We start from the raw sequence: 144,179 nt of genomic DNA, 5'->3' as shown, positions 1-144,179 counted from the left end.
TTCAGTTCAGTTTCTACCATCTGTGACGATAACACTGCTATTAACCATATCTGTTCCTTGAGTCTGTTTCGAATTACACTATTCTAAAACAGCCGTCCAATCAAATTACAATCACAGGCGAGGGAAATTCTGTTGCTCACATTGTCAGCTAAACGCTGTCCTTTCTGAGCGCCATGGCATTACGTCCAAAGGAAGTACCATCAAGCATATATTAATGTTATCGTTGCATTTTTATGCTGAAATAGAGTTTGTCCGAATTAAGAAACAAGTCAAAACATTGATTACACAGCAGTCTCGTTTTCTGCTCGTGGAAATCTCAAAACGAGGCTCGGCCGCTAGAAAGGTTTGGCGGTCTTGTACGGCCTTGATATTATATAAATCACATTGTACGTTACCACAAGACATTTAATAAGCGCAAAGACCACATAACAAGTGTAACCAATGAGTCAGATGAATTGTGAATCATTATACGACCTCATCAAACAGGGGCAGTCTGTGACGTCTTAGTTAACGTCATGCTGCCTGAACCTCGCCCAAAAATATAGAAATACGATTTTTTTATAGTTAAAAATTTAATTCATTTGAAAATCCCATTTCGTATGAAACAAGGAATTAGAATTTGGTGTAACCATAGTTGTTTGTAGTGTCTCTTTTCACCTTCATACGAGAAATTTCGGATCGGCTGAAAAGTACGTCATTGTCTTAATTGGTTCATGAGACTCATGCTTCGGTTTGTAAGGACATGAAAGCTAGTTCAAGAACCCATACATTTATGGATTGGTTGAAAAGTATGTCGAGCGGTGTAAAATTAAAATTTCGGAATAACAGATCTGATATTAATATTTGTTACTATTTTTCATTCTTCGAAATTGGTTAGCCTTCATTCTCGCCATCAGTGGTAATGTAACTCACCTGAGGATCAAACATAAACTGCCTTCTCATTTGATTAGGGGCGGTGGGGTAGCCTAGTGGTTAAGGCGTTCGCTCGTCGTGAATGATGATGTATCTGAATGAAGATGTATCTGAATGATGATGTATCTGAATGATGATGTATCTGAATGATGATGTATCTGAATGATGATGTATCTGAATGATGATGTATCTGAATGAAGATGTATCTGAATGATGATGTATCTGAATGATGATGTATCTGAATGATGATGTATCTGAATGATGATGTATCTGAATGATGATGTATCTGAATGATGATGTATCTCTGAATGATGATGTATTTGAATGATGATGTATCTGAATGATGATGTATCTGAATGATGATGTATCTGAATGATGATGTATCTGAATGATGATGTATCTGAATGATGATGTATCTGAATGATGATGATGTATCTGAATGATGATGTATCTCTGAATGATGATGTATCTGAATGATGATGTATCTGAATGATGATGTATCTGAATGATGATGTATCTGAATGATGATGTATCTGAATGATGATGTATCTGAATGATGATGTATCTGAATGATGATGTATCTGAATGATGATGTATCTGAATGATGATGTATCTGAATGATGATGTATCTGATGATGTATCTGAATGATGTATCTCTGAATGATGATGTATCTGAATGATGATGTATCTGAATGATGATGTGAATCTGAATGAATGATGATGATGATGTATCTGAATGATGATGTATCTGAATGATGATGTATCTCTGAATGATGATGTATCTGAATGATGATGATATATCTGAATGATGATGTATCTGAATGATGATGTATCTGAATGATGATGTATCTGAATGATGATGTATCTGAATGATGATGATGTATCTGAATGATGATGTATCTGAATGATGATGTATCTGAATGATGATCTATGATGTATCTGAATGAATGATGATGTATCTGAATGATGATGTATCTGAATGAAGATGTATCTGAATGATGATGTATCTGAATGATGATGTATCTGAATGATGATGTATCTGAATGATGATGATGTATCTGAATGAAGATGTATCTGAATGATGATGTATCTGATGATGTATCTGATGATGTATCTGAATGATGATGTATCTGAATGATGATGTATCTGAAATGATGATGATATATCTGAATGATGATGTATCTGAATGATGATGTATCTGAATGATGATGTATCTGAATGATGATGTATCTGAATGATGATGTATGAATGATGTATGTATCTCTGAATGATGATGTATCTGAATGATGATGTATCTGAATGATGATGTATCTGAATGATGATGTATCCTGATGATGTATCTGAATGATGATGTATCTGAATGATGATGTATCTCTGAATGATGATGTATCTGAAATGATGATGTATATCTGAATGATGATGTGATCTGAATGATGATGTATCTCTGAATGATGATGTATCTGAATGATGATGTATCTGAATGATGATGTATCTGAATGATGATGTATCTGAATGATGATGTATCTGAATGATGATGTATCTGAATGATGATGTATCTGAATGATGATGTATCTGAATGATGATGTATCTGAATGATGATGTATCTGAAATGATGATGTATCTGAATGATGATGTATCTGAATGATGATGTATCTGAATGAATGATGTATATCTGAATGATGATGATCTATCTGAATGATGATGTATCTGAATGATGATGTATCTGAATGATGATGATCTGAATGATGATGTATCTGAATGATGATGTATCTGAATGATGATGTATCTGAATGATGATGTATCTGAATGATGATGATGTATCTGAATGATGATGTATCTGAATGATGATGTATCTGAATGATGATGTATCTGAATGATGATGTATCTGAATGATGATGTATCTCTGAATGATGATGTATCTCTGAATGATGATGTATCTGAATGATGATGTATCTGAATGATGATGTATCCGAATGATGATGTATCTGAATGATGATGTATCTGAATGATGATGTATCTCTGAATGATGATGTATCTGAATGATGATGTATCTGAATGATGATGTATCTCTGAATGATGATGTATCTGAATAATGATGCATCTGAATGATGATGTATCTGAATGATGATGTATCTGAATGATGATGTATCTGAATGATGATGTATCTGAATGATGATGTATCTCTGAATGATGATGTATCTGAATGGTGATCGATGTATCTGATGTATCTGAGTGATGATGTATCTGAATGAGGATGTATCTCTGAATGATGATGTATCTGAATAATGATGTATCTCTGAATGATGAAATATCTGAATAATGATGTATGTCTGAATGATGAAGTATCTGAATGATGATGTATCTGAATGATGATGTATCTGAATGATGATGTATCTGAATAATGATGTATCTCTGAATGATGATGTATCTGAATGATGATGTATCTGAATGATGATATATCTGAATGATGATGTATCTCTGAACGATGATTGATGTATCTCTGAATGATGATGTATCTGAATAATAATGTATCTCTGAATGATGATGTATCTGAATGATGATGTATCTGAATGATGATGTATCTCTGAATGATGATGTATCTGAATCTGATGATGTATGAATGATGATGTATCTGAAATGATGATGTATCTGAATGATGATGATGTATCTCTGAATGATGATGTATCTGAATGATGATGTATCTGAATGATGATGTATCTGAATGATGATGTATCTGAATGAATGATGTATCTGAATGATGATGTATCTGAATGATGATGTATCTGAATGATGATGTATCTGAATGATGATGTATCTGAATGATGATGTATCTGAATGATGATGTATCTGAATGATGATGTATCTGAATGATGATGTATCTGAATGAAGATATATTTGAATGATGATGTATCTGAATGATGATGTATCTGAATGATGATGTATCTGAATGATGATGTATCTGAATGATGATGTATCTGAATGATGATGTATCTGAATGATGATGTATCTGAATGATGATGTATCTGAATGATGATGTATCTGAATGATGATGTGAATGATGAATGAATGATGATGTATCTGAATGATGATGTATCTGAATGATGATGTATCTGAATGATGATGTATCTGAATGATGATGTATCTGAATGATGATGTATCTGAATGATGATGTATCTGAATGATGATGTATCTGTAAATGATGATGTATCTGAATGATGATGTATCTGAATGATGATGTATCTGAATGATGATGTACCTCTGAATGATGATGTATCTGAATGATGATCGATGTATCTGATGTATCTGAATGATGATGTATCTCTGAATGATGATGTATCTGAATGATGATGTATCTGAATGATGATGTATGTCTGAATGATGATGTATCTGAATGATGATGTATCTCTGAATGATGATGTATCTGAATGATGATCGATGTATCTGATGTATCTGAATGATGATGTATCTGAATGATGATGTATCTGAATGATGATGTATCTCTGAATGATGATGTATCTGAATGATGATGTATCTGAATGATGATGTATCTGAAATGATGATGAATGATGATGTATCTGAATGATGATGTATCTGAATGATGATGTATCTGAATGATGATGTATCTCTGAATGATGATGTATCTGAATGATGATGTATCTGAATGATGATGTATCTGAATGATGATGATGATGTATCTTGAATGATGATGTATCTGAATGAATGAGATGTATCTGAATGATGATGTATCTGAATGATGATGTATCTGAATAATGATGTATCTCTGAATGATGAAGTATCTGAATAATGATGCATGTCTGAATGATGATGTATCACAATAATGATGTATCTGAATGATGATGTATCTGAATGATGATGTATCTGAATGATGATGTATCTGAATGATGATGTATCTGAATGATGATGTATCTGAATGATGATGTATCTGAATGATGATGTATCTTTGAATGATGATTGATGTATATCTGAATGATGATGTATCTCTGAATGATGATGTATCTGAATGATGATGTATCTGAATGATGATGTATCTCTGATGATGATGAATGATGATGAATGATGATGTATCTCTGAATGATGATGTATCTGAATGATGATGATGTATCTCTGAATGATGATGATGTATCTGAATGATGATGTATCTCTGAATGATGATGTATTTGAATGATGATGATGTTCTGAATGATGATGTATCTGAATGATGATGTATCTGAATGATGATGTATCTGAAATGATGATGTATCTGAATGATGATGTATCTGAATGATGATGTATCTGAATGATGATGTATCTGAATGAAGATGTATCTGAATGATGATCTATCTGAATGAAGATGTATCTGAATGATGATGTATCTGAATGATGATGTATCTGAATGATGATGTATCTGAATGATGATGTATCTGAATGATGATGTATCTGAATGATGATGTATGATGAATGATGATGTATCTGAATGATGATGTATCTGAATGATGATGTATCTGAATGATGATGTATCTGAATGATGATGTATCTGAATGATGATGTATCTGAATGATGATGTATCTGAATGATGATGTATCTGAATGATGATGTATCTGAATGATGATGTATCTGAATGATGATGTATCTGAATGATGATGTATCTGAATGATGATGTATCTGAATGATGATGTATCTGAATGATGATGTATCTGAATGATGATGTATCTGAATGATGATGTATCTGAATGATGATGTATCTTAATGATGATGTATCTGAATGATGATGTATCTGAATGATGATGTATCTGAATGATGATGTATCTGAATGATGATGTATCTGAATGATGATGTATCTGAATGATGATGATCTGAATGTATCCCTGAATGATGATGTATCTGAAATGATGTATCCCTGAATGATGATGTATCTGAATGATGATGTATCTATCTGAATGATGATGTATCTGAATGATGATGTATCTGAATGATGATGTATATCTGAATGATGATGTATCTGAATGATGATGTATCTCTGAATGATGATGTATCTGAATGAGGATGTATCTCTGAATGGTGATGTATCTGAATGGTGATCGATGTATCTGATGTATCTGAATGATGATGTATCTGAATGATGATGTATCTGAATGATGATGTATCTCTGAATGATGATGTATCTGAATGATGATGTATCTCTGAATGATGATGTATCTGAATGATGATCGATGTATCTGATGTATCTGAATGATGATGTATCTCTGAATGATGATGTATCTGAATGATGATGTATCTGAATGATGATGTATCTGAATGATGATGTATCTGAATGAAGATGTATCTGAAAGAAGATGTATTTGAATGATGATCTATCTGAATGAAGATGTATTTGAATGATGATCTATCTGAATGATGATGTATCTGAATGAAGATGTATCTGAATGATGATGTATCTGAATGAAGATGTATTTGAATGATGATGTATCTGAATGAAGATGTATCTGAATAATGATGATGTATCTGAATGATGATGTATCTGAATGATGATGTATCTGAATGATGATGTATCTGAATGATGATGTATCTGAATGATGATGTATCTGAATGATGATGTATCTGAATGAAGATGTATCTGAATGATGATGTATCTGAATGATGATGTATCTGAATGATGATGTATCTGATGATGTATCTGAATGATGATGTATCTGAATGATGATGTATCTCTGAATGATGATGTATCTGAATGATGATGTATCTGAATGATGATGTATCTGAATGATGATGTATGGATGATGTATCTGAATGATGATGTATCTGAATGATGATGTATGTATCTGAATGATGATGTATCTGAATGATGATGATGCATGATGATGTATCTGAATGATGATGTATCTGAATAATGATGTATCTGAATGATGATGTATCTGAATGATGATGTATCTGAATGATGATCGATGTATCTGATGTATTTGAATGATGATGTATCTGAATGATGATGTATCTGAATGAGGATGTATCTCTGAATGATGATGTATCTGAATGATGATGTATCTGAATGATGATCTATCTGAATGATGATGTATCTGAATGATGATGTATCTGAATGATGATGTATATCTGAATGATGATGTATCTGAATGATGATGTATCTGAATGATGATGTATATCTGAATGATGATGTATCTGAATGATGATGTATCTGAATGATGATGTATCTGAATGACGATGTATCTGAATGATGATGTATCTGAATGATGATGTATCTGAATGATGATGTATCTCTGAATGATGATGTATCTGAATGATGATGTATCTGAATGATGATGTATCTGAATGATGATCTATCTGAATGATGATGTATCTGAATGATGATGTATCTGAATGATCTGAATGATGATGTATCTGAATGAAGATGTATCTGAATGATGATGTATCTGAATGAAGATATATCTGAATGATGATGTATCTGAATGATGATGTATCTGAATGAAGATGTATCTGAATGAAGATGTAACTGAATGAAGATGTATTTGAATGATGATGTATCTGAATGATGATGTATCTGAATGATGATGTATCTGAATGATGATGTATTTGAATGATGATGTATCTGAATGATGATGTATCTGAATGAAGATGTATCTGAATGATGATGTATCTGAATGATGATGTATCTCTGAATGATGATGTATCTGAATGATGATCTATATCTGAATGATGATGTATTTGAATGATGATGTATCTAAATGATGATGTATCTGAATAATGATGTATCTCTGAATGATGAAGTATCTGAATAATGATGCATGTCTGAATGGTGAAGTATCAGAATAATGATGTATCTGAATGATGATGTATCTGAATGATGATGTATCTGAATGGTGATCGATGTATCTGATGTATTTGAATGATGATGTATCTGAATGATGATGTATCTGAATGAGGATGTATATCTGAATGATGATGTATCTGAATGATGATGTATCTGAATGATGATCGATCTATCTGATGTATCTGAATGATGATGTATCTGAATGATGATGTATCTGAATGATGATGTATCTGAATGATGATGTATCTGAATGATGATGTATCCTATGAATGATGTATCTGAATGATGTTGTATCTTTGAATGATGATGTATCTGAATGTTGATGTATCTGAATGATGATATATCTTAATGATGATGTATCTTTGAATGATGATTGATGTATCTCTGAATGATGATGTATCTGAATAAAGATGTATCTGAACGATGATGTATCTGAATGATGATGTATCTGAATGAAGATGTATCTGAATGATGATGTATCTGAATGAAGATGTATCTGAATGATGATCCATCTGAATGATGATGTATCTGAATGATGATGTATCTGAATGATGATGTATCTGAATGAAGATGTATCTGAATGATGATGTATCTGAATGAAGATGTATCTGAAGGATGATGTATCTGAATGATGATGTATCTGAATGATGTATCTGAATCTGAATGATGATGATATGTGAATGACGATGTATCTGAAGGATGATGTATCTGAATGAAGCTGTATCTCAATGAAGATGTATCTGAATGAAGATGTATCTGAATGAGGATGTATCTCTGAAAGATGATGTATCTGAATGATGATGTATCTTTGAATGATGATGTATCCGAATGATGATAGATGTATCTGATGTATCCTGAATGATGAATGATGATGTATCTGAATGATGATATGTATCTGAATGATGATGTATGAATGATGATGTATCTGAAATGATGATGTATCTGAATGATGATGTATCTGAATGATGATGTATTTGAATGATGATGTATCTGAATGATGATGTATCTGAATGATGATGTATCTGAATGAAGATGTATCTGAATGGTGATGTATCTGAATAAAGATGTATCTGAATGATGATGTATCTGAATGATGATGTATCTGAATGAAGATGTATCTGAAAAATGATCTATCTGAATGAAGATGTATCTGAATGATGATCTATCTGAATGAAGATGTATCTGAATGATGATGTATCTGAATGATGATCTATCTGAATGAAGATGTATCTGAATGAAGATGTATCTGAATGGTGATGTATGATGTATCTGATGTATCTGAATGATGATGTATCTGAATGATGATGTATCTGAATGATGATGTATCTGAATGATGATGTATCTGAATGATGATGTATCTGAATGATGATGTATCTGAAATGATGTATGAATGATGATGAATGATGATGTATCTGAATGATGATGTATCTGAATGATGATGTATCTGAATGATGATGTATCTGAAGGATGATGTATCTGAATGATGATGTATCTGAATGAAGATGTATCTGAATGAAGATGTATCTGAATGAAGATGTATCTGAATGATGATGTATCTGAATGATGATGTATCTGAATGATGATGTACCTGAATGATGACGTATCCCTGAATGATGATGTATCTGAATGATGATGTATCTGAATGATGATGTATCTGAATGATGATGTATATCTGAATGATGATGTATCTCCGAATGATGATGTATATCTGAATGATGATGTATGATGATGAATGAATGATGATGTATCTGAATGATGATGTATCTATCTGAATGATGATGTATCTGAATGATGATGTATCTGAATGATGATGTATCTGAATGATGATGTATCTGAATGATGATGTATCTGATGTATTTGAATGATGATGTATCTGAATGATGATGTATCTGAATGATGATGTATCTCTGAATGATGATGTATCTGAATGATTATGTATCTCTGAATGATGATGTATCTGAATGGTGATCGATGTATCTGATGTATCTGAATGAGGATGTATCTCTGAATGATGATGTATCTGAATGATTATGTATCTCTGAATGAAGATGTATCTGAATGATGATCTATCTGAATGAAGATATATCTGAATGAAGATGTATTTGAATGATGATCTAGCTGAATGACTATCTGAATGATGAATTTGAATGATGATGTATCTGAATGATGATCTATCTGAATGAAGATGTATCTGAATGATGATGTATCTGAATGATGATGTATCTGAATGATGATGTATCTGAATGAAGATGTATCTGAATGATGATGTATCTGAATGATGATGTATCTGAATGATGATGTATCTGAATGATGATGTATCTGAATGATGATGTATCTGAATGATGATGTATCTGAATGATGATGTATCTGAATGATGATGTATCTGAATGATGATGTATCTGAATGATGATGTATCTGAATGATGATGTATGAATGATGATGTATCTGAATGATGATGTATCTGAATGATGATGTATCTGAATGATGATGTATCTGAATGATGATGTATCTGAATGATGTGTATGATGTATCTGAATGATGATGTATCTGAATGATGATGTATCTCTGAATGATGATGTATCTGAATGATGATATATCTGAATGATGATGTATCTGAATGATGATGTATCTGAATGATGATGTATCTGAATGATGATGTATCTGAATGATGATGTATCTGAATGATGATGTATCTGAATGATGATGTATCTGAATGATGATGTATCTGAATGATGATGTATCTCCGAATGATGATGTATATCTGAATGATGATGTATCTGAATGATGATGTATCTGAATGATGATGTATCTCTGAATGATGATGTATCTGAATGAGGATGTATCTCTGAATGGTGATGTATCTGAATGGCGATCGATGTATCTGATGTATTTGAATGATGATGTATCTGAATGATGATGTATCTGAATGATGATGTATCTCTGAATGATGATGTATCTGAATGATTATGTATCTCTGAATGATGATGTATCTGAATGGTGATCGATGTATATGATGTATCTGAATGAGGATGTATCTCTGAATGATGATATATCTGAATGATTGTGTATCTCTGAATGAAGATGTATCTGAATGATGATCTATCTGAATGAAGATATATCTGAATGAAGATGTATTTGAATGATGATCTATCTGAATGATGAATTTGAATGATGATGTATCTGAATGATGATGTATCTTAATGAAGATGTATCTGAATGAAGATGTATCTGAATGATGATGTATCTGAATGATGATGTATCTGAATGATGATGTATCTGAATGATGATGTATCTGAATGATGATGTATCTGAATGATGATGTATCTGAATGATGATGTATCTGAATGATGATGTATCTGAATGATGATGTATCTGAATGATGATGTATCTGAATGATGATGTATCTGAATGATGATGTATCTGAATGATGATGTATCTGAATGATGATGTATCTGAATGATGATGTATCTGAATGATGATGTATCTGAATGATGATGTATCTGAATGATGATGTATCTGAATGATGATGTATCTGAATGATGATGTATCTCTGAATGATGATGTATCTGAATGATGATGTATCTCTGAATGATGATGTATCTGAATGATGATGAATATGAATGAATGATGATGTATCTCTGAATGATGATGTATCTGAATGATGATGTATCTGAATGATGATGTATCTGAATGATGATGTATCTGAATGATGATGTATCTGAATGATGATGTATCTCTGAATGATGATGTATCTGAATGATGATGTATCTGAATGATGATGTATCTGAATGATGATGTATCTGAATGATGATGTATCTGAATGATGATGTATCTGAATGATGATGTATCTGAATGATGATGTATCTGAATGATGATGTATCTGAATGATGATGTATCTGAATGATGATGTATCTGAATGATGATGTATCTGAATGATGATGTATCTGAATGATGATGATGTATCTGAATGATGATGTATATCTGAATGATGATGTATTTGAATGATGATGTATCTGAATGAAGATGTATCTGAATGATGATGTATCTGAATGAAGATGTATCTGAATGAAGATGTATCTGAATGATGATCTATCTGAATGAAGATATATTTGAATGATGATGTATCTGAATGATGATCTATCTGAATGAAGATGTATCTGAATGAAGATGTATCTGAATAAAGATGTATTTGAATGATGATCTATCTGAATGAAGATGTATCTGAATGATGATCTATCTGAATGAAGATGTATTTGAATGATGATGTATCTGAATGATGATGTATCTGAATGATGATGTATCTGAATGAAGATGTATCTGAATGATGATGATGTATCTGAATGATGATGTATCTGAATGATGATGTATCTGAATGAAGATGTATCTGAATGATGATGTATCTGAATGATGATGTATCTGAATGATGATGTATCTGAATGATGATGTATCTGAATGATGATGTATCTCTGAATGATGATGTATCTGAATGATGATGTATCTGAATGATGATGTATCTGAATGATGATGTATCTGAATGATGATGTATCTGAATGAATGATGTATCTGAATGATGATGTATCTGAATGATGATGAATGATGATGTATCTGAATGATGATGTATCTGAATGATGATGTATCTGAATGATGATGTATCTGAATGATGATGTATCTGAATGATGATGATATATCTGAATGATGATGTATCTGAATGATGATGTATCTGAATGATGATGTATCTGAATGATGATGTATCTGAATGATGATGTATCTGAATGATGATGTATCTGAATGATGATGTATCTGAATGATGATGTATCTGAATGATGATATCTGAATGATGAATGTATCTGAATGATGATGTATCTGAATGATGATCATATGATGAATGATGATGTATCTGAATGATGATGTATCTGAATGATGATGTATCTGAATGATGATGTATCTGAATGATGATGTATCTGAATGATGATGTATCTGAATGATGATGTATCTGAATGATGATGTATCTGAATGATGATGTATCTGAATGATGATGTATCTGAATGATGATGTATCTGAATGATGATGTATCTGAATGATGATGTATCTGAAGATGATGATGTATCTGAATGATGATGTATCTGAATGATGATGATATATCTGAATGATGATTGATGTATCTCTGAATGATGATGTATCTGAATAATAATGTATCTCTGAATGATGATGTATCTGAATGATGATGTATCTGAATGATGATGTATCTGAATGATGTTGTATCTCTGAATGATGATATATCTTAATGATGATGTATCTTTGAATGATGATTGATGTATCTCTGAATGATGATGTATCTCTGAATGATGATGTATTTGAATGATGATCTATCTGAATGAAGATGTATCTGAATGATGATGTATCTGAATGAAGATGTATCTGAATGATGATGTATCTGAATGAAGATGTATCTGAAGGATGATGTATCTGAATGATGATGTATCTGAATGAAGATGTATCTGAATGATGATCTATCTGAATGAAGATGTATCTGAAGGATGATGTATCTGAATGAAGATGTATCTGAATGATGATGTATCTGAATGATGATGTATCTGAATGAAGATGTATCTGAATGAAGATGTATCTGAATGGTGATGTATCTGAATGAAGATGTATCTGAATGATGATGTATCTGAATGATGATGTATCTGAATGAAGATGTATCTGAATGAAGATGTATCTGAGTGATGATGTATCTGAATGATGCTGTATCTGAATGACGATGTATGTGAATGACGATGTATCTGAATGATGATGTATCTGAATGAAGATGTATCTGAAGGATGGTGTATCTGAAGGATGATGTATCTGAATGAAGATGTATCTGAATGAAGATGTATCTGAATGAAGATGTATCTGAATGAAGATGTATCTGAATGATGATGTATCTGAATGATGATGTATCTGAATGATGATGTACCTGAATGATGATGTATCCTGAATGATGATGTATCTGAATGAGGATGTATCTGAATGATGATGTATCTGAATGATGATGTATCTGAATGATGATGTATATCTGAATGATGATGTATCTGAATGATGATGTATCTGAATGATGATGTATCTCTGAATGATGATGTATCTGAATGAGGATGTATCTGAATGATGATGATGTATCTGAATGATGATGTATCTGAATGATGATGTATCTGAATGATGATGTATCTGAATGATGATGTATCTGAATGATGATGTATCTGAATGAGGATGTATCTCTGAATGATGATGTATCTGAATGATGATGTATCTCTGAATGATGATGTATCTGAATGATGATGATGTATCTGAATGATGATGTATCTGAATGATGATGTATCTGAATGATGATGTATCTGAATGAATGTATTGAATGATGATGTATCTGAATGATGATGTATCTGAATGATGATGTATCTGAATGATAATCGATGTATCTGAAGTATTTGAATGATGATGTATCTGAATGATGATGTATCTGAATGATGATGTATCTGAATGATGATGTATCTGAATGATGATGTATCTGAATGATGATGTATCTGAATGATGATGTATCTGAATGATGATGTATCTGAATGAAGATGTATCTGAATGATGATGTATCTGAATGATGATGTATCTGAATGATGATGTATCTGAATGAAGATGTATCTGAATGATGATGTATCTGAATGATGATGTATCTGAATGATGATGTATCTCTGAATGAAGATGTATCTGAATGATGATGTATCTGAATGATGATGTATCTGAATGATGATGTATCTGAATGATGATGTATCTGAATGATGATGATGTATCTGAATGATGATGTATCTGAATGATGATGTATCTGAATGATGATGTATCTCTGAATGATGATGTATCTGAATGATGATGTATCTGAATGATGATGTATCTGAATGATGATGTATCTGAATGATGATGTATCTGAATGATGATGTATCTGAATGATGATGTATCTGAATGATGATGTATCTGAATGATGATGTATCTGAATGACGATGTATCTGAATGATGATGTATCTGAATGATGATGTATCTGAATGATGATGTATCTGAATGATGATGTATCTGAATGAAGATGTATCTGAATGAATGAAGATGTATCTGAATGAGATGTATCTGAATGAAGATGTATCTGAATGATGATGTATCTGAATGAATGATGATGTATCTGAATGATGATGTATCATAAATGATGATGTATCCTGAATGATGATGTATCTGAATGATGATGTATCTGAATGATGATGTATCTGAATGATGATGTATCTGAATGATGATGTATCTGAATGATGATGTATATCTGAATGATGATGTATCTGAATGATGATGTATCTGAATGATGATGTATCTGAATCTGAATGATGATGTATCTGAATGATGATGTATCTCTGAATGATGATGTATCTGAATGATGATGTATCTGAATGATGATGTATCTGAATGATGATGTATCTGAATGATGATGTATCTGAATGATGATGTATCTCTGAATGATGATGTATCTGAATGATTATGTATCTCTGAATGAAGATGTATCTGAATGATGATCTATCTGAATGATGATTTATCTGAATGAAGATGTATTTGAATGATGATGTATCTGAATGATAATGTATCTGAATGAAGATGTATCGATGAATGGAGATGATGTATCTGAAATGAAGATGTATGATGAATGAATGATGATGTATCTGAATGAAGATGTATCTGAATGATGATGTATCTGAATGATGATGTATCTGAATGAAGATGTATCTGAATGAGATGTATCTGAATGAAGATGTATCTGAATGATGATGTATCTGAATGAAGATGTATCTGAATGATGATATATCTGAATGATGATGTATCTGAATGATGATGTATCTGAATGATGATCTATCTGAATGATGATGTATCTGAATGAATGATGTATCTGAATGATGATGTATCTGAATGATGATGTATCTGAATGATGATGTATCTGAATGATGATGTATCTGAATGATGATGTATCTGAATGAAGATGTATCTGAATGAAGATGTATCTGAATGATGATGTATCTGAATGACGATGTATCTGAATGAAGATGTATCTGAATGATGATGTATCTGAATGATGATGTATCTGAATGATGATGTATCTGAATGAAGATGTATCTGAATGATGATGTATCTGAATGATAATCGATGTATCTGAAGTATTTGAATGATGATGTATCTGAATGATGATGTATCTGAATGATGATGTATCTGAATGATGATGTATCTGAATGATGATGTATCTGAATGATGATGTATCTGAATGATGATGTATCTGAATGATGATGTATCTGAATGATGATATATCTGAATGATGATGTATCTTTGAATGATGATTGATGTATCTCTGAATGATGATGTATCTGAATGATGATGTATCTGAATGATGATGTATCTGAACGATGATGTATCTGAATGATGATGTATCTGAATGATGATGTACCTCTGAATGATGATGTATCCGAATGATGATAGATCTGAATGATGATGTATCTGAATGATGATGTATCTCTGAATTGATGATGTATCTGAATGATGATGTATCTGAATGATGATGTATCTGAATGAATGATGATGTATCTGAATGATGATGTATCTGAATGATGATGTATCTGAATGATGATGTATCTGAATGATGATGTATCTGAATGATGATGTATCTGAATGATGATGTATCTGAATGATGATGATGATGTATCTGAATGATGATGTATCTGAATGATGATGTATCTGAATGATGATGTATCTGAATGAAGATGTATCTGAATGATGATGTATCTGAATGATGATGTATCTGAATGATGATGTATCTGAATGATGATGTATCTGAATGATGATGTATCTGAATGATGATGTATCTGAATGATGATGTATCTGAATGATGATGTATCTGAATGATGATGTATCTGAATGATGATGTATCTCTGAATGATGATGTATATCTGAATGATGATGTATCTGAATGATGATGTATCTGAATGATGATGTATCTGAATGATGATGTATCTGAATGATGATGTATCTCTGAATGATGATGTATCTGAATGATGATCGATGTATCTGATGTATTTGAATGATGATGTATCTGAATGATGATGTATCTGAATGATGATGTATCTCTGAATGATGATGTATCTGAATGAAGATGTATTTGAATGATGATCTATCTGAATGAAGATGTATCTGAATGAAGATGTAACTGAATAAAGATGTATTTGAATGATGATCTATCTGAATGAAGATGTATCTGAATAATGATGTATCTCTGAATGATGATGTATCTGAATGATGATGTATCTGAATGATGATGTATCTGAATGATGATGTATCTGAATGAAGATGTATCTGAATGATGATGTATCTGAATGATGATGTATCTGAATGATGATGTATCTGAATGATGATGTATCTGAATGATGATGTATCTGAATGATGATGTATCTGAATGATGATGTATCTGAATGATGATATATCTGAATGATGATGTATCTGAATGATGATGTATCTGAATGATGATGTATCTGAATGAAGATGTATCTGAATGATGATGTATCTGAATGATGATGTATCTGAATGAAGATGTATCTGAATGAAGATGTATCTGAATGATGATGTATCTGAATGATGATGTATCTGAATGATGATGTATCTGAATGATGATGTATCTGAATGAATGATGTATCTGAATGATGATGTATCTGAATGATGTTGTATCTCTGAATGATGATGTATCTGAATGATGATGTATCTGAATGATGATATATCTTAATGATGATGTATCTTTGAATGATGATTGATGTATCTCTGAATGATGATGTATCTGAATAATAATGTATCTCTGAATGATGATGTATCTGAACGATGATGTATCTGAATGATGATGTATCTGAATGATGATGTGCCTCTGAATGATGATGTATCTGAATGATGATAGATGTATCTGATGTATCTGAATGATGATGTATCTCTGAATTATGATGTATCTGAATGATGATGTACCTCTGAATGATGATGAATCTGAATGATGATGTATCTGAATGATGATGTATCTCTGAATGATGTTGAATCTGAATGATGATGTATCTGAATGATGATGTATCTGAATGATGATGTATCTGAATGATGATGTATCTGAATGATAATGTATCTGAATGAATGATGTTGAATCTGAATGAAGATGTATCTGAATGATGATGTATCTGAATGATGATGTACCTCTGAATGATGATCTGAATGATGATGAATGATGATGATGTATCTGAATGATGATGTATCTGAATGATGATGTATCTGAATGATGATGTATCTGAATGATGATGTATCTGAATGATGATGTATCTGAATGATGATGTATCTCTGAATGATGATGTATCTGAATGATGATGTATCTGAATGATGATGTATCTGAATGATGATGTATCTGAATGATGATGTATCTGAATGATGATGTATCTGAATGATGATGTATCTGAATGATGATGTATCTGAATGATGATGTATCTGAATGACGATGTATGTATCTGAATGAAGATGTATCTGAATGATGATGTATCTGAATGATGATGTGATCTGATCTGAATGATGATGTATCTGAATGATGATATATCTGAATGATGATGTATCTGAATGATGATCTATCTGAATCGAATGATGTATCTGAATGAAGATGTATCTGAATGATGATGTATCTGAATGATGATGTATCTGAATGATGATGTATCTGAATGATGATGTATCTGAATGATGATGTATCTGAATGATGATGTATCTGAATGATGATGTATCTGAATGATGATGTATCTGAATGATGATGTATCTCTGAATGATGATGTATCTGAATGATGATGTATCTGAATGATGATGTATCTGAATGATGATGTATGATGATGATGTATCTTTGAATGATGATTGATGTATCTCTGAATGATGATGTATCTGAATAATAATGTATCTGAATGATGATGTATCTGAACGATGATGTATCTGAATGATGATGTATCTGAATGATGATGTATCTCTGAATGATGATGTATCTGAATGATGATAGATGTATCTGATGTATCTGAATGATGATGTATCTCTGAATGATGATGTATCTGAATGATGATGTACCTCTGAATGATGATGAATCTGAATGATGATGTATCTGAATGATGATGTATCTCTGAATGATGTTGAATCTGACTGATGATGTATCTAGATGATGATGTATCTGAATGATGATGTATCTGAATGATGTATGATGATGATGTATCTGAATGATGATGAATCTGAATGATGATGTATCTGAATGATAATGTATCTCTGAATGATGATGTATCTGAATGATGATGTATCTGAATGATGATGTATCTGAATGATGATGTATCTGAATGATGATGTATCTGAATGATGATGTATCTGAATGATGATGTATCTGAATGATGATGTATCTGAATGATGATGTATCTGAATGATGATGATATCTGAATGATGATGTATCTGAATGATGATGTATCTCTGAATGATGATGTATCTGAATGATGATGTATCTGAATGATGATGTATCTGAATGAAGATGTATCTGAATGAAGATGTATCTGAATGATGATGTATCTGAATGATGATGTATCTGAATGACGATGTATCTGAATGATGATGTATCTGAATGATGATGTATCTGAATGAAGATGTATCTGAATGATGATGTATCTGAATGATGATGTATCTGAATGATGATGTATCTGAATGAAGATGTATCTGAATGAAGATGTATCTGAATGAAGATGTATCTGAATGATGATGTATCTGAATGATGCTGTATCTGAATGACGATGTACCTAAATGATGACGTATCCATGAATGATGATGTATCTGAATGAGGATGTATCTCTGAATGATGATGTATGTGAATGATGATGTATCTCTGAATGATGATGTATATCTGAATGATGATGTATCTGAATGATGATGTATCTGAATGATGATGTATCTCTGAATGATGATGTATCTGAATGAGGATGTATCTCTGAATGGTGATGTATCTGAATGGTGATCGATGTATCTGATGTATTTGAATGATGATGTATCTGAATGATGATGTATCTGAATGAGGATGTATCTCTGAATGATGATGTATCTGAATGATGATGTATTCTGAATGATGATGTATCTGAATGATGATCTATCTGAATGAAGATGTATCTGAATGATGATGTATCTGAATGAAAGATGTATTTGAATGATGATCTATGAATGATGAATGAATGATGATGTATCTGAATGATGATGTATCTGAATGATGATCTATCTGAATGAAGATGTATCTGAATGATGATGTATCTGAATGATGATGTATCTGAATGAAGATGTATCTGAATGATGATGTATCTGAATGATGATGTATCTGAATGATGATGTATCTGAATGAAGATGTATCTGAATGATGATGTATCTGAATGATGATGTATCTGAATGAAGATGTATCTGAATGAATGATGTATCTGAATGATGATGTATCTGAATGAAGATGTATCTGAATGATGATGTATCTGAATGATGATGTATCTGAATGATGATGTATCTGAATGATGATGTATCTGAATGATGATGTATCAGAATGATGATGTATCTGAATGATGATGTATCTGAATGATGATGTATCTGAATGATGATGTATGATGATATATCTGAATGATGATGTATCTGAATGATGATCTGAATGATGATGTATCTGAATGATGATGTATCTGAATGATGATGTATCTGAATGATGATGTATCTGAATGATGATGTATCTGAATGATGATGTATCTGAATGATGATGTATCTGAATGATGATGTATCTGAATGAATCTGAATGATGATGTATCTCTGAATGATGATGAATGATGATGTATCTGAATGATGATGTATCTCTGAATGATGATGTATATCTGAATGATGATGTACCTCTGAATGATGATGTATCTGAATGATGATGTATCTGAATGATGATGTATCTGAATGATGATGTATCTGAATGATGATGTATCTGAATGATGATGTATCTGAATGATGATGTATCTGAATGATGATGTATCTGAATGATGATGATGTATCTGAATAATAATGTATCTCTGAATGATGATGTATCTGAATGATGATGTATCTGAATGATGATGTATCTGAATGATGATGTATCTGAATGATGATGTATCTGAATGATGATGAATCTGAATGATGATGTATCTGAATGATGATTGATGTATCTGATGTTGTTGAATGATGATGTATCTGAATGATGATGTATCTGAATGATGATGTATCTGAATGATGATGTATCTGAATGATGTATCTGAATGATGATGTATCTGAATGATGATGTATCTGAATGAAGATGTATCTGAATGATGATGTATCTGAATAATGATGTATCTCTGAATGATGATGTATCTGAATGATGATGTATCTGAATGATGATGTATCTCTGAATGATGATGTATATCTGAATGATGATGTATCTGAATGATGATGTATCTGAATGATGATGTATCTGAATGATGATGTATCTGAATGATGATGTATCTGAATGATGATCGATGTATCTGATGTATTTGAATGATGATGTATCTGAATGAAGATGTATCTGAATGATGATGTATCTGAATGAAGATGTATCTGAATGATGATGTATCTGAATGATGATGTATCTGAATGATGATGTATCTGAATGATGATGTATCTGAATGATGATGTATCTGAATGATGATGTATTTGAATGATGATGTATCTGAATGAAGATGTATCTGAATGATGATGTATCTGAATGATGATGTATCTGAATGATGATGTATCTGAATGATGATGTATCTGAATGATGATGTATCTGAATGACAATGCATCTCTAAATGATGATGTATATCTAAATGATGATGTATCTGAATGATGATGTATCTGAATGATGATGTATCTAAATGATGATGTATCTGAATGATGATGTATCTGAATGATGATCTATCTGAATGACAATGCATCTCTAAATGATGATGTATCTGAATGATGATATATCTGAATAATGGTGTATCTGAATAATGATGTATCTGAATGATGATGTATCTGAATGATGATGTATCTCTGAATGATGATGTATCTGAATGATGATGTATCTGAAAGATGATGTATCTGAATGATGATGTATCTGAATGATAGTGTATCTGAATGATGTATCTGAATGATGATGTATCTGAAATGATGATGTATCTGAATGATGATGTATCTGAATGATGATGTATCTGAATGATGATGTATCTCTGAATGATGCTGCATCTGAATGATGATGTATCTGAATGATGATGTATCTGAATGATGATGCATCTAAATGATGATGTATCTCTGAATGATGATGTATCTGAAATGATGATGTATCTGAATGATGATGTATCTGAATGAAATGACAGTGACCCTAATATAAAATGTTGATGTTTTTTAAAGAATTATATTGCAACCAAGCCTTGTTATTGCTCTTCATTCTCATCACAACACGAGATAAGTGCAGCGTGATTTCAACCACGGGTGACTTATCTGCCTGTCGTTGCACACTGTATAATGCGTACCCATTATGGTGTACCTAATAATGGTTGTCTTCAGTTCCGGTATGAACCATTGAAATGTGAATGCATTTCACATCATGGTCTTCAAAGAAAAGAATTAAAAAAAGTTATCGAGCCACAGATTACGTTTTCCTAAGTGCTGCATGAGTAAATGATAGTTAAGTAGATGTATTAAACATATCAACGTCCTTTCAGTTTACACTTTACAATAACGTGAACACAAAATCGGTATACTTTCTTTTGCGCATCAGTTTATGGCTGAGCGGGTGACCACGTGACACTAGGTAAGATGTTACGCTGGACACAGACAGTCTCAGTAATCGAACAGGTATACTTACTCTTGGCTGTTATAATATCATATCTGCGCCAGATCGCCATCCTCGTGAAAAGGTTGAATACTTGGTCACAAAGTGGCAAATATTTGCCCAAGTTGTCCCTGGTGTGATTGCGACATACTGTCAAGTTGCGTTGGTCTGTCCGTGATGTATGTCGCCGGGAGTCGGTTGAAACATTGATATGATATCAAAGTGCAGATACCGTACATCCCCATACAATAAGATTACCTCTATCTTTCCTACACACAGGTCACAGGCAAAGGTAGCCATCGAGGCCTCGTTCACAGCGCTTGAATATCATCATGACGTCACTCGTGACTATTTATGCACTTTTTGGAAAAAATAAGTCCTCACTGGAAGTCAACACTTGTGATGCATCAGAACGTTCTTTATTCAGTTCCTGAGTCTGTTTCTCCTGCTTTTTAATATCACTCAGTGGTTTCCTGAAGGTAGTGATGAAGGTGTTGTTTGTACAGAACGACACTTTAAGCTACAGGTATTCTCCCAAGCCGACAAGCGGCATGCTTTGATGTTGTGGTTGTTGTTAAGGGCCATAACGATCCCAGATGTTCATCCATGCGAAGAGATCTCACAGCCGGATGGAAGTGTTTTATTGAGAGAGGGTGAGCGAATTCTGTTTTAGCGCTGTTTATATCGCCATATCGCTGGCCTTAGGAGCCTGAAACAAATATACTGGACAAAAATAGTTTGGGATATATGTACATTTTGAAATTATGAATAATGATGTATTTATTCATTGACACATTGATAAAATATCCGTCATAAAAATACCTATATCCCTAACTTAGTTTGTCCAGAGTTTCAAGAAAGCTCATACAAGTCTGGACATGTGGCAAGTCTAGATTATTACAGTTTTTGGAAAAGAAGAAATGTCTCTGGGATGCTTTTCATTATAGGGGCGGTGGGATTGTGTTGTGGTTAATGCGTTCGCTCGTCACGCCGAAAACCCGGGTTCGATTCCCCACATGGGTACAACGTGTGAAGCACATTTCTGGTATCCCCCGCCGTGATATTGCTGGACTATTGCTAACAGCGGCGTAAAACCAAAGTCACTCACTCACTCACTTTTCATCATATTTAATTTATAACTTAGGAACCGTTTTTCTGTAAACATATGTTAACACGTCACAATTTAATTCTGGAAATCCAAATCAACATGCAGTTATCATGAATATATGCTAAGGATGAAAAAAAAATGAATCAACAATTCTTTTCATTTCAGAGACTAGATGTTAGTCTACACTTTGGTGAACCCCTCAAGCAGAGCATCCTGCTGACAGACCCGGAATCTCTGCGCAACTCTGCACAGCTTTGGGCAGTTGTCTTATTCCTGTCTTTGTCTACATTGGGGGGAAATGAAACTAACGGAATCGGGAGGTCAGGCTCGCTGACTTGGAAGAGACATGTCATCGTATCCTAACTTTGTTTGCGCAGATCGATGCTCATGCTGTTGATCACTGGAATGTCTAGTCCAGATACGATTATTTACAGACCGCCGCACTGCTGAGTGCGCCGTTAAACAACAACCAATCAATCAAACCAGTCTAAACGTGCTCTTTTGCCACAGGCAAACAATTTGTCCATACCAGGTTGGCTATCTACAAATGTGTACCACTGTGTCAACACAGCTATTTGTTTAGAAAAATCCATTGTAACCTGCACTCAGATTCGATAAAATACAAGCACAGAGGGTATTGATCAATAAGCTACACAATAACAGATAACATCAATGTGTGAAGCCAATTAACGGTGTCCTTCGCCGTGATGTTGCTGGAATATTGCCGAGTGTTGCGTAAAACTAAACTCACTCACTCACTTTAAGGTATTTTCTGTGTAGAGTGAGTGAGTTTAGTTTTACGCAACACTCGGCAATATTCCAGCTACATGTTAGCGGTCTGTACATAATCGTGTCTGGACCAGACAATCCAGTTATCAACAGCATGAGCTTCGATCTACGCAATGGGGATACGATAACATGTGTCAACTAAGTCAGCAGTTTGCGAAATAGCCACTGGCCCTCTAGCCCGTGCCTAGTAAAAACCCAGTCGAGCCATTAAATCTACAGTCACAGGGACATGGGGTCATCACTCTCTCCGACCTGTTAAAGAACGAATAAACTTTTATTTTTTGTACTCTTTTAACCATAACCTTTGAAAAACTTGTGGTAAGTCTTAAGCGGAACATCAAATTCATACTTAAAAAACTTGTGGTTAATTAATACCGAGCGACTCAAAGTTGCCGAAAAGTCGTCTGCTTCACTTTCGCCCGACAACGAAACCCCAGACAGATTACGTAACTCTGTCGCCAGAGTACTGCAGCAAACCGGAAGTGATGTTATCCGAGGAAGGATTTAATACACTTTTAAATCATGCAAGATTATGGCCTGATAAAAATGTTCATCATATTAGCAGCTTAATGATGAAACCCGTGTCATGCCGACATTATCTTATTCTCTTCTATTTTTGCAATATTTAGCTTAGTTTCTACATTCAAATTTCGGGCTAGTGAATTGTTTTGTGGGCTAGTAACCTCCAGGCATAGCTAGCCCGAATGGCTAGCAAAATATGGAAACTATTTCGCACACTGTCAGTCAGCAAGACTGACGTCGACCATCCGATACCGTTTTAGTCGCCTCTTACACAAGCATGGGTTACCGAAGATCAATTCTAACCCGGATCTTTACAGGTCTTCAGTCTGTGTAGAAGTATCGTATATGGTTGACAATAATCATCTGTATTGTAACCTGTTGGGGGTGGGGAACGTGGTCGTCAGGGTCCCGATCCACCAAACGGTCGTAGCGCTACGACATTCGTAAGCCTATAATAAGCACAGGTTCAAACGACAGGTCGTAAGGTTACGTACGCTTGGTGGATCAGGGTCTCCTTTCACAAAGCACTAAGGTGATCGTAAGTCACTAAGAATTAAAGAATGGGAGTTAAGGTTAACCTTAGGGACCGTTCATAATTTATGGCTATGGGGTTGATGATGATTTTTATGGAGAAGCATGTGCATCCCCTATAATTTATGTACAAAATAAGTCACCTGCATGTCATGTACAACATCTATGGCTATAAAAGATAAAGGAAGTGGACATAACTCCGCTGTGCATGATATTAGGTCACTGTCACCTGGATAGTATTTGCGGCCGCCTCCGTAGAGCGTCCGCCCGGAGAGCGGAAGGTCGCGGGTTCGATCCCCGACCGCGTCATACCAAAAGACGTTAAAATATGGTACTTGTTGGTCCCTGCCTGGCGCTCGGCATTAATGGGTACATGAAGGACTGGTCGGCTCGGAATCAGTATACTGTGTCTGAGTGGGGTATTCATGCTTCACTGCGGCATGGTATCTCAGTGAGCTAGCACTATAAAACCAGCTTAAGTCTGGGTTAGTACAAGCAGCCGCACATACACATAGGCATGCACGTCGTCATATGAGCGAAATATTCTCAAGCACGACGTTAAACCCAATTTCACCCGGATAGTATTTGCTGTAGATACGGACACGGTGAACCAAACTATTGCAATACAACGATCATACTATAACCGGATACCTTTTGGTAGAATCAAAAATTACAAGAAATGTTGATGAGAAATAACGTAAAGTTCAGTCAAATGGATGGCCCTGTCCAATATGCATATTAGTTCTTAGATTCCAGTATTCCTCTGTTTGTGCATGCATTTTCACTAAGTTTGCACCATTATTAAGAGTACAGGGCAGAAAATACACAATTTTGGTTGACGTCATGGCTTGTGTCGGAAACGACGACACTGGTATGTTGATTAGAACATCTCTGCTAATTTCTGTTCCTTATAAATAATACTTATAAGAAATCTCGGTACGTCGGTCACAATTTGACGCTCTTTAGACAGAACATAACACGAATGAGTTTACAATTAGAGTAGATAGTTTGACCGTGTATCATAACGTGGACAACAAGCGCACCTGTTTGGTATCTGTTTCACGTAAATTATTTCAAACAAATTATTTCAAAACACGCGAACTTTTCTGTCAGTATATAACGTTTCCTTGTTAATTATTATGTGGCTATTTCTCTTCATAATGGCAAAATGAAAGATGAAAAGAATTGCTCCTTTTTGATGAACCTATGAACAAAATTGTACTGGCATGGTTTATATTTATTTTGAAATTTCCGTACAGTTTAATATTCTGACATCCAAAATATAGATTATTTTTGTTAATATATAATTATATTGATTACATGAAGAAAACAAGAAAAGTAAATGGTTAAACGTTTGTGACAAACGCGCACCTGACGAATCATAAGACATAAATTTTCAGTATATTATGATATTGTGACTGGCAAAATGTGAATAATGAACTTAATTCTCTGACAAAATGCCTAAAAGATATGCGACATATACATCATAATATTGAAACTGTAAGCGACAGGATGTGATTATTATGTTTACTCCGGTTCAACCGACCTGCACCTCAAAGAAATTACCAAATGTGTGCAACAGTGTTGATGTATGACCTCACACAAAAATGGCGGATTCGCTAAAATCTGTAGGCGGGTTTTGCAATGGACCTTCCCTTGATTCATGGAACGTTTGCACATAAATATGTGATGTAAGTAATCAGAAACATTCTGACTACATGTGTATTGTTATTTGTTTTTATTGTTTTATTGTTAACTAAGAGAAAAAGTCAGAAATATCGTACCGTTGTCATTCTGCTTGATTTAACGTCAGTCATGGTGTCACGCTGCACGGAATATTTGACAATTTTGAAGAATGAATTTATCAAACTTGTACTGTATCTATTAACAATTTCCTATTTCTTGCTAAAATACTCTTGCCAGGCATATTCTAAATGTATTGAGCCTATGCATGCCACGAATAGACAAATGGAAGTCTTACAATTTGAGAAAATGCTACACAGTGTAAAATCTGAATTTTTCTTTGTTTACATTTCAAACAAGCGCAGTTTTACTTGCAAGGCGTTTCAAGATTTCATCATGACAGTAAGTTTTAGTGACAAAGAACACTCGTTATTTAATTCTAAAATGTACGAGAAATTTAATTATGTATTTGTCGCAACTGAGTGTAAAATATAATGATGTAGCGTCCTACTACCGGCCTTTGCGAAACGTGATTTTGTAAACACTACTGAATCCAATATGGCGGAAAGCTCACTTCGGCGTTCGTATTCGTGTATTTTCCCAACCGATTTTAGTGTTATCAGCGACGTTTCAGAATCATCATAGGTGATTTGATGAAAAACTGACATAACGGGTCATTAATACGCTATTTTTTAAATTCATTACTTCTAGTAATTATCTGACTTGTACATTTCAAAACACACACCAAATAACGCTGTGAATCACTATTTTATAATGTGTCCAAACTGTCGACATTTACAATGTACCTAGCTGATATTGAAAGTCGCTTTTCAGCACTTATGTTTTGCCTAAGATGATACTGGATGGTATCAAGAAACAGGGCATTTCCCCGTAGAATTCCAAACTGTGAAGAGTATTGTACATATTCAATGTTACATTTTGCATTTTATTCGACTTCAAAGTGAATGTTAAACATTGTTGCTTTCTATTAATTCCTAGATTTTATTTAATACTTGAAACACTAATTGCTATGCGCAGAATCAGAGCCAATAACGCCGCACGGTTGTTTTTATATGAAAACTGTAATAAATGTCGATGGAATCTCTCTCGGCCAAAAACATTACAACTAAGTGGAACTTAAGTTCAGGTTGTTGTCTCTGCAGGACACGCTGTTGCAGTCATGACTTAGTACTATGGTGGCTGGCTGGAACTCTGGGTAGGAGGGTGACTTCCGTAACTGACTGAACGAGATACAGTAACGCTACACTTCCAGAAATACGTAATACTATACATGTGACATTAAATTAGACGGATGTAATGTACCAAATAACATGTCCAGTGCGTGCCTGCGTCAGTATTTTGGAATAATTCATTTAAGTTTTAGTAGACTCAAAGCATAGAACAATCTCAATATCAACCACAATCTTTTCTTTTTTCGGATGACGAGCCTGTTGATCGCGGGACAATTCGAGCCGATAACTGGAGCGAACTATAACTGTTAAATATTACAATGATAAATTTGATTGATCTTATAACTACAATATACATAGTTTTTACACTTAAGATTTGTATGTAATAATTAATGATCACATCTTGAACATTTATCTAAAAGTGAAAACGATCTCTGGAACGTGCGCGAAAAACGAAGCTCTCGATCGTTCACAACCGAGGCTGCCTATTACAAATATTATTGTGAAACCCATGGGTCAAAGTCCAACAACGGTAGTACAGCTAATCTTTAAGATGACATTATTTTCAGAGGCGTCATTTACACATTACTTGATATATCGCTAATTAGAAGTTAAGATTTCCGACTCTACAACGTTCATACCGATATAACAGAAAGAAATACCATTTTTAATCTTATGTCTTATGTTATGAACGGAATAGGAATCATCGAGAATCGTCTGTGTTAGTCTGTATGACTTTAAAGCTATAATTGGGGTTTAATTTAAATGCCATATCCTTTTAGGATGAGGCTCATTGTTTCATGGTGAACATGCATCTCCTTTAAGGCTTTTCGGGCAATGTTGTAAATAAAAACACAAGGATGGTCACTTTAGTGAGTGACTGTCACAAATATTCTCGCTAAACTTCGGCGGAATCTAAAAATACCAGCTAGTTTACAGTTAGTCCAGGAATGTTTTGGTTTTACTTCGCACTCAACTTTATTCCAGATACATGGTGGCAGTCTGTAATTAAGTGAGTCTGGACCAAACAATCTAGTGGCCAACAGCATTGATGACATGTGTCAATCAAGTCAGCGAGCCTGACCACCGGTCGATCCCGTTAGTCGCCTCTTTCAACAAGCATGGTTTGGTGAAGATAAATTCTAACCCGGATCTTCACGGGTTAGTCCAGGAATTGCTAAATGATATAACGATGTGCGGACTAAAAACCCTTCCTCTGAAAACAGCAAGAAAGGGCGAGGGCGGTTCTACATCGGGTTCACGAATTGTAATCATGTCGGGCCTCAAGCGTGACTAAAAACCAACTAGACTAACCACCCGCCTCGAAAAAAGCAAGAGGGTTATCTGATCTTGCGTATTCATTACATCGTGGTCGTGTCGAACCTTGGATAACTCGAAGTAAAACCCTGACCCTTGCGTATCCATAACATTGTGGTCGTGTCGAACCTTGGATAACTCGAAGTAAAACCCTGATCCTTGCGTATTCATAACGTCGTGGTCGTGTCGAACCTTGGATAACTCGAAGTAAAACCCTGTTCCTTGCGTATTATTACATTGTGGTCGTGTCAAACCTTGGATAACTCGAAGTAAAACCCTGATCCTTGCGTATTCATTACGTCGTGGTCGTGTCGAACCTTGGATAACTGAAAGTAAAACCCTGATCCTTGCGTATCCATAACATTGTGGTCGTGTCGAACCTTGGATAAATCGAAGTAAAACCCTGATCCTTGCGTATTCATAACGTCGTGGTCGTGTCGAACCTTGGATAACTCGAAGTAAAACCCTGATCCTTGCGTATTATTACATTGTGGTCGTGTCAAACCTTGGATAACTCGAAGTAAAACCCTGATCCTTGCGTATTCATTACATTGTGGTCGTGTCGAACCTTGGATAACTCGAAGTAGAACCCTGATCCTTGCGTATTCATTACATTGTGGTCGTGTCGAACCTTGGATAACTTGAAGTAAAACCCTGATCCTTGCCTACCAATTACATTGTGGTCGTGTCGAACCTTGGGTAAATCGAGTAGGTCCCAGCAACTTCGACACAAGGACGCTTAACTGCAAACATTAACATACTCTTTCTACAGCGCAGATATGTGATTCAAAATGATCGAGCGATAACTTCAAATAGTCCTCCTAACATTTATTCAGAACGAGGTATACAGGGAGCATTTGCTCTATATTTGTGCTAGAAGCATTTATAACGAGAAATTCGAGCTTATTGTACATGCTTATGATTGTACTGCTGATTTTTAAAAACGAATGTGGTGTGAAGGTTTTTCTTGGTGCTAATTATATTTTTAGTTCGTATTTTAATGGGGAGGGGCAGCACTTACAACAATGAAACAAAACCGGATTGATTAAGAAAACTGTTTGCGTTCATTAGCCAAAACTGAAGTCAATTATTTAACCTTTCCGTTGGATAAGTTTTATTTATTATCTTATGTTTGTTTACACGACAGCATGATTGGTACAAAGATGTATTTGTGTTAGTCGAGATCGCAGATTAACATTTTCCCTTACATTCTCGGCGGCACGGTCGGCCCAGTTACCTAGGTGCGGTAGGTAGGTAGGTAGGTAGGTAGGTAGGTAGGTAGGTTTTAGGACGACCTTGGGCCTCAAACGGCTTAAAGGTCACATGCAACGTTAACTGATTTTTAAAACAGATGTGGTGTGAAGGTTTTTCTTGGTGCTAATTATATTTTTGTTCGTATTTTAATGAGGAGGGGCAGCACTTACAACAATGAAACAAAACCGGATTGATTACGAAAACTGTTTCGTTCATTAGCCTAAACTGAAGTCAATTATTTAATCTTTCCTTTGGATAAATTATATTTATTATCTTATGTTTGTTTACATGACAGCATGACTGGTGTTAGTGTTAGTCGAGATCGCAGATTAACATTTTCCCTTACATTCTCGGCGGCACGGTCGGCCCAGTGCGGTAGGTAGGTAGGTAAGGTTTTAGGGCAACCTTGGGCCTCAAAAGGCCTAACCTACAAAGGCAATTGCATCCCTTGGGCGCCAGGAACCTATGATCGTGGGATTTCTAGGTTTGCTAGAGGTGACGAAAACCGTCAGTGACGAAAATTGTTCAAACGGGAATGAAACCTAACTCACTCACACGTGACCTCGCTTTACATTATGACGTGATATATGATGTAATTAAGATAAAAATATTTATTGGACTAAAGAGGTCAGTCGACTTGTTCTCTGGTATGACTTCTATTACATGACAGTTAAAATGAAGTAGAAATTTAAAAAAAATTATATTTAAAATTATGTAATCAACGGCATGATGGTATCACTTGTTCGAAAACAGCGGACAATCAGTTTCGATTGTATCTCTGAAGGAGGGAGCTGTCAAATGGCAACAGCGATAGAGAGCTCCGGGAGCGGGTTATCGCTGTGGAGAGCTTGGGCAAATAAAGCAGTAGGGGAGGCAACTCTAATTTCTACCGATAACCCGAACCCCAACATTTCGCAGACGTGTTGCGACCAGAACTGGGATAACTAATATGGAGAATTATACGTCTTACTGTCAACTATGTATTTAATCGACAAACAATTATTAAGATCAAAATCAGCTGCACAACTCGTGTCCTTTATTTTAACTACTGATCGCAAAAAATGCCAATGACAGCGCTCCATAGTCGATGTCTGCCATAATAGCTAAATATAGCAGCGCAGAAAATGTAGAAACGTGAAACTGAAACGAAATAGAATTCATTTTCATATGCTTTACTGTAATTACTCTACTAGCTTAAAATTAAGTGAACGACCAATTAAAAAATGTTCCTGGTTGTGGATGCTGAATTTAGGTGTCAGGTGTTTTTCATTCATTTTTTATTCATAATGATTCATTCATTCCCAGAAATGGTTACTGCTCAACTTGAAATATGACTTTCTTGCAATATCTAATGATATTTTAAAATATAGCTAATTATTCCTTTTAACAATATATGTGTATGCCCACAAATAGAACCAGAAAATATATGATGTGAATGGTATTGGATTTTTATAGTTTAATAATTATGCTAATATGTGTAAAAATATAGTAAGTTGTATCTAAATATCGGCAAACCTGGCCATTTTTGCACAGTGTTTTATGTAATAATACAGTAAATAGTTTCTTTTAAAAAAGAACGGGGAATAAAAGAAAATTAAATTATGTCATAATTATTTTTTCAATGATGTTACATCCATTCTTGATGGGTATGTATGTATAACAATTCAAGTTTGTTTTGGGGATTTAAGTTATTTGTGTTATGCCATTTGTGAGAGTATATAAGGGATTGGTATGTTGCTTGGTCATACTTTTCAGAGAATATTTCTTATGAATGACTCGAAAAATATACAGGTTCATGTACACATTCATGACACTGTAAAAAGAGTGGTGATCTATTATTTAGAATGGTAGGGTGTATTCAGTAACATGCCATCACACATAATACTATGCTGATAATGCTGAGTGACAGGTCCAGTTAAAGTTCTCATCCCCAAATGTTCACATGGCCCCCTTAGCAGTTAGTGGCTCCCTATTTTTATAACATGTTTAGCCTCCATTGGTTGTGTTAATATTACTGCTATTAGCATATAAGATTTGCCAGTAATGATCATTTATAGCTTTCATCATTATTGTGTACATGGAAGCTGTTTGTAACAGACACCAGACATACAAGGCATAATTACTTCAGAATGAAAAAAGTGGGAGAGTTTGTGCCCCATCTCAGAAGGCTATAGTTATAACTTTGAAGAAAAATGATGGTGTAGAAATTATCCAAAAATATTTCTTTAATGTTCCTTTGAAAATCCCCTTCCTGGTCAGCTTGATATAAATGGTAAATTCACTGAGCCCTTCATAGCAGCTTGAACTTGTTATTCCATGCATTGTCATCAATAACATTATATTTGCTGAACTAATTAGCGGTTAGAGTTGTCCCCACTTCACAATTTGCTTGAAAGGGTCATCTGCTCATTGTGTTAGAAGGCCAAGCAGCTGAAGCTTCTTTGATGACATATTGTTACTGAGATGAAACTGTCAAGGTAAATGATGCCTTCATATTTACTTTTTTGTGTGTAATTTTCCCCAGAAACCAATGCTACCTGATGTGGATATGGTTGTCAGGCTCAATGACTTAGTCATTGTTTAGAATCAAGTCTCAATGATTGCATGTATGATCTCAATAACTGGATTGTCTGGTACAAACTCAGTTATTTAAAGATATGTAGCTAGAATATTGTGTAGCAACAAACAACAAACAAGCAAAAACAATTTATGCCAGCTTTGGATTAGGGAATTTGTGTGATAAATGTAGTCAAGGAAATTAAAACATGCAATATTGCCCCACTGCTTTTAGATTTTGCCCATAAAGTATGAAGTATAAGAACCCAAAAGAAAATAATAAATTCCATTAAAATATAGATTATAAACTTGTTTCACTTCAAACACATTTGGTTGAGGGAATATAAGTAATACTATTAAACAAATCTCTTAAAATTAGTACTGTAGATCAGCCCAGTGTGCTCTTAAATATGAAGTGTGATTTGCTATGAGCAGCAAAATGAAATCAGAAGATTCCATTGATTGTAATTTTATGGTGTTATCCCTCTTCTGGTTGAATCTGTATGTATTATACTAATATTGTACAGATTCTCTGAAAATAAGAGATATTGTCCTGTTCAAGATTCAGCCCACAATTTTTAAATGTCAGATTATTCTGTTAGTATTAGACTTAGGAGACATTATCCCTCTCCTGGTCAAAGGCATACAGGATTAAATCAAGTTAACTCTCTTAAAGTTGTACTAATTAATGGCCTATTTATCTACTATCATCAGATTTTAAAGTTGTTTTCCTTTATCTAATTAAGGGCATATGAATAGTATAAAATAGTTATAAAAATCTCTACACATTGGCAATATTGACCTGTTGCATGTAGACTCTGTTTCACAAGTTTCACTTATGACTAAATACTATCAACAGCCAAGAGGAATCTTTAGATTCGATAATTGTAATTTTCAACTTTACTCAAGCAGATATTGTCACAACAAGGAATAAGAACGCCATAATAACTTTACCAGATAGATATAACATGAACCCCAAAGTTTACACACTCACACCAATTCAGCTAGAGTCAAATAACTATCACCCTTCAAGGGCATCACACAGCACACAGTTTAGACACAAATCAAACATTGCACAATCACTGTTTCCCTCAAAATACTAAAGGTTACTACATGCAAATCACTAATACATTAATAGTGTGCTAACAATCAACCCTTCTCATACAATACATCCAACTGTAGATTTTGAAGGCATATTCCCACTCTTGGTTAAGGACATGTGAGTATCATTATTACTATTTCATTATTAATGCTATACTATTATTTCATTCAGAATTTGCTGACAAGTTGGAATTGTTATTTACCGCTATAAGCTCAGAGGAAATCTTGAAATTCCATAAACTGTAAGTTTTAAAGGCTTTATCCCACTTCGGGCAAAGGGCATGTCATTCATGATAACAGTTAAAAGTCTCTGAAAATAAGAACTATTGACCCAGTACATTCATAATTTGCTCACAGGTTTGAAATGTTATTCAATATCATCAGCCAAGATACCATTTTGAAATTGTATAAACTGTAGGTTTTAAAGACATTATCCTACTTTTGCTCAAAGGCACATGATTAATAATAATAGTTAAAAATCTCTGAAAATTTGAATTATTGACCCAGTACATTAATAGTTTACTTGTAGGTTTGAAATGCTATTTACTATCATCAGCCAAGATAACTTCTTGAAATTCCATAAACTGTAGGTTTTAAAGGCATTATCCCACTTCTGGTCAAATGCACGTGATTCATAATAATAGTTAAAAATCTCTGAAAATTTGAACTATTGACCCAGTATAATCACAATTTGCTTGTAAGTTTAAAATGCTATTTACTATCATCCTCCCAGATAAATTCTTGAAATTCCTTAAACTGTAGGTTTGAAAGACATTATCCCACTTCTGGTCAAATGCACGTGATTCATAATAATAGTTAAAAATCTCTGAATATTTGAATTATTGACCCAGTACATCCATAATTTACTCACAGGTTTGAAATACTATTCAATATCATCAGTCCAAAGGAAAGCTTCAAATTCCATGAACTGTAGCTTTTAAAGGCCCATTCCACTTCTGGTCAAAGGCACGTGATTAATAATAATAGTTAAAAATCTCTGAACATTTGTATTATAGACCCAGTACATTCACAATTTCCTTGTAAGTTTGAAATGCTATGTACAATCATCACCCCAGATAACATCTTGAAATTCCATAAACTGTATAGACCTAGTACATTCATAATTTGCTCAGAGGTTTGAAATGCTAATCTATATCATCAGCCCAGACAGCTTCTTGAAATTCCATAAACTGTAGGTTTTAAAGGCATTATCCCACTTCTGGTCAAATGCATGTGATTAATAATAATAGTTAAATATCTCTGAAAATTTGAATTATTGACCCAGTTCATTCATAATTTACTTGTAGGTTTGAAATGCTATTTACTATCATCAGCCATGAAAACTTCTTGAAATTCCATAAACTGTAGGTTTTAAAGGCATTATACCACTTCTGGTCAAATGCATATGATAACTAATAATAGTTAAAAATCTCTGGAAATTTGAATTATTGACCCAGTACATTAATAGTTTACTTGTAGGTTTAGAATGCTATTTCCTATCATCAGCCATGAAAACTCCTTGAAATTCCATAAACTGTAGGTTTTAAAGGCATTATCCCACTTCTGGTCAAATGCACGTGATTCATAATAATAGTTAAAAATCTCTGAAAATTTGAATTATTGACCCAGTACAATAATAATTTACTTGTGGGTTTGAAATGCTATTTACTATCATCCTCCTAGATAAATTCTTGAAATTCCTTAAACTGTAGGTTTTAAAGGCATTATCCCATTTCTGGTCAAATGCATGTGATTAATAATAATAGTAAAAAATTAAGAATTTCAGCTTAGTGTATTTCCATTTCTTACATGTAAATCTGCACATGGTAACTTTGAAATATAATGAAGATATGGCATCTGCAAAGCTTTAAAAGTCATTTTTTCAGTCATTCCTCCATTTACACTTTTCCAGTTACAGAGTTAGATATTAACATAAGCCTTCTTGCTCTTTTGCCCCTCTGTATCAAAACTCAATACATAGACTAACAGTCACAAACACTTGGGATGGACTCCATTTCTGAACTTTCATTGTTGAGATGCTTGTAATTCAATTTCTTGAATTTCTCAATCAGAAAATGACATGCTTCTTTCACTGCTTCGTACAAAGTGTGGTGTGGAGTTGCACTGTGAAGAAAACATAAAGACATAATCAGTGTACCATGTTTGCATTAACTAACTACATCAAAAACATTCAAGAAAATGGCCACCAACATACTTAAAAACATGGAAAGTACTTTGAATAACTTGGAATGGCATTTGCCAACTGAGTGGATTGAACAAGAGCGGAGTGGAGAGGAGTGGGTGGTGCAAGTGAAATGAGAGAGTGTGTGGATGGGTTGGGGAATGAGTGAGTGAGTGAAAGAAGTTGAGTGGAGTTGACTTGAGAGGAGTGGGTGGTGTGAGGGGAAGAGGGTCTAGTGAGTAGTAGCATAGTGGGGGAGTGACTGGAGCGGAGTGAGTCGAGCGAGGGAAGAGGGTGTAGTGAGAGTAGCGTAGTAGGTGGAGTGACTGGAGCGGAGTGAGTCGAGCGAGGGAAGAGGGTGTAGTGAGAGTAGTGTTGTGGGTGGAGCGGAATGATTAGAGACTGGGCGACCTCAGAGAGGGGTGTGGTGTGAGTGAGTGAGTAGTGTTATAGGTGGAGTGGGTGGAGGGAATGACTGGATTTAAGTGGAGTGGGGAGGAGGGGAGAGTGGAGTGGAGTGGAGTGAGTTGATGGGAGCGGAGCAGAGTGATTGGAGAGGAGTGAGAATTTTAGTTATATGAAACATTTATTTTACCAAACTGGTTCTGGTAGAGTGGGTGAAGCGGAGTGAGTCGAGCGAGGGAAGAGGGTGTAGTGAGAGTAGTGTAGTGGGTGGAGTGACTGGAGCGGAGTGAGTCGAGCGAGGGAAGAGGGTGTAGTGAGAGTAGTGTAGTGGGTGGAGTGACTGGAGCGGAGTGAGTCGAGCGAGGGAAGAGGGTGGAGTGAGAGTAGCATAGTGGGTGGAGTGACTGGAGCAGAGTGAGTCGAGCAAGAGAAGAGGTTGAGTGAGAGTAGTGTAGTGGGTGAGAAGGAGGTGAGGTCGAGTGAGGGAAGAGGGTGTAGTGAGAGTAGTGTAGTGGGTGGAGTGACTGGGAGCAGAGTGAGTCGAGCTGAGGAAGAGGGTGTAGTGAGAGTAGTGGAGTGGGTGGGGTGGAGCGGGTGAGTGAGGTCAGCAAGGGAAGAGGTTGAGTGAGTAGGTAGTGGGTGGAGTGACTGGAGCGGAGTGAGTCGAGCGAGGGAAGAGGGTGTAGTGAGAGTAGTGTAGTGGGTGGAGTGACTGGAGGCGGAGGGAGTCGAGCGAGAGAAGAGTGTGGAGTAGAGTAGTGGGTGGAGTGGTGGAGGCGGAGTGAGTGAGTGAGGGAAGAGGGTGTAGTGAGAGTAGTGTAGTGAGGGGTGGAGTGGACTGTAGCGGGGTGAGTCGAGCGAGAAGAAGAGGTTGAGTGAGAGTAGTGGAGTGGGTCTAGCAGAGTGGAGTCGAGCGAGGGAAGAGGGTGTAGTGAGAGTAGTGTAGTGGGTGGGTGACTGGGCCCGGAGTCGAGTCGAGGAAAGAGTGTGAGTGAGTAGAAGTAGTGGAGTGGGTGGGGTGGGTGGAGTCCAGTGAGGGAAGAGGGGTGTAGTGAGAGTAGTGTAGTGGGTGGAGTGACTGGGAGGGTGGAGTCAGGCGAAGCGGGTGGGTGGAAGTGAGAGGTGAGTGAGGTGAGGGATAAGAGGTGTGAAGTGAAGTGGTGTAGTGGGTGGGTGGAGCAGGTGGGTGGGTGAGGGAGGAAGAGGTGTAGTGAGGTAGCGTAGTGGGTTGAGTGACTGAGTGGGTGAGTCGGGCAAGGGAAGAGGTGTAGTGAGGTAGTGTAGTGGGTGGGTGGAGTGGGTGGAGGTGGAGTCGAGCGAGGGAAGAGGGTGTGTAGTGAGGTAGTGTGGTGGGTGGAGTGGGGTGGAGGAGTGAGGTGAGTCAGGTGAGGGAGAGGGTGTAGTGAGAAGTAGTGTTGTGGGTGGAGTGGGGGAATGAGTCGAGTGAGCGAGGAAGAGGGTGTAGTGAGAGGTAGTGTTGTGGGTGACTGGGCGGAATGATTCGAGGCGACCTCAAGGGTGTAGTGAGAGTAAGCGTAGAAGCGAGGAATGACTGCAGGCGGGTGGGAGTCGAGCGAAAGGAAGGGTGTAGTGAGTGAGTAGCGTAGTAGGTGGAGTGACTGGAGGCGGAGTGAGTCGGCGAGGGAAGGGGTGTGGTGAGGTAGTGTGGTGGGTGGAGTGGTGGTGGTGAGTCGAGGACAAGGGAAGAGGTGTAGTGAGGAGTAGCGTGAAGCGAGGAATGACTGGGCGGAGGTGGAGTCGAGGCGAGGGAAGAGGGTGTAGTGAGAGAAGTGTAGTGGGTGGAGGCCGGGTGTGAGTCGGCGAGGAAGAGGGTGAAGTGAGGTAGTGTAATGGGTGGAGTGGGTGGAGGGAATGACTGGATTTAAGTGGGTGGGGAAGGAGGGAGAGTGGAGTGGAGTGAGTGAGTTGATGGGAACTGAACAAGTGATTGGAGAGGGTGAGAATCGAGTTATATGAAACATTTATTTAGTGAAACTGGTACTGGTGGAGTGGGTGAAGCGGAGTTAGTCGAGGCAAGGGAAGAGGGTGTAGTGAGTAATGTAGTGGGAGGTGGGTGGTCGAGGTGAGGGAGAGGGGAGGGAGAGTGTGTAGTGAGAGTAGTGTAGTGGGTGGAGCGAGGAGGTGAGTCGGCGACTGAAGAGGGTGTAGTGAGGAAGTAGTGTAATAGGTGGAGTGGGTGGAGGGAATGACTGGATTTAAGTGGAGTGGGGAGGAGGGGAGAGTGGAGTGGAGTGAGTTGATCGGAGCGGGGAGCGGAGCAGAGTGATTGGAGAGGAGTGAGAATTTTAGTTGTATGAAACATTTATTTTACCAAACTGGTATTTGGGACATACCAGTGTAACATTAAACTTAACATCTTCACTCATGCACTGTATCTTATCATTAACTATTCCGTTACCTTTACATGTATGTAACAGGATGCAAATCCTGCCTTTACTTCCTGATACAGATACCTCTGGAGAAACATTGTGTGACTCTCTCCGCACCCATTTCCGTCGCCACTGTAAGGAGAGTACACATTTTGCTAGACATACATAGGCGAGGTTGAAGAAACATTGACTTACTAATTACCTCATTTCTTATAAACCATGAAAATTTTTAAGAATAAATAGGAATGGCAGTTTCATTTAGTTATGTTAACGTAAGCTATACCAAAGGTGAATTATATGAATGTGCCTTTAACTTTTAGGCTGTTGAGAACTTCTTGGGTTTAGTCTGTTACATAACTACACATCAATGCAGAAATCACATGGAACAAGGATATGGGAACAGGCTAGACATGTTACATTTTCTTACCAGAAGTTTCCCTGTATTAGGTTCTGTCGATACATGACAAGATTCACCTCATAGAGAAAGAACAGTGAACACTGTGTAGAAACAACTCCTATAAACTTGTGACATTATGACACTGTATAATGCGAAAACAGTAAACAATATCTATATTTGTTATTCATCTTGCATACTTACCTTGTTCTCAAAGAATGCTCTTGGAACTTGCATAGTTTCTGAAGTTGAACGCTGCTATTTTCTATACTTGAATCAAAACTTTCTTTTTAGTAGATTCAATTTCACCATATACATGGAATATTTTTCATGTCAAGGAGTGTTCTGAAGGCATTTTGGTTTTATCACTGAAACTACTCGTTCAAACGCACTCAGTGCTTACTAGGCGTATCACCCGAACACACCTGGAGAAGTGCACGGGAAAAACGAATAGGTTTTGCATATATAAGACGGTGGTCAGCGATACACGGCGCATTCGCTCCTTTCTGCCATTCGGTGCTGTTCGTTAAAGGTCGTGTGTAGGCATTTATTTAGACTACGAATGACTTAGATGTTAGATGTTAGATGTGTAGGTTCAATTGGCTATTGTGGCGTTAGGTTGTTGAACTTGCATTAGTGTGTTTAAGGGTTAGACAATTAGCGGTATTTAGCAGTTCGTTTCATCTCAAAGTTCATTTAGAATCGCTTAAGAGAATCACGTTTAGTTCTTTGTAAATTCCATAGTTTTCTCACTTATAATAGTTATCACGTTTAGTTCCTTGTTTTAGGCCAAAAGGTAAGTTCGAAATTTTAGTTGATTAGGATTTCAGTTAATTAGGATTTCAGTTAATTTGCATAGCTCTGCCCAATCGTTTTATTTTCCACTGCGCAACAAGGAGGATAACATTATTCAGTCTACAGTACACAGAAAATAGCTCCTTAAATGTTATGCTAGATGAGTGATATATCTGTTTCTGGCACCCTTTAACTTTGGTTACTGTACTTGCAGTCTGTGCTAAAGTCTCTCAAGTTTGCTGGACTGAAAATGTGAATTTTCATTATTTCAGCATTTTTTTTTCTCACTTTATGGACTGGAAGTGTGTGTGCTCTTACTTGACAAGAATTTTACCAGACTTGGCTATTAGACTGGTGGGTAAAGTCGAGGACTGTACTTCAGTTTCTTAGGATATGTTTATAGAATTTACGAATCGTTGGATATTGTTCTCACCCAAGGAACCTTATTAGTTTTCGTTAGGATTGTTTCTAAATATTGTGTAGTGTATCATTCCTAATTGAGTTTCTTTTGATGTGAGATGTTCTTGGATATTTTTTTCTCATTCTACTATTGCATTCTAAGTCATATCAGTTTTCTGTGTATCTCATCTTCTGTGTTGTTTCTCCAAGATATAGTATATATTTTTAAAGACTTGATAACATGCCTTCATTGCCACTTCTAAAGTTTTCTCTAATACTGTTTTGAAATTCTGTAATGAATTCTTTAAATCGCTCAATAAATCATCAATGTATCTGAAAGGTCATTTTCCATATCACTCATATCAGGTTTAGGAACACATAATTCCTTGATAAATTTATATGTGTTTTTCTTTATATTTCAAGTGTAACATTTAATGTTTCAATTCACTTCAAGCATAGTTTAGGTCATAAGATTCCAATTCATTTAGCTTCTGGAATATTTATACAGTGTGGTAATTTCCTAAATCAGTTGAGGGGTCAAAAACTAAATTTCAAGCCCCATGTTACTACTATTATCAAATTCTTCAAAACACATGGGGTCATCCTTTTGAAAATATGTATACATTTGTAAGAGATAATCTCAAACCTTCAATAGATCTTCATTTCCCACCTTTGTCCTTTTTAACTGGATAATGCCAAGGATAAATAGACTTGACAGAATGTCTCATACAAATATCATTGAAATTCGATCCATATATATAATTACGAATAACAACAATGATACATAGAATTAAAATAATAAGTATACCAATAATACTTCCTTCACAAGGAATGTATAACAGTGTGGAACAATCCAACACAAAAATTAATTGGAAAAATTGCAAGAAATGGTAAATTACAATATTTTTATCATTGCAGGCTGATATTACAGAACAGTTCAGTCAGTGGTCATAAATCTGGTAGAATTTAAATGAAATATTAACTTACCTATTTGTGTTAGCATTCAGGTGAAGATGGCCATTCTTCTTTTTCTTCTTCTTTGAAGTTATTTCTATATCAGTGCCTGTACTCTGACAACTGTTCATGAAGGAAACATTGTACTATCTGATAAAGGTATTCTGAAACCTTTGGTTATAAACCCAGAGGTCAAATGTTCTTACACTCTTAGTTAATTCCAACAACCCTCAACTAGTTACCAGTTAGACACTGACACTGGGGATGGGTAGAGGAGGGAGGGGGGTCTTGGCATCTGAGAGAGGAAGTGGTGCAAACAGTTCACAGCCTAATTTGGTGGCATTTTACAGCAGCTGTGATTGGGTAATTGGGAATACACATTCATTTTTGACATGACAGTAACTGTGCAAGAATTAAGAGCCAACACAAATGTTGTTCCCATTGGGTGATCAGTTTGGTTTAGGTGTCTCATGTATATATAGGAGTTTAATTAGCTACTAAAGTCGTGTGTATGTGTTGAATTCTTTTACATCACTTTAATACTTTGTTAATATAATCTTGAAATAGAAATATTTTAGAGTGTTTTGCTACATAACATCAGAGACCATATAATATATTATATGGTCTCTGATAACATCAAGGTGAGATGAATATATTACATGTTACCTACTAGTATGTTAATACCGCCAACCATGCACAGTACATTTTTGGTATATAACAAAGCATATCTGTTACACCAAACACATGCACACCTTTTACATGTTACCTCCCCCAATAAAGAAGATGCTTTCCTTACACTTGAATGCTATGTTATGTAGATGTACTATAAAAAACAGTCACATTTCATTGTTTTCAAATGAGTCCAGGTATACAATTATACAGTGTCATATCTGGGTTGTATTTTCACTTTTGCTGCAAACATTGTAATATGTATTGCAGAAAACAAACTCCAGTATTTGACAGATGATATTATGTACTATACTAGTATATCAAAGGTTGATTATAATCAATGAATTGCCATCATCTTTGGATATGAGTGTTTGTCTGTTTCTAGACTTGCTTGAACTGAATTGGTGAAAGTGGAATTGGTTAAAACTGTCTGTTAATGGCTGAATCAAGTGAATAGAGACCAGCTCAAGTTAGCACTGACTGTGCAGACTTGCCATAAACATGTCACCAGATGCTTCCCTAATTGCTACTGAGTAGCTGTCTGTTCAGATCTGCTGCTCACCAGATTGTTGAAACAAGAATTCCAAGGAGGAACTGACTCTATGAAAGGTGTGAGAACCTACTGTTTATTTGAGCAAGGTGGTTATCTCATATAGGACATTTTGTGGGAGAAATAATAATATTTGTGAAATAATTTGTAAATCTGTGAATGAATTTGGATGGGAATGTATATGGTTAGGTAATTTCTTAATTTTTGCAATGCATGTAAACAGATAATGTTGTCTTGATTTTAACCCATGTATACAATAGGTTGAAAAGTGTGACCCATTAAGGTAGGGCATCTAGGATAAAGCATATATTAGAAGTCTATGGATTTGGATTTGTTTGGCAAGAACAGATGGTTCAAAGTGAAACGCTATTTTTAAATGAATATCTTGGTAGACTGAAAGTTTCGTATCAACAGGACTGGCATTCTGCACTAATAAAAGGCACAAAAACATTTGGATACACCTTGTTTAAACCTTTGTTTGGTGTTGAATCTTATATCTTCATAGTTAGCTATTTTAAACATAGACAGGCGCTTGCTCAGTTTAGATAGGGGTCTCATAAACTACGAATAGAAACTGGCAGGTATATTGGTGAGGCTAGAAATGACAGATTATGTAATATCTGTAAATTGCCATATATAGAAGATGAATATCACTTCTTACTTATTAGTAATAAATATCAAGTATTGTGGCGACTGTATATACCTTTACACTTTTATGAATATCCAACAATCCAAAAATTTAATACGCTTCTGCAATCATCAAATGCAAGCATCTTAAAACATTTATCGGCATATATATATCAGCTATGTTACTGAGACAGTCCTCATTATAACATATTTTCTCACTCTGTAATTCTCAAAGTGTAACCTGGGCCTATGGCCTATATTACTTTTCTGAAATAAACCACCATAAACCACCAATGTATTAAATATGAATTTGGATTAATATGTATACTATTGGACAAGTAAATTTAAGAAGGACTGTGGAGTAAGCTCTTACCTTGAAAAGTTTTGTTTGATAGACTGACAGTGATTTTGGTTGTTAAATTTGATAAAATGAATTAAAATATATTATATATGTGGGGTTTTATCACTTGTTTGTCAAGAACAAAGCATTGAAGAAAAAACATGATTAATATACATGTAGTTATAAGTGTGCAGTTATAACTGAAGATGGGAAAGGTGATTATGATAAGTAATGCTTGCCATTTCCTAACCTATCTAACAATCTTAATAGGTTATAGGAATATGCTTGAAGTATTGAGCTCTTAGATTGCAGCACAAGTCTAAAGTTTCTTATATTCCATGACTATCATGACCATTAACTTCCTCATGGCTAATGGTATGACATACCTATGATGCAGCTTCCAAAACAAAACATTTTTTGAGTAGTATTTCATTGTTAAAATGAACAACAATGTCATGTACTGTGTGCTCAATCACAACAATTAAGCAAAATTCTGGATGTTTTCTGTGGAAATAACATTCATTTCATTCTATACAATATTTTAAATGCATACCATTTTAAAGCTTGTTTCTTCAAAACTTATGTATAAAAGAACAATAAAAATAGAACAAGAACAAGAAATTTATTCAGTATCAGAGGTCACATTGCCAAGAGTACAAAGCATTGGATCACCCATGTGCACAAGGACAGGTGGGACAAATGTTATTCCATCTTAATGCAGTGAAAATGTATAGCTTTTAAGATATGGCATGTTTTCGTATATAATGCACATAATAATTAATGAAACATTAGTAGACCAACATTTGTGTATTTATTGCTTACTATATTTAAGATTCTTTTTTTTGTCAGATACCCTACAGGGCTAAATATATTTGGGTATGACATGAAGCAGCATAGTGGCACATATGTTACTGATATTGAATATCTTAAGATATTCGGTAAAAGTGTAGGTCCTGGATGTGATTTTAATTGTTTCTCTTACAATATAGAAATCTATAAATTGTGAAAGAATAGTGATAATGAGTAGTTTGGACTGCTTGGTATTCTTCAATAAAATATTTGTTATGCAGATCAGGAGCAGGTATGTGGAAATATATGGGATATCCAACTTATATCCAGTGCAAATCATCAACCATAGGAATGTTCAGTAATAGACGGTAGAAAAATGCCTATAAATGGGTTCGGTCATAGAAATACCAGCACGTATATATGTCTAAAGTGAAATGGTGTGTGAGCATGCGCTTATGATTAAGGCACTTAAGAAGAAGAGCGAGTGAGTGAGTGAGTGAGTATGGTTTTATGTTACTTTTAGCAATATTCCAGCAATATCACAGCGAATCCGGGTCTTGGGTCTTCGGAGCCTTAACCACTAGGATACCCCACCTCGCCAGAAGAAGAAGAAATTATTTTCTCAAAGTGTCACATGCTGTGGTACAAATTGTATAGACATAGTATGATACATTAAAAAAGAGCACCCAGCCAGTTGGCCTACGAGACACTAATTACTTGATGGTACAAATAAAATATAAAAGTGAATAAGATAGTTATAACCACACACGCACGCACGCACGCACGCACGCACACACACAGTAGGTAGGTTGTGTCAAACACCGATAAATGTTACAGGTTTTTAAGCAGCTATGAAGATATATGTGACTTGCATCTGCATGCATAATTCAGCATATCCAATACAACAAAAGAAACCATTCTCTTCCCCGCCCCCACCCATCCCACACCCAATTCACAGGGTCATTTTGTAAATATTTCACTCTCTCCGACTTGTTAAGTTATAATAAACCCATGCCATGCCGACATTATCTTATTCTCATCTATTTTTGCAATCTTTTGCTCAGTTTCTACATTCAAATTTCGGGCTAGTGAATTATTTTGTGGGCTAGTAACTTTCAGGCATAGGTAGCCCGACTGGGTAACAAAATTTGGAAACCAGGTCGCACACTGACTTGTAATATACTCATGCCAATAATGGTTGTCACCCCTTCAATTTTTTAATTAGAGAGGTGTGGGTGTGTGGGGGTTGGGGTGGGGAGGGGGTGACAACCATTATTGGCATGAGTATATATTAAACATGCTATGCACACCCTCCCTCACCTTCAGTCTGAATGAATAGAACATAGCCGGTGTACAACCTCTTCCGTCTTTCATTCTGTGTGGGTTAGTTGTATATCCGATATACCCTTCCCATCTTTCATTCTGTGTGGTGTAAGTTATATACCCGATAGACCCTTCCGGTCTTTTTATTCTGTGTGGTGTAAGTTATATATCCGATATACCCTTCCCGTCTTTGATTCTGTGTGGCTTAGTTTTTTAACCGATATACCGTTCCCGTCTTTCATTCTGTGGGGGTTAGTTTTATATCTGAGATACCCTTCCCGCCTTTTACTACATAGCTAATTACGACAAAAATCAGAATTATTTCAGAACACAATGGGGTGTTTGAACTATTTCCATTAACGTGGCCGATTATATGATATTTATTACGTGATGTAAATTACATGATGCTTGCATTATAAAACAACACAGTTAATGAAAATGGAACGTCGTACACCATGAGAGGTTTGCTTGAGTGGGAATTGCCACACGATATAAACGATTGAATAACTGACGAGTACAAAAATAATTAGAAACTCTTAAGGTGCTTCCAACCTATATTGGAAAATTAAGTGTTAGCTACATATTTGCAGAGGAATATGGAAATATGTAACTGATAATTTTCAGTGTCTCCTCACAAAAACATTAACTAAATCATATTCGGCGCATAGATCGCCTTAGGTTTAGAGTTAACCGGGAGCAGTACTGCAGTAAATAGGGTTTTACGAAATTGTGGACTGTTTATCCCAGTTCTGGTCGTATGCCAGTTCTGGTCGCTACACAACGTGCAGACTTGCTAAGACAGCCAACATTTGCTGTCAGTTGGCGTCGAATAGGTATGATAACTAGAAACCTTGGTTTGTGATAAACACCGTTGAATAAACGATGAGTAAACGACTTTTCGAGGCGGCTAAACACGCTGATTTGTACGCGAAATACCGTCCCAATTATGGCGAGGACATATATGAGCGCATCTTCAACTTCTGTCGAGATGGTGGAAACTGTTTCAAGCTTGCTGTTGACGTTGGCTGCGGGTCAGGTCAAAGTACGAAGCATTTGACGCGATATTTCAAACAGGTGAGATTTGTAAAAAGAAACAATTCAGGAATTGGTTGTGTCGTTGGTTTAGCTGAGAGATGCCATTTGTTTTTAAGATATTATGTAATGTGTCATTGCGTGTGTGCCTGTGTCTGCGTCCGTGCGTGTGTGTGTGTGCGTGTGCGTTCGCGTGCGTGTGTTTGAGATCAAATATCTTGTCCAACATATACAGGCAATCAAGTGTTTATTTTTTTGCGTGTTTTATATCACAAATTGTGGATTAATTTTTGGGTCGATGTTTACATGCATAAGGCCCCCACTGCGGGTCAGAAAATCGACAAACTAGGCCTCGGTTTAGTATCCACACACCCTACTATATAACATGTAAAGGTTCAGCACAGAAATACGGTGTCATGATCGAAAACCGGACAATTACGCTCACGTCAATGAATATATCGTATTTTATAGGTCTCACAAGTATCAAAAGCTCTTGTCCATATCTCCGATGTGTGTATGGGGGATATACATGCGCTTTCCGTGGGGATGCATTTGGTGGTTTTTATTAAATCGCCAAAGACCGAGTTGCTGTGCCGGAAGTATACAAAACTTTTTATCTAAACAGGGGCTAGTTTATGTATTTCAACCCAGCTCAATTTGCTGGTTAGTGAGCCAGATTCCCTCCGGTGAGTTTGACACTAATCCTTCTGTAAATATTTACACACATGCAGCGTGATGGCTGATGGGTGACACCGTTTGCTGGTAATGTATCAGGTATTAAACCCTCAATCTGTCATATTGATTTATTGAGAGAGAGAGGGGGGGGGGGGGATGTAGCCTAGTGGTTAAGCATTCACTCGTCATGCCAAAGACCCGGGTTCGAATCCCCACATGGGTACAGTGTGTGAAGCCCATTCCTGGTGTCCCCCGCCGTAACATTGCTGGAATATAGCTAAAGCGGCGTAAAACCATATTCATTCACTCACTTTAATGAGGGACGGTTGGATAGCCTAGTGGTTTCCCAACATCGGTACAATATGTGGAGCCTATTTCTCGTGTCCCCCGTCGTGCTATTGCTGGAATAGTGTAGTCCACTAAACAGGGACGCAAGTAATTAAAGTATTTACCTTCCGTGTCGTTAAAATAGTGATGCTTCGCATGTTATTGTTACGGTGGGCCGTGAAGATCCAGGTTAGAATTGATCTTCAGTAACCCATGCTTGTAATAAGAGGCGATTAAAGGGATCGGGTTGTCAGGCGCTGACTTGGTTGACACACGCCATCGTATCCAAGTTGCGTAGATGGATGCTCATGATGTTACTCACCGGATTTTCTGGTCCACATGCGATCCTTTACAGATATTTGTATACACGGTTGACTGAGTTTCAGGTAGTCGGTGTTGACGTCAGCCCCAAGCAGGTAGAGCATGCCGCGTCAGACGTCCCGAATCTGAAGTTTGAAGTGGGCTTCGCGGAGAGCTTCAGCACAGTGATCCCACCTTACACCGCTGACTTAGTGACCATTGCCCAAGCCATTCACTGGGTGGACACAGGAAGGTTTTACGGAGAAGTTGATAAGGTTCTTCGGCCGGGAGGGGCAGTGGTTGTATACGGCTATGGTAACTGTACCTTGGACAACCCTCAAGCACAGGAGATTATATCCAAGGTAAATGAGGTTTGACTGGTACGGTACATTGTGGTGGCGCGTGATCCTGTGCATACAGCTTAGGTCACAAATCAGTTGAAGTTAAGCAGCCTTCAGCTTCGAAGAGTCCTTGGATGGGTGACCGTGATTGGCCGCTTGGCCCCTGAGAGATTCAAGGACTTCTGTCCTGCCCCACAAGGAAGCACATGTGATACATGTGGTGTCGCCTTAGGCAAATGAGTTTATTCAAACATGCCTCTGTTCAACCAGCAGAAAATTGGTACCCGATTGGATAAGTCATGTGACTATAACTTTCTAGCACCTCACATGCAGGTTGGGTTATCAGGGGTAAAACTGGACTATCTGTTTGTATGCTCTTCGATCATGGACTTGGTGTATTGCACTTACCGCTATAGAAGTAAACATTATTATTACATTCTGGAATAGTAACTTAACTTTGTAGCTAAGTCCGATATCTCCCTTAGTTGTGAGTGAGTCAGTAATATTCCAACTACATGGCGGTATCTATCTCATTAGTAAAAACTGAAGGTATTCTGCGTGGCCGCATCGTCGCCTGGTAGACAGAGCGTCTCCCGGAGAGTCTTCCGAAGAGTAGAAGGTCGGTTTTCTGATCCCAAACTACATCATACCAAAATAGATTAAAACATGACACGTGTTGTTACCTCGCCTAATGTGCGTCATTATGGGGAGTCAGTATTCTGTGTGTGAGTGGGGTATCCATGTTACACCGTGACACAGTATCTAAGTGGGTTAGCAATATAGGACTGAGTGGGGTGTCCATGTGACACAGTATCTCAGTGGGTTAGCAATATAGGACTGAGTGGGGTGTCCATGTGACACAGTATCTCAGTGGGTTATCAATATAGGACTGAGTGGGGTGTCCAAGTGACACAGCATCTCAGTGGGTTATCGGTATAGGACTGAGTGGGGTGTCCATGTGACACAGTATCTCAGTGGGTTATCAATATAGGACTGAGTGGGGTGTCCATGTGACACAGTATCTCAGTGGGTTAGCAATATAGGACTGAGTGGGGTGTCCAAGTGACACAGTATCTCAGTGGGTTATCAATATAGGACTGAGTGGGGTGTCCATGTGACACAGTATCTCAGTGGGTTATCAATATAGGACTGAGTGGGGTGTCCATGTGACACAGTATCTCAGTGGGTTAGCAATATAGGACTGAGTGGGGTGTCCATGTGACACAGTATCTCAGTGGGTTAGCAATATAGGACTGAGTGGGGTGTCCAAGTGACACAGTATCTCAGTGGGTTAGCAATATAGGACTGAGTGGGGTGTCCAAGTGACACAGCATCTCAGTGGGTTATCGGTATAGGACTGAGTGGGGTGTCCATGTGACACAGTATCTCAGTGGGTTATCAGTATAGGACTGAGTGGGGTGTCCATGTGACACAGTATCTCAGTGGGTTATCAATATAGGACTGAGTGGGGTGTCCATGTGACACAGTATCTCAGTGGGTTAGTATAGGACTGAGTGGGTGTCCAAGTGACACAGTGTCTCAGTGGGTTGCAATATAGGACTGAGTGGGGTGTCCATGTGACACAGTATCTCAGTGGGTTAGCAATATAGGACTGAGTGGGGTGTCCAAGTGACACAGTATCTCAGTGGGTTAGCAATATAGGACTGAGTGGGGTGTCCAAGTGACACAGTATCTCAGTGGGTTAGCAATATAGGACTGAGTGGGGTGTCCATGTGACACAGTATCTCAGTGGGTTAGCAATATAGGACTGAGTGGGGTGTCCAAGTGACACAGTATCTCAGTGGGTTAGCAATATAGGACTGAGTGGGGTGTCCATGTGACACAGTATCTCAGTGGGTTATATAGGACTGAGTGGGGTGTCCATGTAACACAGTATCTCAGTGGGTTAGCAATATAGGACTGAGTGGGGTGTCCATGTGACACAGTATCTCAGTGGGTTAGCAATATAGGACTGAGTGGGGTGTCCATGTGACACAGTATCTCAGTGGGTTATCGGTATAGGACTGAGTGGGGTGTCCATGTGACACAGTATCTCAGTGGGTTATCAGTATAGGACTGGCATTAGTCCCAACTAGTAAATGTGCACCCAATCCAACCCCGATCACGCACACACGTGCATACATGTTGCAGTATAGTTGCAATAGTCTTGAACGCGACAATAAACGTCATTTAACCTCACTTTATATTAAGGCAATCTTTCTATTTATTCTACAAGTATCGTGTTTTTTTGTATAAAAAATGACTCAGAATGTGATCTGGTAATTTCCTTACGTTTCAGTAAAAGCGGCTTAAAACATCACTCACTCACAAGATCCTTACCTATAGATGGGCACGCAACGTCAGCGTTGCCTCATTAAATATGACGTCTATGACAACCTGCAGTAATACATCATACGTTTCTCTTCTAATTACAGTTCTACTGGGGGACACTGAAGGGCTACTGGGACGATAAGAGGGACCATATCAACTCTCATTACAGAGAATTTTCTTTACCCTACCAAGGCTTCTTCAGGTTGATATGCGTCTTCAATACTCCTGGGCCTAGATTTTCGAAGCTCTCTTAGCGCTAAGATAGTCGTAAGTTAATGTTAATGTATGGCACTTACGACTATCTTAGCGCTAAGAGAGCTTCGAAAATCCAGACCCTGCTTTATAACCAGAGCCACCGATCTCGAATACTGGCCACAGACATACATACAAATGAGCAGTAAACTTCTTTCAATCATTCATAGTTGCTGGTTAATATCACCGTGAGACTGCTAAGGACACTGACGGAAGTGTAGGTGCTTCAAAAACTTTCCCATCTAAAGCTAAATCAGTAGAAAAAAAACGGCCCTTCTGTTAGAATCCCACCACTAATATCAGCTGACAAGAGAACCGAATGAATCTTTACTCAGAAAACCAAGAATTTCTGATCGACATATATAAAAGACAGAGGCCATCTTATACAGAATCTATTTCACTATCGCGTTTCAGTAATATCGTAGTATTCGTTTCCTTTATCGCATGTGTAACATCAGTCCTAATAATGTCTCTTCTGACAGGGATGAGAGTTTGAAGATTTCCAAGGAATGGACAGTTGACCAATTCGTTGGCTACCTTGCCTCTTGGTCAGGTTGGCAGTCTTACCTAAAAGCACATCCTTCCGCTTCTGACCTCGAGAACATCAGGCAAACGTAAGTAGTAATGTGTTGACAGGTAGGCTCGTGTTGTTTTTAATGCTCTAGGTCCCGATCCTCAAAGCGTTCGTAGCACCATGCCATCCGTGCATGTGGTAAACTATAGAGTTACGACAAGTCGTAACGTTACGAACGCTTTGTTGATCGGGACCCTGAATCTTTTCTCATAAGTATTTAAGAAGGGGACACGTGAAAGGCCGGTACAATGCACATTTTCAATAAAGTCTCATAAAGCAAAGTTCCTCCGAAAGAAAATTATTGAAAATTCCAGTTCCAAATGTATGTTTTATACTTACATTCCACGTGATAGGTAGTGAAGAAGATAGGGACGAGAGACTGATTTTCCAAAAGTTTAAGTTACAGTATTGTGAATAAATTGTCTATATTTATTCCGACAGTGAATAAGCTATTGAAAACGTTTTGGGCCTTCCGGACCGCGGAAAAAAAACCCTGTTTTTCTTTTTATTTCAAATATTTGGGCAACACAAACTAACAAACAACTTACAGTCACAGCACTCTTGGAAATCTTGTTCATTGTATTATTTCCTGTTTCAGGTTGGCGACCTTATATAAACCCTCAGCTGGGGAAGAATCTAAAGTGAATATATCATGGCCTGTATTTATGTTGCTGGGTCAGAAACCAAAGGATTAATCTCTATGCAGTTTGAGGATGTTTTATATTAAAGGCAGAATGTCGGGTATACTCAGTACATGACCTACACAATATATGACAGACACGATTTGTCAGAGATGACGAGCAAACGTTTTTACCACTATAGTCTGTTTGACTTCATTTTAGACCGATGAATTGCTCACTAACACAAAATCTAATAATTGCAACAAAACCAAATTGTGTACAGTCACATGAAATCGTCAGACCAGCTCTGATGGTTTGTCTCATAATTTTGGACACCCGAATAAAAAAGTTGTTTAACAAACGATCATTATTCGTTGTCACTTGTCGTTATTTCTTACGAGGTGTGTGTGTGTGTGTGTGTGTGTGTGGGGGGGGGACCTCTCCCCTCTGTTCTACCTGCAAGTGTTCTACCACTTGCAGGTAGAACAGCCAGGGTGATGTTGTACAAAACAACCTTAGAGTTAAGACTACCTTAAATCTATGTTAAGGTATGGGAGTTACGGTCACCTTAACGCTAAGTTCGCTAACGCTCGCACACAAATTGCTGTTCTACCAGCAAGTGGTCCTCCCTCGTAGGAAATAGCGAAAAGTGACAAGAAAATAATGACTGTTTGTTAAACAACTTTTTTATTCGGGTGTCCAAAATTATGAGACATATCATCAGAGTTGGTCTGTCGACTTCATGTGACTGCAAAGTTTCATTATGTTGCATGTATTAGATTGTGTGTCAGTGAGGTATTTATCGGTGTAATATGAAGTCAAACGGACTATTTCTAGGCTACCTCGCCGCCCAGGCTCACGACACTGGTAGCGCTATTAAAGCCGCTTTACACGTATGTAATGACGTGTGCCACTACCTCAAGTCTATTCTGATGTCTTGGATTTACAGTCCTCGGGCTTTGGTCGTTGTCCATGGCGGTCCCGACATGTGCTGTATTTGTTGCACTGAAGAATAATAGTCAGGGCTCGATTTAGTGCTTGTTACTTGCACTGGTGCAACTCAATATCACAAAGTGCAACCTAGTTATTAGTCAAAAGTGCACCATGTGCAAGTCAATTTTTTTGGGAGAAATAAATCAATAATAAATCTAAGTATGTCAGTTCATTTTTCTTCTAAACTTTGAATAGCTATGGCACCGAAACATTGCCATTTATAGACACTTTTCGGCTATGACAGCTCTTGTAAACAGGGATCAGCTGCGTATCTGTGTTGCTATGATTTCATGGGTACTACGTCACGGAAATATGTTTATGTGCACCAAAACCTCTGACGTTTTAGCACACTACATTGCAACTGGAATTTGGCTGGTGCAACTAGGTTTTTATCTTAGGTTGCACCTGGTGCAAGTAGGTTAACATCTCTTAAATCGAGCCCTGATAGTCAAAAAAAAAAGAAAAGAAAAAGGGAATAATAGTCCAAAGCGTTCGTAGCGCTACGACATTCGTAACCCTTTTTTAAACTATACATTATCGAATCTGGACAGGCAAACCGGTGATTGATATCATGAGCAAAGTTCCACTCATGTGAAGCCACGTGACCTGACCTCCCGATCCAGTGTATGTACCTGAGGACAGATTTTGTTGTTTGTTCTTCTGTATCACTACACTAATCCAACAATTGTGTGTTATCTTTAGATGTACCACGGGTCTGTCTCTGTTTGTTTTAGCAGAAATATACACATAATCTTTCTTATTTGTTCGTCTGCTTGTTTGAGGGAGCACATTGTAACGGCAAGGCCTTAGACGAGCGAACGGTTTATCCTCTAGACTACCTCATCGCTCAAATATTACTGTTATGCAGAAGGTGCAGTGGTCCATTATATCTTTGGTGTGTTATAACAAACGTTGTTGGGCTTAACGTTGTTTGAACGGTATTCATGTTTTATGACGGTATGCAATGAAAAAGCGTCAGCCTTGCAGGCAGTACATGATTCTGACCATTTTAACCAAACATTTACGGATCCTACTACGATGAAGGGACGGAACTCACGCTGCCTTAGACCTCCGCACCACGTGTGCACCTTTAATACTTGTAGGTGAGTGAGTGAATGAGTAAGGTGTAACGCTGCTTTTTAAGAAGCAGTATTCCAGCAAATCACGGCGGGGTACATATAACAAAAGAAATAGGTTTTACTAACAGTACCCATGCGGGAATCAAACCCAGGTCTTAGTCGTGACGAGCGAACGAAGTAACCACTTGGTACCTCATCGCCCAAATATGATGGACTTCAACTAACGCAAACTACTAAGTAAAACGATAACAGAATACTTGATCATCCAACGTTCATGGAAAAACAACAACAACAAACGCATTAAAATGTAATAAAAAGGTAGATGTTTTTTCCAGGTGTTATTCAAGCACAGGTATTACGGACACAGGTGTCTGTTGCACTTGGTTGTCGAGCAGCATTGTTGGCATAAATATACATTGTCGTGCAGGTCTCGCTTGCCAACTGTCGGGAACCGTTTAATGATCTCGCAGTACTGAAAGGATTAAAACAAAATTGATTCTTTTTAAAATCATTAGGTCAACGAAATATTTGCAAAACCAATATTTCGAAGGTACAAATATGAACGAAAAATGAACGAACTCATTATTGTCCTGTGTGTTAAAGCAAATAAAAGTGATGTGTAAAACAGTCCGGTGGAAGGTTTAATTATATATTTTTTCAATGGCTTTGATATATTGATTTTATATCTGAAATAAGATTCGTTAGGATGAATACAAATATACTGTTCGCAAGATATTTATGATTTCCAGATTCAGAGGTGATTGGGTCCAGATCAGTAAACAGCTCTGTGCGACAGTATTAACACCACTGCCGAAGTCCATGTTGGGTGAATGTCCCACCTAGGATCTAGTCGGACCGCCTCCGTGGTGTAGTGGTTAGAGCGTCCGCCCGGAGAGCGGAAGGTCGCGGTTTCGATCCCCGACTGCGTCATACCAAAAGACGTTAAAATATGGTACTTGTTGGTCCCTGTCTGGCGCCGGCGCTCGGCATTAATGGGTACAACAAGGACTGGTCGGCTCGGAGTCAGTATAATGTGTCTGAGTGGGGTATTCATGCTTCACTGCGGCGTGGTATCTCAGTGGGCTAGCACTATAAAACCAGCTTCAGTCTGGGCTAGTACAAGCAGCTGCACATACACACGCATGCACGTCGTCATATGAGCGAAATATTCTCAAGCACGACGTTAAACCCAATTTCACCTCACCTCACCTAGGATCTAGTCTCCTGAAACCCATGCTTATAAGCGCAATCTAACTGGTAGCAAGAGTTTCTGATTTGGTCGATGCATGTATCTCATGGCGTAGAGCGATGGTCATGATATCAGTCATTGGATTGTCTGGTTCAGAGTATAATATTAACCATCGTCCTATAGCTGAAATATATTTCTGAGTGCGGCGTTTAACACTACCAACATCATCAACAACAACAACAACAACGACAACAGTAAAGACAGCAACAACCACACGTTCCAGTGTTGTACGGGGGATTACCTGGTTAGGTTTGCAGCCGAGTGTGTAATGGGTCACGCCTTGTGGGTTAACGTACTTTCCTGCGAAACAGTCCTGTAATACAGATACGACACTCAGTGATAACTCAATAAAGTACACCCTCGAAGTCCCGGACACGGTATGTCCAGAAACTAAGTTTCCTTAAAGGTTTTGTACTGTACGTCCTCAGACATACCGATGAGATTATAAGGCAATGCCCGTGGAAAGAAAGGCCGTGGATCGAATCCCCTGCTCGGGTCATTACCAACGACGATAAAATATGGCTCTGATAAACTGCTCACGGCACAATGATGTAATTATTTATCAATATTTGAGCCTTTAAAGGATTTTTGTTTGTTTTCCACGTTGGGACAACAAAGGTTTCGGTGACTTCTTATCCCTATCGAAAGTGAAGTTATGGAAAACGGGGTACTTGTTGTTTCCATGCCTGGTGCTCGGCATCAAGGCAATAACAAGGACTGGTCAGCTCGGAGCCAGTACACTGACCATGTCACAAATCAGTTTTAGTTAAGCAACGTTGGTCACGGAGAGTCCTTGGATGTGTGACCATGTTTGGCAGCTTGACTCCTGAGAGTTTCCAGCGCTTCAGTCCTGCCCCACAACGAAGCACACATGACACATGCGATCTCACCTAAGGCGAGTTTATTCATAAACTGCATCTGTTCACCCAGCAGTGAATGGGTACCTGGTGGGATTGTATCCTCCCAAAACTTCCACATCCCATAACTTCCACAGCTTGTAACAACAACATTTCTGGTTGACTGCACACACTTTACCATACTGATTACCTCAGTCTGTAATGGTTTAACCCATTTATCAGTAATGAATACAAGCTATCACTCAGTAATATATTAACATAAATACATATCTTTTCTAGTTAGATATGACAATCTATGTACACCATTTATATAGAACTTATGTCCAAAAGTGTCTAGATTTCACCTGCACATTTGACGGTCATAACCCTGTCACTGTCATGTGGTTGGAGCAAGTGGACGGTTCCGTGGACTGCCGTGACATGCAGTCTTTACCTGGTTTTTACATGACAGGCACATCGATAAGTAAATGTTTTGCCTATTCCATATTCTTCAAACATTCTGAAATATCTGACTGACAAATTTCATAAAATTATCTTTTAAAGTAAAGATATAAAACTGGCTATTATTAAAATTGTCACTACCGTTATTGTGTCACTACCATAACAATTAGTGCCAATGTCCATACCACAACATTATCAATTTCATTATTTAATTAAAATTGATTTATGTGTTTATGTTTGGAATTTGTAGTCAACTATGTTTGGTAGTAGAGCTTCAAGTAAGCGTAATACAATTCATATTCTCATTTTGAATTTTTTGCTACATATTTTATATTTGCAAATCAGAATTGAAAGGAATTATTTGGCTTGTTGTCCCCTTTTAAGCAATAAATATAAAATTTCAAAACCCATTAGCCATGTTATATTGTAAAACTACATATTTTAATATACATGTTCATTAAATGTACGTTAAGCTTGCATAATTTATGTTTTGTATATTCAGATTACTATGAACGTAATCAACAACATGTCAAGGTAAAACAAGAAAACAAAATTAACAATTTTTGCAACATGAAATATGCAGAAATGAAATAACTGCTCTCTTCTCTACTAAAATCTTTCCTCGGCTAAGTCAGGTGATATATCATTATCTGTTGTTTCCGTTCAGTGCACTTCCTGGGCTATCCTATTACCTAAAAAGGGGTGATGAGCAGTTGTTGTTTTAACAATGTGTGGTAGTTTTGGGATGTGGACGTTTTGGGATATAACTGGTGGGATAAGTCATATTATGCTCGGAACATGCCTGTGCGGCCTAATCTACCAGTGGATACTTAAATCAGGACGAATTAACAAGGAGATGTACCCGTGAAAATTCGGGGATAGGATTGGTCTTCAGCAACCCATGCAAATAAAAACAAATGATTGGGTTACCCCGAATTAGTTCGAATTCGTAGTTCAGATCATACCTCATTTTCGGAACAGAGGATGTCGTCATCGCACGTTTTGTCGATCTGTGAATTGTAAACATCCTTGCAGAAGGAGCACGTGATCCGTGAGGCCGCGGTTGCTAGGCAACACACAACGGAGACTAGAAAAGAATTAAATCTGTCAGCAAAACATGAATATGAGGGTAGTATTGGTATTGTTTGGAGTGAGTTAAGTTTTACGCCGTTTTTAGCAGTAGTCCGGCAATATCACGACAGGGGACACCGGCTATTAAGCTTCACATGTTGGGAGTTGAACCTCAGTCTTCGGTGTGACGAGCGAACACCTATGAACATTACTTTTAGTAATAGTGATATAAATTTAACATCACATCGGCAGTGTTTCAACTATGTCGGACCGCCTCCGTGGTGTAGTGGTTAGAGCGTCCGCCCGGAGAGCGGAAGGTCGCGGGTTCGATCCCCGACTGCGTCATACCAAACGACGTTAAAATATGGTACTTGTTGGTCCCTGCCTGGCGTTCGGCATTAATGGGTACAACAAGGACTGGTCGGCTCGGAGTTAGTATAATGTGTCTGAGTGGGGTATTCATGTTTCACTGCGGCGTGGTATCTCAGTGGGCTAGCACTATAAAACCAGCTTAAGTCTGGGCTAGTACAAGCAGCCACACATACACATACACACACATGCACGTCGTCATATGAGCGAAATATTCTCAAGCACGACGTTAAACCCAATGTCACCTCACCTCACCTCAACTATTTCGGGATGATACATAAACACATGCCAGTGCATATATTCGAAATCGTACAACGCACTATATTTCATGTGATTATGGAAATTTAATGGCTTTAATTTTGTTGCTTATATTTACCACAAAATAAAAGTATCCCAATAAACTTAAGTTTTGAATGTTTTGAGTGTTGGTTAATCATTTAGCACAAACCACATTGAGTATGGTTTTATATCGCTTTAAGACATATTCCAGCAAATATCATGATGGAAGTCACCAGAAAGGTGGCTCTCATTGCCCCCATGTAAGAAATCGAACTCTGTACATCTTCGGTAATATGTCATCGTATCCCAACTGCGTAGATAGATGCTGATGATGTTGATCACTTGATTGTCTGGTCCAGACTCGGATATTTACAGACCGCCGCCATATAGCTGGTATATTGCTGAGTGCGGCGTAAAACTAAACTCACTGACTCCATCGAACTCTGACGTGACGAGCGAACGCATTACCCACTAGGCTACACCATCGTCCACATTAATAGGAAGGTAATCAGTCTGAATTAAGAATGTTACATGTTCCTTGAATGTTACCGATAATAAGAAACTGAAGTAAGGATGTGTGGTATTATACTGATTTACGGTGGAAAACAAACGTACTCGATCTACATTTCAAGCTTTAGAGGTCACGATATTGAGGCTGAGGTACTGCCCCAGTTGAATTGGGGTTCAAGCAGTATTGTTCTCTGAATTGTAACTTATAGCCTGTAATTATAAGTCAGTTCATCACCGGGGCCTGGGGTAGCCCAGTGGTTAAAGCGTTCGCTGGTCACGCCGAAGGATACAATGTGTGAGGTCCATTTTCTGGTGTCCTCCGTCGTGATATTGCTGGAATAATGCTAAAAGCGGCGTAAAACCCAATTCACACACTCACTCATTTCTTAACCAACATATGACCTCTGTATACACAATGCTAGCTCTTTAACCTGGACCCCGATAGCCCTAACGACGTATGGATCACGTTAGTCTCAACCCTTTCAGTATTGACCTGGATAGTCCTTATTGCCAGAGTGAGTGAGTGGTTTTACGCCGCTTTTAACAATATTCCAGCAATATCACGGCGTTGGACACCAGTAATGAGCTTCACACATAGCACCCATGTTGGGAATCATCTTCGGCGTGACGAGCAAAGGCTTTAACCACTAGGTTACCCCACCGCCCCTTATTGCCAGAGAGTGCTAGAGATAATCTATAACGGATACTACACATTCCAATGATTCGTTAATCCAGAAACCTGTGCACTCCACTGAGGACGCTATCGTACGTATAAACATCAGAATAATAAAAAGGAGGTGAGTACGTTTGGTTCATGGCCGCTGTGAAATGTATTCCATTTATATCACGGCATGTAAACTTGGTATGGGAGCAAAGCCCAAAGTTGACATTATAACTACATTTTTTCGATCTCCAAAACAAACAGTATTATGTCCACCGATCCTGGATCATTATCAGGTTATATCGTATCGAATCTACAATCAGCGGCTCCTTGTGCAGCTAAGGGACGCACCTACGCACACCGTATTGCTACGTCCTAGCCACCCGAGCTCCCTGCTGGTGAAATATGTTAATGTAAGTGTTAGTTACCTTGTATCAGGTAGACCAGTACGTGACCCGACATAGCGTCGCGAGGTGCTCTACACTCCCTGCTGGATGTAGCTTAGCATATGTACATGATAAGATACAAGACACTTTGTTACTGACCTAAGGATATTTATAGTAAAACCACAAATAGACACAAATAATGAACACACACATATATACGCTCGCAAACAGACACGCACGCGCAGTCACGTGTACTTGTTTTTGTGTGAGTTATATAAGGAGTATTTCTTTGTTAAACGTCCTCAATGAAACATGCTTAAGAAACAATATGCTGTTTTTCACGCATAAATACACCTAACTTTCCCTTTGCCTCCACCGTTTCAAATGAAATTAAACAACTGAAAAATATTGAAAACTTGATTGAGTTTTGAATTCAAATATTTTAAATATTTACTTTTCTTCCACATATAACATCGATGCATTGTCTGATCGGCGTTTAATACTATCAATTGCCCACTCACTCATGCATACAAACACATGATCAAAGCAACCTCTAAATTTAAACATATAGCGTTAACCCGCAGGGCTAACGGTATGTGAATCAATCCTCTGGAGGCCTCACGTAAGAGGCGACTAACGGGATCGGGTGGTCAGGTTCGCTGACTCGGTTGACACATGTCATCGGTTCCCCATTTCGCTTATCGATGCTCATGCTGTTGATCACTGGATTGTCTGGTCCAGACTCGATTATTTACGGACCGCCGCCATATAGCTGGAATATTGCTGAGTGCGGCGTAAAACTAAATTCACTCACTCACTCTGGAGGCCTCACGCCAATAGATAAGACAAAGAAAGTACAGATAAACACCGTTGTGTCGAAGCTGAAGGGGTTATGCGAATACTTCCAGTTGTTCGAAGTACGACACAACCTGAAAAAGGGATACGCAGGGACCAAGCTTTTATTTCGAGACAACCGTGAGTTCGAGTTATAAACGTTCGACACAACAGTGTTGGACTGCACTTTCTGTTACCTTGCCTGGCGCTTTACAAGGGACAACACAAGGAGTCGTCAAATTGAAGTCGGTATAATGTATTCGAGTAACGTATCCATATTAAGCCGCGTAATGATACTTCAGTGGATTAGCGAAATGATAACGGTATAAATCCGGCAAAGAAAGTTTACATTTGACATCTGTATTTGACATAAAATAACAAACCTAAATCTGAAAACATTCGCCAGAACACGGCAAAATTAAGACAAGTAAACCCACTGAATCAATATCAATCAAAAACATCAAGATCGAATTATAATTGTATCTTGTTTCATTTGGGACCACCATCACACATGCGGGTAAACTTCTTTTTATCCGGTAGTGAAGCACACACACACACGCACGCACGCGGGCACACGTCGCTTTAAGTGCAATGATCAGGGACACAGCGTTTGCTTCATCAGTTGTAAAATCATCTGCGGTCATGCCAGATGTCCAGTAGACGGCGTTATTTTGTAACATATGTACACCGTTTGTCTCGAAGTACGGACGTATCGAAATATTTTATACTTTTGATGACCTTTTAAGGTGAAATTGAAGTTGACTTAAACTCTTTGACTTCACATATTCTCACGATCTTGGGCGATCGAAATCTAATTTGTAAACAGTATTTGTGGTTGAATTAGGCTCGAAAGTTGTTGTCTAAAACCTTGGTTCTATTACAGGCTTATCGTAGACCGCGTGCTATATTTAATCCTCATATCTGTGAAGGTCAAGCGTTGGGTGAAGCTACTACTTAGCAACTCTGTAAACATGACATTGAAGCTACCATTTACCTTGATTGTCACAGGTATGTTCTTTAGTAAAACGTATAGTCCAGTTGTCAGATGACGTTGGTCAGATTGCAGTTGTCAGATGACTGATGTCAAATTACCCAATTTAGCTCTGTTGTCACCATGGTGACGTGGTGACAGAACAGCTTCCAGGGCCACGTTCCACAAAGCGATCGTAGCACTAAGAAAAATCTAACGTCCATACTTTAAAAATATATTGTCCTTACAGTAGTTTTTATCGTTTTGTGCAGCGGGTACCTGCAACCTGTTCTCGTCGTATGAAGCTATTAAATGGAATAAGTGGTCAGATTTGATGACCTAGTTGGTTGTGAGTCATGTTTACCTGGACGTTGCTCTTAATATCAGTCACTGGATTGTCTGGTCCAGACTCGACTATAGTCTCCAGTTGAAATATTGCTGAGTACGGCGTTATCCAAAGAGTAACTGTTTTTTGACTGTTTTGAAACAACTCTAGCATGCCATCACCATTATTATATATCATGCAAGTGGAATATATTTAAATCATAACATTGCAAAGTAGCACAAATAAGATAAGATAAAAATGTTAATTCTATTTTCGGTAAACGTATAAAAAATATAGAGGGTCTGTTAGTCTGATTGACAGAGTAGTGCATGAACCTATTATACACATGAATCAATTTTCTTTTTGTCCAGGCCTTACTCTTATGGGAAGACTATCTGTGATTGGAGGTCGATTATCTGACAGACAGATCAATAATGTAAGTGAATCCTTCACCTTTCCCCTTGGTTCAATAAGTTTCGGGGTTTGTCCCAGACCAATGAAGATCCGGGTTAGAATTGGTCTTCAGTAAGCCATGCTTGTCATAAGAGGCGACTGGCGGGATCGGGTGGTCAGGCTCGTTGACTAGGTTGACACATGTCATCGGTTCCCAGTTGCGTAGATCGATGCTGATGATCACAGGATTGTCTGGTCCAGACTCGATTTATATTTACAGACCGCCGCCATATGGCTGGAATATTGCTGAGTGTGGCGTTAAACAACAAGCCATCCAGCCAACCAACCAACCAAGCCACCATGTGCCCTTGGTCTTCGTGAGTTCTCTCGCACCCAGCTGGTCCACCGCGATTTACATAACAGAAATACTCTTAGACTCGACGTACCCAAATAACTCACATGCCGCACAATTCCCATCTTATCGGAAGACGATAATCACGCGTGTTTTATGTCTTACTGAACGTGAAGGGACTAGATTCAAACAATGCTGTGTGCGTATTATTCTCTCATTGAAATACGTCAATATTTGGCGTCTTTTTGTTTTCAATTTATACTTATATTTATTGTTGTGAGGCGCGTTCAAGATGGCGGAGAGTGGTCCCTACTGCTACGCCTGTGACAGCGTCAACTTCCCCAGCGAATGTGAACATGTAGAGCTGTGTGAGACAACGGAGGTAATACGACAACTAAAACCACTTGACTAGTCACTTCCGGAATATGGTCATCCATTGTGTTTCTCATCAATATTCTCAGATTCAAAGAAAACTGGTTGACGACGGAAGAATGAAAATGATGATGATGATGATGATGATGATGATGATGATGATGATGATGATGACAATGGTGCTGCTACTGAAGACACTTCATTTGATTTAGAATACGCACTGATAAGATGCATGTTGTCTCGAATCCATGATTATCCAGGGGTCAAGCGCCGTCGATGCCAAACCGGAAGTTGGTAGTTTTTGAGAATTCTCTTGTCTCAAATGCCTTTTGTGATTATATAGAAAGAATCCATTTTTCAGTTGTATTGAGGGTTGAGCTCAATGAAGGGATATTTTGGCACATAGACCTATCATTATGTCTCTCTGTCGGATATTTAGAGCATCAGGGTTTAAACTTGTTATCAAACGTTGACTGTAATAAAGCAAGGCATTGGCCATACGATGGGCATGAAGTTCAACGGTGCACGTGGTTTGAAACAAAAGTTCGAAAGGAACCGTCTGAAGGCAGCTACAGTATCAGTTTCATCATCATCATCATCATCAAAATCAAAATCATCATCAACAGCGACAACATCATCATCATCCAAATAATGATTTAACTGGCACATGGATTATTTATTTTGAATCTTGTCAGTCAAATAATGAACTCGTACTCAGAATCACGGTATTTTCTAAAACCAGATAAATTACTTACATTAAATCAGAACATACTCAGATCTTTTTATCAGATGTATCAAATAGTTGTATGTTTTGTCGCTTCGACCTCTTCGGCTGTATGTCAGAACTGTCTCCCACTGTTTCTTGCAGGTATGTTTTACTCAGCGGTACACAAGATCAGATAACATGACCGTCTATCGCATGGGATGTCGCCCGTCAACGGTGAGTACACAGACCGATCATAAACACCGTCCTGACCCCAGTTTGTATTCTTTCGGCACATTATGAATTCAGTTCCGTTTCCAAATTTGTAAAACTGTTGTGTATTCCAAAGTTGCACTTCTGATAGTATCATTACTTTCCGGAAGAGAGTGATGTAGTTCTTTATTTTGCAAAATCACAATTCTTCTAAAAATATATTCCAATCTTGTGAAGAACATCTTTGCATCCTTGAGCGACAAAGTGCTGTTTCGTGATGTAACATTTCTATGAATACAGTTATAAACTGCCTAGCAAACCAGACTACACACCTACAGTTGATTGTGACTAAGATTTCTTCAAACAAGAAAAGGTTATACTTTTGGGGTGATACAGGTGTTGTCATGGGTTTGTTTCGTACCTCAAGTCAACAGTATTTCGGCGGTTGTTTTAAGCCTTTTAGAGTTTCGCTACAATTTAACTTTTGTAATGTTTTCTCAAATTCAAATTTTCAAGTGTGATTGCACTTTCTTTTGACCTGCAGTTTAGGAATGATATTTTGAAGCAACAAACGAAAACAAATCGTAGGTTGGAGCCGAGTGTAGGTTAGTGACAAGGAACAAGTCTGCATTACCTCCATGAACTATTAAAGGGGAAGTGTACACGAATAAATCATGTTTATTCTTATGTGAAACAAAATGGAATTTTGTAATAAGTTAATATCAGTGTTTGAAAATATACACTAATATTTCTTACAACGAAAGTATAATCCTCAATATAAGTACTGAAATGTTATGCCATTATAAGACCTGTGTTTGCCCATTCGTCACCACTCGCCCCTTTCCGTAACCTCCAAGAAGATTCGTCCCCGTCTCGATGCTTGTTATGTGCGAAAATACTACAAACCAATCAGAACGCGCGTAAAGGTTGCGGTGCTTTGATAAAAATAATCCCGACTACTTAAATCGTTTATGGCATTATGTTATTGTTGAAAAATATGAAAATTATATATATATCGTCATATTGAAAGTACTAAGAACGTAGCTAACAGAAATGTGCTGTCTAATGTGAAAGTTTTGATAAGAATCATGCGATTGACGGTGAGAAATTAAAATACACGAATGTGCGTTTGTTGACATAACGGCTCTCACTGGTTCAACTGAGTGTATTTCTGACGATGTTATGGGCTTGTTGTGGTGATTGTACGTGCGCTTCCAACAGTTTTAGGAAATGTAATTATAAATCGCTACGAGTTTCAAAACAATAATATCTGTATGTAACTAATTAACTTTAATCTTTAGCATTGGGCTTATATTTCATATCTCTGGGGATATTTTAGTCTGACTTGTGTTTGGTCATTCATATTTTTATTCAGCGAATTCAATTAAAATTCCACCAGGGGTATGGCAACAAGGTTACAGGAATGTTCAGTTTGAGAAATATTTTATAGCCGTTTTTGAGTATCTGCTTTGGGATTAATGTACCTGAATTGTTTTATATTTTATTTGCATATTCAATAAAACAAATCCCATTTGTGATTATCAAATCCTATTTGGAAATATATAATTGGAAATATTAGGTGAACAGCTGGTAATAATTACGTCAGAACATGGCTTTAAAATATGTTTTTCTCCTTCTTTTAGTTGTATCAAAGATGTTTAGTTCTTTCAAATAAATAAGCAAAATAAAAAAAAGCAATACAATGTACGAGTGCTTCGGTGATATTAAATATCATTGGAATCAAACAGGGATAGAGTTATCGTTCTTGTTTAAAGTAGTTCTGATGTTCATGCGCCAATATGAAAACCTTCCAGTGGGGCACGAGTCGCTATTCGGCTTGTCCCGGAATAACACGAGTTGGTCACGAATGGTGTTGCCAAGATAAAACAGGCCAGAGTTACCGCCCTTTGATTATGACGTAATTGGTGCAAATTTAATCTCCTGTCTAGTCCCAAAGCAAAAGATATACATACTGACCTTAATCACGTGAAAAAAATGTGAAAATACGAACGAAGCATTATAACTGAAAATGTAGACAGCAAGATAGAAATGATCGTTAGTATTTTCATTCATAACCTCGCCTAACAGAAAATACCTAACATGTATAACAATGTACGTATTGAAAACAAGGGTGATAACTCATTTACCATTTTGTGCTTCCTGCAGGAGTGTGGCCCTGCTGGTCTCCCAGACAACTGTCTGTCATGCTGCAACATCAGCCACTGCAACAGTCTCCTATGTGACAAGTATGGTAAGATGGAACACGAAAAGTAAACTTCGAAGAATGTTTATAGCTACAAAAACATGGCATAATACTCAACTGCCATGAGTATCTTGGATATCGTTCAAAATCAATAAATTTGCTATTTTCGAATCGAATTTACAACTTTGAAATATGGTAGGTGACAAATTCATAAATTTTCTTACTCCCGTCTTTATTGAACCAAATTATGTTTACACAAACTTACCAGATTACGTTTTACGGCTTGTTACTTGAATGAGTGATGGTATAATACATATGGTAATATTTAACACTAAAATGTTGTTTTGATTCTCAATTCCATTAAATAGAAACTCATTGTATGAAATTCTTTCTTTTGCCCCAGAGATTACATTAGTTTCAGTTCCGTGTAATACTTTTACAACAGAGGCTCGGAAATTACAACTTCCCCCGTCACACTTACACCACCGGCGTGGACGTTCATGAATTCTAGAATGTCTCGCTTTCAAATCTCGCTGATCACAAAGAAGTTCAAATTTGATTCACGATTATCATTTTGAATATGATGAAACATAGCGTGCCATTACTGCTGGCAGTGCGATCTGATTTTATCTTCAAATGCTGTTCACTTCCAGCGGCGACACATCGGCCCTGCTACAAATGTGACGATCTCATACAACCGGGAGATTGTGAGATCATCACTCCATGTGACCTCAAACACGAGGTGAGGCGTAACGTGTAACGGTGAAATGGTGTTCAACGTTGCGTTGAAGACTAACACAACTAGATAGCGACGTACATGCACGTGTTTGTGTGTTTATGGCTGCACGTGCAAGTCCTGGTAGATGTAAGTGCCAGTCCACTCAGATAAGGGTGGTGGGTTGGCCTAATGTTAAAACGTTCGCTCTTCACGCCGATGGGCCCGGTTCGATTCCCTTCATTGGTACAATGTGTACCATTGGTGTCCCCCGCCGTCATATTGTTGGAATATTGCTAAAAGCGGTGTAAAACTGAACTCACTCACTCTTTTTATCGGTAATATACAGTGAACGTAACATGTTTGATTGAGACGTATTTCTTACAATTACCTTCTTGTTTGTGTGGACGATGGTGTAACCATTGAATTGATTTTAATAAGATCTTAAGCAACCCATGCTTGCCCTAAGAGGCGACTAACGGGATCTGGTGGTCAGGCTCGCTTACTTGGTTGACACATGCCACCGTATCCAAGTCGCGTAGATCGATGATCGATGATCACTGGGTTGTCTGGTCCGGATTATTGACAGGCCATATAGCTGGAATATTGCTGAGTACGGCGTAAAACTAAACTCAATCACTCAGATACCATGCCACACGGGTACGTAAGTTGGAAACAGTATACTGACTCCGAGCACATCAGTCCTTGAAAATTCCTTTGACTGTAAATGCAAGGCAGGGTCACAAAAAGTACCATCTTTTTCTGTCACTTTGGTTTGACGCGGCCTGGAATCGAACCACGACCTTCCGCTATCTGGGCAGACCCTTTGTCCACCACACCACGGAGACTGGTTATATACAAGAAGTGGGCTGTCAACAAACAGTTTCTGCTTTAATATAATTGTCTAGCAAAGTCTCGTTTGTAGATTCCGGGGGATAAAGGGGTTTTGAATATGCCTCTACTACGTTGGGGATCCAGTTTCATCCCTGTTCACGTGTTAGTGATTTACTGCCGTGAAAAAGGATGAGGAGACATTGTTTTAAACCCTCAAACGAAACTTACTGTTTTCTCTGGCATCAGTGATGGTGTTGCGAGCTGTTGTAGTGGTGTAATACACGAAGGGCTACAAGAGTTATGTCCCTTTGTAAACAGTTTGTTTCATCGTTACAGGATTGTGTGTATTTTCTTCTTGATTGTAATACCATGTGCATGTGCTTAGTGGGTGATTTTAGTTATACGCCGCTTTTAGCAATATTTCAGCAATATCACGGCGGGGGACACCAGAAATGGGCTTCACACATTGTACCCATGTGGGGAATCGAACCCGGTCTTCGGCATATGCTTAACGAATGAGAATGATACATGGGCTGGGAGGCTATTTGTGATTAAGGATGTAGTAAAGATACTACACTGCACTACAATCATCCTTGTTGTCATTACTGGCAAATGATTAAAGGCGAGGCGTGACACTATCATGTAGAAATAGGAGCTTTTCTTCCGATAACATGTTGCTTGAAGTGGATAAGACTTCTTGCACCTCCATGGGGGTGGGTGGGTGAGTTTAGTTTTACGCCGCACTCAGCAATATTCCAGCTATATGGCGGAGGTCTGTAAATAATCGAGTCTGGACCAGACAATCCAATGATCAACAGCATGAGCATCGATCTGGGCAATTGGGAACCGATGACATGTGTCAACCAAGTCAGCGAGCCTGACCACCCGATCCCGTTAGTCGCCTCTTACGACAATCATGGGTTTACTGAAGATCAATATTCTAACCCGGACCTTCACGGGTCACCTCCATCTGGAGCCAACGTAACATCCTATGTACACAATGCAGTGTTCAAAATGATAAACTATTTCCCTGTAATGATAAGTTTTCTTACTCGAGCTTCAAATCAAATATCTCTTTTCATATTTCAGAAATGTTTCATGGAGAAAGTCTTAACAGACACCTACAATCTGCGATATAACCTAGGGTGCTTGCGATCTCACGTGAGTTGCATTTATGTTAGAATTGGACCGTAACATGGCTGTGAAGTTCACGCGAACGGCCGAGTATTCGCGAGTCAAGTAGTAGAAGGTTTTGCGGTACAATTCACAACATTCAAGTATAAGTTTACTCAGCCAAGTGCTGATACATTCACATAATGATGCATCGTCTGTTTTTCCTGCCTGGTTCTCTGGGTCTGTTGCGCCAGTGCTAACACAAACAGTGTCGGAGCGTTAGTGCAGGCGCAACAGACCCAGGGAACCAGGCTGCTGTTTTTCGTCTTCTGATGTTAACTTATTCTGTTGCCCGTATATTTCACGGGGAATATTTGACTCGATGACGACACCACCGTATCAGCCAATTCAAAATCATTTAAATTTCAGCATCTAATCCTTCATAAAACTATGGGACCTATCAGACATTCACCACTTTAAGAATGCCTTTCACACCTTTGCTTTTCATGTTGTGTAACGCAGCAACAATCCGGCTTCATGAATACAATCTGTAAATAATCAAATCCTGATCAGATCCCGTGATTGACATCATGAGCATCGATATGCGCAGTTAAATCACGAAAATACAGTGAACAAGGTCTAGAACACCAATCCCTTTATGCGCCTTTTGCAATAGACATGTATGAAGTCCTAGAAGGGACATTGTCGCGTTGTTGCCCTCACAAAAACAGGCAAAAGTGTCAACATTGACCAAAACGCGACAACCCGACATTTTGGCCATTTGTGGCATTGTCGCGCTTCGAATAATATTTTTATTTTTTTCCAAAGCGCGACAACGCGACGATTTTCTACTAGGATTCGATAGACATGGACTGCTGGGTAACCATCTTAGTTGTCTCCAATATCTAGGGGGCCGTGGGTAGCATAATGGTTAAAGCGGTCGCTCGTTACGCCGACGTTTGTTTCCCCACATGGGTACAATGTGTGAAGCTCATTTCCGGTGTCCCGACCGTGATATTGCAGGAATATTGCTAAAGGCGGCATAAAGCAAAACTCACTCACTCACTACAGTATCAGCATGAAGACACCTCACTATTACACAATCCTCGGATAAAATTAGACATAAAACGCTAATGCCAAAGGTAACTTTCTGTTGTGAACATTAATCGTTGATTCATCGTTGTTGGCAGGTGTGTGAGGAGCTACAGTCTCAATTTCAGAGGAAAGGTCGTGATCACGTGATCACGCAGATTTGCGCCAGCTGCTGCGATGGTACCAACTGCAACAACGTCGACTGCGACTCTACGAACTAATGTCTTCTTAATCCACCTGTAGTCATGTTCGTAAACAATTTAAAATATTTTGAGTTCTTTAAAAGGCTTCCTATATATTTTGTCCTGCGACCAGTGTGTATTACTAAGGGTTTTGATGCTGTAACTCTGGTAGTTAAAGTCACACCGGTCGAATGGGCCATTCGTGGCAAAGATGAGTCTTGTGTTGAGGACATTCTTAAGAATGAACTGGGAGGATTCACCACGCTTGATATGGAGGCTTTCGACCAGCTGTGTCGTGACATTGGGAATTTATAAGTTTTGAAACAGACCAAGCAGTATAAGTAAACTTAGGCTCAGTATTATCTGTTGGGCTACACTGCTTTACTGAGTCTAACAAACCCTAGTGGAAGGTCGCGTCAGCTAACCTTATAAAGTGACCAATCAGAACACAGCTTACCAAATCGCGAAAGTTAACATTCGCACATACCGTTGAACTTTTCATCGAAACGTTTCTCCTCGAACGATTCCAAATGCTGTTTTCCGCACGAACGCTTCCGAGTGATACACATCGACGGCGCTATTATTCACAACAGTGTGTAGACAGTTGCTGAAATTAGCGTTTTGCCTTATATTCCAAGATGACATCTTGCCGTAATGTAATCTGATAGTAACCATGTCATCAGAACCCCTAAGCGAGCCCACTGTCAATTTCATCTAGCGTCGCAAATTTTCAAGTCCCGCCGAACCCTAAATAGTAGCCGTTGTCTGATTGGTTTATTCCGTTCGACCGTCTCGACTGGACGGTCATAGATCGCTTAAAGGTTAGCTGACGCGACCTTCTACAAAGGTGTGTTAGACTCAGTATATACCAGTGTAACGAATAATACTGAGCCTAAGTTTACTTAGACTGAAATAATGTCAAAGCTGCTTGTTTTGAGCGATTACAACAATGGATGAGGCTTGGGCTGACAAACATCAGTAGAAGACTATACAACAGTCAAAGCAGAGGCAATATCTAGCGTGGCTTCCGAAGAAGGAAAGGACAGTTCAGTTAGCGTGAGATGATTGCTTTGGTTTGGGGAGTCTACAGGAACCCTATTGATGGAATACCTAGCTCTCGAAAGGTCAAACCATTACTGCCAATATTCTGGAATCCGTGCAGGCAACTTCGTGAAATTATCAAGAATTAACTTCGCAGAAAACTCACGAAAGGTATTTTGGACTCAAGGACGATGCACATGTCTCTTGTCGCACTGGCTGCAACGCAGATTTGAGTGAGTGAGTATGGTTATACGCAGCTTTCAGCAATATTCCACCAAAAATGGGCGTCACGTATTGTACCCATGTGGGGAATTGAACTCGAGTCTTCGACGTGACTTGCGAACGCTTTCACCACTAGGACTGACAAACATCAGTTGCGGTGGCTGAGCGGGTTAGACGCCTGACTTTATGTGTTGGCGATTGGGTGCCTGACTCTGAGGGTGTGGGTTCGAACCCGGATGGGACTCAACCCAACAAAGGTACGAGAATCTGTACTTTACAAAGAAAGTGCAATCTCAAACATGTGTTATATAAGTCGTAGACTTTACAACAGTCAAAGCAGTCTGAAGCCCATTTCTGGTGTCCCCCGCCGATATAATCCTGGAATATTGCTAAAAGCGGCGTAAAACTAAACTCACTCATTTACTGAATGTCACTAAGGATGATCAGCGGCAATGCTGTCAAGAGCACCTGATCATCACTGATGTCAGAAAGTGATCCATGCACACGGTTAACGCCACTATTTTCCCTTTCTTACAAGGAGGTTAACCGAGACTGGTTACTCTCTGGCGTTGATGTTTAATATGTAGAAGAAACTGAACTGGAAGACTGGTAGCAGAATTGACTAACATTGTAGTTTTTACGGACACAGAATTTCTTGTGTCGCTTAACTTAAAGTAGAATTCGTGGGGCGTCACTTTGTAAGATATATGTGGAATGAAGTACTTTTATCGTTTCTGTATATCCAGAGAAATACGCTGTGCTGTACGGGTTTGAACTTGTTTGAAGGTGAGCTCACCGAGACTTGTGATAAGAAGAAACGACTTTATGGAGGGGATGGTCGGTCTTGATGACTTTCTTGACTGCGGTGCATCGTTCTCCGATTCATTATCAGATCAAAGACTCAATTATTAGATTACATGCCGCAATTAAAGTGAATACTACTGAGAGCTTCCTTAAGCTACAAACAGTTTCTGACACCTTTATTTCCTTGTCACAATACACCATCCCAGACAATCAGTTCTTTGGGTTATACAGGGTTTCTTTGGCAGGGATTTTACCGCCGTTGCAGTTGTCAGTTGTACAGCAGTATCTGCAAGTCATTGCTGACATCAAGGTGGTGGGATCCATGTCGACACACTCGCTAATGTCCGATGTCTGCTCATACCACAACTTCTGGCACTGGTTTTGATCGACACATCTGCAAAAGATGTTTTAACGGACTAAATATTTTTACTGTGATTTTAAGTTATTATTTGGCAGTAGGACGGAGCTTTGCTTGTATTCGATAGTTCCAAATACCGCTGTTTAAAAATCGGTCGTGGGAAAGTAATAAAACAGAACAATTGTACAGGTTACAGCTGCTTTTGGTCATTATGGTGGAAGAAGATATCTTGCCGACGGCGGTGGGGTATGCTAGTGGTGACAGCCTACGTTCGTCACGCCGAAGACCCGGGTTCGATTCCCAACATGGGTACAATGTGTGATGCCCATTTCTGATGCCCCCCCGCAGTGATATTGCTGGAATTTTGCTAAAGGCGGCGTAAAACCATACTCACTCACTCTACTCACAATTTACGTTTTTCGTTGTTACATGCAACTAAAACTGTAAGGATAACTGATTAACCTACTATAGCTGACACGTCATACCATGGAGATTCTGGATCCGAAATGATCCCTTGAATGGCGGTCCTACATAGAGACTAAATGGATCTGGAAGTCAGGTTTAGTGACTTGGTTAATTGATCACGATGTTTACAGATCTCTGTGGAGTATCATTGTCAAAGCCAATGTTAGGGTTTATGTTCATTGCTTTGCAATGTTGTACTAGGAGGGCCGGTGGTTACAGCGTTCGCTCGTCACGCTGAAGGTCCGGGTTCGATTCCCCACATGAGTACAATATGTGAAGCCCATTTCTGGTGTCCCCCGCCGTGATATTGCAGGAAAATCGCTAAAAGCGGCGTAAAACTAAACTCACTCACTTACACGTTGGGAAAGTATTATCTGTTTGTTTCTTCGAAAATGGAATTTGAACTTTATTCAGAAGAATTTCGCGATTTCTATCGTTACTTTCCACTCACTTCAAGTGCATTTTTAGAACTCAATGTTTCGAGATATTCGAAGAATCGTCATAACGGACATACCTCTTTATATAGTTGGTTGTACCATCGACATGTTGTTCGATGTCAGTCATACAGAAACTTGTCCCAGCCGGACAGGAAGATGCATGAGGTATATATATGTCTTGGAGGGTGCAGTATGTGCCGTCGTCAACGCTACCACACTGATAGCACGTACGGTGGACTGCCGGAGTAGTTGCTAGTGTAGTAGTTGTTGTGTGGGCAGTAGAGGGTGGTGTAGTAGGTGTAGCAGTAGACGTAGGTGTACTAGTTGTCGATGTAGGTATAGTACTCGTTGAAGGGGATGTAGTAGAAGGAGGTGTTGTAGGTACAGCAGTAGGTGTTGCTGTTGATGTAGGTGTAGTAGTTGTAGATGTAGCAGTAGATGCAGGTGTAGTAGTTGAAGTAGAGGTAGACGACGGTTTTGTAGGTGTAGAGCAGGTTGATGATGTTGTAGTTGCAGTTGTTGCAGTAGATGAAGCAGTAGTTGTAGGGGTAATAGTTGTAGATGTTGAGCAGTTGGGTGTGTAGTAGTTGTAGATGTTGCAGTTGTTGTTGGTGTTGGTGTAGGTGAAGCAGTAGTTGTAGGGGTAGTAGTTGTAGATGTTGCAGTAGTTGCAGGTGTAGTAGTTGTAGATGTTGCAGTTGTTGGTGTTGGTGTAGGTGAAGCAGTAGTTGTAGGGGTAGTAGTTGTAGATGTTGCAGTAGTTGCAGGTGTAGTAGTTGTAGATGTTGCAGTAGATGAAGGTGTAGTAGTTGATGTGGGTGTAGTACTTGTAGACGAAGGTGTTGTAGGCGTAGCAGCAGGTGTAGTAGTTGTAGATGTAGCAGAAGATGTAGTTGTAGTAGTTGAAGTAGAGGTAGATGACGGTGTTGCAGGTGCAGAAGTAGATGTAGGTTTGGTTGTAGTAGTTGAAGGCATCGTAGGCGATGGACGTTTAGTAACAGGCGTCGGTGATGCAGTAGATGCAGGTTTGGTAGAAAAGTCGAGGAGGCATCTGTGACGGCCGGCTGGGGTGTCATCCCTGTAGTTTTATCGGCTACAATGGAAAATTCCATGAATATCAACCTATATAGGGTGTACGTTACGTGTAGCCATGTTGGTAGGGATACATTTGTATACACGCAGTTTAAAACGTCTATGTTCAAGTGGATTAAACGTGGCACGTGTATTTCCTGAGAAGGACCGATGTGAGTATTATATAGGGGTGGGTATTGCAGAGAATTTTCATATTGCGATATACTGCGATGCGAAAGCATGTATTGCGATATGTATTGCAATATATTGCATGAAGTATTTTTAAACAAAAAACTACTTATAATCGAGTTAATGCTTGATTCATAGAGCAAAAGCACAGCAAAATCACTATGCTTGATTAAGCTTTAATAACAACTTTTCATCATGATAAAATAGAAATGTGAATAATATTTGGCACAAATGAAACAAGGAAATATCCGAAGATTTCCGAGTGTTACGAAGTTTTCCGAATGCAAGTCAAAATACCGGTTTTCGATCAGCGTATCGCAATACGTATCGTTTTCATGTCTGAACCGGTAAATACCAGTAAACCGGTTATATTGCGCAGCCCTAGTATTATATGCTCTTCAAAAAACGTTGGGGAACCTGAACTTCCAATTTGGATAGGAAGTATTAGCGTTAACAAACGTTTCAAAGACTGACATCTTATGAACGCACCACCATTTCTTTTTATTCACACACACACACACTGAAACAAACGCATGACCTGCACGTGCACAACGCAGTGGCCCCATACACGTGCATGGGGTGTCATTTGTGATTATGAGGGTTTTCAAGAAGGTCCATAAATTACACAATTTTGACAATCGTCCATAACACAGTTGTTAGTGGTTTTTTCTAGGCGTTTATTGTGTTTGAAAATGAAAATCGTCCACATGCAAAATCATCTTTCAAGAGCGATTTCTGTACAAACAACTGTGGTCATACGGAAATGTAAGAGGTGATGCACTCTCACAACATTCATTATTATCATATCAACAAGTCGATAAGTATGGGCCGCAGAAAAACAAACCTATCACGAATCTTCACGGGTGCCCAGCCCTACTATTTGCATAGTGTTACGGTTTAGGAATTGTCACATACAAAATCATGTGAATGTTTGTCGCCAAAGTATTGTCAGTTATTAAGCTGCAGGAAGGCGAGAGTTGATTACAAATATACCCTCCGGTAGGAATACACGAACACATTACCTGTGTTGGTTGGTGACACCGAACACACACCACACGTCTTCGGGCACAGCACGGGCATATCCACATAATGGCATATCTCTGGTTTGCATAGGAAATAGTTATCAGAGCACGTAGATGCTGAAACAATCAAATATGACACGGATTTGTGACTAAATAATCAAAGTGGGTTTTAGCTCGCAAGAACGACTTTAGCTGTCAAGATCACAATCAGTACAGTTAATGTTTGTTTTTCTATGTTTGACGGGAGATAGGTTTGAAGTGAGTATATGCAAGCTAGGGCTGTTGTGTAAGTAGTGAACGATTCTCTGTGTTGTAGGCTACTAAAGCTATTGAGGCTACTGTCTGGAATCAGGATTGTTTATTCTCATAAATGATGCAAAATGATATCGAGAACATACATATATTTTGATAAATACAAAGTGCTATTCTGGCTTATATGCATATGAATATAATATAAATGTATAACTAAAACGGTGATAATACAACTTTCGTTAAACGTGACAGTTTCTGTATCAAAGGATGATAGTCAGACTTCATAAGGGAAATAAATTTATCAATATGGGGGTTATTACAAAAAATAACTAGGGAGTATACTTTTTCTTACATCATTTAGAGCTCTGCATGATGAGATAATATGAAATTCGTCACATATAAGATGGTGGTTACAAATTGTACATATTCAATTTTCTGTGTCTATATTATACCATCTGCCGGTTGGTGTATGGTATGAGAGACCATTGTATGAATCTGGGAAGTAAGCTTGGGGTCAGTCAAGTCTTTTATATAGCTTGGAAATTGTATACGTGTCAGGTTGGCTGGTTCTCCTGTACCACCAGCCTAGTGGTTAAAGCGTTCGCTCGTCACGCTGAAGGCCCGGGTTCGATTCCCAACATGGGTACAATGTGTGAAGCCCATTTCTGGTGTCCCCCGCCGTCATATTGCTTGAATATTGCTCAAATATTGTAAAACTAAACTCACTTACTCACTCATTCAATTGGCATAGAAAATGATGTGAGTGTTTGTTGTCAAGCATTGCCAGTTATTAAGCTACAGTACGGCCAGAGTTGATTGCAAATATACCTTCATTTGCCTGTTCAGCCTCTCTACTCAGGAACTCTCTCCCTGTCACCATTATATCACCAGACTCATCTGTTTTCATTGCATTGTGACTAGTATACAAGTCCCTCATTGTATATATACTAGACACCAAAAGAAACGTTACCCTCCTACCTTTATGAATTACTGAAAAACTATCAAAGATATTTTAGAAGGTTTTAGTTTCCATGAAAGCTTAACAACACAGATTTATGCAAATCACGAACAAAATTCTCAAATGCATTCATATTTGGGTGAAATGCATCTTTTTCAGAAGAGTTAAATTGTCACATATTTGTCCATGCCAAATAACCAATAATAGTGATTTTGATGTCCAAAGGAAAGGTTGAAATAAAATTCAGCTGTGAGCATGGGCCTTATTCACATTTATTATCATTATTATCATTATTATCCTTTCCAGGGCAGGGATACATAATCACAATACCTATGTTGGTTGGTGAGACTGTACACAGACCACAAGTTTTCGGGCAAAGCGCGGGCATATCCTCCAAATGGCATATATCGGGATTGCATACTAGTAAATTCTTATCAGAGCACGTAGATGCTGAAACAATCAAACAAGATTTGTGATAAAAAATAGAACATGGGTTTCAGCTTGCAAGAGCAACTTTATTCCAAGTTGGGCTGACTCGTTCGGAGTTTTGTTTTCAAATGGGATTGTTTTAAGAGACAGGCGTCGAGTCCAATTTACTCATATTGTGTATTGGTGTTAGTTACTCACCTGTGGATGGATGTTGTGTTGTTGACACTGCGGGGAGGGTGGTGTGGGTGTGGTGGTGGTTGTTGTTGGCGTTGTGGGTGTGGTCGATGCCTAAATCAATGAAAAAATGACTAACTGGCTCTGTGGCTCACCTTTATATTCCAAACATGATGTATTTGTGATGTTGATTTACAAGCAATAATAGTAGAAACAAACATCAGCATCTTTTTGAAAATCGCGGATTAATAGTCATGACTCATGCTCAAGAGTGATGTGATGAACAAGATATAGTTTGTATGTAACAAATAGTCTGTGGCAGTCCACTCAGTGTGAATAACTTAACTCATCTTAATGTTTCGGAGGAGAATACACAGAAAGAAAAATCAAATTTTCGTTTTCAGGAAATAATATTGAAAAGGTGTTTTCCGGAAAGATAAACGATTAGCGTCAGAATACTCAGTTTCGATTACCCGACGTAATAGGGCGTAAAAGACTAAATTAATTACTAATAAGAAAGAAATATGATTGCTGAAATTCAGTGGTGACGCCGAGTGTACGCGAATAGGATACAAAGCCATTCTGAAAATTCTGTAAAATCTTCTTATTGAAATTAACAGGTTTCTTCTTTGAGGGGCATTTTTTAGAAGGTGTATAGGTGAAGTAAAATAAGTTCTATGGATAATCAACGTCTTTATTGCAATGAGTGTGACGTTTCGGTGTAGGTAGTAACACTGTTATCAAGCAAGTGACAAAGGAAAACCAAGTTGTATGGATAGTCAGCTTCTTTATTGCAATGAGTGCGACGTTTCGGTGTAGGTACTTGCTTGATACCGATGCCATTACCTACACCGAAACGTCACACTCATTTCAATTAACAGGTTTGCCAGAGGTTTGTGGGGATATGGAGAAGATACTCTTACATGTATCTGCAGCTATCGTGATTTATATTGGTAATGAGTACTTACATGTAGTTAGAAAACTCATCTGTCGATACCGTAGTCAACTTTCAATTCTTTGCATCTTAACGTTTAACATTTAATGAAAAACACGCTAAGTTTGGGTCAGTTATGGTCTACGGAAAATGCACCACAGAATGGAAATATGATTTCAAACGATTTAGCGGACGTCAGAGATGGATGAAAATCAAAGAAGTAATTTGGGCTTAACCTTTTCAGTCATGTGTTATTACATACCAAAATGTACCTTGAAGCGTTGACTCACACATTCCTGATCTTCACAGCAAAAAACACAATTCCTCTCATTTTCACTTGGTGTAACGCATCCGGCAGCATTCGGAGCAGGTAGGACGTCTGTACACTTAATGCAGGAAAACCAGGAGTACACATATTGCAAATAACACTCGGCCTCATTTCAACATCCAGTGACACATATTGCCACAGTTCCAGGTTTGGGTGATACATGTACAACTGAGCAACTGGATTTCCCAGCATTGCTGTGTTTTGTTGTCGTCCATAAATCAAATAAACAAAATATTTCTACAGCTGATCCGGAGGAACATTAGGGGGGTATACACCGGTGTTCCCTATTTGGGTAAACTTCTGAAGTATGCATTGGTTTCTGCATCCATAAACGTAAAAGTAATAAAATTGAAATCAATTTTTAAACATCATGGGATGGCGTACGGAGCATGAAGATTTGCTGCCGTATATACTGGTCAGCTGTACTGGATAAAATCTGTTATTTCACTTAATAAGTTGCTTTTCGTTCCATTAACATTGACATGCTTGACATTAAGTGACTGGATATAATGTCACCCACTGAAAAATTTGATTGCTTCTCATATATGTTTTGTTTAACACATTACGCAACAATATTCCAGCTGTGTATATCAACTGACGTCACATAGATAGATCACTTCTGGTTTACTCTTCCATTCGTCTCGTGCATATCCATGTTACAATTCTCCAACAAACCATGCGCGTTGTGAGTTTAACGGGATCGGGTGATCAGACCCACCGACATGGTTGATGTATGGCATCGTTTCCCGACTGCTTATATCGGCAATCTGATTTCAGTCACCTGATTGTGTAGTCGAGTATTTGCAGACCGCTTTCATACAGCTAGACTGTGACTAAGTGTGGCGTTCAACAACAACGAACAAACAAATCCAACCTACACTTGCGCTGTAACCACATCGGGAGGAGAAATGAGTTCCGTTGGTTGTCAGGTGGCAAATCTGCAACAAACAAAAAGACCTAATCCAACATATTCATACACACTTGCACTCCGTGAGGGTCCGGGTTTAGAATTGATCTTCAGTAGCCCATGCTTGTAAGATGCGACTAACGGGATCAAGTGCTCAGGCTCGCTGAATTGGTTGACACATGTCATCGTATTCCAAATGCGCAGATCGATGATCATGCTGTTCATCACTGGATTGTCTGGTCCAGACTCGATTATTTACAGACCGCCACCATATAGCTGGAGTATTGCTGAATGCGGCATTAAACAACAAACGAAACAAAACAAATAAACTAGATTTGATCAAACTCACATCATGGTCTCTGTGACAGTGGCTGTAATTTGTAACGCAGATTTCAGGATCCAGCACGTCCTTACAGTGAGGGCATTCTAGAGTCGGGTTATGTCCTGAAAACAATCACACCGTAACATGTTGATCAGTGATAGGCAGCGTCCCTTCAGGGGCAGAATTAGTCCACAACCTGCAGTAGTGAATGAGTGAGTTTAAGTTAACGCCGCTTTTAGCAATATTCAAGAAATGTCACGGCGGGGGGACACCAGATACGGGCTTCATACATTGTACCCAAGTGGGGAATCGAACCCGGGCCTTCGGCGTGACAAGCGAACGTTTTAACCAGTAGGCTACCCTACCGCTCCACAACCTGTAGCTTCATTGACTATACTGTTTGTCCAGACACCAGTATTTACAGAACTCCATCATACGGCTGAAATATTATGTCGAGTGATGATTGTGTGTTTACGAATGACTGTTGAAATGTTCCGCGGCAAATAATAAAGGGCAATGAAGATATATTTTCCAAATAATTCAGTCCGAGATCCACACTGAAAAACCTATTGCAGGAATAAATAGACATAACTGACTGACTGACTGAGTTTGGTTTTACGCCGCTTTTAGCAATATTCCAGCAACATCACGGCGGGGACACCAGAAATGGGCTTCACACAATGTACCCATGTGGGGATTCGAACCCGGGTCTTCGGCGTGACGAGCCAACGCTTTAACCATTAGGCTACCCCACCGCCCCAAATAGACATAACAGTGAAAACTGAGCTTCCCGTGTTTGAGAAAATGTACATGTACCAAATGCCCTTAAATAAAATGGTAATTTACATGTTTTCCAATATGGGAGAAATACTAACAAAATGAAAGTATGCAATGGAAAATATTTGAACAATCTGGAATCAGGACCGAATTACGCATGTAAAGAATATATATCGAAATTTCGATATGTTCTCATAAATATAAAAAACACCCAGGTGTTCGAAAGTACATGTCTCAATGATTCATGAATAATCTGTGTTTGTTCAAAATGTACGAAGTAACAATTGTATTTGGCCAATAAAAGCTGAACAGTATGTTTTTTTACATGTAATATCAATTTCATCCCTATTTAGAAATTGCTGTGCTAAAGATACACTCTGGTTTTCTGGTAAGCACAACTGAACAAGCAAGATAAGTTCATTGTGACGTTCTCATGGTGATGTTGTAAGATCTTTGACCATTCGCTCGAATTATCGGTCGGAATATGAACTGGATGATATCAATACCAACGCACATCGTGCAAGATCGTCGCCAAACCACGGGATTAAACATTCCAGTGAGTGAGTATGGTTTTATGCCGCGTTTAGCAATATTCCAGCAATATCACGGCGGAAATAGGCTTCACACATTGCACCTATTGGGGAATCGCACCCGGGTCTTCGGCATGATACCCGTGACGATCTGGGTAAGAATTGATCTTCAGCAACCCATCCTTGTCGTAAGAGGCGACTAACGGGATCGGGTGGTCAGGCTCCACGATGTTCAGCCATGGGATAAAACATTCAGGTTCAACGAAATTGATACACTCACCATTTGGAGTTGGCGTGACAGTCACGCCATGTACGCCAGGTTTGTTGGTCTGGCGAATCAGGTCTGAAGGTTTTCAAAGCAGAGTTATCAAAGCATAGTTTTAGTACTATATTTTTGTGTCAGAAATATTAATTGAAAATGAATATAATTGTGTTCCTTGATATGAATACTGAGCATATTACGATGTAGAAGTGTCTCTCTTGCAAAACATTTAGGTTGGTTGATGGTCTATTCCAAACCACCCAGTAATTGATCACAAATGTACACAATGGAGACATCAACAAGAAGCGAGTATGCTGACGTGATCACCTTGACGTTTTACAGAAAACGGTATCCCGCGAAGTGCGCAATGGGCGCCAAATTTAAGAATGGAAGAATTTTAAAGCACGAAATTTCGATAATAATTAATATTGTATGAAATTTGAAGGAAACGGGAAAATATTCGAAAATGCTTGTCTTATTGCTTTCTGAAGTCTTCAGTAATTGTTCAAAAGTTACCAGGAAATAATTATGTATATAATTATGAATAGTTTTTATGGGTAATAATTTCATTAAAAAACATTTTAAGTCAAATACAATTTATGACTGGGCTTCTTCTTTAGTCTTAATTATGTCATAACAATAGTTGACTGTATATCTCATCCAGTTGACGTGGCTAAAGAACATGGTCAAGTTACCCATTCGCAATGTTATAGACGATCCGGGTAGGAATTGGTCATCAGCAACCCATGCTTGTCGTAAGAGGTGACTAACGGGATCAGACAGTCAGGCTCGCTGACTTGGTTGATACATGTCATCGTATCCCAGTTGCGTAGATTGATGGTGATGTTGGTCAATTGATTGTCTGGTCAAGGCTCGATTATTTACAGACCGCCGCCATACAGCTGGAATATTGCTGAGTGCGGCGTTAAACAACAAACAAACACAATGTTATATCCTCCCAATTTCAAAGAACCTCGTGATATTTCAAAGATATCGTGGATGCTGATTTCAGTACACCAAGGTATTATAGTCGGCACGGTCAGCGGCTGGTGTTCCCTCTAAGGAAAGGCACACTCACGTTTACGAAGATGGGCCCAAGTCGTAGCGATGCACTGATCGTCCTTACAACATTCCTTGCACGAGTTCAGCTGTGTGAGATGATCAGTATGAGAACACGACAGAGGGTGGATGTGATGCTTATGGCAATCCTGAAACAGCAACCCGTATGCATATTCTGAAGGAATGTGTGTGTACACGAAACTACCCGTGAAGGTCCGGGTTAGAATATTGATCTTCAGCAACCCATGCTTGTCATAAGTGGCGACTAACGGGATCGGGTGGTCAGGCTCGCTGACTTGGTTGACACATGTCATCGGTTCCCAGTTGCGCAGATCGATGCTCATGCTGTTGATCACTGGATTGTCTGGTCCAGACTCCATTATTTACAGACCGCCGCCATATGGCTGGAATATTGCTGAGTGCGGCGTAAAACTAAACTCGCTCACTCATTCACTGTACGCGAAACAGTCTTAATGTCAATGCCACTCGAGGTCAAAGTATGAAACATATTTCAAGGGTTAAGGTATTTAAAATGATGTCATAAAAATATTTACAAACCAGTTAGAATGAACTGGTCGTCCAGGTATGACATAGATAAGGTTTTTTGGTTTTCAAGTCAGCTGAGGCATATGCAAATTAAAAAAGCAAAGACCTGTCATGTCAGGTGCGTGTCAAATGCCGAGGTTACTTTGAAGGTCATGCACTCTGATTTCAAATGGTTCATTAAGAATGGAAAGTCTCTATTGTATGCAGATTTCTCATCTAAATTTCACCTCTGAAGGTCAAGGACACACAATAATAATTAGTCACATAAAAAAAACTTGTGTTGGAGAAAACTTCAGCATGTATAATTGGAGCGTGATGAAACATGGTACACATGCTATATGTATCTCGACAGAAGTTGTTGATCGAACGGCATTAGGGAACAAATAGTGAAACACGGCTAAACGCTTCAAGAAATGTCACGTATATTGTTTCAGCATTTCAATGACATATTCAAAGCAGGGTAAAATCAATGACAATATCTCAACGTCATTTTGATGTCGAAGCGACATAGTCGAACCACTGGTCACCCACACTTAGAACAAACGGTCCATTCACAAAGTCATCTTACGTTCGCACATGTCTGCTTTCCCAATGAAAACGACATACTCTTTGTTTATTTAAAACAGAATTTCCGATGTTTGTAGGAAGACTTACATTATGAGTACTAAGACACCCGCTGGTCACTTTACCCCCTTCAACGGATATTTCACATATCTGAAACAAACACGTCAAATAGTTCTCATGGAAAAATACGTAAAGGTATTGGTGTCATCTGATTTGCTTGCTTAGTCGATGATGTGAATATATAATATATATATCAGTTGCCGAACATGAAGCTACATTTCCAAGAAAAAAATATGAAAGAATGGTTGACAATGTTTATTTTCAAAGAATACTAGCAAGTATAAATGAATAGGTGAGGGGATTTCCAGCTTTGTCACGCTTTTAAGAATATATTTAAGATTTTGGACACATTTTTATTCTGAAATAAGGCGATGAAAAGGTGATGAGCAATGCTTGACGGTTGTTGTACTTACCGTAGGTGATGAGCAATGCTTGACGGTTGTTGTACTTACCATTGGTGATGAGCAATGCTTGACGGTTGTTGTACGTACCATAGGTGATGAGCAATGCTTGACGGTTGTTGTACTTACCATTGGTGATGAGCAATGCTTGACGGTTGTTGTACTTACCATTGGTGATGAGCAATGCTTGACGGTTGTTGTACTTACCATAGGTGATGAGCAATGCTTGACGGTTGTTGTACTTACCATAGGTGATGAGCAATGCTTGGCGGTTGTTATACTTACCATAGGTGATGAGCAATGCTTGACGGTTGTTGTACTTACCATTGGTGATGAGCAATGCTTGACCATTGTACTTACCATAGGTGATGAGCAATGCTTGACGGTTGTTGTACTTACCATTGGTGATGAGCAATGCTTGACGGTTGTTGTACTTACCATAGGTGATGAGCAATGCTTGACTATTGTACTTACCATAGGTGATGAGCAATGCTTGACGGTTGTTGTACTTACCATAGGTGATGAGCAATGCTTGACGGTTGTTATACTTACCATTGGTGATAGGTGATGAGCAATGCTTGACGGTTGTTATACTTACCATAGGTGATGAGCAATGCTTGACGGTTGTTTGTACCACCAGGTGATGAGCAATGCTTGCTTGACGGTTGTTGTTGTACTTATCATAGGTGATGAGCAATGCTTGACGGTTGTACTTACCATAGGTGATGAGCAATGCTTGACGGTTGTTGTACTTATCATAGGTGATGAGCAATGCTTGCTTTACCATAGGTGATGAGCAATGCTTGACCATTGTACTTGCCACCATAGGTGATTGGCAATGCTTGACCATAGGTGATGAACAATGCCTGATGATTGTACTTACCATAGGTGAAGAGCAATGCTTGATGATTGTACTCACCATAGGTGATGAGCAATGCTTGACGGTTGTTGTTGCACTCACCATAGGTGATGAGCAATGCTTGACGGTTCTACTTACCATAGGTGATGAGCAATGCTTGATGATTGCACTTACCATAGGTGATGAGCAACGCTTGACGGTTGTTGTACTCACCATAGGTGATGAGCAATGCTTGACGGTTGTTATACTTACCATAGGTGATGAGCAATGCTTGACGGTTATTGTACTTACCATTGGCAATTGTACTTACCATAGGTGATGAGCAATGCTTGATGATTGTACTTACCATAGGTGAAGAGCAATGCTTGATGATTGTACTCACCATAGGTGATGAGCAATGCTTGATGATTGTACTTACCATAGGTGATGAGCAATGCTTGACGGTTGTTGTACTCACCATAGGTGATGAGCAATGCTTGACGGTTCTACTTACCATAGGTGATGAGCAATGCTTGATGATTGTACTTACCATAGGTGATGAGCAACGCTTGACGGTTGTTGTACTCACCATAGGTGATGAGCAATGCTTGACGGTTGTACTTACCATAGGTGATGAGCAATGCTTGGTAATTGTACTTACCATAGGTGATGTACAATGCTTGGTAATTGTACTTACCATAGGTGATGAGCAATGCTTGACGGTTGTTGTACTCACCATAGGTGATGAACAATGCTTGGTAATTGTACTTACCATAGGTGATGAGCAATGCTTGGTAATTGTACTTACCATAGGTGATGAGCAATGCTTGATGATTGTACTTACCATAGGTATTGAGCAATGCTTGATGATTGTACTTACCATAGGTCATGAGCAATGTTTGATGATTGTACTTACCATAGGTGATGAGCAATGCTTGATGATTGTATTTACCATAGGTGATGAGCAATGCTTGACGATTGTACTTACCATAGGTGATGAGCAATGTTTGATGATTGTACTTACCTTAGGTGATGAGCAATGCTTGACGATTGTACTTACCATAGGTGATGAGCAATGCTTGATGATTGTACTTACCATAGGTGATGAGCAATGCTTGATGATTGTACTTACCATAGGTGATGAGCAATGCTTGATGATTGTACTTTCCATAGGTGATGAGCAATGCTTGATGATTGTACTTACCATAGGTGATGAGCAATGCTTGGCAATAGTACTTACCATAGGTGATGAGCAATGCTTGGTAATTGTATTTACCATAGGTGATGAGCAATGCTTGACGATTGTACTTACCATAGGTGATGAGCAATGCTTGATGATTGTACTTACCATAGGTGATGATCAATGCTTGATGATTGTACTTACCATAGGTGATGAGCAATGCTTGATGATTGTACTCACCTTAGGTGATGAGCAATGCTTGACGGTTGTTGTACTTACCATTGGTGATGAGCAATGCTTGACGGTTGTTATACTTACCATAGGTGATGAGCAATGCTTGACGGTTGTTATACTTACCATAGGTGATGAGCAATGCTTGACGGTTGTTGTACTTACCATTGGTGATGAGCAATGCTTGACCATTGTACTTACCATAGGTGATGAGCAATGCTTGACGGTTGTTGTACTTACCATAGGTGATGAGCAATGCTTGACTATTGTACTTACCATAGGTGATGAGCACTGCTTGACGGTTGTTGTACTTATCATAGGTGATGAGCAATGCTTGACGGTTGTTATACTTACCATAGGTGATGAGCAATGCTTGACGGTTGTTGTACTTACCATTGGCAATTGTACTTACCATAGGTGATGAACAATGCCTGATGATTGTATACTTACCATAGGTGATGAGCAATGCTTGATGATTGTACTTACCATAGGTGATGAGCAATGCTTGATGATTGTACTTACCATAGGTGATGAGCAATGCTTGATGATTGTACTTACCATAGGTGATGAGCAGTGCTTGATGATTGTACTTATCATAGGTCATGAGCAATGTTTAATGATTGTACTTACCATAGGTGATGAGCAATGCCTGATGATTGTACTTACCATAGGTGATGAGCAATGCTTGACGGCTGTTGTACTTACCATAGGTGATGAGCAATGCTTGATGATTGTACTTACCATAGGTCATGAGCAATGTTTGATGATTGTACTTACCATAGGTGATGAGCAATGCTTGAGGATTGTGCTTACCATAGGTGATGAGCAATGCTTGATGATTGTACTTACAATAGGTGATGAGCAATGCTTGACGGCTGTTGTAATTACCATAGGCGATGAGCAATGCTTGGCGATTGTACTTACCAGAGGTGATGAACAATGACTGGTATTGGTTGTGCACTTATCCAAATCATCTTCTTGGCTGCATACCGTGCAATCAAATTCATGGGCAGCTACCCGTTCCACTGGGATGAGACAAAGAGAGAAATTCAGATACTCTTTGATAGTTACCATTTCCATTTCTGGGATTTTACTTTAATACAGGAACTGTTTGAAGACAGAAAGAGCATTTGCTATTCACCAAACATTTTTTATAAGGCCCTTTGGGAAAATGACAGAGGGGTAGTATTTCAAGTATTATCTCGGATAAAACATTTTCTTAAAGAATAAATATCTATCCTCCTCCCAACATAGGTTAGATGGGACCAGTTCTAATCCATACTCCAAAACCTAGCCCCCAAAGTGCGCCCTTGCTGCAGAGTCTGCGTAATACAGGTATGAAGAAACTACAGTCGAGCACCGTTGTGTCGAACTCTGATATAACTCGCTATCTCGGTTTTCTCGATATAACATCTCGGTCCCGGCAAAATCTTTCATAATTTATCATTATTAAAGCTCTTTTAACTCGATACGGATGTCACGATATTTCGGATATCTCGATATAATCTCAAGTAAAATTACCCTTTAAACTCGATATTTGCAAAGAAACTCGATATTCACCTACCTTTCAAGGGCAAGTATCCCTCTGAACTGAGGTTGTTTCCACACGTTTCTACACGGTGCGGCATCGATCAAAGGGATGCGGTAGTGTAAGCTAATTAGGGCTAATTGAGTTGAAGGTGTTACATGTTTGTTATTTAATTAGGATTAACTAAGAAGGAATTCATTAGGAAGTACTCACTGTTACGACTAAACACTACTGATAACGGATTATAGTTTCGAATCAAAACATACTGAAAAGCGTTTTGTTTTCGTTCATGGTGACACGTGATGATATGCCCTGATCTGATGTCTCGAAGTTCGGTTAACTCGATATTTTTTCTTGGTCCCATGAATATCGAGACAACGGTGCTCGACTGTATATGTACGTCGGGAGGGACTACAGTGACCGGCCGGGTGGTCAGATTTGTTTGACTGCGTGTCATGGAACCTCACAATTTCATTGTCTGTTTAGTCCAGACTAGATATTTACAAACCGAAATCAAGAGCTGTATTTGACTTATTTTAAACAGACACATCAATACTCTGAATACACAATACCATTTAGAATGTCATGTGTAAAACATGCTAGATTTGCGATTACACTTTCCCAGTAAAGTACAGATTCTGCTACTATTGTTGAGTCCGATCAGAGATTCGAACCCACACCCTCAGATTCAGGTACCTGGAAGCCGCGATGGCTGAGTGGATTAGACGGCTGATATTGTGTAATGGCGGTTAGGTGCCTCACATCTATGTTTGTGGTTTCAAATCCCTGGTGTGACTCAATCCAACAAAAGTACTAGAATCTGTACTTTACTAAGAAAATGTAATCCCAAATATAACATATGACACATCAATACCCTGTCTCTGAAACAACTGCACCACTCTAGGGCATTCTAGTGCCATTGTTTGGCACATAAACATTCTGATGCTATTCAGGTGTCGACCTGGAATCATGCTTATCTGAAAAATGGGTCACATGAAGGATTTCATGAGAACGTGTGCACGGTGACCATTGGTGACCATTCACGTGACCTTTTCATGCTGAGTTACATTTAGAATGCTTAGCTTATTCGTCTGAAGCATTTATTTCATTATCTGTGATGGGGCCAGAAGAAAAATTAGGCACTGTGTTACTAATTCCATGACCAACTTGTGGTACATGCGTTATTCTATTGTCTGGCTAAACTTGCTGCAAACGGCTAAAGGGAAGGTGTCAATCCTGTAATGTGTCACCATGTGCCCCATTGAGGCGACCTGGTTTTGTTGTTGGCGATCTACATGAATGGTCTCAGATTTATATTGTGCTTTTGGTATAAAATTTCAAGTTTGCTAGTCATTATACTGTTGGAGTCCCTGATGCGCATGGAACACTTTTACTTAACTCAAAGACAAACTAGTTCGTTAGTCATTAAATGTTTGGTGTGCTCTAGTCAAACTATAGATGCGGTAGTGTTTCTTGGGTTTGTTTGTTTGTTGTTTAACGCCACACTCTGCAATATTCCAGCTACATGGCGGCGGTTGGTAAAGAATCCAGTCTGGACCAGACAATCCAGTGATCAACCTCATGAGCATCCATCTACATAATTGGGATACGGTGACATGTGTCAACAGAGTCAGCGAGCCTGACCACCGGATCCCGTTAGTCACCTCTTACGACAAGCATGTGTTTCTGAAGACCAATTTTAACCCGGGTTTTCACGGATGATGCAGTAGTGAAGCTCGGAGTTCGGAAGTTATAAATTTTAACGCCTTTCCCGCTTTAGATTTCTTTATTCCTGTCCCAGCGACGCTATCCTAAGCGACGCATTTAATAACATACATGTTAATTATCCTTTTCCCTTTGTTGGTTTGGAAGTGACACGTAAATTATTTGATCGTTTTAACTCTTCTTGGAATAAAATCTATTTCAAATGTAAATGGTATAACGAGCAATGGAGGTAATATGATAAGAACTTATGCTACCTTTAAAGGTGAATATCATCCTGAATTTTATTTTTTAGCCATATGCCTCGCTCTTATAGACGTGCTTTAGCACTTTTTAGATGTGGTGTTGCTCCTTTAAGAGTTGAAACTGGACGTTATAATTGTACTCCTCTAAAGGAAAGAACATGTTTTTACTGTAAAGATTTTATTGAAGATGAACGTCATGTTTTACTGCACTGTCCATTTTATTCATTTGAAAGATATGTCCTTTTTAGTAAATGTGAGCAGCTTACTGTTAGTTCTATTTCATTTAGTGACCTTGATAAGATTAGATTTTTACTGTCCTATCCAAAAGTGTCTTTTAATACTGCCTTAACCTGCTTTTTTATCTTACGGCGGTGGCATGCCCTTTTCTACTCTTAACTTGATACTGTAAATATGTATTATATATCCTATATTCTTTTAGTTTTGTATTTTTATATGTTACATAGTCTCTCATAAGTCTGTAAAGATTGGCTCAACGTTTTATTATTTTGTTCTATGTACATATGTGTGAAGTTGAGGTGAATAAATAATATGTCTGTCTGTCTGGCCTTTATTGAGGCCAACCCTTATTCGTCCCAGACACATATGACGTTATCTCAATAATTAACAACAAACTCCTTCATCGTTTACCACGACACAAAGCTTCTAAACCGATTGTCTTGTCAGATAGTGGTTCCAGCTTTTTCGTCTAATGGCGTTTATATCGTAGCTCAGCTAATCAGCTTGCATGCGTGCAAACCGAAAGTAACATGTGTTGCCAACATGAAATAGCCCTGGCTGTTATATGGAACAACGTACGTATTGTAAAATACTCCACGTTGTCAACCATGGCTCGTATTTTCGTATTTTCTTAATACCACTTACCTGTCACAAGCACAAGCAAGACACAAGTTAGAGGTTTGACTCCCATCTCCGACCTGCAGGTAACCTACTGTGAGATAAATGTAGTCATTGATCCAAGATATACCTTGGCCTTCAATTTGGAATTCCAGCACAGAGATTGATAACAGTTAGCTATTCGCACTATTCAACCAGCACCACCATAGGGACGGGGACCCTTACTTTCACACAAGGTAGGTAGGGGAGGGACTTGGTTGGTTGGTTGGTTGTTTAACGCATGGTGACGGTCTGTGTACCTTCGAGTCTGGACCAGACAATCCAGTGATCATGAGCCTCGATCATCGCAATCAGGATCAAATAATGTGTATAAATCAAGTCAACGAGTCTGACCACTGCTGAAGACCAATTCTAACCCGGATCTTAACGAGTTGAGGGGATCGGGAGCAGCCAGTGCTTTAACACAATGTGGCGTTAGATCAGAGATACAGATTTCATTTATTTGAGGTATGAAATTGCAGAATGTTACTGATGCTTTATGGGTGGTGTGTATACTCAGCGATCTCACGCAGTACCCTGGCCATACGTAGAAGTTGTTTATGCAAAGGATGTTTGTCACTATATACACGAACCAAGTTGAGTAATGCTACGCATTTGGTAGCATTTAATTTGAAATCTTAAATAGACAAAAGATAAAAGCTCAGCCAACAAGACAATAAAACTTTCCTCAACTGTGAGTTTGCATAATTCTTCTATAGCTGTGATTTTATGTTCTCGTCAATTTGAAGCTTCAATAGGTATGTCCTTGTGCGTGTGCGCGCGTGTGTGCGTCTCTCTCTCTCTCTCTCTCTCTCTCTCTCTCTCTCTCTCTCTCTCTCTCTCTCTCTCTCTCTCTCTCTCTCTCTCTCTCTCTCTCTCTGTGTGTGATTGCATAGTTAATTAAGTGTAAGCCCGTCACGCCAGGGCTCTGAATTAGATTTCATTGTTCTCCAGAATACATGAAGGATTACGTCGGGACCGTGAGTTCAGTCCTGTTTATACAGCAATCCGAGAAAGACAGAGTCCGAGTTTGACAGAGTGCACTGTATATATATATATTCCTTTCCTTCGCAATGTCAGTGAGTATTCATTTAAAGGAGTTGCAGCAGTCCACAAGGTAATCACTTGTGTTGTTAACTATATGTTAACTGACAGGGTGTATTACTTGTTTGTGAACCTTTTAAAAGCACTTGATATTCCCACTATTTGATAATGATTCACTAACACATGCAATTCATATTGTAGGAGTCGTACAATGGACTTGTATTTAAGCGAAATCTTTGTCGTTTTTATTTTCCTGTATGGTTTTATATCGTCATTATTGTATTTTATTCCAATGATCTCGTTCATCTGTGAATAGTATGTGACTGATCCAATTTTCCTGGGATTAGCTATCAGTGGTGTTAGTTGAAATGTATATCTATCTTCGGGTGTCTTACAGTTGTAAGATTTACTAATTGATTTGACAGGAACTTATAAAGATATATTCCACTCTTTCATAGCAATTCAACATGTGAAGATCCGGGTTTAGAAGATGTCCTCAACAACCCATGCTTGTTATAAGAGGTAACTAACGACTAGTAACGAGATTGGGTGATTATGTCATCGTATCCCAATTGTGTAGATCGGGGTACGATAACAAAGCAATCAGGTGGTGGTGTGTGGTCATGTGCATAGAGCCCAGGTCACAAATGAGTTGAAGGTGATTTGAAGGTCTCTGAGAGCCCGGTGACCATGTTTGGCAGCAAGATTCCTCAGAGTTTCTAGGACTTCAGTCCGGCCTCACAACGAAGCACACGTGACACATGTGGTCTCACCTAAGGCAATTGAGTTTATTCAAAATTTCCTTTGTTCACCCAGCCGAAAATGGGTACCCGATGGGATAGGCATATTGAGTCATGTTAACCTTCTAGCGCCTCACAGAGAGTTTGGGTTATCCGGGGCAATACTGTCTGTTATGGTGTATGCACCATGCCCTTGCAACGTGGAGTACGCACGCACGCACGCGCACGCACGCGCACGCACACGCACACACACACACACAGAGACAGCGCCGATATCCAGTACAACTGCGCAAAGGCGCTTTGTTTTTCCTCGATCATTGGATGTCCATCACAACGGCACATCGTATTTTTCAATCTCAACGCCCTGGGGATCATACAACTCTTGCTGCCTACTAGGCGCACCGAGTAAATGTGGCTTTTCCATCCGTACGAGGTACCCATTAACAGCTGGGTGGACTGGGACACATAGTCACAGTACTTTGTCCAAGTTTACTGCACGTTGCTGTACCCGCAACTGGGTGTTTGCACATGTTCATGTGGCCACCATCTGGTCATCTACCAACGGATTCGTGGGTTCTTTTAAGTGCACAGGGTTGTGTACTGTACACTAAGGGTTGTGACTACACTGAAAGAGTCTGCACACAAAGTTGACTCCAAGGTTTTTTTTATACCCGGTCACAGGTGGGCTCGATCCCGGCACCTCCAAGCTCGCTGGATTACTAGCCTGGCGCCTTAGACAGCTCGCCCACCGAGTAAACCTTGTGGACCTGCCAAACACAGCTATTTGGCACTTTGCATGATGAACATAAAAGGACCAAATCTAACAAATAATTCCAATGGGGACGTGGGGTTGCCATTTCCATTTATTCAGTGTTGTTTGAAAACAAGGATTTATAGTTCTAACGATATTTTTATTGAGTTTCTGACATTGACGGAATTCCATCATGGTTTGAACAGAACATTTGTCTCAGGAATGATCTTGGTGTTGCAGTTGTCGCCGACACAACAGAAGTGACATGCCAGATCCAAGACATTGTTGGCAGGGCTGAACTCCGTACACACGCTCTTATCTGACGTTTCGGCATACCATTTCCGCAGACAATCCCGATGATTAACACACCTGAAAACATTGTATATGTATTTCCCCTAAGATGTTTATAAAATATATGACTATATCATTGTGACGTAATTTTTTCAAAAACACTTCCACTCGATCGTTCAGAATGTGAAAAGATCTCAATCAGTCCCAGTAGCAAAGTTGGACGCCGAGAACCTCCTGACAACACATTTAACACCAACATCCTTGTAACCATTTGGACGCCGAGTATGGCTGGCCATCCTGAGAGTTTTAAGGTGTTCTTTGCTGCCTTACACTGCAGCACATTTTGTGCCACCTTGAACAAGTGACTTTTATGCACATATTATTATTTGATTTCCGTACGCTATAACAAAATCAAGATTTCATTAGCTAAATAATAGTATTCACGCATGAATTACACCACAACGCGACCGTATTCATTCATGTATGATGAAGGTGCGTAGTGTTCTGCCATGGAGTACAGATGTTTGTTATGCAAATACAAACCTGCCCACAAATAACACATAACTTAAAGGACAAAAACATGGAATAGTCATAAAAAAACAAGCCTATGTTAATGCCCTTATCGTTTGGGGTGGTGGCGGGGTAGCCTAATGGTTAAGGTGTTCGTTCGTCACGCTGAAGACCCGGGTTCGGTTCCCTACATGGAGGGGTGGTGGTGGGTAGCCTAATGGTTAAAGTGTTCGTTCGTCACGCTGAAGACCCGGGTTCGGTTCCCTACATGGAGGGGTGGTGGTGGTAGCCTAATGGTTAAAGTGTTCGTTCGTCACGCTGAAGACCCGGGTTCGGTTCCCTACATGGAGGGTGGTGGGGGTAGCCTAATGGTTAAAGTGTTCGTTCGTCACGCTGAAGACCCGGGTTCGGTTCCCTACATGGAGGTGGTGGTGGGGTAGCCTAATGGTTAAAGTGTTCGTTCGTCACGCTGAAGACCCGGGTTCGGTTCCCCACATGGAGTGGTGGTGGGGTAGCCTAATGGTTAAAGTGTTCGTTCGTCACGCTGAAGACCCGGGTTCGGTTCCCCACATGGAGGGGTGGTGGGGTAGCCTAATGGTTAAAGTGTTCGTTCGTCACGCTGAAGACCCGGGTTCGGTTCCCTACATGGAGTGGTGGGGGGTAGCCTAATGGTTAAGGTGTTCGTTCGTCACGCTGAAGACCCGGGTTCGGTTCCCCACATGGAGTGGTGGTGGGGGTAGCCTAATGGTTAAGGTGTTCGTTCGTCACGCTGAAGACCGGGTTCGGTTCCCCACGGTTCCCTAAAGGTGTTCATAGAGACCCGGGAGTGGTGGTGGGGGTAGCCTAATGGTTAAGGTGTTCGTTCGTCACGCTGAAGACCCGGGTTCGGTTCCCCACATGGAGGGTGGTGGGGGTAGCCTAATGGTTAAGGTGTTCGTTCGTCACGCTGAAGACCCGGGTTCGGATCTCTTCATGGGTACTATGCGTGAAGCCCATTTCTGGTATCCCCGCCGTGATATTGCTGGAATATTGCTAAACACGGCGTAAAGCAATACTCGCTTTCTCACTCTCTTACCGTTTGAACACTTTTTCGGAGCCGTCTAACATCGTAAATAAGTCCGTCATGCAATAGTTCCCAGAAGGACACACTTCCGGTATTCCAAGGGTCAGCTCAGCAAGTGTGCAGGGTTCAAAGGTGGAGTAGTTCCCACACAGATAGCACGAACGTGCTGGAAGAACAGCGGTAATGGTCAGTACCATATCAACGAATTCCACATTCAGTTGGCATATTTTCCAAGTTTTCAAAACATGACTCATATTAACGAATTCCTCATTCAGAAATAATATTTTCCTAAAATAGAATTCATAATGAATATAACATTCCTGATTTCCCCCATAATGTCGATATTAAAAAATACAAAAAGTCAAAAGTAACAGACAAACTCATAGTTTTAACTTTTAACTTGAAAATAACAGGTTTACCCGGAGGAGTTGGAATTGCTGTTGTAGAGGGGTAAACTGGTCTTGCAGCTTTTGTCGTGGAGGGTGTCATTGATGAAGTAGTTGTCTGTGCTGAAGCAGATGCTGGCAACGTGGTGCTTAGATCTTGTAAATAATGAAAAGAATCTTAAGTCGTACTATAAAGTGTTTCGGAGCACACTGTGAGTGAGTGAGTGAGTTTAGCTTTACGCCGCACTCTGCAATATTCCAGCTATATGGCTGCCTTCTGTAAATAATCGAGTCTGGGCAAGACAATCCAGTGATCAACAACATGAGCATCGATCTAAGCAATTGGGATACGATGACATGTGTCAACCATATCAGCGAGCCTTACCACCCGATCCCGTTAGTCGCCTCTTATGACAAGCATGGGTCAATTCTAAACCGGATCTTCACGGGTCCAATATAATACAATTCAACAGCTACAGATTTGGTTTCTACGATCAGGTCCGACGACAGATATGTAGCCGTGACGCGTGTTAATTTCCATCAAGAGAGAGGTGGTTGTGTAGAAACTTTGCGCTTTCCATTGAAGCAAATTACTGTCTTAGGGCTGCCAAGCCACTGTCCATTATGCATGATATTATTATCATCATGCATGATACCTATGATTGGAGTCTTCTAAGGCACGTACACTCGCGTTTCCTTGTCAGAGGTGTTATATACGATCCCGTGAAGTACTGACTTACTTTATTTCAAAGTTAGTTGTGAGAACCGACTGACAAGATGTGTTACCCCAAACCCCCGCACCAAGAACCTGCTGACAACACATTAAACCCTAACACTGTTGTAAGCTAGAACGCACTTCAAACTCATTCAGCTCCAACACCCTTGTTACTCACAGTTACTGCCAACACGTTTAACATCAACACCCTTGCAACCTAGAGCCTACTGCCAACACGTTTAACATCAACACCCTTGCAACCTAGAGCCTACTGCCAACAGGTTTAACATCAACACCCTTGCAACCTAGAGCCTACTGCCAACACATTTAACATCAACACCCTTGCAACCTACAGCCTACTGCCAACACGTTCAACATCAACACCCTTGCAACCTAGAGCCTACTGCCAACACGTTCAACATCAACACCGTTGCAACCTAGAGCCTGCTGCCATCACGTTTAACATCAACACCCTTGCAACCTAGAGCCCACTGCCAACACGTTTAACATCAACACCCTTGCAGCCTACAGCCTACTGCCAACACGTTTAACATCAACACCCTTGCAACCTAGAGCCTACTGCCAACACGTTTAACATCAACACCCTTGCAGCCTACAGCCTACTGCCAACACGTTTAACATCAACACCCTTGCAGCCTACAGCCTACTGCCAACAGGTTTAACATCAACACCCTTGCAACCTAGAGCCTACTGCCAACACGTTTAACATCAACACCCTTGCAACCTACAGCCTACTGCCAACACGTTCAACATCAACACCCTTGCAACCTAGAGCCTACTGCCAACACGTTTAACATCAACACCGTTGCAACCTGGAGCCTTGCAACCTGCCATGCCAACGTTTAACATCAACACCCTTGCAACCTAGAGCCTACTGCCAACACGTTTAACATCAACACCCTTGCAGCCTACAGCCTACTGCCAACACGTTTAACATCAACACCCTTGCAACCTAGAGCCTACTGCCAACAGGTTTAACATCAACACCCTTGCAACCTAGAGCCTACTGCCAACACGTTTAACATCAACACCCTTGCAACCTACAGCCTACTGCCAACACGTTCAACATCAACACCCTTGCAACCTAGAGCCTACTGCCAACACGTTCAACATCAACACCGTTGCAACCTGGAGCCTGCTGCCATCACGTTTAACATCAACACCCTTGCAACCTAGAGCCCACTGCCAACACGTTTAACATCAACACCCTTGCAGCCTACAGCCTACTGCCAACACGTTAAACATCAACACCCTTGCAACCTAGAGCCTACTGCCAACACGTTTAACATCAACACCCTTGCAACCTAGAGCCTACTGCCAACACGTTTAACATCAACACCCTTGCAACCTAGAGCCTACTGCCAACACGTTTAACATCAACACCCTTGCAGCCTACAGCCTACTGCCAACACGTTTAACATCAACACCCTCGCAACCTGGAGCCTACTGCCAACACGTTCAACATCAACACCCTTGCAGCCTACAGCCTACTGCCAACACGTTCAACATCAACACCCTTGCAACCTAGAGCCTACTGCCAACACGTTCAACATCAACACCCTTGCAACCTAGAGCCTACTGCCAACACGTTTAACATCAACACCCTTGCAACCTATAGCCTACTGCCAACACGTTTAACATCAACACCCTCGCAACCTGGAGCCTACTGCCAACACGTTCAACATCAACACCCTTGCAGCCTACAGCCTACTGCCAACACGTTCAACATCAACACCCTTGCAACCTAGAGCCTACTGCCAACACGTTCAACATCAACACCCTTGCAACCTAGAGCCTACTGCCAACACGTTTAACATCAACACCCTTGCAACCTATAGCCTACTGCCAACACGTTTAACATCAACACCCTCGCAACCTGGAGCCTACTGCCAACACGTTCAACATCAACACCCTTGCAACCTGGAGCCTACTGCCAACACGTTCAACATCAACACCCTTGCAACCTAGAGCCCACTGCCAACACGTTAGAATGAAATCCCCAAACAAACGAAACAAAATCACTTGCATACCCGATGAAGTTGGAGTTGGAGTTCCTGATGTAGAAGGGTTAACTGGTCCGGCAGGAGTGGTGGATGGTGTCATTGAGGATGTGGTTGTCTGTGCTGGGGCAGATGTCGGCAACGTGGTGCTCAGATCTTGTAAATGATCACATGTAAAGATCGTAAGTTGTACTAACAAAGTGTATAGAGCCATACTTGAGACCAAATGCTAGCAGAGATTCTTAGTCAATACTTCTTCAAGACTTCACGGTTTGGTAGACACAGGGTTTCTCTACCACTTGGTTTGTTGTTCAACGCCGCACTCAGCATTATTCCAGCTATATGGCGGCGGTCTGTAAATAATCGAGTCTGGACCAGACAATCAAGTGATCAACAGCATGAGCATCGATCTACGCAATTGGGATATGATGACATGTGTCAACCTAGTCAGCGAGCCTGACCACCCGATCCCGTTAGTTTCCTCTTACGACAAGCATGGGTTGCTGAAGACCAATTCAATCCCGGATCTTCACGGGTTCTACCACTTGTGAGTACAAGCGACAGATGTATAGCAGTGACTCGTGTCTGTTCTTAATACAGCTGACGGATTGCTGGTGGTGATTGGTGCTTGCCTAACACTGACACAATGTGAAATGAGTGAGTGAGTGAATTTAGTTTTACGCCGCTTTAACAATATTCCAGCAATATCACGGCGGGGAACACCAGAAATGGGCTTCATACTTTTTACCCATGCGGGTCTTTGGCGTGACGAGACAACGCTTAAACCACTAGGCTACCCCACCACCCCGACACGCAATGAGGAGAGTAAAGGTCAAATACTTAAGGAGATGTATGCACTTAGCATAAGGGTTCGCGCACCCTCATATATACCAAGGGACATATCTAAGGCGTCAGTGGATGACTTATTAATTTTAGTCCTTCTTAACTGGTTGCAAAAAACTTTGGCCTCTAGTGGCATTGACCTTAAGGTTCTTCTGTGTACAGACACGTGTTTGGTGAACACCTGGTGTCACCTGAATGTTTCTCTTGTTCCTCGCAACTCACCAGACTATCAGACATGAAGCTTCACATGCTTTTCCCCCGCAGTGTTGGCACCCCAGTTAGTTCTAGACGCTAGGTATTGCCCAAAAGGCAAGTCTAAGGCAGTCTCTGGTGACAGATTCTGGAACATACTGACAACACCCAAAAGCAAACATAATAAAGACACTCCAAACCATAATGTCATGCATACCCGATGAAGTTTGAATTCCTGATGTAGAAGGTCGTGTAGCTGGTGTAGTAGAGGGTGTCGTTGGGTAAGTGGTTGTCTGTTGTACAGGAGCAGATGGTGGCAACGTAGTGCTTAGATCTTGTAAATGATAAAAAAGATCACATGTGTTATGTAACCAAAAGTAATAACAAAAGCTACTGACAACAACATGATCAATACATCGTCAGTGCTTCAGGGTTAGTTTGACAGTGGTTTTCTCCACCCCCCGAAAGTACATAGGATAGGCATGATGCTGACTTTACCCAGGTGATGAACCAGCGACCCAGTGACTTGTCTTATCCCAACGCTCTTGTTACCCACCTGAGTCAAAGGGAAGACATAAAATTGTGTACCGTACCATTTTAAACACATGTTTAACTTTAGTGTCATCACGGGCATTTAACAGTTCAACAAGCATGACCACAGACCCTGTAGGTCGCCCCACATGAGAACAATGGGTCGCTGGTCATAAAATCGAATTATAACCTTTGACAAAACTGTTGACCCACCTGAGACACAAGTACGACATGTTTTCTCACAAAGCTGCAGACCAAACTGTCTTTGGCATATGTCCGCAATACTGCTACAAACTGGACTGTGGTCAGAGCAAGTACTTGAACCCAAGGTCACTGAAATCCAATGATTACGTAAGTCAAATACAATGAACATGTAAACTACAGTATGGCTAGCAGTGTAAGCTGTCATTTGCCCGAACCCGTACAACCAGTCAAACACTCGAGTGAATGCATGTTGATATGCGTGCTATACTGTTTAATTCAACATCAAACCCAATTCCACCTCACCTGAAGACTATCAAATGTTGCTAAATTCGAGCAGTTTCTTGTGCGTTGGATTGAGTGATATGTTTTTAAAAGGTATTAACAGTGTCATCCATGACCTTTTACACATACTTTATTTCCATATGTATCCTCATGCATGTCTGTCTTAAAGAAGGTATGTAACATACATGTTTGTCCTAGAGTAGGCTTGCAACACACATGCAATTCCTAAAATAAGCATGCAACATGCATGTGAGTCCTCAGGTTAGTATGCAATATGCGTACAGATCCTCAAATGGGGATTCAACAGGTATACAGATCCTCAAATGAGCATGCAACAGACATACCAATCCTCAAATGAGGATGCACCATGCATACAGATCCTCAAATGAGCATGTAACATGCATATAGATCCTCAAATTGGGATGCAACAGGCATGCAGATCCTCAAATGAGGATGCAACAGGCATACAGATCCTCAAATGAGCATGTACCATGCATATAGATCCTCAAATCGGGATGCAACAGGCATGTAGATCCTCAAATGAGTATGCAACAGGCATACAGATCCTCAAATAAGGATGCAACAGGCATACACATCCTCAAATGACATACAACAGGCATACAGATCCTCAAATGAGCATACATCAGGCATGCAGATCCTCAAATGAGCATGCAACAGGCATGCAGATCCTCAAATGAGGATGCAACAGGCATACAGATCCTCAAATGAGCATGTACAATGCATATAGATCCTCAAATGAGGATGCAACAGGCATACAGATCCTCAAATGAGTATGCAACAGGCATACAGATCCTCAAATAAGGATGCAACAGGCATACAGATCCTCAAATGAGTATGCAACAGGCATACAGATCCACATATGAGCATGTACCATGCATATAGATCCTCAAATGAGGATGCAACAGGCATACAAATCCTCAAATGAGCATGCAACAGGCATACAGATCTTCATGGTAGGATTCAACAGGCATACAGATCGTCAAATGAGTATGCATCAGGCATACAGATCCTCAAATGAGTATGCAACAGGCATACAGATCCCAAAACAGGCATACAGATCCCGATGTAAACATACAATATATAATATTAATCTGAATGTTTGCAGTAACGGCTTGAAAGGATATCGTTAAAGGTAAAACAGACAAAAAATTGACAATTGAAACGTGTTGCAAAAGAAGGCTGAACACTTCGCTGCACATATCTAAATACCTTGTGACTTAAGAAAATACTGTTCGTCTCATCCTATCAGAAAGAATATAGGTTGTAAATGACATAAAAAAGCAGCATTAACCCGCACCTGATCTCGTTGTCGACGATGTTGTAGATTGGACGGTAGTGGTTGATGAGACAGTCGATGTTCCGTCTGTTGGGGTAGTTCCTAGTTGTATTGGGCAAGCACAGTATATATTATTACACAGCGAAGTTTTCATGTTGTCATGAGATGCATGTCATTCGTTATTGAGTGAAGTCGATAAATATGTTTTTGCAATATGGCTGCCGTTGCGGTAATCTTGAAACCGAAAGTCTAACCTTCGGAACCAACTGGGTTGTCTTCATTGATGCAATAAGCTTTTCATTGGATTGAAGCTATTTACCCCTACGAAGCACAAAATTGGCAATTTCTAATATGCTCTGGTGTCGATGCTTCGAAAATGCTGTGCACTATGAAGAGGGCAAATGAGTCCAGGCTACAGCAGTTTCTGGTTGAACATTCAGAATATCTGGGATCTACCTTTCATCATATTTGATGAAGATAATTTAGGAACTGTGATCTCAATGAAGTACTTATACAATTTACCTTTGCCTTGTCTTGTACAGAAGCCGCAGAACTAAGGGGCTACACGATCGCTGCAAACGTTTGGAACCAATGGGCAGTTATCCTCTCTTGCTGTACTGGTGAAAATTGGCAGTGAAGCTGTTGGCGTAACTGTATAAAATACAGTAGATTATATTACTATGTTTTAGAATACACCCAATCGTACGCGTCTTTGTCAGATCATGAGATTTTTTTTATCTTTTCGAAGGAAACACATTTACAGTCAAATACATTTACAGACAAACACATTTACAGTCAACACATTCACAGTCAAACACATTTACTGTCAAACATATTCATACACAAACACATTTACTGTCAACACATTCACAGTCACACACATTTACAGTCAACACATTCACAGTCAAACACATTTACAGTCAAACACATTCACAGTCAAACACATTCACAGTCAAACACATTCACAGTCAAACACATTCACAGTCAAACACATTTACAGTCAACACATTCACAGTCAAACACATTCAGAGTCAAACAAATTTACAGTCAAACACATTCACAGTCAAACACATTTACAGTCAAACACATTTACAGTCAAACACATTCACAGTCAAACACATTACAGTCAGTGAGCTCGAGTGAGTGAGTGAGTTTATTTTACGCAATATTCCAGCAATATCACGGTGGGGAACACCAGTAATGGTTTTCCCTCACATATTGTACCCATGTGGGGAATTGAACCCATGTACCCCACCGTACCTTACCTTTTTGACAAAGTCCGCAATGCTCCGGACAAATGTCACCAGCGAGGTTGCTTGAACAAACATTTGGAAGAGTGTGACACTGGTCTTCTTTCACGAGATTCATACATGACGGTAGAGTTGATGTCGGTGTAGTAGTAGTAGTTGTTGTAGAAGTAGTAGTTTGTGTAGTTTTTGATGATGTTGCATCTGCAAAGAAGGGAAAGATCTAAAATGTGACCTACATTTGATCGGAGGCAGTCACGCGCAGTTCCGTCGAAGTTGAATGTAAATACTTCGAGTTATCAAAAGCATGACACAACCGGAAATGATGACTGAAAAGTAACGTGCAATGACCAGACGTTTCACTTTGGGGCATTCACTTTGTACGTGCTTCTTCTTAAAGGCATATTTACCTCCACCCGAGACACCCACACACCCCTAGCCATAAATCATGAACGGTCCCTTAGCTGTATGTATGTTTTTACATGCTTCGGACATTACAACTTTAAGGAAATCGCGTCATATTAGACCATCGTTCAGTGCTACCCTAAACTTATACAATACAACTCTCGGTACATGCAGCACCTGTGACCACAATCCAAGCCTACATGAAAGAGATTGACTACATTTAGATAAATCCGACATATGAAACACGTGTCACTTTAGCTACGACCATCAAAATACTACAAGACATATTTAGTGGATTTGGCATTGGTCACTAGGGGTGGGTATTGCAGAGAATTTTCATATTGCGATATATTGCAATGCGAAAGCAGGTATTGCGATATGTATTGCAATATATTGCATAAAGTATTTTTAAACAAAAAAACTACTTATAATCGAGTTAATGCTTGATTCATAGAGCAAAAACACAGCAAAATCACTATGCTTGATTAAGCTTTAATAACAACTTTTCATCATGATAAAATAGAAATGTGAATAATATTTGGCACAAATGAAACAAGGAAATATCCGAAGATTTCCGAGTGTTACGAAGTTTTCCGAATGCAAGTCAAAATACCGGTTTTCGATCAGCGTATCGCAATACGTATCGTTTTCATGTCTGGACCGGTAAATACCGGTAAACCGGTTATATTGCGCATTCCCATTGGTCACACATCTCCTCCATGTGAGACACTCAAAGAAAAGACATACATGCGTACAGGTTAAGCAATATTTCTGAAATGTAAAATGAAAGTACCGAATATTTATAACTGTCTCGACCATATCGCGACATTACTCACTGCATGACGTTGTGTCCCGTCTGTGTGACTCAATACTCGGTATGTCAATCACTTATGGTATTAAAACCGATTCTTAACAGATTGCTTCCATGCAAGTGACTGAGTGAGTATTGTTTTACGCCGCTGTTTACAAATTTCCATCAATACCACGACGGGTAACACCAGAAATCGGCGTCACACATTGTTCCCATGTGGGAATCGAACGCGGATCTTCAGCGTGACGAGCGGAGGCTTTTAACCATTAGGCTACCTCACCGCCCCTCGCGTAGCTGATATGTTGCTCAGTGCGGTGAGTGAGTGAGTTTAGTTTTACGCCGCGTTCAGAAATATTCCAGCGAAATGGCGGCGGTCTGTAAATAACCGAGTCTGGACCAGACAATCCAGTGATCAAAAGCATGAACATCGATCTGGGCAATTGGGAACCAATGACATGTGTCAACCAATTAAGTCAGCGAGCCTGACCACCCGAACCCGTTAGTCGCCTCTTACGACAAGCATGGGTTACTGAAGATCAATATTCTAACCCGGACCTTCACGGGTATGCTCAGTGCGGGGTCAAACAACAAGCGATAGTATGAACGTAACATTTTACCACAAAGATTGCAAAATTTCTTGCAGACTATTGGTGCAAATGTGTTGGAACACACATTGTCCGTTGTTGCACAGTCAGGAATTAGATCCACACAATCGGGAGTGCCTGATGTTGTCGGTGGAGGCAGCGTCGACACAGAAGGCACACCTGAAAAAGTGTTTATAAACGTGTAACTTTCAGATTAACCAGGTTTCTTACTGTATCCCCCAAAACAAACCAGACGACGTAATGTCGTTTTAATATGCAATGAGAAAGTGATATGGAAAACAACGCCTTTCATTTTCAAACAAAACGTCAATGACAGACAATGAAAATGCTCATTCTCGACATGATCATCTGTCGACATACATGCATGTTCCATAGACGAAGAAAAGATTAACGATGTAAAGAATATTTTACAGATAACAGTCGGGAAAAAATGATACAAATTTTCAGAAAGAGGACTTTCATTTAGCGGTAGCCCTTTGAGCATGCATAAATGCGTGGAAACAGGCGCTTTATAAATTGCAATTATTATTTATATTATCTATAAAAGCAGCATAAATCCGGACTAAAACAAGTAGGACACATTCACGCACGCACGCACGCATACATTTCGTTAAATGTGAGGGACATTATTTCAACTTCACGCATCCATAAATCAAAATTATTTTAGAACATGATGCTAGTTAGTTTTGCAGAGTATGAAATTACCACAGACCATTTATGTATGTAGTATTATAGTGTTCACCTGTAATATGTAGCGCTTGATTGACACACTCGACATCGTCGCAACAAAACCTGCATTTACCGTAGTAAAACACAGTTCTGTAGTCCGGACACCAGGTGTCCATGTCGTGCAAGCAGTGCTGGAAATGTTCAACTCAGTTGTCATCAACATGATACCAGGACTGATAGACTGGCATGTAGAGCCAATATAGTTATCGTATTGAAATATGTATCTTACAGCAAATAAATACAAATGCAAATTAAAGAAATTCGGAACAATTCTTACCAGCAACGCTGGCAATCTAGACTTGCCCAGTTACTAGTATTCTACATTTGACCTAATTCAAAATATGGCAACGGATACAAATATATTTAAATATGGTAACGGATACAAATACACTTAAATATGGTAACGGATGCAAATACATTTAAATATGGTAACGGATACAAATATATTTAAATATGGTAACGGATACAAATACATTTAAATATGGTAACGGATGCAAATATATTTAAATATGGTAACGGATATGGTAAATACATACATTTAAATATGGTAACGGGCAAATAACGGATGCAAATACATTTAAATATGGTAACGGATACAAATACACTTAAATATGGTAACGGATGCAAATACATTTAAATATGGTAACGGATGCAAATACATTTAAATATGGCTACGGATGCAAATACATTTAAATATGGTAACGGATGCAAATACATTTAAATATGGTAACGGATGCAAATACATTTAAATATGGTAACGGATACAAATACATTTAAATATGGTAACGGATGCAAATACATTTAAATATGGTAACGGATGCAAATACATTTAAATATGGTAACGGATGCAAATACATTTAAATATGGTAACGGATGCAAATACATTTAAATATGGCTACGGATGCAAATACATTTAAATATGGCTACGGATGCAAATACATTTAAATATGGCTACGGATGCAAATACATTTAAATATGGTAACGGATGCAAATACATTTAAATATGGCTACGGATGCAAATACATTTAAATATGGCTACGGATGCAAATACATTTAAATATGGCTACGGATGCAAATACATTTAAATATGGCTACGGATGCAAATACATTTAAATATGGCTACGGATGCAAATACATTTAAATATGGTAACGGATGCAAATACATTTAAATATGGTAACGGATACAAATACATTTAAATATGACTACGGATGCAAATACATTTAAATATGGTAATGGATACAAATACATTTAAATATGGCTACGGATGCAAATACATTTAAATATGGTAATGGATACAGTTAATACATTTAATAATGGCTACGTTTAAAAATAATTCAAAAGAATGGTAACGGTAGATTTTTTTCCGAATATGGTATCGGTGAAAAGGTAATTCAAAGAATGGAAACGGTTAAAAACAATTCCAAATTTGATAACGGGTAAAAACAAATAATCAAACTATGGTAATGGCTGAAACTATCAAAATATGGTAACGGTTAAAAATAATTCAAAATATGGTAACGGTTGAAATATAATTCAATATAATTATGGTAACGGATAGTTTAAATGGAATGTCCCGCTCTCAGGGTTTGCAAGGTGTATATGATGTTGGTCAAGGAATGTATATGTGTACAGTGGCAGGTGAAGCTCGTTGAAGTTAACGTTTGCTATGTTTCGGGTCTTGGTAATTTTTTTGAATGATCAAACAACTCACGTGTTTACAAACTGAGAACGCATGTGTTATCTGTACAGATAACCTAGTTCCAGGTCAAACGCGACCATCCTGTCACTGACCGACATGAAACTTATCTTCCAAGTTCTCTGAACATTAAGTATCCAAAACAACATGTTCGGGTCATCATTGACGGCATGGTATAGTTTGGTTCGGTTGGATTTTGTTTAACGCCGTACTCAGCAATATTCCAGCTACATGGCGGAGGTCTGTTAATAATCCATTCTGGACCAGACCACCCAGTGATCAACAGCATGAGCATCATTCTACGCAAAGGGGATACGATGAATGTGTCAACCCAGTCAGCGAGCCCCACCACCCGATCCAGTTAGTCGCCTCTTACGACCAGCATGGGTTGCTGAAGATCAGTTCTAACCCGGATCTTCACGACATGTTACAACGATGAACGTATACAGACATTATAGGGATGGTATTTCAAAAGCTGTTAAAGTTTTCGACCACTTAAAATAACAGCATCATTCAAACACCGTTGCCTCGAAGTAACCGCTTTGTACCTCTGTTTGATCTCTTGATCATGGTTGGGTCGAAGCATTTACGTATCTACACAACGATGTTTGAATGTCCTTTAGTAATTTCGAAATGATCTTACATTATATTCCCGGCGATGTTTGCATTTTCCGTCCACGATATCATCGAGTCCAACATCTATTTGACAAAACTAGAAAAGAGAAAGAGATAACCATATAAATAATTCTGATTATCATCATGTTACGGGTTTTCGGGCGCATAAGAAAAGTTATGACACATGCCATTATTGGAGAATTTACTATGTATTTGGAGACGGTGGGGTAGTCTAGTGGTTCAAGCCATCAATGAGTCCCTCTGAGAATCAAGCGTTTCATGTAATCCTCAGACATTTAATATTTTGTATGAGTATGGTTTTACGCCGCTTTTAGCAATGTTCCAGCAACACAGTGGCAGGGGACACCGATGCTGGGCTTCAAACACTCTATACATGCAGAGATGTGAACACTGGCAATGAGGCAACGATTCATCTACTGTGTTACCCAAGCCACAATAGGCTCTCAGGACTGGTTTTGCTGAATGGAGGATGCACAATCACGTCTCTTTCCATTAAATTATAAATATTTTTGTTTGTTAAATCAGTTACCCTGCCTCCACCCGTTTGAGAACTGTTTTTCAGTGAGCCGTGAATGAGTAAAATTTATACTTCCCGCTCTCTTGTTTTAACAGTGTCCTTTCTCGCTATTTGTAATCTCTGGAGACAGAACCGGCTCGATTGTACTTTAAGAGTGCTCAATTCGCTGGAATATTGGTCTACATAAAGAAGATTGAAGTCAACCGTCGTGCCATAAAGGCTTTTGGAAAGTGTTTTGATCCTCTCATCTTTTTTAAACTGACGAGGTGGTCACACAGGTCTTCCATATTTCTAGTTCAGGTGGGTAAACCAGTAGGACCTGGCTATCTGATGTTAATTGAACACCAGGATCTTCTGTACACGTAAAGCTTAATTTGAAACTTTTTGGAAGTTGTCTTCAGTAAGGTCTCCATCGTTTCGGGATTCACCCCACAGTTCGAGGTCAATATGTCTACCTGATGTACTGTTCCAAGTGGCATTACGCCCAAAGTAACCAATTACAAACATGTGGAGGACTCGTGACCAGTTATTTTTCGGCAGCAGTGTATAAACAGTACACAGAATATGTGCACTTTATGCACTTAGGGGCGGTGGGGTAGCCTAGTGGTTAAAGCGTTCGCTCGTCACGTCGAAGACCCGGGTTCGATTCCCCACATAGGTACACTGTGTGAAGCCCATTTCTGGTGTCCCCCGCCGTGATACTGCTGGAATATTGCTAAAACAGCATAAAACCATACTCACTCAATTAATGAGTACCGCGGAGGATCAACCGTTTCCTCGGACATTTAATATTTTCATAATCAACAGCCTTGTAACATATATATTCCATGCACTTTTATGTATGACATATGATAAATTAGAATATTGTGCCTATAAATTCATTCATCATATCATATCTCAAATTGATGTCAATCACTTGATTACTCTATCCAGAATCGATTATTTACTGACCGCAATGCTATAGCTGGAGATATAGTATGACCAGAAATTATTGAGAATTTTAGGAATATGTTTAATCTGATTTCTAGTATAAACAACCTTGACCAGCTATCAAGTGCTTGGTTTCATTCAACAGAGACAACTCCGTTAATCCTTTTTTCATTAGTTTGTGAAGAGTTATCCCCCTTTGTTTACTTGGTAGCAGAAGACATTTTCAGTGATCCTCAGTATGGATGATTTAGAGAAGAGAAAGTTGATTTTAGAGTATTATAACAAGGACATCAGATCAGATCAGCTAAAGTGATTTCAAGTAGAACAGGCATCCCTTTGTCCACTGTTTATCGTGTTTTGGGGGGCGGTGGGGTAGTCTGGTGGTTAAAGCGTTGGCTCGTCACGCCGAAGACCCGGGTTCGAATCCCCACATGGGTACAATGAGTGAAGCTAAAAGCTAAAAGCGGCGTAAAACCAAACTCAGTCAGTCAGTCAGTCAGTCAGTCGTGTTTTGAAAAATATTGCAAATGGATATGGCATTGAGCACCAGAGAGGCGCAGGTAGGCCCAGAAAATTGACTGTCGATGACAGGGGACGGCTTGGTATTCTGGTTTCTAAAAACAAACGAAGGAGTTTAGAAAACTTAAGGCTGGATGTGACTGATAGAGGAACTGTGGCTGTCTGTAAGGAGACAATTAGAACTGAGCTGCATGCAATGGGTTGGCAGAAAAGTCGAGGAATTCCATCACCGATCATGAAACCTGAACAAAAGGAGCGAAGGTTGAATTGGTGCTTACAGCATAGAAATTTTAACTGGGACAATGTGATTTTCTCAGATGAAAGTTCTGTGTGGCTGTTTCCTAATACACTGAAATTCTGGACCAAACAAACTGAAAAACCTTATCAGCGCCCAAAGTACAGTCCGAAATTTATCGGGTGGGGTGGCATATCTATGTTAGGGGCAACGCCCCTCTGTGTATTTGAAGGGAATATGAACAATGAGCGGTACACAGATATTCTCGAGGGACATTTACTTCCATCTGCTCACGTGTTCCTTGAAATTTTTGGATTTTCCAGCAGGACAACGACTCAAAACATCGTTCAAAGCATTCACAGGCCTGGTTTCGGACCCAAAATATGACATTATTAGATTGGCCAAGGTATAGCCCTGACCTAAATCCAATAGAAAATGTTTGGGGACTTATGAAAGAAAGTGTCAATAAGTAAAATCTGACAAATATTGCTGAAATGAAAGAAGAGGTGGTCCGATATTGGGACAGCATGGACGACGACTTTCTAACTTCTTTGATCAGTAGTATGCCCCGCTGCATTGAAGCCTGCATTGCTGCCCATGGTAACTTGACAAAATACTAACTGTTCACCTGTCTTTGAATCTGGAGTTATGTTCTGCTAATATTCACATTTAATACGTGAGTAATGAGTGATTTTTTTTTAAAATTACAATCTTTAAATTCTCAATAATTTCTGGTTGTACTGTAAACTAGCTGAAGGGTAAAACAACGTCAAACGAACAAATATACAAGTATACACATAAAACCTAGCTTGGCCCAATTTCCAAAGTGAGTTAAACAACGAACAAACAAGCTTGTCTACTGCAGAAATGTAATCCATTTCTCCAAATACAATATGGATGACTTGAGTATGGCGTGGTTAATAGGGGTGCGTATGTCAAAATGAATTAGTTACACATCCACAGAACCGAACAAATAACTAAATGCCTACCAATTGCCACTTGTAAACACAATATTAGAACAGCCTTCTTCATGGTGTGGGCTGTATAAAGACATGCCACATCTTATCAGTAGATAAGAATGTCTTCAGACCTGCGCTGTTTTTATTACGAGTATGCACTGCAGCCATGGTCTGGGCAGTAGGCGATTGAGCTGTGTTATGTGGAAGTTCATGTAATATAGCCATGTTGGAGGATTGGTCCTGACAGAGGAATGAAGCGCTCGTAAAATGCCAAGTGACATGGTTTCGGGATATATTTATCAACCAGATTCGACAACTTTATAGGATCCGCTTATACTTTTGTAGTTAGGTATAGTATGCTGTTCCTCGCCATTTTCAAGATTTGTACGATATTTTTAAATTGATAAAACTGAATAGGTATTTCCTTTATTAAGGTTACAACGCAGAGAGGCATAATACATCTTAGTATTTGCTTTTATAGATAATTAAAAACGTAAAATGCAAACCGTGCCTCACTCGCTACCTGTAACAAAGAAAGGGCTTTTTAGATTTGGTTGTGATAACATCACTTTCTGTGAAGAATTAGACACCGAGCACTGCTTACTTAGAGGTAATAAAACAATGTTTGACGTTTGTTGGACTTACCACAGGTGATTTGCAATATTTCTGGTTGTACTTACCAGAAGTATAAAACGATGCTTAGTTGTTACACTTACCTGGTCCTGTGATTGAACTTACCTGAGGTAAAGAATAATGTTTGGTCAGTACAAAAGGTGATAAAGAATGTCTAGTGACTGTATTTATCAGATCTGATGAATGATGTTTGGTCATTAAACTTGCCAAAGGTGGACAATTCATGGTGACCGTTTAATTCTGGTAGGTAGACATTTTGCTTAACTTCAGAGGCTGTTACATTGATCGGGTAGTGAGACCTGTTTGACTGCGTGCCATGATACCTCACATTATCATATTTGGTCTAGTCCAAACTTGATTATGTACAGGCCCTAGTGAACTAGTTGCCACTTACTTATTGATGGATTGATTGTTGTTTAACGCGCACCCCGCAATATTCCAGCTATATAGCGAGCGGTCTGTAAATAATCGACCAGACAATCCAGTGATCAACAGCATGAGCACCGATCTACGCAAGTGGGATACGATGACATGTGTCAACCAGGTTAGTATTGATTGTATTTGCTTCCCAAACCGGAAACTTTACGAACACTTTGTGGATCGGGACTCTGGTACTGCCAACCATATGTCCCCACACGTGGCCCTGTTCAAGTGTTAGCTTTACTTGTACACAACATCCCGTGACGACGAGTTCAGATGATAATTCCGCTGGCGGACAATAATTCTATCATGCAACCTAATTTTGGGTAAGGAATGTGTGTAAAGCGTGTGCTGGAGCGTTAGTATCCCGGGTTGGATTTGGTGCTTACTAATACTGTCTGTGTGTTTTTCGGTCATTCCTTTCTCCTGCCCAACTAATTTTCAATCCGACGTGAAAGAATGTAAGGTTTTTCTATCGCAATTTCACCCACCTATGTGGAAAACCGTGTCAAGAACAAAATAAGTACTCTAAACATAAAACAGGCACTCTTCTTCACTTAGATAAGAAAAAGGTATTATTTGGTTACCTTGAGAAACGAAATGATGTGCTCAATCGCATCATTATTATCACAAAATACAATATTTTCAAATCAAGACTAGCAAACAGACATCCAAATATTTCACACATTAAAAAAGAGGTCGAGATTTCATACACTTTAGATAATTACAACTCGAAGATAAACTGTAGCGTACCATCATTTCTACATGTTGGTCTTCATGCCATGTGCTTTTTAGCTGAAGATGTTATCCATTCAGTTTATGTCAGACTCTCTGTATTCACTTCATACTCTCACACTGTCTGGTTTGATTAATATCAAAATTCCAGGAAATGTCTGGAATTAGTGGTCTTTTCTTGACACATTGACTTTGTACGAAAAAAACGAAAAAAAAAGTACTCTCACCCTACCACACTCAGAACCGGTTCAGCTTGATCTTTCATCATCTGTATTTGTTGAAACATTGCTTCCAAAGTGAAAGACTCGATTTGCATCCTACATTTTAAAACGTCATAAGCGGTCTTAATTTTCAATTTCTGCAAGTAAGTTACACTCTAAGTTCAAAAATATGTTCATAATGTTTAAGCTTTAATTCATTTTTTCGCCCTCCCACTCTCTGGCTGGTTCAGGTTGGACACAGGAAATACGTAAATTGATTTAAAATAGTGATGCATGATGTTGATGATGGATGACCTATGTTATGCTCACTAAAAGAGTCCACTTCATGCATCGGATGGTCAGGCTCGTTGACTTGGCTGCGTGTGGTCGTACCCAGCTGCTGTATCTGGGTCTGATTCTGACAGCGGCCTTCACAAACAAACAAACAGTTTCTGACACCTTTATTTCCTTGTTACACCAGCCCGGATAATCATTTCTTTGGCTTATACAGATGTTGTTTGGCAGGAACTTTACCGCCGTTGCAGTTGTCAGTTGTACAGCAGTATCGGCATGTCACGGATGACAGTAAAGAGGTGGGGTCCATGTCTACACACTCGCTAATGTCTGATGTCTGCTGATACCACAACTTCTCACACTGCTGTTTATTGACGCACCTGCAGAAGATTTGGTAATGAAATACAATCTGTTACTGACTATCGCTTATTTTGGGCAGAAAAACGTATTGCTTGTATTGGAATGTCCCAAATACCACACCCGTGAAGACTGGATTAGAATTAGTCTTCAGTAAGCCATGATTGTCGTAAGAGGTGTGGTCAGACTCGCTGACTTGCTTGTCACTGGATTGTCTGATCTAGACACGATTATTCACAGGCCGCCGCCATATAACTAAAGTCCAAAGGGTTTTGGCCATGATAGTGGAGAACACATTTTGCTGGTCAGCACACCTTGTATCTTATCAAATATTCTGTGAATATTTCGTTGTTCTAGAAAGGGTAAGGACAATCGTCTTTCATTATTTTACAGGCCAGACCGCGTTGATTCTTATGATGGTCTTACGAGGAGACAAAATTGATGTGAAAGTCAGATCCTGTGACTGGGTTGAAAGCGTGTCATTCTACCGAAAGGTGTGGATCTTTGATCATGATACTTGTGTATTTACATGTCTACCCGTGAAGATCCGGGTTAGGTGAATCTTCAATAACCCATGCTTGCCGTAAGAGGCGACTAGCGAGATCGGGTGGCAAGGCTCGCTGACTTGGTTGACACATGCCATTGTATCCCGATTGCGTAGATCGATGTTCATGCTGATGATAACTGGATTGTCTGGTCCAAACTCGATTATTTTCTTTTTGTCAAAGAGAACTCCTTCACTGAAAGCATGTGTATTTTCCTTTCCTTTCACACAGAGCATAACATCAGGGTTGACATACCAAACACAGAATGAAATAGCCATGTGGGTAAAGTGTTGTCTCGTCACGATGCAGACCTGGTTTGGATTCCCCCTGATGGGGTCCAATGTTTGAAGGCAAATCAACATTTATCATGGCGTCCAAAGGATGGAATGATTCTAGAAAAGGACACTAAACTCTTTACCTAAGAAAACTAAACGGTGACAGAAATATTTCAGGTATGTCGGAGCTACCAGGCCATTAGGCTACACCACCAAATAACTAGCAAGGCCAATACCACAAAAAGCCTAATGTTCCCACATTGTTAGCATAATATTTAATATGGATTTACTTAATATTATTTCATTTTCATTTTTTAACTATTATGACTATTATTTCAGTTTTCTGATTTTTTCACTGTAATTCGATTATTGCTTCGCAAATTCGATTATTTCCTCTCTATTTAAATTCTGAAAATCGAAATCTCCACTTTTTATTGCTGCTTCGATTATTTTCTCATTATATATAGAACGCATGTTTCTCGTTATTATTAGCAACTTAAATAAAATTTCGATTATTTTGTCATTACTTTGTTATGTCCGCCATACTGCTGGAATATTGCCGAGTGCGGCGTAAAACTTAACTCTCTCAATCACTTTTTTATGTTTTCAAGTTAGTTCACGGTTATACTTAATCCTCGAAATAATGGACTTACCTCTTTATATATTTGGTTGTACCATCAACATGTTGTTCGAGGTCAATCATACAGAAACGTGCCCCCGCCGGACAGGAAGATGCATGAGGCATATATATTTCAGGGAGAGAGCAGGGGCGGCCGGTGTCAACGCTACCACACTGATAGCACGTACGGTCGACTGCCGGAGGAGCTTTGGTCGTTGTAACCGTGGTGCTGGTAGGTGTGGACGTAGTAGTTGAAGTCGTGGCAGTTGTTGTAGTGGAACTAACTGCTGTTTTAGCCGTAGAAATTGGTGTAATCGTTGCAGCAAGTGTCGTCCCCATTGTTTTATTGTCTACAACAGAAAATACCATGAACGACAACTTACCTATGGCGACAGGTGTAGCCTTGTATATATCGATACATTTACATACACGTGGATTATACATGCACATGTTGATATCAAATGCTTGCATAGGAAAGTTTTAGTTAAAAAGGGAATAGTAAGTCCGTGCGGCATAGTTTAATGTAGAATCACTGGTTGCTGTGTGTTTTTGTGATTAACGGGGAATGGTCGTGAGCTATATTTATACTGGAGTGAGTGAGTTTAGTTTGACGCCGCTTTTAGCAACATTCCAGCAATATCACGGACGCCAGAAATGGACTTCACACATTGTACTCATGTGGGAATCGAACCCTTCAGAGTGACGAGCGAACGCTTTAACAAGTTGGCTACCCCACCGCCCCTCATAATGGATCCCAGTTGTGTAAAATATTTCGATTCGCTAGTGTTACGGGTTCATCGTCATCGTCATACTGCTAGCCAAGCGTAAAGGTGTCTGTGTGCGTGTGTAGGGGGCTATGACGCTGTTAAATATGGTGAACAGGGAGGATGTTCAATGACTTCGTAGCATGAGTCATGTGTTGACGCCATTGCCACAATAGTCTTGTCCTAGTTGAACGAGATTAGAACTGATCCGGGTTAGAACTGATCTTCAGCAACCCATGCTTGTCGTAAGAGGCGACTACCGGGATCAGGTGGTCAGGCTCGCTGACTTGGTTGACACATGTTATCGGTTCCCAATTGTATAGGACGATGCTTGTGCTATTAATCACTGGATTGTCCTAAAGCTATCGATCTTAGTTCAGATATCAGTACAAAGGAATCACTATTGCAGTATCCTTTTGTTTGGTTGGTTCTTGTGCAACGCGCACAATTTTACTAACCCGTGAAGGTCCGGTTAGAATTGGTCTTCAGTAACCCATGCTAACGGGATCGGGTGGTCAGGCTCGCTGCCTTGAGGCATGCCATTGATGCTCATGCGGACTCGATTATTTACAGACCGTCGCCATATCGCTGGAATATTGCTGAGTGCGACGTAAAACTAAACTCACTCACTCACTCCATGTTTACTGACTTCATTAACGGGGGAGGGGGGGGGATAAGTTCAACAAGTATGACCCTCAGACCCGTGAGTTGACCCATTTGAGACACATGGATTGCAGGTTATGAAGACGAATTCTCACCGGGTTTTTTCACATGTATTTATCTGAAAAAACTGTTGACCCACCTGAGACACAAGTACGACATGTTTTCTCACAAAGCTGCAGACCAAACGTTCTTTGGCATATGTCCGCAATACTGCTACAAACTGGACTGTGGTCAGAGCAAGTACTTGAACCCAAGGTCACTGAAATCCAATTAATAGGTAAAAATGGCTCAATGTATTAACAGTTGGACGTTATGTATCAGGTTATCCAAAACCTTCTGTTACAGAGAGTGTGAAACAGTTTATCTCGTTTTCATACGCTTTCAGTTAAATCATTTGTTTCTTTTGCTTAATGATGCTAACTAATAGAACGTGTTTGGGGACTGAGCAGAGTCGTTTCAAAGGAGTACGTGGAAATAATTCAATGGACATGTAATGAATCCCGTTAATTCAGTATTGAATCTTAAGTATTAAGTCTTGCCCTATCAGATAGTACAGGCATGGTAAATTCTCTCAATCAGCAGCATTAACACGTACCTGGATTCGTTGTCGATGGAGTCGTAGACGCAACGGTAGTGGCTGATGAGTACTTGCTGGTTCCATCAGTTGGGGTAGTTCCTAGATGTATTGGACAACACAGTGAATGCTATCAGTATCACAGAGAGGTCACGACGTTGTCATTAGTTGCATGTGTGAAAATCATATTTGATTCGTACTCAGTTAGCTGTTGAAGTCACAATATATTATATCTCTGTGACTGAAGTCTGTACATTATCGAGACTCGATCAGTCAGTCCAGTGATTGGCATCATGACTATCGATGTACGCATCCACTAAGTCACCTGATACCGTCAGTCACCTCTTATGACAAGCACAGGTTGCTGAAGACCAGTTCAAACCCGGAGCGTCACAGATGATCTACACCAAAAACATGACAGTCAATATGGTGTTTCAACCACTCTGGTCACTCTCTAACATCAATGTTATTTTGTTACTGTATTAAACATCTTAAACATACTTGTAACTATATGTCGAATAAACAATATGTCGAATCACCTACGTTATTCATACAATCCTTAACGACAAGACTAAAAGATATGTATATTCAAACATGGTGTGAAAGGATACCCTTATCAAATAGATGCATGTACATTGTTTTAAAATGCCATGGTCCTTGAGTCATATCTATCCTGTGTTAATGCTGAAAAGTTTAGAATAGCACTGGCACGATTCAGATGTTCTTCTCATGATTTGTTGATTGAAAGAGGCAGATATATGAATGTAAAAAGAGAACATAGATTATGTACACTTTGTAATTTAAACGAAATGGAAGATATATGTCCCTTTTATGACCGGTTGCGAACCAAATATATTAAACGATATTACTATGTCCATCCAAATGTGATAAAATTCTCCTCACTGTTAAGTAGTAAAAATCCATGTTCATTTACTATGCTATGATTACCCAATCGAAATTCATCTCAAATGTAACATAACTTTATGCACTATAGGCCTGTGGCCTTTTCAGTGCAAATAAAGATTATTATTATTATTATACTTGTAATTGAAAATGACAAGGGTAAACTCAGTAGTCATACACAGATGTAACTGCTTGTTGGTACTGGAGCATTAGGTTCTGGTAGGTATGTGTTTGGGATAGAGACACAATGGTAAGACTCTATATATACCTTCGCATGGTCTGATCCAGTAGTCTCGATGAAATGCATATTGATAGATCAGTGAGCATAGAAAGAGAAGAGTTGAGAATGGGGGTTTATGGGGTTGTCCAAGATATTCTGAAATTTGCACTTCGGCAAAGCAAAGTGACCAACAGAAGTGAGATATTATCATGTCATGCTAGGGTTACACTATGTTCCCGGCGGCCACGGCAGCCCCGTTTCGCCGCAACGTCATGAAACGGGGACAAAACGGGATGGACGACAACGTAGGGGCACTGAATGAGCAAACGTGACTGTCCGTGATTGCACTGGATGCCGTGCCAGATTTTTAAACTGTTAAAAAATGTGCAACTACAGTCACGGTCCTTTCAAGTTTTGTCGCATTCGGCCACGTTTGTTTGGCGATTTGTCACGGTTGTTTCACCCTTGCGGCCCGATTTGTCCCGGTTCACATGACAAGCTGGGTTGTATGGTACAGATACGTCCCATTTCATCATGACGCATCAAGGCGCATTAAAGGGCCTTCGAGATACGGCACGGTGCGTTTTTGGCATTCCCCTCTGCAGCTGATACTGGCCTTCTTGCTGACGCAAGAACTCGATGTATGTCCCCAGCAAACATACAAACACAAAATCTTCGTCATCTTGGGAGTTCATGCTGCTCTTGTCTCGCCAGATGCAATGACTGCTATTGCTTTGGAGGCACAAACGTTTCATCTGTAGAAAGTCGCAAAATTAAACGCGCAAAATTAAACGTGTCAAACTCTTGATCAAAACGTGAGATAGGTCAGGGAACCCATCAGAACGCGACAGGCCGGGAGGAAACGTAATGGGGTCGGTAGTGGACTGCGGGCCGAGCCGTAGTGCGCGTTCGAGCTTCCGGGACTCAGCAGCCCGTTTATCCCAACGGCCCGTGAGGGATACCGTGATAGTCCGTGAGAGAACTCAGCAGGACCCACCGAACAAAACTTGACTTTGGAGGAAAAAATGGCCAAAAACGCACAGCTGCTGTGGACGCCGGGAACATAGTGTAACTCTAGCATAAGCAGTGGGTAGCTCCCATCTGTTGATTAGTGGTGTTCCTGCGTTAGCATCTTAAGGGGTTTTTTTCTCTCCATAGTTGTGCAGCAACAAGAAGAAAAAAAATTCTCACTCCTTGGAATACATTGAAGTATGTCATATAGCTAAGTCACTCCTCCAGAACCGCTCTCTACCTTATAAGTGGTAGAATGGAAAATGCTTAATAATGTCCACGTACATATGTTGCAACATGTGATTCATAAACATATCCTAATGAGGAGTTAAAGTGGCATTTAAAAGCTGGTATCGTAAAGAGAAATAAATTGCATGGATTGACAACTTCTTTAATTGCAATAGATGCGACGTTATGGAGTAGACACTAACACCAAAACATTGCATCTATTACAATTAAAGAAGTTGACAATCCATAAAATGTGTAGCATCACTTGCTATCACTACATCATCTATCATAAAAAATCGTTCCTGTTCATTATACCAGCTTCTAAATGCCCCTCAAAGAAAATATCCTAATTAGGTTTCTTGCGATAATCGGAAGTACCGTTTTGTTGCATTCGAACACCCACGCATAAATTGTATCAGTCACAAAGCGTACAATTGATAGTCGTTTCTCTGTATCCCCCTTATACGCCTGCTCTTACACAACTTACCTTTGCCTTGTCTTGTACACAAGCCGCAGAACTCAGGGCAAAAGTATGGCGCTACTTTTTCGCTGCAAACGTTTGGAGCCAATGGGCAGTTATCCTCTCTTGTTGTACTTTTGCAAATTGGCAGTGTTGGTGTAACTGTATAATATACAGAAGATTATATCACTACGTTGAAGAATACAGCCAGTAGTATCACATTTGTGTCAAAAAATGATATTTCTGATCACTTTGAAGAATATTTGCATAGAAGTACCTTCAAAATCACAACCATTTCGCTTGTTTGTTTGTTGTTGAACACTCTGCAGTAGTCGAGCTACATGAGTTGAGTTGAGTTGGGTTTTACGTCACATTATTCTAGCCATATAAGTTTGCATTCATAAACATTTCCAAATGTGTTTTTGTTTTTTTACAACCCCACCCCCCATCCCACCAAAAACAACCCCCCAAAAACCAAAAAACAACCCTTATAGATTCATTACATTAATATTTACAAACAGAAAGTCATAGTACCGATTCAACATGCAATCCGTCATTCACATTAAAAAGTTACAATTTGTGATAACTTTCTTCAGGTAGTTAACAATGAGATGTCCGCGGGAAAACAGATCTTTCAGATTTATCTCATCATAATGTGAATCCCTTGCAGTTGAAAAGTCCACACAGTCAAGCAGTATATGCTTGATGGTGAACACTTCATCGCAAGAGACACACATGGGAGGTCCATCCCCATCCGTTTTCAGCAGATGGTCAGGAGTAAACCGACTGTGGCCAACACGACATCGTGATGTCATAAAATTACCTCATCACGTCTTGACTGACAACCCAAGTGGGTATCGAGCTACATGATAATGGTGAGTGAATAATGAATCTGGCCAAGAGAGTTCATGTGGTGTAACGCTTGTCATTGACAACGTATAAACAAATGCATTTGGTCTTTTTGACAAAGCCCACAATACTCGGGACAAATGTCACCAGCGAGTTTGTCTGAACAAATATTTGGAAGCGTATGGCACTGGTGTTCTTTCACGAGATCCGTACATGGCGGTAGAGTTGATGTCGGTAGTAGTAGTAGTAGTAGTAGTAGAAGTAGTGGCAGTAGTAGTGGTAGTACTAGTAGTGGTAGAGGTAGTAGTAGTAATTTGTGTAGTTGCTGGTGATTGGACGCCTGCAAAGAAGGAAAATCCTAGTAAAATGAACCATGTATTTGACCAGAGACATGTTATGAAGCTCTACAAGAGGCTTCGGACGACATTGCGTCACCAGAAAGCGACTGACCACATTAAGGTGTGAAAAGTTGAAGGCTGTTAATCTATTTTATCTTACCTCACACATAAATGTCGTTTTCTGATTGGCTGAGCTAATCAATGTACCCCGCTCACAAGCGAGTAACATTTTTTATGTTACCCGCTGGAAATGCCGAACTGTGGGAATTGGTTTGGTACTTCGTTTCAGTAGTGTACCTTATTTTGATCCAATACCCGTGCTTCAAACAGTTCAAAATTAACATTGAGGTGTTCGGTAAGATAAATATGTTGTTCACTGGTCCCTCGGGGCCCTCGGGGTTGATGTACCCTTTATGTTTGTTTATGTTCCGTGGAGGGAACATCAACTCAATAGATTGGGCATTGGTCACTGACCTTCACTATTTGTAACATCCAAAGGAAAGACATACATGCATTCCAATCTAAGATATATTATGTTTCGAATAGAGAATACGAAAGTATGACATGTTTATGTTTGTCTGATCCATATCCAGGTTTCGTAGACTTCATGTCACGGTATCCCATAATCATTTATCATTTTAAGCAGGTATCTGTTCTTGCCTCAATAATATAGACATCTTTCATACAGCTGAAATATTTATCGACGGCGTCAACAAACAAAATAACAGACATAAGTATAATTGCAGAATTCCTTGCAGAGCTTATGTGCAAGTGTGCTGGAGCAAACATTATTAGTTGTTGCACATTCAGCGACTAGATCTACACAGTCGGGAGTGCTCGGTGTTGTGGATGGCGACAGCGTCACCACAGAAGACACACCTGAAAAAGTATGTATACATTTGTGGCTTTTCAGGCTGACTGGGTAGTATAGTATAACAGTTTCAGTATTAAAACATCAGGACAAAATAAATCGTTTAAAGCTACTGGGAAGAGACTGACCACATTTATCTTCCGTGAACCTTATTCGCACACGAATGTTTCATATATATAGTATTATTTCGCGTATATTTCGTATATTAAGTCGCCTGAATGTGGTGGTATATGATGGAGGTTTGTAACTTTATGTATGTTAATTGTGTCGTGTGACCGGGGATGGATCGGTGGATATAACAGCAGATTATTACTTTTTGTCTTCGAGTGGCTTTAAATATACAGATGAGCAAATTGTACAGATTGACAACGTCTTTAATTGCAATAGATGCGCTGTGTAGATGATAACACCGTTATCAAGCAAGCGATGCCAACGGTGTTAGCATCTACAGGGAAACATCGCATCCATTGCAAGTAAAGAAGTTGTCAGTCCTTACAATGTGTTCCTCTTCGGATGACAACACTGACAGAATGTGTGCAAAACATGCTACCTGCGTGTACAACCTCGGGGGACGCCTAGTTTAGTTATCATTGTCAGTACATATGGGGGTTTGTTCGCAAATCTCTGTCAAAGGAAGCTCGGGACATCATCAAAATGTGCACATTTATTTTTATCAAGAACCGAACTATGATAGCCCTTTGACGCACTGAAAGAACACATCAGGCACACCAGATTTCCAGGCGAACACAGTTTAGAATTGCCTCCCCTGATCGATAAGCTGTGGACAGATGAACGTAAAACACATTCTCAACAGAATCTAACAGAAGCAAACTGGATGACTTTAACAAACATGCCTTTTAAGACGTTTTTCGCCGATTGAGCACATCGGATTTATTTAATCCAGAAAATACTTAAAGATGAAGATCACATGAATGTGTTTAGGTGTGCTTTCTGTAAACTTTTACGGACGTTTGGTGTCAAAAACAAACGTCGAGGTAATCAAAAGCTGACACTTTGTAAGTGGGTGGACATCATTTCTCGGGTATCTCGGGGATTTCAAATCAGAAAGATAACATGGGTATGAAATAGTTTGCTTGAATGAAGGGTGTAATAATGCAGATGACACATGATCTTATCAGTGGGAGCATCCAGATCCTAGTCAAAGTCGTACCACTTGAAAAATGGGAGATACTGGTGCTCCTTGTTGGATCACATCTCGTATTTCTGCCAGGTTGTGTTCTTATATTTGGATCGAAATCAGCTGATGAATGTGACTACGGACTACCATTCGACATGAACTTTTCTGCATTCCCTGACTACATGACAGAACTGACCAAACCGTCGTTGTTATGGACAATGCACCATGACATAGATCCAGGACAAAAAACTGAATCATCTGATCTCCTGATTAAGTGATCATTGCACTTACTACCCAAGTGCTTCCAATCGGAAAGCCTACTCAGCTCAGAATTTGAAACACTAACTTAATAAATTTCTTGCACACAAATGCAACAAACACGACTGCTGTCATACAGCTGAAATATTGCTCAGTGTGGCTCTAGACAACAAATATCAAACATCAGTATGCTTGTAAAAAGTTACCACAGAGATTGCAGAATTTCTTGCAGACTTTTTGTCCAAGACTCCTGGAACAAACATTGTCAGTTGTTGCACAGTCAGTGATTTCGTCTACACAATTGGGAGTGCTTGGTGTTGTGGATGGCTGAAGCGTCACCACAGAAGACACACCTGAAACACATGTAACTAGTCCGGTTAACAGGCTTCCCTCTGTATTTCCCTGATACAGAGGGGCAACTGAATGCTGTGTTGATGCGCAGTGAGAAGGCCATACCGAAAACACATTTTCCTTTTTGTTCGATTCAAAACGTGAACGACAGAGTATATTCATTCTTGAATATCTTACGAAATAGATTACTTCTACTTTAAATCGAAATACTGATGGGAAATGTAGATATTAACAAAACAAAAGTATTCAGAATATGGGCTATCGTTTTGAAAGAAGCTTGACAAGAACAAGCAGTCCCCAATCCTATGCATGCATGTTGTCAAATGTGTGAAATAATGTTGAACATAATTTTACATTCACTAACAATTAAGTTCAAAATGGTTTGGAACATGATGACAGTTACTTCCGCAATTGTGTATGACGAGACTATGACAGTTACCACAGGTCATACATACATGTAGGACGATAGTGCTCACCTGAGACATAAAGCCCTTTATTGACACAATCGGCATCTTGGCAACAAAACCTGCATCCTCCGTAGAGCAAAGCGTTGAAGTTATTACACAGGGCCTGCGGGTCGGTCAAACAGTGCTGGAAACATTCAGCAAAGTGTACATCGACATAATACATGGACTGATAGCCTGGCATTTACTCCCAGATATATGATTATTTTATTGGAAACGATTTGACAAAATAGATCCCATCCTATTGGACCCTGGAACAGTTCTTAACGGCAGATCTCATATGTAATGCAGCCATGCCAAATTACTCTACACATCTCCTGGACTCCTTTTTATTCTATCAACTGATGGACAAAGCTGGCAAATAAATTTCAAAACATGGTTCTCGATTAAACCTCGTTCAAGATATGGTAGCAGATACACATAATTCAAAATATAGTAATGGTTAAAAAAAGTATAAAATATGTCAACAGTTAAATACATGTAACAATTCAAAATTTGTTATTAGTTAAAAGTAACTAAAAGTGTGGTAAAGGTTCAAACAAATGTGAAAAATATGGTTGGAAAAAATATAATTTAAGACAATGGAATAGACTGTCAAAATGGAGCGTAATGCTTTCAGTATTTACAGAGTGTAATTTTGAACAAGGAGTGTCCCTTTTGCAGCAGTGGCAGATCATTGGAGAAATAATGTCTCATGTTGCAGGTCTTAAACCACACGAATCAGAATTCCTTATACGGATACTAAATAATAACATCTCACTGTGATCTGTTTTACCCTGGTTTTAGACACATGTCAGGGTACCAGCGTCACCACCTAACAGCACTCTGCACTCTCCAATGTTGGTGGCGTCACAGATATACTGATGCAATGGCGTCACATATTCCCACGATGTAATTTGGTTGTCTCAAAATAAGAGTCCGGAAATTCTTATGGTTTCTGGTTTTAGCGTGTTTCGATGATACAGAACCTTGGACATCTGGAGGCATTTACATCTCTTCAACCTCGAGATATTCCTTTTCTTTTAGTGTTTGACTGTAGGTAAGTGAACTGGAAATGATCTTACGGGAAATTCATTGAGATGTTTGCATTTTCCATCCACGATATTATCGAGTCCAATATCTACTTGACAAAACTAGAAAAGAAACAGAGACATATTAATGATATTTTTTCTCAAGTATTACGACGTAAGAAAAGTCAAATGTTTATAAACTATAAATAACAAGGACATAAATAAAACATATATGTTAATCCAAGGTTAATGACTATTTTTGGGACAATGTTTTATGATATTGTCACTCAATACTACAAAAAATATATCTCCAAATATTTATGATCCATTACTTTAAAGTTTAGTATAAATAGTATTTTAATGACGACCTCCAACCTAGCATCATAAACAATACCTCGTCGTTATGGCAATGGTGAACGTGACACAGGTCTTCAGGGTGATTTGGGTCATATTTGTGGCAATTGTAGCATTTTAGTCCAGCGTCTGGTGAAGTCACCACTGGCGGCAAACCTCCTGAAATATGTGTGATGGTCTCCCAGAGTGAGCGAATATGGTTCTGCGCCTCATGTTATCAATGTGCCAAATTGCCACGGCTCCCACGGCCGAAAGCTATGATTACACAATGCCAGTTAGAAAGTGGTCAAATTCAGGACTCAACCCAACAAATCCCGGATGGGACTCAACCCAACAAAAGTACTAGAATTCTAAATGGCATGTGTAATCGAGGCTTTCGGCCGTGTTAGCCGTGCCAATTTACACTTATCAGAGGGGTACACAAAGTCCGCAGCCTAGACTTCCAGTTGTCCGACTTTCATTTTGTGGAAGTCGCGATGGCTGAGCGGATTAGGCGGCTGACTTTATGTGCTGGCGATTAGGTGCCTGACTCTGAGGGTGTGGGTTCGAATCCCGGATGGGACTCAACCCAACAAAAGTACTAGAATCTGTACTTTACTAAGAAAGTGTAATCCCAAATATGACATATGTTGCAAAAATGTGTATCAAGTATCTTCAAATACTTTCAAATACATTTGATGGAAGCATTGGAGTTTATGCACTACAGTAAAAGGGAAGCAGAAACACAAATGATTATCATTAAATTACAACATCGGGTCAGTTGTTCACATCAACATTTTGAACAAATCAAAATGGAAATTTAGAAATAAATGATGTCTTGGATGCGTTATATATGGAAATGTGTTTCACATGTATTCCATAAATCCTTTGAAAGCTTTTCTGAAACCTGAAATATTGTAACCTTGTTCAAACAACTTTTGACCAAGTATCTTTGATATCTTCATCGAAAGTGCAGGATTGTCTGAAACTCTAAATTTCTGACATTTAGAGACCAAAGGCTGCATTTGCTAAATTATTGCTCGACACAAGAGCAACTTCTTGCCATACATCTTGTGGGAAAGTGTTTTGATGCCCCATATTTCTAGTTTGGGTGGATAGAGGGAAGTGGACGGGATATGTTTTTAAAGGGGCACTGATCCAGAGCAATTTCCGTGGACTGGTTGTTCCTTTGTTATTGTTTTGCTGCCGTGAGTACCCACTTGATATCCCAGAAGTATAGACTGATCAACAAAGATGAAATCTGTTTTACTCGATAATATTTCGATCTTCATTATTTTGATAACAAATGAAAACATTTTGAAGTTTAACCATCTGCCAGTGGTAACAAAATGTTAGGACTAAAATAACGAAGTCAATGTACATCTTTATATTTTGTTTTATAATCCTAATTTTATGCATTTTGAAACTTAATAAAATGCACACGATCTGCTTATACTTAGTGAATTTATAACATGACTCTAATATCTAGATATTTTATAGATTGACAACGTGAATCATATTTCACACACACGCCCTAAGTGCGACCTAGTGTATGCTGTCTGTTTCATTACATTTCACGGCAAAAGAAAATTATTCTGTTGAATGCTATAACAAATGAATAAAAACAAAATGCAAATATTAAAATTAAAACAGACTAAAGTTATAGCTACAATATCAGGCTATTACCTTGTTCGGGGAATGTATCCATCAATATCCACATAAAGGAATGAGATGTCATTCATCTGCAGCTGACAAAGAATCCTGTTCCATGTCATGTGTCATTTAACAGTCTAATATGCGAAAAAGTTATCTATCGTTTCAGGTTTTACACATTGGTGTATAATTCCATTGGTCACACAAGATAGCACACCTGGAAACTGATTGCAAAAGTAATTTAGTTAGCCAGTAATGAGCAATCAAGCAATGTATTGGTGGTTAATCCTTTGAAGGAAGGACGATGTGTTTACACAGACACTTTACGACAGGGTGTATTCAGTAGAGATTAGTACATCTCCATATATAAGCACTACCTTTTGACAAATCCGCTGTGCAGATAAAAGCAATTAATCAATCAGCATATTATTGGTTAATCCTTTGATCGATGTTTGTTTTGTAACCCAGCTGACAATTCCTCTTGCCGCACTTCAATGCGCATATTACATAAGGTGTAATACATTTGCCACATCAGACCTCAATTTATAACGATGAGTATTTACTCCAGACACGAGAAATGCCAAATGGGAACCTTTGTCGGGTAATCTGAGTGGTGTTATCACTTATTATACCTGTTATAAATTCATTAACTGACCATCAAGTGAATGAGGACAAATAACATGTGTAGGTTTACCACCAAACAAGGGTTACAGCAAGAGAGTAGTAATTGCTGTATTGCGTGCAAGTTTGATTGACTGAAAAAAAACTTATGCACCGACACTGTTTTGAGGATACGAACGGAACTTCATTGATGCATAAGAAATACATATAAGCATTTGTTGTGTGCTTAGTTATATTAAAAACTGTATATACCTATGTACCTAAGTAAAATTTCAGATTTTTATAGGGGGTTGTTACCGCAAATACATCAAATGCGTGTTTTTGATATCATAGCATAGGTAATAGACAGCATATTTTTACATGATTAAATATCATGGTAAAAGACACAGAAATTGGATCAGTCACTATACCATCCAAGCATTTGAAAATCTGAATAAGCCTACACTGGTGGGATACTTTATTACAATCAGTCAAGAACTACCGGGGATATTTTCAAATAACGGCATATGATGGGCATCCATCCTTCCTAATGCCCCACTGATTAGGTCGAAGAAATTCTGCCAAGGTGGACAGTAGCCCAGTCCCCGTGTCCGTCACGGTCGAGGGAACAGGGGCTGACCAGTTTGCAGCTTGGTTTCGTAAATAGACTGTTGGCTGGAAACATTAATCGCTCTGGATCAGTGCCCCTTTAAATTAAAAGGTTACTCGATTATATCAGATCTTAACTGAAAACATCGTGGACTAATTGGCTTGATTTGACTCTGATTTTACATACATGTTATCAATGAAGAATGTTAAACAAATGCACATTGTGTTTTTCAATAAACTGCAGGTAACAATTCTTATAATTTTTTACATGTTGTCGTCAACCTTTGCAAATAATTATTGAACTCTATCCAGGGTCACCATATTTAGTCAGAAATACCCCATAGATCAAGAAATAAAGTCTTTTCATCAGATTTGTTATGTGGGATATTGCCTTGCAATGTTAATGTTAGAATCAGTTTTCTTTGGAAAGAATTGAACTTGGTTCTTTTCTAAGATTGCAATATTTCAAGCGCATTCTAGTGTTTCTTGATTCCACATCGTATCATTTCCTTGTGTCTTTAATGCTCTCTGTGAAACTAAGACATGCTCTGCATTGATAGCATCAATGATCACAGAGTAAAGACCCGGATTTGTAGGTGAAGGTAGTGAAATTCTTCCAGGGACCGTTTCAGCACATTCCAACAGTAGCAAACTTGATGATTTGACAATGATGGCCTTTAAGATCTTATTCGCCATTTACACAAATCAAATGAATTTATTTAGAAATTAAAGAAAATTCTTAAAGATGAACATGATAATAATGTGTCTAGATACAGTATCTGAAAACTCTAACTGAAGTCTGGTTACAAATACAAACGCCGGGGTCACCAAAACCTGATACTTAATGAGCAGAGGATATGATTTGTAGCAAAGAAAATATGATTGCCTGTTCCCTATCGTTGACTATTTCTCATCGTATCCTAGTTCATGGGCTCGATAGCCAATGTCTCAGTCGAGTATCATGTCCAGTCTGGATGCGATCATATACAATCTGATTTCACAGCTGAAATATTGCTCAGTGTGGATTTAACCAACAAATACCGAACATCAGTATGAATGTGAAAGATTACCACAAAGATTGCAGAATCTCTTGCAGTGTGTTGCTGCATTTGTACTGGAACAAACATTGACAGTCGTCGCACAGTTTGGAATTAGATCTACACAATCGGGAGTGCCTGGTATTGTGGGTGGCAAGGTCAACACAGGAGGCACACCTGAAAAAGTGTTTATACACCTGTACTTTTTCAGACTGACTAGACTTCTTACTGTATTCCCCAGAACATAAGGGCAAATGAATGTTGTTCTAATGCGCAGCAAGAAGGTCATACCGAACACGGATTTTTCTTTTCAAACGTCTAAGGTTCCATTTAAAACGTCAACAACAGAATATATTCATTTTCACATACAGTCCGTTTGAGTCAGAAACGGGCCGATGAATTGCAAATTTTATCATTGTACAAAATTGCCACATAAATATAAATAGTACACATGTTTATCATTTACTAATACCCAACAGCTTTCTGATATTTGAAAATTTTCCGGACTCCACCAAAAACGTTGTTTAAGAAACTATCATCATTGAAAACGCAAAAGTTGTTATCTGTCGCGGCGGGGTGAATCCGCAGAAACGGAACAGCCAGTCATGGCGGGGGACATCTCAAAATCTATTCTGGGAGACCTGTCGGTTCCTCGTCTGTCGTAGTGTCATAGTCACGACTTAAAGGGATGACAAGTGGTGCCACAGTTGCCTGTTGTAAGCCATCCCGAGACCAGTAACCTTGTTCAATGACGTTAGCTACCTTGTTGACACAGTTTTACCAACTTTCAGTCGTGATTTTGTTAAGGGATTCCTTAACCAAAACCTATACGTCACGTAATCTAAAAGTTTGATCTGGCAACATCTCCTTTGACAATACCCCATATCATTTCAATGGGGTTAAGGTCACAGTGATAGGGTGGAAGTCGCAGAATATCGTGACCCTTACTTTTTATGTAACTGTCAACTTTGTAGAAAGGTTCACCTTTACTGTCGGGGTCCTGCACGCTGTGGTATGGGGCATTGTCCATTACGATAAAAGACTTCTCTGGTAGAGCTGGTACCAACTTGTTTTTAACCCAATCGAGGATAAACCGCACCATTCATCTCGGAATGGTAGTCTCTGTTATCTGTGGACTTTGCCCTGAATACCAAGTCGCAGCCTGGGAGAAAGCCTTTGCTGGAGCAACCAGCATGGAGAAAGATTAGTCTCTCTCCTTTCCCTACAGGCAGCTTTCTACTTGACCCCTAATCACCCCCATCGGGTACCCACTGACTGCTCGCAGTGTGCGAGGCATTGACCCAGGTCTCGTCCAAGTACACTGGCTCGAACCCTTCCTCGCGCTTCTTCTTTATAACCCTGAGAAAATTATTTCTCAAGCGAACGATATCAGGGCGTTCACAGAGTACTGACCTATTCTCCCCCGAAATTTTCTTATAACGATACCCGAAAGAGTGTAAGAGTCGCCAGAGGGTGTACCTTGATACTCCGAGGTTGTGTTCTTGCTTCAAATACTTTTTTAAAATTTTCAGCGACATGTATTTGTTTTCAGAATAGAGCTTGTTGATAGACTGCCTTACATGTTTTTTTTTAAAGTTGTCCAAATGTTTTAATTTGTGTGATTTTGACACGACCCCTACCTGCTTCGCATCACCCTCACAATGTTTGTGTTCCAGAACATTTGTCAGTACCCTTGCTGATACTCCTAAAGCTTTTGCTGCCCGCTTATGGAATTTATTAATGGCATAAAATGGTTTGCCCCTTTCGGCTTCAGCACGGAAAAAATCGTACACTTTAATCATCAACTGTTTCACGTCAGTATTCAACTTCGTTTTTCATCAGGCATGTGTATCCCGTGCACGACAAGATAGTGGCTGTTCCATTTCTGTGGTTTCACCCCGCCGCGACAGATAACAACCTTTGCGTTTTCAATGATGATAGTTTCTTAAACAACTTTTTTGGTGGAGTCCGGAAAATTTTCAAATATAAGAAAGCTGTTGGGTATTAGTAAATGATAAACATGTGTACTATTTATATTTATGTGGCAATTTTGTACAATGATAAAATTTGCAATTCATCGGCCCGTTTCTGACTCAAACGGACTGTAGCTGCCAAAGTAGATTCCTTCGACGTAAAATCCAAAATAAAGATGAACATATGCAATATAACGGCCGGGAAGAAGAAAACCAAATTATTCGAAATACAGGATATCAATTTGAAAGAAGCCTAACTCCCGACTAGAAGAAGCAGCCCCTGAACCTATGCATACATCTTGTTAAATGGGTGAAATAATATTGCACATTATATCACATTCACCCACATTTAAATTCAAAAGTGTTTGGTACATGATGACAGTTACTTCTGCAATTTTGTATGACAAGACTATGACAGTTACCACAGGTCATACATGCATGTAGGACGATAGTGCTCACCTGAGACATTCAGCGCTTTATTGACACAATCGGCATCTTGGCAACAAAACCTGCATCCTCCGTAGAGCAAAGCGTTGAAGTTATTACACAGGGCCTGCGGGTCGGTCAAACAGTGCTGGAAACATTCAGCAAAGTGTACATCGACATAATAACATGGACTGATAGCCTGGCATTTACTCCCAGATATATGATTATTTTATTGGAAACGATTTGACAAAATGGATCCCATCCTATTGGACCCTGGAACAGTTTTTAACGGCAGATCTCATATGTAATCCAGCCATGCCAAATTACTCTACACATGACCTAGACTCCTTTTTATTCTATCAACTGATGGACAAAGTTGGCAATAAATTTCAAAACATATGGTTCTCGATAATACCTCGTTCAAGATATGGTAACAGACACAAATAATTTAAAATATAGTAATTGTTAAAAAAAAGTATAAAATATGTCAACGGTTAAATACATGTAACAATTCAAAATTTGTTATTAGTTAAAAGTAACTAAAGGTGTGGTAAACGTTCAAACAAATGTGAAAAATATGGTTCGAAAAAATATAATTTAAGACAATGGAATAGACTGTCTAAATGGAGCGTAATGCTTTCAGTATTTACAGGGTGTAATTTTGAAGAAGGAGTGTTCCTTTTGCAGCAGTGACAGATCATTTGAGAAATAGTGTCTCATGTTACAGGTCTTAAACCACACGAATCAGAATTCCTTATACGGATACTAAAAGATAACATCTCTCAGTGATCTGTTGTACCCTGGTTTTAGACACATGTCAACGCTCATGGCAGGGAACCTGCGTCACCATCTAACAGCACTCTCCAACGCCAACACCTTTACCTTCGTTCTAAGTATTAATTTGGTTTGCCAACACACTCGTACTTCTCCAATGTTGGTGGCGTGACAGAAATACTGATACATGGTGTCACATATTCCCACGATATAATTTGGTTGTCTCCAAATAAGAGTTCGGAAATTCTTATGGTTTCTGTTTTTAACGTGTTTCGATCATACAGAACCTTGGACATCTGGAGGCATTTAAATCTGTTCAACGTCGGTAAAGTAGTGTTTGACTGTAGGTAAGTGAACTGGAAATGATCTTACGGGAAATTCATTGAGATGTTTGCATTTCCCATCCACGATATTATCGAGTCCAATATCTACTTGACAGAACTAGAAAAGAAAAAGAGATATATTAATGACAACTTTTCTCAAGAATTACGACGTAAGAAAAGTCAAATGTTTATCAAATTTAAATAAAAGAGAACATAAATAAAGCATAATGTAAATCCAAGGTTAGTGACTATTTTGGGGACAATGTTTTATGATATTGTCACTCAATACTACAAACAATACATCTCCAAATATTCATGATCCATTACTCTTAGGTTTAATATAAATAGTATTTCAATGACGACCTCCAGGTTAGCATCATCAATAATACCTCGTCGTTATGGCAATGGTGAACGTGACACTGGTCTTCAGGGTGATTTGGGTCATATTTGTGGCAATTGTAGCATTTTAGTCCAGCGTCTGGTGAAGTCACCACTGGCGGCAAACCTCCTGAAACATGTGTGATGGTCTCCCAGAGTGAGCGAATATGGTTCTGCGCCTCATGTTATCAATGTGCCAAATTGCCACGGCTCCCACGGCCGAAAGCTATGATTACACAATGCCAGTTAGAAAGTGGTCAAATCCCGGTATGGGTTCGAATCCCGGATGGGACTCAACCCAACAAAAGTACTAGAATTCTAAATGGCATGTGTTATCATAGCTATCGGTCGTGTTAGCCGTGCCAATTTACACTTATCAGAGGGGTACACAAAATCCGCAGCCTAGACTTCCAATTGTCCGACTTTCATTTTTGTAGAAGTCGCGGTGGCTGAGCGGATTAGGCGGCTGACTTTGTGTGCTGGTGATTAGGGGCCTGACTCTGAGGGTGTGGGTTCGAATCCTGGATGGGACTCAACCCAAGAAAAGTACTAGAATCTGTATTTTACTAAGAAGTGTAATCCAAAACATTACATATGTTGCAAAAAAAGTGTATCAAGCATCTTCGACGACGCACCAACGGAAGCCTAAACTACTGTTTGTATCATTGCATTCCTATAAAAAGCAAGCATGGTCTGAGGGTATATCTTATGCAAAAATGAAAATATTCTGAATTCTTCTGTGTTTTCCTTCTGGGGCACTTTCAAATACATTTGATTGAAGTTTATGCGCTACAGTTAAAGGGAAGCAGAAACACAAAAAGTTATCGTTCAATTATAACATCGGGTCAGTTGTTCACATCGAAAAACATTTTGAACGAGTCAAAATGGAGATTTAGAAATAAATGATGTCTTGGATGCGTTATATATGGAAATGTGTTTCACATGTATTCCATAAATCCTTTTGAAAGCTTTTCTGAAACCTTAAGCATTGTAATCTTGTTCAAACAACTTTTGACCAAGTTTTTTTTATATCTTCGTCGAAAGTGCAGGATTGTCTGAAACTCACAATTCTCACATTTAGAGACCAAAGGCTGCATTTGCTAGAATATTGCTCGACACAAAAGAAACCTTCTTGCCATACAGTCTTTTGGGAAAGTGTTTTGATGCTCTAAATCTTTTTTCTGCACACATCTAAATATGAGCTTCACTGGGCGGTCTCACTGGTCCCCCATATTTCAAATTTGGGTGGATAGAGGGAAGTGGAAGGGATATGGTCTTTAAAAGGTTACTGGATTATATCAGATCTTAACTTAAAACATCGTGGACTAATTGGCTTGTTTTGACCCTGGTTTTACATAGATGTTATCAATCAGGAAGTTTGCACATTATGTTTTCTCAATAAACTGCGGGTAACAATTCTTTTAATTTTGACATGTTGTCGTAAACCTTTGCAAATGGATATCGAACTCTATCCAGGGTCATCATATATAGTCAGAAATACCCCATACATCAAGAAATGAAGTCTTTTCATCACATTTGTTATGTGGCAATGATAACGTTGAAATCAGTTTTCATTGGAAAGAATTGAACTCGGTTCTTTGCTAAGACTGCAAACTTTCAAGCCCATTCTAGAGTTTCTTTGATTCCTCTTTTCTCAAATACTCTCCCTTAAAATAAGACATGTTCTACATTGATAGCATCATTGATCATAGAGAAAAACCCGGATTTGTAAGTGTAATAGTAATAGCAGCAAAAGAAACGTCAGTTTGGATTTTTCCTTCGCAGAAACGGATAACTGTAAACTCATTTAATGTTTTGATTGTATATTTTTGACAACATCTCCAACTTTACCTGAGCAAAGACATTCCTTCCCAAACTCAGAACGGAACCCAGGAAATGGTCTCAAAAACGCAACCTGATCTCGGAGATGACACCGTGTTCTCCATGTTTTTCATGCAACTCATGCTGCACGTGCTGTTTACAAGGACCAGCCCTATAAAATGCACCCCCAAACCTGGTTGAAACATTCACATTACAACGTCAGCAGGATGGCACGACTCACGACAGCTAAGAGGAACCAGGCGCTAGGAAGACTTGAAGCTGGTCACACTGCACAAGTCGTTGCCAATCACTTCCAGGTCATCGTTCGGACCATCTACAGGCTGCAGCAACGTTTCCGGGCCACCAACACCACAAATGATCGCCCCCGTACTGGCAGAGCAAGGGTGACCACAAGACGACAAGACCGCCATGTTGTGCGACAACATGTACAGAATCCCTTCATGGAGTCATGTGAAACAGCACGGCAGACAGTTGGAACACACGGAAGACCAATCAGTACTGATACAGTACACCGACGTCTTAAAAGCGGGAACCTCCATTGCCGTAGACCTTACCGTGGACCTATCCTCACCCCTCGTCATCGACGTGAACGTCAACAGTTTGCCCCACAACACCAAAACTGGCGCTACAGGCAATGGAGAACTGTTCTGTTCACAGATGAGGCTCGGTACTGCGTATCAACTGCAGATGGCAGAACAAGAATATGGCGACGACGTGGCCAGCGTTACACTGACCAATGTGTTATGGACAGAGACTCATGGGGAGGTGCAAGCACCATGGTATGGGGTGGAATAGGCCTGAACCAGAGAGTGGGTCCTGTGGTGTTCCAGAACCTTGGTCCAGGGAGAGGAGGCGGCATCACGGCAGTGCGCTACATCGACCAAGCTCTCAGACTCCACGTTATACCACATTTCGCACGTCACCGAAACAACATTTTCCATCGTGATAACGCCCGGGCCCATACTGCCAGAGCTACACGGGACTTCATACAGCAGAACGGTGTCAACATTATGCAGTGGCCAGCCCTTAGTCCTGATTTAAACCCAATTGAACATCTTTGGGATAAAATTTAGAGGAGACTGAATAATGTCATACCAAGGCCGCACACAGCCGATTTATTGCGCCAGGCCTCGTGGTGGTCACACTAGATACTGAAGTCAAGAGTCTGAATGGACTGCAAACGATCACGTAATGTCTTGGAAATGTGTCACTTAGCATGATTCAGGATATTGTACACAAAAACTGTTTTTTGATCCGCTTATTATGTCCATGTCTGTAATGATTTGATTACAGTGCCTATCTAATTTTGAAATCGTACTGACGTTTCTTTTGCTGCTGAGTATAGTAATAGTTCGCTTATATGGCGCTCATATCCAACCAATAAAAACACATAATAAAAAACAAAACAACTTTAACACAGGCACATACCTTATCATAAATCGATTGTATACTACAGAACATTTTGGGTGAGATACCATTATGATTCAAAACCATCCACAGCTTGGATCTATTAATAGAATCAAAAGACTTTGAGAAATCCACAAATAATGAAAACTAATGTGTAGATCTTCCCTCTCTTTTTGGACGAATAACGCTGTATACTTGATTATAGAATAAAAATATTGTCTCTTGTGGAGTAGCAACGGCGAAAACCGGCCTGTGACTCTACAATTCTTTCATATGCATATGTAAATGGTAATTGTAATTCAATTTTGGTTTCAGATCAGCGAGAGAAGTTACAATGTTTACTTATTGTCTAGAATATATGTAATCTTTAGTTAATATGCAAATGAAATTCAGTACATCAAAAAAAGACAAACAAAACAATTCTCATCGTATGCTAGATCTTTGGCTCGACAGCCAGTGTGTCAGTCACTTAGCATGTCCAGTACAGGCGCGATTATATACAATCTGATTTCACAGCTGAAATATTGCTCAGTGTGGCGTTAACCAACAAATACCGAACATCAGTATGAATGTGAAAGATTACCACAGAGATTGCAGAATCTCTTGCAGAGTGTTGCTGCATTTGTAGTGGAACAAACATTGACAGTCGTCGCACAGTTTGGAATTAGATCTACACAATCGGGCGTACCTGGTATTGTGGGTGGCAAGGTCAACACAGGAGGCACACCTGAAAAAGTGTTTATACACGTGTAGCTTTTCAGACTCACTAGACTTATATATTAATGGATTTCCCCAAATTTTGGGGCAACTGAATGTTGTTCTAATGCGCAATGAGAAGGTCATACCGAATACGGATGTTTTCTTTTGAACTGTATTATGCCGATGTAACTTCAGATAACGACAGAATATATTCATTCGCGGGTTTATGGCGAAATAGAGGCTTCAATGTGAAATGCAAAATATAGACGGAAAATATTCTTACAACTGCCAGGCAAAAGAAAACAAACACTAGGGAAAATCATAAATCATCTTAAATGGTGAAATAATATTAAACATCGTTTCACGTTCACTCACAATTAAATTCAAAATGTGTTCGAACAACCTGACATCATAAATGTACTATATATAGTGGTTACCTGAGATGTTGAGCGCTAGATTGACACAATTGGCATCTCCACAACAAACCCTGCATTTTCCGAGGGCGACCAAACTGTTGTAGTCAATGCACAGGGGTTCCGTGTCGAGGAGGCATTGCTGGGAACATTCAGCACGATGTACATAAGCATAATACCCGGTTTTAAACAGGAGACCTTAGGCTATCTAGTCTTGCCATATCATTATACACTTGACCTGGACTCCTTTGTATTCTGTTCTTGGAGAAAGACAAGATGAATGATAGACAAAGTTGGCAAATACATTCCAAAACAGGGTTCTGAATAAAAGTAATAATTATTTATGATATTTTAATGGTTAAGAAATAATTAAAAGACGGTTAAATACAAGTAGCAGTTCCAAATACGGCAACGGTTATAAAGTAATTCAAAATATGGGAAGAACTGCCTAAATCGTACTTTCAGTGTATACAGGACATAAGTTTACTCCACTATTGTCTGTTTGCTTTTCAGCACACAGTACATCATTGAATAGACCTTTATCACGTGTCGGGTCTTTAACCTAACGAATCAGAGTGAGTGAGAGTGTGAGTTTAGTTTTACGCCGCACTCAGCAATGTTCCAGCTATATGGCAGCGGTCTGTAAATAGTTATCAGACAACCCAGTGATCAACAGCATGAGCATCGATCTACGCAACTGGGATACGATGACATGTGTCAACCAATTCAGCAAGCCTGACCACCCGATCCCGTTAGTAGCCTCTTACAGCAAGTATGGGTTGCTGAAGATCAATTCTAACCCGGATCTTCCCCATTCGCACGAATGAGAAGTCCTGATAAGAATAATGAATTATGAACACCTCTTTCTCAGTGATTTGATGATTTGTCAAGTTTTATGGCAAGGAATCGACCCAGGCCCTATGGCGTCTCCAGCTAACCCTTCAACCACTGCAATGCCATTGTCCCGACCTATTTTATGTGTAATTCGTTTGAAGTATGAATTTGTTTTTGCTGTCAACGCTCTCGCGCGTTTTACAATATTCCAGTAATATCCAGGTGGGGGACACCAGAAATGTGCTTCCCTAATTGTACCCATATGGGGAATCGAACCCGGGTCTTTAGCAAACGTTTTAACCACTAGGCTACACCACCGCTACTTTCTCTAAATGAAGCTTGTGCCACAGAAATACTAATATAATAGAGTCATATGTTCATATATGCTTGTGATTCCCATGCATGCTTGTGACTGACTGACTGAGTTTTGGTTTTACGCCGCGTTTAGCAATATTCCAGCAACATCACGGCGGGGGACACCAGAAATGGGCTTCACACATTGTACCCATGTGCGCATTCGAACCAGGGTCTTCGGCGTGGCGAGCCAACGCTTTAACCACTAGGCTACCCCACAGCCCCTGTATGCTTGTGAATGTGAAGAATGTATTCAATAAGAGACAGTCAATGCAGCCCCAATGTGAAGTATATGGCCGTCTCCTGGATGCCAATAGGTAGACATGTTTATAAACCACTATCTACCAAATATCAGATTACAACGGTGACAACCTTACATTGACCGACTTGTGACCTATCTTTCTAGCTTATCTAAAACAACTTGTTCACACAAAAACGTCATAACGTTGATGACACACATACGTTATACGGATCATGGCCCATATTCTCGAAACGTTCGTAGCCCCTAAGAATTCTTATCTTTGATCGTAGCCAATGTCTTAACAATGGCTTAAGAAGTCAGCAGGGCTACGAACGTTTCGAAATAGCTATCCAGACAGTTCATTAAGGGTTGTTACAGGTTTTGACCACATTAAAAAAACAATAACACCTTTATGTCAAACTTTGGCTGTCTTTAACTTGAACATGTCATATAGCGTTGACGGCACACAGATGTTATTCTTAGGACTAAGTCTTTTAAAAACTGTTACCTCGACCACATCAAATACAACATACAGCTAAACACTTTTGTGTCGAGCACTTTTAAGTGTCAACTTCATATCTCGAAATATGAGTTTGATCCATTCTTAAGCTTTCTTACTTCATCAATTTCCGGTCGCATCGAACCGTGGACAACTGGAGGCATTTACATCTCTTCAACTTCGAGATTGTAGTGTTTGAGTGAAGGTTAGTGAACTGGTAATGATCTTACGAAAATTTCATTGCGATGTTTGCATTTCCCTTCCACGGTATGATCGGGTTCCATATCTACTTCACAAAACTAGAAAAGAAAAAGAGACGTATTAATGATAACGTTTCTAAATATTACGATGTAAGACAAGTCAAATGTTTATAAAATTTCAAGTCTATTGTATTGTTAAGTTCCGAATGAAACATCCCTAAAAAATTTGGTTTAATGGAAATACCAGAGAACATAAATTAAACATTCCTGTTAACCCGAGGCTAATGAATATTTTTGGGATACTGTTTTATGACATTATGCGCTCAGTCAAAAATAAATCTCAAATAGTCATGATCCATTACTTTTAGGTTTAGAATAAATAGTATTTCAATAACGACCTCCAACCTAGCATCAGATACAATACCTCGTCGTCATGGCAATGATGAATATGGCACCTGTCTTCAGGGTGATTTGGGTCATATTTGTGGCAATGGTAGCATTCTAGTCCAGCGTCGGGTGGATTCACCACTTGTTGAAAATCTCCTGAAACACGTGTAATGGTCTCCCAGGGTGAGAGAATACGTTTTTTGAGCCGCATTTAGCAACGTTCCAGCAATAAAAGGTTTTAAACAGTCTACTCATATTGGGAAGTAAACACTGGCCTCCGATGCGACGACCAAACGCTTCGTCCACCTTCCACCCTACCGCTAAAATGATTTGGCTCATTAGTCCTGTACAATCTTGAAACAGTAACAGTAATGTACAGTCTCATTCAAATCATTGGAATAATATTGCATTTTATGAAATTTTAAGCATTTAAGTTATTTATTTGGTGGTGTGTGGTGTGTGTGCGAAAAGCTCAGGTTACAAATCGTTGAGTGCGGAGAGTCATTGGGTGGGTGACCGTGTCTGGCAGCCTGACTCCTGAGAGTTTCCAGGACTTCAGTCCTGGCCCACAACGAAGCACATGTGATACATGTGGTGTCACCTAAGGCAAGTAGGTTTGTTCAAAATTGCCTCTGTTCACCCAGCAGAAAACTGGGTACCCGGTGGAACAAGTCATGTGACTATAAACCTTCTAGCGCCTAAGGGACAGCTTAGATTATCCAGAGTAATAATGTCTTAGCGCTTTGAGCATGCCCAAGTGTGTGGATACAGGCGTTTTATAAATGACCCTTATTATGTTTTACAGATAAAGATGAAAAATGCAGCAGAGAGGGTCCGGATGATCCTGGCACAGTCAGGCTTTTAAGGCTCATCATCAGCTCAGGGCCCTTGCCCCCTCTACACGCAGCCCAGACAGCGAATGGGACTTCTCCTAGGAAACGCTGCCTAGTCGAACCCACCAAGAACTTTCCGGAGAATATGTGGACTCCCCAACTGCAGCCTTCTGCATTACCCAGAGTGTCAGAAAGGCGGTGCTCCCGGTGGAGAACCCGGGGATTCTCCTGATCTGCGCCAAGAGAACAGGAGGTACCAAACCATGGGCACCGAGATCAAATGACAGTGTACAGGATGCAAGCGAGACATTTCAAAGGCGAGGTCCGCATATTTAGCATGCTTTTCCTGAATCTTTCCAATCACGTTGCTGTCAATAGGGACAGAAATTTCAATGATATCAAAAAGGACAAGATCAGGTTTGTTGTCTGGAATTCTTATTAGGCTGTATATGGGCCTATTCGAAAGAAGTCTGAAAGCAGCAGTTTCTATGACCAAGCACACTGATTATGTTTCTCCGTTTGTCAGCACCATTGCTGTGATTTAAGTTCCCTCAAAGTGGTAAGCGGCCAAAGCCTTCATCGCTTCGGAATTTTCTCCCACGTTACGCTCTCAATATAAGGTTCCTACGGCATTAACTTGAAGTAGTCAATCACAAAATGGTACCCATCTTGTGGAGGACTCGTGATCAGTTATTTTAGTCATCAGTGTATAAACATTACACATAATATGTTTCCCTCCTGACAATTAATGGATCTGTGGGAGAATGAAACATTTTACATAATCTTTTACATTATCAATAGTAACATATTGCACAGAGGCTGACGTCAATCACTGGACCCTATTCATACAGCTGGATGTTGCTGAGTGCGACGTAAGAAATCAACAAATGGACACATAGTAACGAAACTGACCCAGCCATATAATCAAAGTGAGCTACACAACGAACAAACTAATGTGTAATAGACATTTAATATCCTGTACAAATACTGTATAGCTCTCTTCTGTATGGTGTGGATTTTAGGAGTGTATAATTTAAAAGCGAAAACCTTAAACATCTATAGAAAAGAATGAATAATTAAATGCCTACCAATTGCCACTTGAAAACACAGTATTAGAAAAGCTGTCTTCATGGCGTGGGTTGTTTGGAGATAATAGCCACATCTTATCAGTAGATAAGAATGAGTGTTTAGGCCTGAATTATTGTTTCAGATTATTTCACCGGAAAATGAACCCATGAACTCGAGCGTGGGTGAGAGGGTTGTTTTACGTGACAACAGATGCAATGGCACAGATGAAGCGCTTGTAAAATGTCCAGGGTGTCGTTTCGAGATGTATTCACTGATGGTATGCCGAGATGGGACATCGCTTTCTTGCCTTGAATTACGGCCTTGAGAAAGTGGAAAATACTATAACACAAGGCGAGAAAGAGATAACACGAGACGAGAAAGCGATAACACAAGACGAGAAAGCGATAGCTCGAGGCAAGAAAGCGATAACAGGAGACGAGAAAGCGATATGACGAGGCAAGAAAGCTGTAACACAAGACGGGAAAGCGATAGCAAGAGCCAAGAAAGCAAAGACACGAGACAAAAGTTATCTGTGAAACGGATATTGAAATCTTACGACTTAAGAATGGCAATTATTATGATTATAATGAATGTATATTATGCAGACAAATGTTTCGGTAAAAATATACATATAGATGAGATACATATCGCCAGCATAAAGTAACATAGAAGACTTCGGAAAGCTTCCTTAATCCTTGGACAATAGGAATGGTAAATAATTTGTAATTTGTTAAACATTAAAACACAACTTCCGACAACTCATTTCGATCTAACTGTCTTTAGAAATGGACTTTGTACGAAGTTAAGTTGGCTTTCCCGTCAGATGGGATTAGATATAATTTTGACCAGTTTTAATGTAGACTCCTTGTTCAAGCAGGAGTGTGCCATACAGTGTGTCAGAAGTCATGCAATAGTTCTCTGTCTATTTTACTTTGTGGTTGTTATACGTTCTGTATTCAGATGTTGGTTATGTAAAAGTGCTAGGTATACCACATACATAGACAGACCTATAGCCATACATTGGGTCAG

At 39.0% G+C, this 144,179-nt stretch overlaps 6 protein-coding genes across 8 annotated transcripts in view; 2 read left to right on the top strand and 4 right to left on the bottom strand.

The window, feature by feature from the left end:
- The window catches only part of LOC124270264 (galactoside alpha-(1,2)-fucosyltransferase 2-like), a 25,483-nt gene extending 2,203 nt beyond the window's left edge, over positions 1-23,280 (bottom strand). For all 3 annotated transcript variants that reach the window (XM_046705297.1, XM_046705300.1, XM_046705298.1), the window contains exon 1: positions 22,695-23,280. Coding sequence is in view for 1 of the 3 variants with exons in the window: in XM_046705298.1 (XP_046561254.1) it covers positions 22,695-22,734 (40 nt within the window). In the remaining 2 variants the exon portion in view is untranslated. The remainder of the gene's footprint in view (positions 1-22,694) is intronic.
- Positions 23,281-47,291: 24,011 nt separating this feature from the next.
- Positions 47,292-53,249, top strand: LOC124270247 (putative methyltransferase DDB_G0268948). The gene is made up of 5 exons (XM_046705285.1): positions 47,292-47,603; positions 48,950-49,225; positions 51,640-51,737; positions 52,270-52,401; positions 52,960-53,249. The coding sequence occupies exons 1-5, from the start codon at positions 47,412-47,414 to the stop codon at positions 53,054-53,056; spliced, it is 795 nt and encodes a 264-aa protein (XP_046561241.1). The 5' UTR covers positions 47,292-47,411; the 3' UTR covers positions 53,057-53,249.
- Positions 53,250-55,347: 2,098 nt separating this feature from the next.
- On the bottom strand, positions 55,348-61,056 carry LOC124270246. Its single transcript, XM_046705284.1, has 4 exons — positions 60,919-61,056; positions 58,566-58,687; positions 56,544-56,615; positions 55,348-55,525 (listed from the first exon to the last, which is right to left on the bottom strand). The coding sequence occupies exons 1-4, from the start codon at positions 60,950-60,952 to the stop codon at positions 55,409-55,411; spliced, it is 345 nt and encodes a 114-aa protein (XP_046561240.1). The 5' UTR covers positions 60,953-61,056; the 3' UTR covers positions 55,348-55,408.
- Positions 61,057-62,626: 1,570 nt separating this feature from the next.
- Positions 62,627-71,280, top strand: LOC124270245. Its single transcript, XM_046705283.1, has 8 exons — positions 62,627-62,718; positions 63,377-63,441; positions 64,043-64,132; positions 64,991-65,062; positions 67,205-67,289; positions 67,895-67,983; positions 69,880-69,951; positions 71,094-71,280. The coding sequence occupies exons 1-8, from the start codon at positions 62,682-62,684 to the stop codon at positions 71,214-71,216; spliced, it is 633 nt and encodes a 210-aa protein (XP_046561239.1). The 5' UTR covers positions 62,627-62,681; the 3' UTR covers positions 71,217-71,280.
- A 2,174-nt stretch (positions 71,281-73,454) lies between these two features.
- LOC124270236 (integumentary mucin C.1-like) lies at positions 73,455-91,961 on the bottom strand. Its single transcript, XM_046705274.1, has 6 exons — positions 91,916-91,961; positions 81,118-81,212; positions 80,740-80,799; positions 78,624-78,713; positions 74,582-75,330; positions 73,455-73,638 (listed from the first exon to the last, which is right to left on the bottom strand). The coding sequence occupies exons 1-6, from the start codon at positions 91,959-91,961 to the stop codon at positions 73,455-73,457; spliced, it is 1,224 nt and encodes a 407-aa protein (XP_046561230.1).
- An 8,729-nt stretch (positions 91,962-100,690) lies between these two features.
- On the bottom strand, positions 100,691-143,216 carry LOC124270235 (mucin-2-like). Its single transcript, XM_046705273.1, has 21 exons — positions 143,171-143,216; positions 141,287-141,405; positions 140,893-140,961; positions 138,759-138,876; positions 138,311-138,349; positions 134,385-134,503; positions 134,045-134,113; positions 132,932-133,046; positions 130,533-130,676; positions 126,662-126,780; positions 126,322-126,390; positions 125,270-125,384; positions 124,649-124,795; positions 122,932-123,054; positions 121,016-121,150; positions 118,188-118,268; positions 116,354-116,515; positions 105,878-106,024; positions 104,058-104,112; positions 102,819-102,899; positions 100,691-100,817 (listed from the first exon to the last, which is right to left on the bottom strand). The coding sequence occupies exons 1-21, from the start codon at positions 143,211-143,213 to the stop codon at positions 100,691-100,693; spliced, it is 2,196 nt and encodes a 731-aa protein (XP_046561229.1). The 5' UTR covers positions 143,214-143,216.
- Between the last annotated feature and the right edge of the window lie 963 nt (positions 143,217-144,179).

The sequence above is a fragment of the Haliotis rubra genome, unplaced genomic scaffold (genome assembly GCF_003918875.1).
Source record: "Haliotis rubra isolate DU_JTF1 unplaced genomic scaffold, ASM391887v1 Scf150, whole genome shotgun sequence".
NCBI classification, from domain to species: Eukaryota; Metazoa; Mollusca; class Gastropoda; order Lepetellida; family Haliotidae; genus Haliotis; species Haliotis rubra.
This window is presented reverse-complemented; position numbering and strand designations above follow the sequence as displayed.

Bases quoted from the DNA above. Each gene is read 5' to 3' on its own strand.
- LOC124270247 (XM_046705285.1), top strand. From the start codon at position 47,412: ATGAGTAAACGACTTTTCGAGGCGGCTAAACACGCTGATTTGTACGCG. The intron at 47,604-48,949 runs GTGAGATTTGTA...ACTGAGTTTCAG, and splicing joins TGACGCGATATTTCAAACAG to GTAGTCGGTGTTGACGTCAG. The intron at 49,226-51,639 runs GTAAATGAGGTT...TTCTAATTACAG, and splicing joins CACAGGAGATTATATCCAAG to TTCTACTGGGGGACACTGAA.
- LOC124270246 (XM_046705284.1), bottom strand. From the start codon at position 60,952: ATGTCGGGTCACGTACTGGTCTACCTGATACAAG. The intron at 58,688-60,918 runs GTAACTAACACT...ATTCTTTTCTAG, and splicing joins ACTGGTCTACCTGATACAAG to TCTCCGTTGTGTGTTGCCTA. The intron at 56,616-58,565 runs GTATGATCTGAA...TCTGTATTACAG, and splicing joins TCCTCTGTTCCGAAAATGAG to GACTGTTTCGCAGGAAAGTA.
- LOC124270245 (XM_046705283.1), top strand. From the start codon at position 62,682: ATGACATTGAAGCTACCATTTACCTTGATTGTCACAG. The intron at 62,719-63,376 runs GTATGTTCTTTA...CTTTTTGTCCAG, and splicing joins ATTTACCTTGATTGTCACAG to GCCTTACTCTTATGGGAAGA. The intron at 67,984-69,879 runs GTGAGGCGTAAC...TTCATATTTCAG, and splicing joins CATGTGACCTCAAACACGAG to AAATGTTTCATGGAGAAAGT.
- LOC124270236 (XM_046705274.1), bottom strand. From the start codon at position 91,961: ATGGGAGTCAAACCTCTAACTTGTGTCTTGCTTGTGCTTGTGACAG. The intron at 80,800-81,117 runs GTGAGTTTGATC...TGTTTGTTGCAG, and splicing joins ACTGTCACAGAGACCATGAT to ATTTGCCACCTGACAACCAA. The intron at 73,639-74,581 runs GTATGTCCGTTA...CATCTTTTGCAG, and splicing joins ACAACCAACTATATAAAGAG to ATGTGTCGATCAAAACCAGT.
- LOC124270235 (XM_046705273.1), bottom strand. From the start codon at position 143,213: ATGAAGACAGCTTTTCTAATACTGTGTTTTCAAGTGGCAATTG. The intron at 133,047-134,044 runs GTAAGATCATTT...GAATGTTTCCAG, and splicing joins AACATCTCAATGAATTTCCC to CACTGTTTGACCGACCCGCA. The intron at 118,269-121,015 runs GTAAGTTGTGTA...CAATACATCTAG, and splicing joins GTGTACAAGACAAGGCAAAG to GAACTACCCCAACTGATGGA.